We start from the raw sequence: 144,179 nt of genomic DNA, 5'->3' as shown, positions 1-144,179 counted from the left end.
ACACACTCATGAATGATGCATAGAGAAAAAAAGTTTGGGTTATCACCCCAGTGTTGGATCAGAAAGGGACAACTGTTGGGCTGTAAATTAACTCTTGCTGGGTTGTTTCCACCCAAAATGTTGGGTTGTTTTAACCAATCATTGAAAATAACCCAGCGTTTTAATAGTGTAGAAATACAGCGTTTTGTATAAGTGTATATTTAAAATGACCCATTTTATTTTATTTAGCCAAATGAGGCCAATACTCAAATTCGAAAGAGCACTTTAGAAGTCACTACAGGTTCACTTTAACATTCAGAGTGTTTGTATTGGTAAACATTGTTCAATCACTCTTGGTAAATAACGTGGCCGTTATTACAATCATCACTGCTGTCAGTGTCTAGCTGCTCCTGCAAATGATGACAAATAGAGAGCTGGAATTAGAGCGATCTGAGGTCAAGATGAGTTTAAGCACAAGTTCGGCTTTGGAGGAATTCATTTGGACGTACATCGTTTCTCCACTTGGTTGTTTTCTCGGTTCATGTGGATTGAAAGGAGTCTCTTCGTGGGCAGAACATGTGGGCTACTTATTCCCTCCTAATGACTCGAGATTAAAGATGCATTCTCATACTTTCATCTGTGACATATTCTTAAACTTGTGTTTTTCAAGGGAATAGTTTGCCCAAAAAATTTAATTCTGTAAATTACTGTATATACTTTACCCTGTTTATCCACTGGTATGATTTGCTTATCTTCTGTGGAATTCAGGAGGGGAATTTTTGATTTGTGCAGGTTGCTAATGCTTTCATGCTTCATAAAAGGCAAATAAACGGCATAAATGTAATGCAGGCAAGTTTAATGAAGTAATTATTCACCTCTGAGGTATCCCCTTAAATTTAATTTCTGAAAAAAAATAGATTATCACTGAAATAATGCAATTGTTCTTTCCAGTTTCCTTCTCTCAAACTTAAATATATATCTTGCATATACTGTAGATATGGTAGGGTTTAAAAACACACCAGTCATATGGAATGACATTATCATACATTTTATAATGTAAAAAAACTAGTCCTATTTGAATTAAATAAACCATTCTCCTTCCAAATCTTGAAAAAACGTATTCAATATTCTTCTTTCAAATCGTCAAAACAGTTCTTCAAAATTCGTTGTTTCATTTGAAAAAAAAGGATTGTCCGGGTGTTAAAATGTCACATGAAAGTGATTGTAATGGCAGAATGTTCATTTGAGGGTGTTCTTTTAAATTGGTGGTAAATACAAGACAATGGCGCAGCCTGGAGGGAAGTGTTTGGGATTTGATGGTTTATTTATGCTAAGTAGGTAGCTTTTTTCTTTTCCCTTTATTCCCCACCGTACCTTGCTTCAACAATTCCTTTCATTGAGATGTGAGGGGCACATGTGAATTCCCAACGAGGGCGTGTCACTGTGGGCCGGAGGGAGCAGGATGAGGGGGGCATTAATTGCTGAATCAGAACAGGTCCTCTGCCCTGCTGCGCTACTGATAATTGGGAAAGGAAGCTTGCTGACAGCGCGATGCCAAGGTCAGGGAAGAAAAAACTGAGTGAGATAACCGTACGAAGAGAGGATAGAAATACTTTGAGGGAAAGACTTTGAACCTGTGCATGAGAAATAAACCTTTGACCCACACCTCATATTTACACACATGATTGTATTAAAATCAACTTGAAACTTAACGCTTGTGTCTTTTTATTTGTCTAATGCAATATACTTTAGTTAAATGGTTAATTTTTTTTAATAAGGTGACCTTAAAGTGTGTAAATGTAAACAAGTGGTCATTTTTAATTATGTAGTGCCTGTACATGTAACACAAACCGCCTTGTCACTTGTCACCCATTTTACTACCTTGTAGCACCTACTTAGCCTGAGTATAAAATACTTCAAGCAATGACTATCATAGTCAGATTTTCCATTGCTTGCTGAAATGCTATTCGTCCCAGTCATGCATATTATTTGCCTTTCGCTGACTTTCTGTCTGGAAGCACTTTATAAAAGCAATTTTCACCACAGTGGTAACCCTCCATTTGTAAGTCTACCAAACAATCCGCACTCTTTTATTTGCCACTGTGTCATAAAACATATCTGTCAGAAAAGAGGTGTGAATTGAACAGTATTTGAGAGCTGAGTGGTGGCACACTGTTTTTTGTCAGTTTGTTGCGTGTCGTCCTTTGTTTTGCCAAAATAGTTTGCGGATGAACTGTGCTATATTTAAGCCTGAGGGAATGTGAAAAATAAATGTAATTTGGCATTTCTCTGCATGTTTGTTATTGTGTGCCGATGTGTAATCCTGAGAAAAAAGACAATGCCAGGAGGAAAAATAGCATCATTTTTGTATCTATTGCCTTTTCTTATTATCCTTTTGGATATTCTATTTCTGTCTGCTTACAAGGAGAAATTAGCGTATTACTAAGCAGTTTTGAAAATTTTCGCATCCGATATTTCAGCATTCACAAACTACTCTCAGCCCAGGTTAACCGGGAAGCAAGCGAGCATTAGTTTCAACAAAATAGGGACAGATCAAGATGGGTTTCCTAATTCATATAATACCTTTCTTAAATTAAAATGGTTCCTTCTCTGTGTCATTATGTGTTTCTCCATTAAATGCTGCTCAAATAGATTTAAATAAGCTATTGTTCATAAAAGTTCTCCACTGTAACTCCGCCCATCAGAAATAAAAGCATCATCTGTGAAGGTGAGTCATTTCATGGCTCTTTTGCGCCTCCCTTGGTCTGTAGGGGGCTGATGGGATTGAGGCGAGTGTTGAGATCAGACATTACACAGTACCTTTCAACACTAATTGGACCTTACATTTGGTCAAACAGTGACCACAGGCTCCATATTTTGTAGTCTTGTTGACAGTCCTAAACCTCTAGCCTGCAGCTGTTATGAACGATCATTTACAAGACGTATAAAGCTGGCTGCCATCTCATAACCAACACACACATGTCCCCGAAGTCCCAACAGTCCAGCTGGTCCCCAGACTGCCGAGACGTTGCATTGTGGATATATAAAAATGTACTGATCTTGACATGAGGTAGATGTTTATTAGAAATAAGGTTACATTTGCACATTCACTGCCCTTTACTTTAGGATGCACTATGGAATGTGATATTAAAGGGTTTTGTGCATTTGATTTAGAATAGTGTGACTGTTTGTGTCCTTCTAACCAATTCTTTAAACCTCTTTGCAATAGCTATTGTCCAAATAATGTAACGTGTGACAAAAGTTGCTTTTTCATTTAAAGTTTTTATTTTTGTGTCATGCAGTCCCACAGTTCCTTTGCCTTCACTTTTGTTTTAAGATGTCAAATGTTAAATGTCAAGATGCCAGGTGTCTTTTGCTGGAGTTTTCTTTAAATTGGCGCTGCATTTTGCATTCACTATTTTTAGCTGTGGGGCAGCTGAAGTCTTTCCCCTTTATGATGTTTTATTAACAACATTCGGGAGGAGCACTTGCAAATAATTACACAGCTGCCCGTCGTTAGCTATTACATCATCCGTCTTATCAAATCAAGACCAAGCTCTATAAATAGTTGATCGCCTCCTTAAATCTACATTTTTGCAGTATTACAGCATCATCTCAGAGAACGAGTGCTGTGCCAATGATAACTCCCCAGCCGCTCAGGGTTCTTCAGCACTCCCAGCCGCCATCCAAAGCAGCAGCGCCGGCCAAGACGGTGTAACCAAGACTGCGGATACATCATGAGGCCGCGGGCCTTCCCACACTGCTTCTCGCACCCGAGACGACAAGGTAACCAAACATCCTCTCCTCCACCATCCAGGTGTTGTCAGCTTCCTCGGCTCTCCGCCTTGTTCCTGAAATCAAGAAGTGGACCGTCTTAAGCCTAATGCAGGAATCAATGTCCCTACTGAGGGGCCCTGGACACTGAGCTCCACTGTCACAACATCTCTTGAGCAGTCTGCAGATCTCTCACTCAGTTCACCACAGCATGTCCATCAGTTTGACCATCCATTTCAGATCCATGTCCAGACCCGCAGCAGCCAAAATCGGAAAGCTACGTCCCTCGCACAACGAGCACCCGTCCCGCACCACCAGCCAACTTTTTAACACACCATCACCAAAACCAGGGTTGCTTAGGTTTCAATCACAGCCGGTGTAATCTGGCAGTGCTGTCGTTTTATTGAAATTTGTGATTATTGTGGCGGTGCTCATGCCTGCATCATATGCCCTGTACGTATGTCTGCAAATAAAAATGCTAAAAATTACCTATTGACTCCCGTGAATGTTTCTCATCTGTCTTTTGAATTGTCTCAACACCCTGAAACTAACTTTACAGGTTTTTTATAGTCTGGTCTCACACACGGATGAATCTCTGTCTTTAGCTTCCCATCCCAGAACATCATCGGCGCTAATCTCCAGTCTGCCTTCGCTGAACCAGATACTGTCGACCGTCTAATTAAAAACTAAATTGATTCGAATTTCACGATCGGCCCATTTTCACCTTCTGTGTTTTCCGTATCAGTCCGATGGGCATAGCCAACAGAATTTTTTTTCTGGTAAAAAAGCTTAATAATCAACCTTTCATCCCCGCATTACTTCACATTTCCATGCATTAACAGCCTCATTCCGCTCAACAAATTTTCTCTCCATCACCACGACATTGACCAAGCCATAAGCCTGATTAAAGATGCAGGTCGCAGTGCTTGGCTGGCCAAAGTCAATATTACATCTGCTTTTAAAGCAATGCCCATTTACCCAGATTTTCGCCATTTATTCTGCATATGCTGGAACCACAAATTATTTTTCTCCGTCCCCCGGACTTTTGGATGCAAAAGCAGCTCAGAAAAGCTTCGACATGTTCTTGTCTATTCAACAACTACGCAATCCCCCACATTATTCACCTCCTAGATTTTGTTTTTAAAATATCTCCCCAAATCTATTCGAGCCACGCATCTCTTTACGGTCCAAAAGCTTTTCAGCCAGGATCGGGGAAAAAACATGGGACCAAGCAAATCCATCGAATTTCTAGGCGTTAAATTAGATTCACCTAAATTCCAGGCTTCTCTCCCCAAAGAAAAAAATCGACAGGATTATTTTGGTCGCCACCTCCCTCGTAGACAATCCTAACTGCCTTTAAATGGGAGTTGCTGTTCTCGGTCACCTAAATTTTGCCATGCGTATCGTACCGCAAGGCCGCCTTTCATCTCCTACCTTCTCTCTCTCGCGTGCTCTGTCCATGCACTCGCAGATCGGATATCCCTAACCAACTAGTCATGCAACGAGCTGAGTTTGTGGCCCAAGACAAACCATAACATTAGAAATCCTAACTAAGTTCAATTCTACTCTCCTCCGAGGCTACCACTCCATCCACACCCCTCGCACACTCGACGCTATGTTTACATTTGTTTTCGTCGATTTTCTTAGATGTTCGGAACTCACCAAATATCCACTCCACCGTCTCAGATCTCTCGGCGCTGGACCACAAAACAATATCTTACTTCATTAAACAGAGTTAGACAGACCAAACAAAGAGAGGCCATTAATTTTAAAAATTGTATTTACCGTCAGCTCTCCCACCATACCAAACCCTCCTAGCCTTCCTCCATCTCAGAAGCACACAGACCTCACTCCCATCCGACCCACTTTTCGTAGACGAAACCAACTGCCGTATAACATCTTCAGTTATTAGAACATCTTAAATTAGTGTTGCTTCAATCATGCATCCCAGCGGATAACTTTTACAGCCATTCCTTTCCGAGTCGGAGCAGCTACAACAGCAGCCCTAGCAGGACTCTCCCAGCAGAACGACTTAAGTCATACCATAAGCGCTATAGCTTGTTGTTTGGCAATCTGCAGTTTCAATGTACAGTAGCTTCCCCAAGCTGTACCATGGTAAAATGGTCCCTGCACTTGCTGAAGAAAAGGTATCGGCAACACACTTCTGAATTAGTGTCAGTCCAGGAACCCTGTCCCAGGAGACGGCTGAGCCAGAGCCTGTCAGCGTAGCTCTATATGCCCCATAAATCTTTACATAGCATAGCCTTGTGTTCCTCTGCCAAGATGAATTAGGGCTGAAAAACAAGAAGCCATGACATGAAGACAGAGCATCCAGCTGAAGTAGAAGTAAGATGGGTGCTACAAACCTAAAATTGCAGTGGTGTAAAACATTTATGTATGAGTTAAGCATGTACAAAATACATCATCTAATCTGGTGTTTAAGGGTAGTATGAAATATAAAAACATTTGCTTATTTTATTAGTGTTTTAGTTTAACTCAAAACTGACAAGCAATGCATTTTTAAGTATGTCTAAAATAATTTGTTATCATTTAAAAAAAATCCTTTTTTGTTTAAATGTGACCCCAGACCAAAAAACAGTCATACAGTAAGTGTGAGATATTTATATATCATCTGAAAGCTGAATTAATAAGCTTTCCATTGATGTATGGTTTGTTAGGACAATATTTAGTACAAGAGATACAACTGTTTGAAAATCTGGAATCTGAGGGTGCAAACATTTTAATATTGTGAAAATCGCCTTTAAAGTTGTCCATCAGAGGCGCTGTTGCAGGCCAATGCTAAAAAGAAATAGGTTTGGTTTAAAACTCTCTGTTGGCTTATTCTGTGGAGAATAGATGAACCCAAAATCTGAAATTCTAATCTCTACATGGATACCAAACTTGAGCGAATTTGCTGCATCCACTCACAAAAATAAAGTTTTGATATATTTATGGTATAAATTTACAAAAACTCTTCATGGAACATGATCTTTACATAATATCTTTTTGGCATAAATTGCTACTTGCAACTCGTATTTGCCCCTGAGTGCAAGATAAGTCCCTGTTTGGTCCATTTCCCAAAATATTTCTCATTCTTTTTCTCATGAGAAGACGCGTTTTGTCAGCTTAGTTGAAGTTATGAATATTGACTGATAAACAAAATCCTGGTCTATGGAATATGTAGGTTAATAGTATAAATTTAAACAATAATTGATGTGACATTATATCAGCTACAATATGCATTTTACTAACAAAACTACTGTTTCTAAGCCCAGGCGTAAGAGTTTTCAAACAGTATACCAGTCAGACAGTCCAAATCTACAGCCAGCCTATCTTGGCTTTGCAGATATTTCAAAGGTCTTACTTTGATAAATATTTGCTTTCCCCGAAACACTTCATCAATCAGGCCTTAGGCCAAATGTTATCTCACCTCATCGCTATCTACAGACGAACCCGAGTTCCTCACACAGACAGCCTGCGAATGTTCAGACGTTTGGTCTCTCAGGATAGGCCGAAGTGTACTTCCTGTCTAAGATAAGACAGGTGATCGATAACCCTGTCCTACATGAGTGAGAAACAATTCCAAATCAATGCTTGTATTTTGCAATGGTAAAGCTTCAGTAAGTGCCTGGCTTCCCACAGGTATGAAAATGAATCTCCTTAAAGTGATAGTTCATCCAAAAACCAAAATTCTGCCATCATTTATTCAATCTTAGGTCATTTTAAACCTGTTTGACTTTCTTTCTCTGCAGAACAAAAAATAAGATATTTTGAAGAGTGTTGGTTCTGTGTCCATTGGATTTGTGTCCATACAATGGAAGTGAATGGGTGTCGGCGCTGTTTGGTTACTGGCTTTCTTCAAAATATATTTTGTGTTCTGCGTGATGACAAGACGGTGATATGTAAATCACATCATAGAGCAAAGTATGACAGAGTTTTCATTTGTGGGTGAACTTTCACTTTAATATCTCAACTGTTTCTCCTTAACAGCAATGAGATCAGATGGTGAGTTTTACTCAAGTGTCCTGCTTCCTATATTTTCTCATTAGAAACTCCATTAAGCTCAAGTGTCTCCTTGAGAGTTTTAAAAGAGACCTAAACAATGTCTCTAACTGTATTAATACCTCAATGTGAATGTAGTTTTCTGGGGAAATGGAACAAAAATATCCATGACTCATCTTGCTCTCTGGGGCAAATACCACTTGCAAGTAGCAATTCATGGTTCATAGCTGTGACAGAAGCGGAAGCCATTGGAGACTTTGGACAAAAGACTTTGTTTTCTCCGGTGATACAAAAGATAATATGTCAACCCGGGCAAGAGCAACAATGGCAAAAAGTATGTATGGGCCACAGCAGGGTGAACGGAGTACATTCCTGAAAGCTTACAGTCCTGTCAAAACTGCACCTGACTCCCGATGTCCTCAGATACCCTATTTCCATGCAGATAGGTCAGATTCAGTGGCTTTTATGAAATTGGATAAAGCTAATGCATACGTCCTGACCTTGACTTTATTTATTAACGTGATCTGCATGTTCATATCTTCAAGCTTGTGTCCTTGTTTCCTGCCATTTTCCTCAGAAACGTAGGCTAATATACGTCAAACAGAATTACCCAAGTATATGTCTCCCTTTGTGGTTGCCGTTTTTGTACATACCACGCTGGAACAGTTTTAAGCAAAATTGCCTTTTATCTAAAGCCATTATCATTTGTTGCAGGCATAAACAGGAACCAGCCATCTCTGTGATTTACTGTTTGACTAGATGTATTCCCCCCATTCCAATCACAGAGAGTGGAAAATCTTTTATGTCCCTCCACTGCACTCTCCACGTTGTTGTTTTAGCATTGATGCACAATGAGAGACCAGTGGCAGTTTTTCTTTTTGTAGTTTCAACCTTCATTCACCAAAGGACATCTCTATGCAAGAACATAGCATCTGCAGTGTATGTTATAAAGCAATTAAAGTCTTTGATGGTGAATAAAGGCCGTTGAGGTTTTGGGATCTGTGCAATGAATTTGGTTTACTACAACTGTACTCTTCTTTAGTCTATTTTGGAGGGAAAATGGTTGTATATTGGTTGATCTTTTATAGTGCAGGAAATTTGATTGATTTTTTATTTATGTTTAATTTAAGTGTTGCCTTAGTCTTGGACGTTTCTCCTTAAATTGCTTAAAACAAATACAAAGTAGACAGTGGATACACTCTAGAAAAACGATGGCTAATTTCAACCCAGCGATAGGTAAAAATGGACAACAGTTGGGTTATAAATTTTCCTATGCTGGGATCCTTCAAACCAAAATGCTGGGGGGTTTTAACCCATTGTTGGGTCAAATTTAAATTTTCTGAGTTTATTTAACTTAACAGTGGTAACATTTTTGACCCAATTCTGGGCTGAAAATAACGCAACATTTGCAATATTCAGTATGGAGTATGGGGCTGTAAAATTATGTCAACTGATATGGACATGGAGAAATTCAATGAGAAATATTTAAATTAATCCAAAAATATTTAGCAAAATTTTTGCTGAAATGTTTTCTAAACTAATAGAAACAGTGTTTAGTCTTTTATTCGTGAAAAATCTTTGGACGCAGGAGACAATGCAAAAGTTTCCATTTGATCTCCATTTACTCTCATTGATGTCTAGAAGAAAAATATAAGATAGTACTTATATTTACTTTGTATTTTGTGGATGTACTCAGTCATTCACAGAATGAAATATATTGTTGCTGTCCTTCCGAATCCTCAGATGTTCAAATAAGATAAGTACTTTAAAAATTATTAAATATTGTGCTGTCAAATGTCACTTTTTAATACTTTTTATAGGTTAGATAGGTTTTATAGGTTTGCAGAACCCAGAAATAATTGCTAAAAATAATTTATGTTCAAAAATAAAAAGCAGCGATTTAGTTTTTATGTTACATCAAAACAGATGTTCTATGGCATCTTTAAATCCACAGTCATAGTGACGTCAATGAATCAGTTCATAATCTAAACCTGCTATTGTGATTTCTCATTGAGAGAAGTTCAATGTGTAATTAAGACTAGCAGAAAATATAAATAGACAAATAATAAAAGACAAAACATCAGTGTTTTATATTACATTTAGCCGTCAGTTACACTGGAGCTACATTCTATGTTTCGAGCACAACAATGGGGTAACTTATTATTGGCAGTTTACAAAAGGCCAAAACATTGTGTAGCATAATTACCTTAAGAGGTCAAGGGTTTATTAACGTAAAGTCATGGCACTCACCATGTTTCTGTGAAGAGATACACTCAGAAAATTTTGTTACAGTAGCCACAGGTAGGTTAAATAGACCACAACTGAAGGAATATTCATTTGGACAGGTGCACAGCAATATTCTCTGCTGCTGGCTGGATACGGCATTCATCTGCTGAATGTGTTCCCACAAATCAAAGAAAACTATCCAGTAGTAGTTACATTAAACCACCGTACCTCAGCAACCAAAAACAAGAGTGTTGTTCTACGAGATGCGCGGGTGACTGATGGTGTAGAAATGTGGAGGGGTGGGGTCATCCATCCACAAAGAAACAGTGCAGAAGATAAATTTTTCATCTCACCCCACAGGTTCCTATTGATACATGCCATTTAGTTCTCCTTCTGTCTTTTACTCGCACCGTACCACCTTCAGCAAGCAATATATCATTCAGCTGAATTTGTCTTGCCCGGTTTCTCATTTGCGCATAAACAGCTCTGATGCCAACTGCCGTTGAAGGAGACAAACAGGATCCCACACGCTGCTTCAATGCACAGCACATTCGCAATTAGCGGAAAGACAGGAGAGATAATTATGGCGAGTGGCTTGTTTGGAAAAAGCAGAGCGTGCACAACAGCTTTTTTTTCAAAGCCGTGCTGATGCGCGTTGACTGTGCAAACCACGTTGTTGATTCTGCAAAATCATCTGTCTCGAGGTCTGGCAGGAACCAGGACACCACCCACCCATATCCATCATATCCTTTGCCAACCTGGCATCTCCCCACAGTCATCCCTTTTCTAAAGTGCCCCGTCATGTCTTTTTTAAAGGACAACAGAAGCAATAGTTGAATATTGTAGCATAGATCAGAAGCATAGTAGCAAGCTGTCCCTCCAGCAATGCAGGAATGACACGCTGTCAATGTTAGCTAGATGCTTCAGCTATGATTGATCTGGCTCTAATAGAGCTCCCTTAGGTGGCAATACACGTTACTGGCATGGAACGCATTTGACACTTGATTTATTGCTTAATTAACAGAGAAAACATTACAAATTCAGGCAACAACGTTCACAATGATAATCAGGGTCATTTGGTCAGGTTGTGTTTTAAGAAATGTGGATATCAACTAGTGTGTCAGGGTTTGGCCTCATATACTGTACTTTTTATATATTTATATATACAATTTCATATATATAATATATAATATAAAATGTTTTATATATAGCCTATATGTCTATGTACATATAGGCTATATAGCCTCTCTATTGTATATACTGTACTAATATACTGTATATATTGCATACATTTAGAAAAAAAAATAAGGCTATAATAGAATATATTCATACAGTGTATAATATCCTATGTATTGTATATAGCCTTTACATACAATAGAGAGGCACTCTATGTACACTGACATATAGGCTTTGTGCTACTGTATATATATATATATATATATATATATATAGGTCACATCATAGAACACATGGTACGATTATTTGTCATGTGTGCGTGTATGTATGTACCTATGTATATGTCTGTATATTGCCTATATACACACACTCACCTAAATGATTATTAGGAACACCTTGCTAATACTGTGTTTGACCCCCTTTCGCCTTCTGAACTGCCTTAGGATGCACATCCAGGGCACGAAGCTCCCGTTCCACCACATCCCAAAGATGCTCTATTGGGTTGAGATCTGGTGACTGTGGGGGCCATTTTAGTACCTTGAACTCATTGTCATGTTCAAGAAACTATTTGAAATGATTCAAGCTTTGTGACATGGTGCATTATCCTGCTGGATGTAGCCATCAGAGGATGGGTACATGGTGGTCATAAAGAGATGGATATGGTCAGAAACAATGCTCAGGTAGGCTGTGGCATCAAAACAATGACCAATTGGCACTAAGGGGCCTAAAGTGTGCCAAGAAAACATCCCCCACACCATTACACCACCACCAGCAGCCTGCAGAGTGGTAACAAGGCATGATGGATCCATGTTCTCATTCGGTTTATGCCAAATTCTGACTCTACCATCTGAATGTCTCCACAGAAATCGAGACTCAGACGAGGCAACATTTTTTGAGTATTCAACTGTCCAATATTGGTGAGCTCGTGCAAATTGTAGCCTCTTTTTCCTATTTGTAGTGGAGATGAGTGGTACCCGGTGGGGTCTTCTGCTGTTGTAGCCCATCCGCCTCAAGGTTGTGCGTGTTGTGGCTTCACAAATGCTTTTCTGCATACCATACTGCATACTAGCTTAGGAAGATCAATTGTTGGTCACCTGATTACTATGAGACTTTAACTCAGTAGATACACTCCAATAGGATTTCACAAATAGATGGTTGATCACAGATATCCCAAGCTATGAGCAATTTACTGCCCTTACAATAATAAGGATCAGAGAGAAAAGCAAATAAATAAAACTTAACAAACCGTACTTCATGGAAATAGATGTAACAAAACAAAAGAAAAGGTTTAAATAACAAAAACAACAAAGGGCAGCTAGCTCCGCTGCAAGCGGAAGGAGCTTAATAGTCCTTCCACAAGGCAGAGAGGTATGAAGCGGGAAAATATAACGCCCCGATAACAACCAAGCGAGCAGTCCCCTTTGTTTACGGTGATGGTCGCTTATAAACTGGCCGTATAAACTGCAGCACTTTAACCGCAGCGAACAATCACGGCATAGAACGAGAGGGAGAATCCTATAACAAACAAACAGATGTTACCCATTATAATACTATGCCCACTCTTAGTCATAGTTATGTTTAAAACACTTACCATCAGGGTATCAAGCTAGATAGCACACTTAACAGACACGGATTGGTCAGTCATGCCCACCGCGAACACAATGGGATACAGGGAATCACACCTATTTGATACCCGAAAAGCATGTTAAACCCACACAACCATTTTCGCACTAGATCACGAGCTTTTAACCATAAACATACCTGAGAGGTGAACAGTCATCAAAACCCCCAAGCAGTACGCCGGGCAACACGGCACCAAAGCTGCACTGATTAATAAAAACAATTTAAAACTACGCACAACAACAATTCCAAGAATTATCACATTTAAACATAGCACGCTTACCTACAATCAGAGTCAACACTATCAAAACAACGGGAAATCGGACGTGACGCATACCAGGTAACAGCCAATCAGCCTTTAAATGGAAGGTACTACTGGCTGATAGGCTAACCCTGCTGTCAATCACCTAATCCCGTTACACTCGGTTGTAACGAGTGGATATTTCACGAGTGGATTATTATTCGGCCCATTCTCCTCTGACCTCTAGCATCCACAAGGCATTTTCACCCACAGGACTGCCGCATACTAGAGGTTTTTCCCATTTCACACCATTCTTTGTAAACTCTAGAAATGGTTGTGCATGAAAATCCCAGTAATTGAGCAGATTGTGAAATACTCAGACCGGCCCGTCTGGCACCAACAACAACCATGCCATGCCATGCCATGCTTAAATCACCTTTCTTCCCCATTCTGACATTCAGTTTGGAGTTCAGGAGATTGTCTTGACCAGGACCACACTCCTAAATGCATTGAAGCAACTGCCATGTGATTGGTTGATTAGATAATTGCATTAATGAGAAATTGAACAGGTGTTCCTAATAATCATTTAGGTGAGTGTATAAGAAATAGGCCATTACAGGCTATATATAATGTTTGTGTGTTGTGTGATGTAATGCTTAATACCGTACAGTTCTTAAAACGTAAGTATATTGTTTCGGCAAAGACTGTGCATTATTGTCCAAAGGAATGCATGTTTTGTATTTATCTTGAAAACATGTTGTGCGCAGGGCTGCGTTTACCTGCCGAGCAACTGCTATGGAGATGAATGGGAATGCATTAATAAAATGGCAAATGCATGAATAAAATGGGGAGAGGATGAATAACATTCGCTGCAGCAAAAATAAATAGCTGAAGCCACAGACAAAACTATGAACGTGAGCACTAAATATTAGCCATCTACATATACAGACAGAAACCTGTTCAACAGGGCTAGAAATAGAATAATGAACTGTCTTGGGTTTATAAATTACCATGGATATAAGACTCTTTTTAATCTCTACTCTAAATTGCTTGAATCACACTGACTGCCTCTTTATTGTCCATCGGTGGGGAAGCTAGCCAAGGCAGACAACTGAACTGGTATTGAAAGAGTTGGAAACAATCTATAAATTGAAGGCAGCCCTCTAAACGGATTTGCAGCGTATCTAAATACCGCAAGAGTTCCTTTTAAAGCTTTAGCAGCACAATGGGTTTCAAATGTAAACCGTGCTTCAGTGATTTAGGTTTTGTAAGGGGCAGTTCCACACTGCAGCACAATGTTATAAGATCTCTATCAAAATAAAATGTTAAAAAAATTGCTGTATGGTTATCATGAACAAAGGATGAATGATAGAAGGGCTATGGAGTTTCATCAAGGGTGGTTTAAAGGTAAACTGTGTCATTTTTGTACCATTAGTGATATGTAGCCTACAAATGATTATTTTAAATTTATTTCGGCAAACATCCCATCCCGCCACAAACTGATGCCATTGGCCATTAGTTGACACAATATTGAGTATTGCATTGATATTTTAGGGAATTATCCTTCAGAATGCCTACTTATACTATAATGTCCTCTGCACTGTAATCTGGCATAGGGACAACTGTGCATTATGGAGAAAAATATGTCAAATCTATTACATATAGTGCAATCGCTTTGCTTTGGGTTAGTTTCAGAGTGCCGCATTCAGAACGCTCGAGCATTGCTAAATTCTCCTGACGCACACTTCCTCGGGTCTCCGATGTGTTCAACAGTGACCTTGAAAACTCATGGGCTCTCAGTCAGTTATACTCTGCTGCATAGGAGACACCAATCAGAATTCTGAGAGCATTTCTGTGGCATTTCTCTTGCATTTTAGAAAGCCCATGAATAAATGAGCAGAGGCTACACTGAAGTATGCTGAACAATGCAGGGGGACGGTAATATTTTTTAGCATTTTCAGTCTGTGCATGTGGTCGATAACCTTTGGTTAATGTTACATACATTACTTTGTAATCTGTGCTTGTAACATAGCATGTGCACATCTTAATGCATTGTGTTGCTATCAATCAGACTGAATGTGTAAAACTTTGAATGTTTCATTTTTAAACATAGTAAAGCAAAACAGGATATATCAGGATATGCAAATAATGTGTATTTTTAGTGGCATCTAGTGGTGAGGTTGCGAATTGCAACTAGCATCTCACTCCACCCCTCCCATTCAAAGCACAACGGTGGCTGACACAGGCCTAAGATGTCACGTTTTCGCTTCTTTGCCAAAGGAGATAACGTATTTATGAAACACACTCTGAAGAGCAGTTTGTCCGTTTAGGGCTACTGTAGAAACAACATGGTGAATCAGTGGACCAGTATATGTAGATAGCTTATTTTAAGGTAATAAACCCATAAAGCTTCATTATATTAGGTCTTTATACACCTCTGAAGACATATTTATTGATTATTATATTTCGTTTCTGTCAATAGATGCTCAATTCAGGACGTTTTTACTGTATTGGCTGGCCATGAATTTGTCATATTCCCCCCTGAAATACTAAATTTGGGCCTCCTTGTTTACACTATAGTGATAGGGGATAGTATAACAAAGGGTTTTTGTAAATTGTCTAAAAAAGAAATAAAAATAACCATTTTGTCACAACTGATTCAATTATTAGACGAAATGAATGTGTTTTTGATTCATGCAGACGGATCCAAACTCTGTTGTTTTGTGGATGTTATTGAATCACGCGTGACTAACTGTGGTCTCTGTATGAAATGAAGACACACACCACATGTCTGGCGCCGTGCCTTTAGCTGACGGAGAAAACAGACTTGAATCACTGACAGCACACACATCGCTGTTCTATTCAGGTTTTGCCTGGTTTGAAGAATTGCTGGCTGCTGTTGTTAGATACGTTTTGAGTGTCATCGAAATTGCAGGCGTGACGGATTCGTAGATTAAGTTGACATTCAGAATTGAAGACTGTCGATACAAATTCAATACATTTAATCGACAATTCTGTGTGCTGTGTGTTTTAACTCTTATTAGAATATTGTGTTGTTAGCTTGGAAGCATATTAATGTCAAACTCTATTGAAATCAATAGCGAGTCTAGTCTCACTGCTTCGCTTCTCAAGAGGCGTTCTATTTGCTTGCAGCGTGGAGTTGCAATAAGTACAATAAAATTCAACACATTGTTTATTTAATACAATTAATGTACAATAAACTATTATTGATTATACATGAATATTAATATAACATACTAATATAACTAGACCCTACACAACAAACGCCTTGTTCTTAATGTGTTTGTCATGTTTGGTGCATGATTTTATTATAGCACTGGCTGATATAATCTAGAAAAAATACTTGCAATATATATTTTATAAGATTAAGACTTGTTTCCAGAGAATATGTCTAGAATTTTAAAGCGGCGAATTTGGCTATAGGTAGAAAGTAAAACATGATTATTCATTATTATAAAAATTGTTTGTGATTTTGTTGTGTATATTGAGATATTTTTACTGGAAAACAAGACAGAGATATTGACTAAGACAATGATTTTCTGCAGTGTATTAATATAACAACTAGTTGCTAATCAAATAACACATTTATGAGTGCATGAATGATTATCAGTTGTGTATCACAGATTCATCAGGGCCAGTGCCGTAATTGATTGGGTGGCTCGGCGTGACCGGGATCCAAATGCTCTTTGGAGAGAATGTCATTCCGGCCTTTTGATCTGCGCACTTTAAATTCACAGTGCAGTGTCACATAATAGATGATGTGGGAGAGAAATAAATATTTAAAATCCACTGCAGACAGGACTCGAGGGAGTGTGGTGTGGGGGTGTTCCACCACTCAAAGGATATTCGAACAATAGTAGTTGCTCCAAGCCACCCAGCGTTTCCTCACAGCACCCCCACCTCGATGCCATTCTGTTGTCGGTCCGTTTCACCAAGCTCACTTTAGCGTGACTGATAATGAAAATGCAGGTAACGACCCATTTTCAGGGCGGCAAATAACAATGACAGCAGCCACTGAATGTTCAGATCAAATGGCCAGGGGTCCAATTGCTGTGAATGCCAGACCTCGAGCTATTTGTGCCTTTGGGTTCTCCAGAGTGCAGTGACTTAGCAGTAATCGAATCATATGAGGAGAATGCGCTCAGAGAGGCTGTTGCACGGGCAGAAAACAGACAAAAGCCTTGGGTGCCGGAAAGAGAGACTTACAAATGCAATGAAGAGCTGATTTCATTTATGAGTGCTACTGTTCTTGGACCTTTAGAACTGTGAAGCAGTTTGGAAACTGGAAATACCGTCTGCGGATTACAGTTCGCATGAGCAAAGACAAAGGATTTAACCCACATTGCGTTTGCTGCATTGCATTAGTAACAAAATGACAGCATGCATTAATCTAGAACAGTGGTTCTCAAACTGGGGGCCCCAAGATGGATCCAGAGGGGGCCACAGATTTTGTGGCAATGTATGGAATATAGAAGTAAATTTTTAGAAATAAAATTTCTCAGTTTTAGATTATACGTTTTTAATTATGGAACCGCAAACAATGCACTCTACACAAAGGATGAACAACAAACTCTTAAAATGAAAAAGTTTGAGAACCACTGATCAAGATTAATGTTCATTTACAGTATAAAACCATGTTGTCTTTAATTTTCTTGTGATATGGATTAGTATATGTGCAAATTGACATTAAGCAAGATGAAAACATTTTGTAAATACATTGTATTTCATGTTATGTTTGAAGAATGGATTCAATATCTTTGTGACGTATTATCATTTATACACACTGCAGGATCACTCAAATTACAGCCATTCTGTTGTTGATTTAATCCTGTGATTTGGGTTGTTGTCCTGTTGCATGACCCGGCTTCTGTAGAGCTTCTGTTGGCAGACAGATCCTTTATTTTTCTGTCAAATGTCCTGATGAAGTCAGAATTAGTTTTTCTGTCAATGACAGCCAGCTGGCGGCCAAGCATCCCCCAAAAGAGTTCACATACTTTTTCTTGCAACTGTTGAGTACACAAATGAAATATTAAGTTAAAATTGTATTTATTATTTATAAAGTAATTATTGTTTATTAGAAGATTCACCATGCGTCTGGATTACGATCCATCGCGCTCCATCCCAAGCAATTCAAAGGAACAATTCACCCAAAAATGAAAATTCTCACATCATTTCCTCACCCTCCAGTTGTATTTGTCTGATGAACACAGAGAAAGTTATTTGGAAGAATGTGTAACCAAACGATTCTTGGCCACCATTGACTATATTGCTTTATACATTTCTTGGTTCTGTTGAACACAAAATAAGATATTTAGAAAAATATAGGAAAGCAAACAGTTCTGGGGAATTTTGACCACCGTTGTGATTTTTCCAACTACTGTACAGTCAATGGTGGCCAAGATCTGTTTGGTGACAAGCCAAATATCTTTCACCAGAACAAAGACATTTGGAACACTCGAGAGCAAGTAAATTATGTGTAGAACTTTTATTTTTCAGTGAACTGTCCCTTTAAGGTCAGGGCTTTATTATCTAATGGCCAGATAGATGGGTACATTTTTCCACAAAGATCCATCCATATTGATAGAATTTCATATGGATTAACGGGAGTCTGGTGGAGAAAAACAAAACAGATCAAATGCCTCTCTGACCCAAAAGAAAATGGCAGGAGCTCCCGGGGGATGGACGCTTTAGATGTGGTCGCAATGTGTGAAAAGCCTTTTTACCAGCCACTTCGGTCACTTCTCAGTCTTTCCTCTGTATCCTCCACAGGCCTGTCCCACCAACCCGTTGCATCCATTCTCTCAACACCGCTGCAGGATGTAAGGTGTGCTGAAGCTTAATGCTGTAACCTGTGTAAGTTCAACAATGAATAATGTATTGTGTTTTGCTGGATGAGCATTGAAATGCAGAGCGCAAGGAGAAAAGATGAAAGATAAAATACAAAAGATTTTGTCCCATTTTCATGTTTTAAATTAAAGATCACTCCAATTTTGCCTTTAATCTGCATTGCTAGATATATTGTGGCTATTCCAGTCTCAACAGAAATAAACCTCAAGAATGACATGAAGAAAGATGCATTCAAGTTGTAAAATAATTGGACTTATTCCATCATATATTCATTTTTGAACTGATCCTAAAAAATATGTTTACATTCTTTACAATATTCAAGATCTGCAAGCGTTGCATCTTTTTTAGTTATTTGGACCAGTTTTCCCCCTTTTAATGTTCTTGTAAAAAATATATCATTTAGAAGAAGAAGATATTATATATTTGAAGAACATTAGTAACCAAACAACATTGGCTCCCATTGAGGGGACACAAAACCTTTAAGATATTTCTTAAAATATCTTCTTTTTTGTTGATATATACAGTATATACAGGTTTTGAACAACATGAAGGCCAGTAAACACATTTTTTTTATTTTTGGGTGAACTATTCCTTAAATGCATGTGATCCAATAGTTTTCTAAGCTGTAAATTAGAATACTCTCAAACTTGACTGAGCATAAGATCAAGAAGGACTTTGACACAAACCCAAGGGTTACATGACATGTGTCTCAGTACAGAAGACAGTACTCAGTACGCTTGGAAACTTGGTCACCCTGTGACAGAGCAGTCATGAGGTCACCCCGTCAGTCTAAATCAGTGCCACAGGACATTCACAGGCTTTGAAAGACCTGCACAACCGCAACTGTCAAGGGTGTCCAAAAGTGAAAAACATTTCCTATTCAGTTTGTGTCCTTGCAAAACATCCCTGCTACCTGACAGATGTCATGACATAAGTGTCCGATACTGTATATCATACATCTCTCTATGAAATGTAAACAACATAAAGAATCTGACCATGGCTGTTCAGAAGACCTGTCAGTCGTTTTGAGTGGGAATCTGGAGAGAGGAGCTTTTTCATTACAAGTCTGGCAGAACTTGAAGCAACAACTTAAAGGGATTGTTCACCTGAAAATAAAATAATGTTATCACTGTTATTCACCCTTGTGTTGTTGAAATCTTTCATATCGCTATTTCTTCAGCAGGACAGAAAAGAAGATATCTTGAGAAATGTCCCAGTGGTTTTGTGTCAATGGAAGTCAATGGGGGTCAATGTTATTTGGTTACCAACGTTCTTCAAATGATCTTCTTTTGTGTTTGATACAATAAAGAAAGTCATACATACAGTGAGGGAAATAATACTTTGTTTCAAATCATTATTTCAATTTATTTATTGAAATGACACGAGGGTGAGTAAACGATGAAGTAATTTTAATTTGTAGGTGTACTATCCCATTAAATCTCTTGCAACGCTTTTATACAGGTTTGGAATGACATGAGTTAATAAATAATGACTGACGTTTTTGGTAAACAGTTTCTTTACGGATTTATGCAGTATTTGTTGTGGTTAATCCTTAAACTGTTTTTTCAGATCGTAGCCATTAACAACATCCTAAACTGCGTTCTGGATTGCTTCATCTGCAAAGTAATTCCTGACAGTCACAACTGTGCGCGTAGGCACGGTCATGGTGTTGGGGGTTTACAGACGATTCTGAATGAAAAATGAATTTGGTGGCTGTTATCTGGCTGGACAACTGACAGGGGGATATTGCCATGTTAATCTGACAGGGAGAACAGAAAGGACAGCGGCTTGATTGACACTGGAAAGGTGTGTTTACCAACGGCCCCATAGATGAGGGCTTGGCTGGATTCACATGCAGGTCAGGCAGGGTCCCATTTCCATGGCTGTCAGTGCGGACAAGCTTAAACATCAGACTTTTGACACTGCCATTTCCCATCTGTGTCTCATTGACAAGCCCAGTCAGAAAGAAGCCATGGTAGGGGAGTTATTTCCTACGGGAGCCGGGTCAATTTACACGTTGCCCTGCAGTCCTTCGGGTAACCCAAAGAAACATGGGCTACTTTCTCATTATTTCACACTTTGAAATGCCATAGCTTGCTATTGCTGGTCAACATTTTCCACATGTTTACTTTTTCGCTTTTATTTGTCTTTTAGCCTTGACCGAAGACCGATGCGGATCTCAAAACACATCAACAGCTCATTGAGATTCAGTAGAGGGTTCGGGGAATGTGTAAGAAACATCCGGATATAAAACTGCATGTGAGGATCAAGGTCAAGCAATAATTCTTCAAGAGGCGGGGAATTTTTCCTTTAGGAGTTATTTGACTAAGCACAGTTTTCTGATGAAAGACAGTTTTAATGATCTCAGACTCTCTGAGTGTCAAAGCAGTCAGGTGAGTATAACATTAGTAGTTAGTCGACCAGCCCTAAGCACCAATAGAAGTCAGGTCATTAACAAGAAATTGGACAGCAGTGTTTATTGCTCTAAGTTTGAGGATACGGTCTATATCATCAATCGTCTGGGATATCCGCCACTCTTCAGTGTTGCATGTTGGATATACTGTGTATAGTGTGTATTTATACTGTATATATAGAAACTTGCGTCATACAGACAATGATAATGTAATGATGAGAGCAGTCTGGAAAGGGGATCTGATTCCAAAAATTCCCAAAACAGGGAAAAACACAACATGAGGAACAAAGACAGGGGGCACACACAGGCTGGAATTATAACCGATAAAATGCAACAAAGAAAAAATATTTATTTATTTCTCCTATCGTCACATTACGATAGATTTAAAAATGTTAATTTAAATGAACACTCAAATATAGGATGTAGGAAATAGTGAATCGGTGCATGTCATATGCATCAGCATTCTCTTGAATCGTGAAAAGTGATTTTTCATCATTCATGTCATGTCTTCACATCTGAAAAGTTTATCATTGGCAATTTTTCACTAGTTTTCAGTCATTGTTTTTCATATTTTATGAAATGTTAGCGATGACTCATTTTTACCCCTAAAAGCACATTTCATTTAAAATCTGAGCTCTTGTAGCTCTTGGTTTATTACTATGTGCACTCTAACCCATGTTTATGATGACTCATGACTTCCTCACTGATTTTTAAAAATGTATTTAAACGTGCGTGTGTGTGTTTGGAAATGCTGGCAGACAGTTTCCAAATTGATAATATAACTACAGGTGAATATTACATTGTAAAAAGATATATTATAGTAGTGTTTCTACAGTTCTCTGTTATACTGTAGTATGTATTACTGTTTGTTTGTGATGCTTCTGGAGGTTGTAAGTAATTAATATGTCTTCTCTTGTGGCTTTCATAATGTACACTCTCTGAAAAGACGGAGCCAAGCTCTCACTGGTACGGTATACTTTAAATATGAAATATTTAAACAAGAAATACGTATACATTTGGTCCTAATATGTAAATTTGAGATTCTAATATGTACTTTTTAAAATGATAGTTCACCCAAAATAAAAAATTCTGTCGTTATTCACTCTTCAAATCTTGTAATTTCAAACCTCTATGCCTTTCTTTCTTTCTTTCTTTCTTTCTTTCTTTCTTTCGCAGAACACAAAAGAAGATAGAAAAGAAGAATGTTACTGAACAATGGTTGTACCCTTTCACTTCTATTCTACAGAAAAACAAAGCAAGTGAATGGGTATTGCCATTGTTTGGTTACCGACAATAATAAATTAAAAGTAAATAATATATATATATATAATACATTTATGAATTTACTTATTATTATTATTTACTTTTGACAATGCAGGACGTGTTTTTTGGAAAGGGGACGTGTCTAGTGTCCAAATCTGGCAGAATGACTAGCAATGTTTATAGCACCTTCAACTCCCACATTTTCTTTCTATTTAAAAATGTTTGCAGAAATTCACAACGTGCACCCAGAGCCGTTGAGAGAGAGAGTCGAATCAACTGCATTCACTTCAACGGAACAGTTTTTTCACAGCAATGGTGGTTCATGGAGCCTCTCAATAATTCCTAGAAGCTACTAGCAATGCATGGAGATGCTGCAAAACAGAACGATTGAGAAACAGTTTTAACAACATTAGACGTAACTCGTTAAATGAATAAAAGGATTAAAGAAAAAGCTTCCTGATGGCTCCATGAATGTACTGACACTCAAACAGCTCTGCCGCAAACTCACGACAGTCATGTGATCATGGTGGCACCCAATGACATCATTAATGTGAAAAATTTACTTTTAGGTTAAATTTGATCAAATCAAACATTACACACTACACAGCATTACAATATTCCACACAAGGCAACATTACAGTAACCTCTAGTCCCATATGCATTCAACACATCATGCATTAAAAGGTTCTTATATCTTGCCTGAGAATGGCACTATCATCGGCAAGTTCATATTCCTACCCACCTAAAGGTGTAACTAAGGTGATGTAAATTGCTTTAAATACATTTGGCAAAACAATGCTAATCGTTCTACCCTCTAGCTCTGTGGTGTTTATTTGCTGAATCAGAAGGAATACAACACGGATGATGTTTCTAAATTTGCCGTTATGATTCAAAAAGGCTCATGTGTACCTGCACAGCATAATCCCCCATGACAAACTGTTATAATCCACAAACGTGAGAAGTCTCATTCGTATTACGCTGACAGTATCAGAAGCTGTCGTGTCTTGCAAACAGCCGCCTGCAGTTTCCCTCCATGTTCTAGACTGGCAATATAGATTAGAGGATCAAAATGATAGATTCTGAGATAATGCCGTCTGTGTTAGTGGTACTATTTTAATTCAGATCTGCTCCGAGGCATTTACTGGATCGAGACCAACAGGTCAAGTTTGGTTAGCATAGCCCATTGGGCACTACTGGTAGATGTTGTACTGACATGTTTGAGATATTTTTTCTTTCAAGCCTTTCATATTTAAAGTAAGTGTTTTAGAAGTCAGCATAGATTGGATAAAAAGACATGAACATTAAATATGCATAATGAGGTTCTGTTCTTACACATTAAGCTTTTACTAACACATTACCACATTATGCCATTGGGTATGAAAATGCATTTGAAGCATGCAAATCAACCATTATACACTATTTGCATTGCGTTGCTGAATTACTCCTAATTTGACAGAAATGTCATAATATTCTGCAAATTCGCTTACTTATAAAATAGATTAATTTTATATGAATTATATTAATTTGATCACTTTATTATTTAGAACCCAAAATGAGAGGTTGCCATTAACTGTGAGAAACATTGTGTTAATGTGCTCTGACACATTTCCTAGAACAATAACTAATCATTTAATGGCAATAAATGTGAACAGCAATAAAACGTCTCCCGTATTTTAAGTGCTAAAAATACAATAGACACGTACGGCTGCCGCGGACTGTTAATAGAAATCTAATTCACATCCTTGGGATCATTTCTCCAGATGCCCTAAACCTCTCTCACTGGAGGAAAAAAAGCAAACGACTACACTCCAGAGACCACTGCCAATTCTCTGACACTTCAAAGGTTTGCACATGCCTGCAGTTGTGGATCTTCCTAATTCAGCCATTTGTTGGAAGAGCAAATTGCTTTCTTATTTTTCTTAGCCAACATTCTTGTTTAAACTTGGCCCACAAAGATCAAGCTCCAAAAAAAAGAATGCCGTGATAGCTTAAATATGGAAAAATCTTCTTTTGAACGAAGATAAAAGGGTAAACCGTTTGCCAGGGAGCTGCTAACAGTGTTTGACAAATGAGACTTGTTCTCAACCAAAGCCGTATTCCTGACGACAGAGCAAAGTCTAGAAGCATGTGGACCTGCAAAGAGAAAGGGCCATGTCTGATGACAATAAGCAGCGAGAAGAGAAGAGGTGTTAGCCTTTGATCAGCCGCTGTGTTTAACTTCCTTGACCTTCACTGTCTCTTCGCGTCTGAAAAGTTACATTCTGTAGTGTGAAAAAGGACAACGGTAAACTTCTGAGCTCACCGTTGACTGCGACTGTTCCCGAGCATGTGCATCTTTGAAAAGGCCATAATTGTGAAATGCGAACTTTTGCAGAAGTTTAAAAATGTCTTAAAGGTTGAGTGTTGAGTTTTTTGGAGGATCTATTGACAGAAATGCAATATAATATAAATACTATATTAACAGAGGTGCATGAAGACCTTACATAATGCTATGTTTTCAGTACTAAGAATGAGCAATTTTTTTCTACTTACGCCGCGGGTCCCCTTACATGGAATTCGCCATGTCGTTTCTACAGTAGCCCTAAACAGACAAACTGCTCTACAGAGCGTGTTTGGTAAAACGTTATCTTCTTTGGGAAAGAAGCGAAAAGGAGACGACATATTTGTCCTGTGTCAGTCACCGCAGTACTTAGAAAGCAAGGGCTGGAGTGAGCCATTGATTGCAATTCACAATAAAATTTCATACACTGGACCTTTAAATTGGCTCATGAAGAATATCAAGGATAATGCAATATCACCCTAATTCTACCGAAATGATAAGACATTGGGTGTTTTATAGGTCTCGTGTTGCTAACCCTGGAAAGAGCAACTACGCAGCTATAAAATTGTTCAGCTTTGCAAACTAACATTAACAAAACTTTTCTATTCGTGTGTGCTTTGTGACAGTGTACCCATAACACCAGGAGATGCACAGTATGAGACGGTGTTATGACCCTGCGTTCCCTGTTCGGAGGTTCAATGATCTCAAGCTCCGTATGGAAGAGCTGGGAATTCTGATGAGTTCAGAGGGAGCAAACAGCGAATCTGACGTCTTGGAGGGTTTCCCAGCAACTGACTTAACAGTAATCTGGCACTCAACCAGACGTTTGCTGTGAGGAAAATTTTTGGATTTGGAGCCAGAACACATCCAGTGGGATCTTGTTTCAGTCCCCATAAAGCTGTTCATCTTCCATTCTGTTCTAAGCAGGTGCTGTCACAGGTCCATATCATTCGCTTTTCCTGGCCGTTCAAAAGCACTGACATAGCTGAGATGAATTTGGATTTATTTTAATCATTCCTATTTCTTTCATTTCTTATGGATCGAATGCATTTGTTATAGATTTTGGCATATGTACCAACAGTTTCCCTGCTGACGCACTTCATTCTATTCAGTTTTTTTTCTTGTCATTTTTTTTACCTAAAAGCCAAACTGATCATTCAAACAAGCACATCCTTCAAGATTCTCAAGACGTTCACCGTACTCTTTCCCACATGCTTCTAGCTGTTCCACAAGGTCAAAAGGTTCAGGTCGAAGCTTCACAGTGAAGTTGTTTTTCTCAAAGTAAAATGGTTCAGGTCAACCCTATCTGACCAGATATCCACACGTCTTGACTTCTTGACAGAAGCTGCTAACACGTGCCTCTACGTGTGTTTTTTTAAATCGTGATTTAGGGCACCAGGCGTGTGGCTTCTAAAAATATACATCTGGACCAGTGGTTCTCAACTTCAATGTTTTCAGATTTTACATTGAACACAACACAGATCCCAACTGGCATGAAGAATATAACCATGGCACAAATCAAAAACTGAATTATAAGTGTTTATTTTATGTATTAAACATATTATAAATGTGCTATAATGTATTTCTTCTGTTCTTAGCGTTTGACAGTGCTCTGTGCCAGACATCAAGGACAAATGTGGTAGTTAAAATTCTGTAAAATAGTATAATAAAATTTGTCCAGATGTTATCGTCTGTGTATTTTGGTCAGCAGCTACATATTATTAAACCAAAATGCCTTTAAAATACCATTGGTTTTATCAGCTTTGGAAATCAATAGCCATCCTCAATCCGTATCTTTCGTTGTTGAAATTGCAGGCTTTCAGTCAAACCGTTTTTTTCCTGCGGACCAGCGATCCTTTTTGGGTCATTACCCACCTGTTGAAAGGCAATGCAAAACGCAAAGCTCAACGTCGAGTCGAAAAAGCCTTTCCCAAGAGTTCCCCTTTCATCTAATTGCTTCCAGAGCACAACAGATAAGTCACGACAGCAGATATAAACTCTCCGTCCCAATAATAGAGCCATTTGGTGATCGTAGAAAATGGCAAATAAATAGATTAACAATCTAATCCCAGACGCTTTAATAATTACATGAACCCTCATTTATTTGTATATATTATACACAGTTCCAGAATAGACTGCAAGATCTAAGAAAAAATCTGATTACTAATAATGAAAAATGAACAACTGCTATTTGTCACACGGAAATGTTCTGCATTAGAAACAGTATATATTCCCCACTGGGAATTTATGTCCGTGCAAAGAGCATTAGATTTCAGATTAATGAAAATTACACAGCGTGTGCGTGTAATGCGCGGCACCGGGCTTTGTCATTTGCATTGTGTGAAACATATTACTACATTCTGCTTAGCATAATCTCTTCAAAGGCTGACTGGGTGTAAGATCAAATCTCTTTTTGGAGGCAACTTTCTGCCGGTCGGAGCAGAATCTAGCAAGTGCCGACAGCAGGGGAAGTAACTTGAAATGTGATTTTATCAGGAATGCTTTTATATGATTGCTAAGATATGAGGAATAACCCATAGCGCTGTGGTGAGAGAGGCGAAGGTCTTGTCGCACAGAAGATCCTTATGTTTTAGTTTCTCTTATAGAATGGATGGCAACAGAAGGGTTATTAGACAGTTTGGCTGATCATACTGTGGATATTTTGTTAATTGCCATTATAAATCCTATTTAATGTTTTAGCGGCTTCATTACCTTACAGCTCACAATGTCTGCTTTCATAATGAGGTTGTCATTTTCGATGCAAGCGTTGTCAGATTTGCATTGTTTTGGTATTTTGATACGTGACTTGAGTTCTTGAACGCACGATGATGTGTCTTAACTCATAATGACACTTAATTAATCAGGTTCGAATTTAACGTCTGTCATAAAACTTAAGCGTCAGCCCACAAAAATGTACAGTTTTAATGCTGCAATATTCTGTACCTACATGTGCTGTAGGAAACTTATGAACAGATGTGAACATTTTATTGGTTTGTTTTAATACACCGGTCTTTTAAAGGGTTTGAATAAACCAGTGACAATAACTATGACTAGAAGAATCTAGAATGACACCCATTATAAATTCTGTAGCATCATTTTAAAAAATTTCCTTTTTTATAAGCATTCATATAATACTGACTCCAGCAATCACTTTGTCTTGGTCCATTTATGTTTTTATTTTCAATACAATGTAATATTACAATACAGCCACGGGATTTGCAAATGTTAAACAAAAGACACGTCCAGTAAAATTGGATCACAATATGAAGACGTATTTTCAATTACACATCTTTACAGAAAATTATTATGTTCCTTTCCAGCTTGCTTTATCAAAAGCTGTCCTACAGAGCAATTCTGCTGCTTTGAGGACCAAACCCCAGGAGCTGATATTACATGAGTGTTCCATAATCAGACATAATTCTGAGTGAAATGGGATACTGAGATAAAATGTAAGAAAATATTTAATTTGATCTGTTTTATCTTGATCAAGGTTTGGCTGGTTAGCAGTCAGCACCTGCAGGTACAGTAGATTCCACAACTGCAAATACATTGTTCTTCATTAGCTGACTATTGTGTCTGACAACAATTGCATGGTGAGACTTTTTTTTATCTATCGTTTGATTTGTAACTTGAAATAGAAGGTGAAAATCTGAAAACAAGGCCCAACTGCAAAGTTCATATTCACTGTTAAGCAATACAACAGTAATATTTCTACAATAATTTAGGAAAAGTGAAAATAATATGTGATAACCTCGTTTTTATGTGTCATGTCAGTCTTTCACATTGCTGTTGGATGACTTTGTCACTCCTGACGTTTGATTTTGTTGAAATTCAACAGACACTGGATTAGAATGGCCTCAATACATCTAAAAACGTTGATTTGAAATGGTCTCTTAATTTTTTCACGGCTATACATATAGTACATATATAGTAAAATGGGAAATGCTCTTAATAGAGCATTAAGACGTGTGCACGATATCAAGACATTTTTTTAAATTATCCATCTTTACTGAAAATTATAAAAAAAATTAAGCTTGTGTTATAAAAGCTCTCCTGCTGTGTAATTCTGCTTCTTTGAAGACCAAACCCCAGGAGCTGGTAGTGAGTGATCGGTCCGCAGTCATAAATTAATTGTAGCTGAACTCTTACTGCCGCCTGTTCTCATTTTCTGCAGAGAATACATGAAATCTGTGGAAGCTATAGGAATGTGTACACCGCTGTGGTTAAGAACATATGTGCTGGTGTACGGTTAAGCAGCAGGTATTCCCACATGCACGAAGGGAGAAGATTTGCAACAATACACCTTTAAAATATCTAGAGCTGTGGTTAAAACGCCTTTCTGATTCATCATGAATAAAGAGAGAAGCTATATATCCAGTGATATTTAAATATATATAATATATTAAAAATTATATATTTTGTGTAAATCTTAACAGTAGACTGATTAAAATTGCAAACAACTTTTAAATCTGCTCGCAGTCACTTAAGAAAACATGCAAACAAAACAAAGATTGTTCACTTTAATACTGAAATTGATTGAAACTGTTGCAGACTTGGATGTAGCCTGTAGTTTTAAGAATTGAAACCTTCTTCTACATCATGAATCCCATTTCTGCAAATGTAATATTGCTTCGAACAGTGTCCGACTGAACATTCACACCATGAGCCGGGTTAGTTTTTCATTAGCAGAGCCTAAATCCCATGTATTATTAATTCGTCAAAAAAACACTTCAATTGAAAGATGCTCGAGATGTTTCTCTTGTAATAAGATTTATGTAAGATAGCCCTGTTAGCGTCACGAAGAAAACAAGGAGTACATCTCTATTTCAAGCCTAAAAACATCATCCTCAGAATTTTGATGGAAAGTCTAATGCAATATTTCTTGAGTTTTACCTGCATATAATTCATCCTTGAAATCTGTCATATGTGACCGCTCCCGCTTGTAATAGATTTTTTGAATATCAAGCATTCAGTCATTAGCCCCGTGTGTATGACTGCACGGATGTTTGCCCAATTTAAATGAGAGAAGCATTAATTAAAACGGTCTTTGGAGAAACATTTTTTCCTTCTAGTTCTTTTTTGTGTTGATAATTATGTACTGTATGCAGAATTAATGCATTGTTTTTACTGCACGTGCATATACTGTATTTGGTTTGCATGCATTATTATCAGTGATTCAATGCATGCTTCGAATACAGTAAAAAAATTTTTTACTGGCCGGCATGGCCGGCTGGTCAAAAATCAAGTAGCCATAAAATGCTCTGTAGCAATCTACAGTACATGGTCGCTTTAGATCCCGAAGAAAATGACAGGCTGTTTATGAATAACCCATAGCTACCCAAAGTATCCTGACTGTTCTTCATTTGACTTGCTTTTGGTTTAGAAAGCAGCAGGCAGAAGCATTTACGGGGTCAACACAAGACAGATGCTGAGCACTTTGCAGACCTGAATGAGAGAAGGCAGTGGACCATGAGAAGTAAAGGACAAGCCCCCCGAGAAACAGCAGAGTGGGCTTATGAAGGACTGCTTAATGCCTGCAGGTCTCCGTTTAGCACTGAGGATTGCAGGATCATCTTCCAAGCTCTAGTGGAGAAGAATGGAACAAAATGATCTGGGGAGAGAGTTAAGCCACGTTTAGTGTATTCACGTGGAATAAGGTGAGACATTTTGGACTGTAAAAGGCTTCAACGTTGTGGGGGTTTAAGGTTGACAACAATTTTCGAAATAGCATCTGACCTATAAAGACATTTTCAGTTTTGTTGCACTCAAGTGTTGAGTCGATACATTTGAGCATATTATACTGTGTCTTTCAGGGATTCCCTTTGATATTTGTTCTTTTTTGCTATAACTTAATTGCTATAATATAATTGATAATACTCGCAAAAAGCTGAGATTTTATTGTTGTTTTAATGTGCATTACGATAATTTCTGCAGGATTGGAAGAGGTTACGGTTCAGCCATTGGGCCCAGTTGGAAACTGAGATGGACTGAGAACACGTAGGTCCTCTCACCTGTTTTAGCAGTAAACATGGCAGCTGTAATTAGATTGTTTTTCCAACTGTTTCAGAGGTAAACCAGGAGAGAGATGTTAGGTTCATATCATAGAGTGACTGCATGACACAACAGATCTATATATTGCTTTTACTCTACTGCCACAGATCACAGATCTGTTCACATTGTAAAACTAAATACAGTACATCAAAATGAAACTATGGCAACAGACGACAAATAAACAAATGTTTAGAATCAATGAGTAATGCAAACATTGTTTGTCTCTGTCTTGTCTCAAATTCTGGAAGATGGAAATTTTAAGAAGGTACTGTATAATAATAATCTTTAATAAAAGAACATCAATAATTTTGGTTTGGAATAGATAAGCCATGCATAACAATGCCCGAAATGAGCATTAGAAAAGTTTTGCTTAAAACAACTTACATTTACATTATTATTATTTTTATTTATTACACATTGTAACAGACGTCATTGTACTATAGTGAGCAATATTTACTGCAGTAAGTTTACTGCTCATCTTAATAAAGCATGTGGTCATCGCAACATCTCATCATCTCCAGTACAACCATGACTGAGAGAATAAATCTTCATCACAGATTCAGCTCCTTTTTTTTCTTTCCAGATTTTCATTTTGTCCCTTTGTGGAATAAGAATAGACAGGGTGCGCGGCTATATTTCACTCAGTAATCACAAGGCCTTTTTAGGCAGACTGCGTCACCGTATCCACAGTAACCTTGCCTCATCTGATCTGTCTCTGACAGGTTTTAATGAGGTCTTCTGGTCCGCCTCAGCATGCAAAACATCGCTTTGAATGCACTCTGCCGTTTCAGTACGAAAATCACATCTCCGGCTTCAAGCATGACTCTATAAATTACCGTTCTGTATGCTTGCCCCATTACGACTGCGGCGGGCAGGCAGCGTGATAGTACATTATTGGAGAGAAGAGGGATGGACTGACTGTCTGATTGACCCCCTGCAAGTCGGATTCGACAAAGCCAGAAATTGTTTGATTTATTTGTTCCCATTAGACGTTTGAGAATCCAGACTTTATGTCCCAGTGTGAGTTACATTGTGTGTAATGATCTTTTAAACCCAGACCATAAAATCATAAGTACTAAGGAAAATAAGGGCTGGCGCAATCATTTAGTAAGACTGACTTTATTGAGTATGTATGTTTGATCCCAAACTTTTTTTTTTATATGTTATCATGTTTTGATTGTGTTTTATTGAGTAAGCTAGCTGTATTTTTTTAGTTATTATGGCTTAGACAAAAAAACTGCAGTTTGATAAATATAAATTGGAATGAAGAGAAAAACATGATATTTGAAAAAAAAACTTCATTTAGAATCATAACTATTATCTATCACTATAGAATCCATATCACATATTTTTACCATTGTAATTTCAAAGGCTACAGAGTGAAACTGAAAATGATCGTGTAAAACCTAGGAGAACAAAGTTATCTGTTCTTGTGTAAAAAACATAAGAATGCACATTTCCTTTTCAATGCTGGATATAGAAAATTAACATTTATTTGGCTAAAGTGTCTGCCAGATGCATAAATGTAAGATGGCAAACCTAACAGACCATCACCCAAGTTACTCAGCATGAGCATATTAATCGAACACAATATCTGAGCATAGTATTACACCGGAAGGATTACTCTGTAATTAAAACCTTTGGTCACTCGTCATCAAAATCACTTAGTAAAATATTGATGTTAAACAAGCTGGATAATTAAAGTTGAGATGTTGAATTACAAGACCTTTGACACAGGGCCATGGTGTCGTTTAGTAAAGCACCATGTGGTTTCTGTCAGCAAAGTGATGCTTTTTTTAGCTAGGCAATGTGCCGACAGCAGGGGGTCTGTTGTCAAGGGAGGGTCTAGACAGCTTTGTGTGCGTATCCAGCAGGAGAGCTGTAATTGGGCCTGATTATATTGAATGCATTAAACCCATGACGAATGACCTTCAGTGCTGGCTGTGTGAATCTAACTGATTGAGGGCAATCTCTCTCTGACATGCTAACTCACTCACAAAACAGAGACACATACACACAAATGTGGGTTTGGAATGACAAGAGGGTGAGAAAACCAAGACAATATAAAGCAATGGACTTTTTGGGGAACAGCAAAACAATTATATTTCATGAACATGCTTAAAGGTCCAGCGTGTCGTTTTTTTTGGAGGATCTATTGAGAGAAATGCTATGCAATACTGTATATACATAACTATGTCTTCAGAGGTGTATAAAGACCTTACATAATGAAGCGTTGTTTCTATTTCCTTAGAATGAGCTATTTCTATCGACAAAAAACGCAGGATCCCCTTAAATAGAATTCATCATGTCGTTTCTAAACAGACAAACTGCTCTACAGAGCGCTTTTCTTAAATACGTTATCCCTTTGGCAAAGAAGCAAAAATGACATCTTTATCCTTGCCGACGTATTTCTTCGAAAGGGAGTGGAGGGGGAAATGAGCAGTTGGTTGCAATTCGCAACCTCACGGCTAGATGTTGTTAAAATCTCCACATTGCTCCTTTAAAAAGGTGCTATAAGGTAGTGATGCCATAGAACCATTTAGGTTCTTATAAGAAGGACCTTGTAAGATGTTTTATGATCTAAAGACCCCTTTTCTCTAATAATGTTTAATTTTTCCTTTGTTAAAGGTTCTTGGAACCATTCAGTAAAAATTGTTTCTTCTTTGGCATTGTGGAGCATATTTTTTAAGAAAACGAATTTGAAAGTGTGAGGTTTGCTGATTGAAAAGTCATTTAGAAAAGTACCTAAGAGAGATATTTTATGAATTGTATTTGCATTTGTTTGTAAGTGACTAACAATATAACATATTTTGGTGGCATTAATGATGTACAAATTTCTGTTTCATATAATTTTTCTAAATCTAGTTTGTCTTCTGATCTCTACAGTTTTGTGCTTTTAAACAATGCAAACGTAAAAACTAATATAAAGTCAAGTGAATATCGAATGGCATAGCAAATGTTGTATATTTTCTATTAATCTATTAAAGTCTACAGTAAGTTCTCAGCAGAAGGTGAATTTAGAATGAAGCATAAAACTAGTGAATAATGAAATGTGTAATGAATGGCTTTCCTTCATCTCCAGGGACTCACACCTCTGTTACAGAATTGGATTTGCCACGGAAGACAGACAGGGAACTGTGAATTTCAAGAGGTCATATTTTTACTCCACAATGAGGATCATTCTGCTATTCTTCAATTCATTTTCTATTCAAGAGGTGGAGCTACCACCTCACATCAGACATGCGAGACAATAGTCACATCTACTGTAGGCAAGAAAAGACATTGCAGCTATTTTTGTAAGGGCCTTCGGCATGTCTTACTCTGCCGTTTATATTATGAAACTATGAAGTGCCTTAACCAAATATAATGTTGTAAAGTTGTGAGCAGTCTATTAATGGAGCCCTAATGGCTAAACCATTATTACGATGTGGAAGACCTCGCTGTGAAAAGCATTGCCAAGGCAAAAAAGGCTTTAGGAAATATGCTACTCCTCCATTAGCTAATTGAATCTGAATGGTTTCTGTGGATGTTCCCTGATGCTTTCAGCAGCGATTTGATCAGACGCAAATAGGCTCTGTTTAGCGCTCTAAGCACAACAAACAAGACAACGGTCTGAATTCTCCTTTGCCTCAGATATACACATAAAAGTTGAATTTAAAAAACACCTTAATGGATGACATGTTTTAGTGTCTGTAGCACTGTGAATACAGTAATTCTTAAAATTTAGGGTATGAAGCGGAGCTAATGGATCAGCGAACGACAGTAGCAGAGCTAATGGATACCAACTTGCAGTTTGCAATAGCCGTAGTGTCAGATCTGTGCAATGGTAAAGAACCACTAAGAGGCAGGCAAAATGACATTTAATGATTAATGTCCTCCTGTTCCTGTTCATAGTGTGACCTCCCTTAACCCAAAGTAAAATCTGGCATCCCACTGGCCAATTTTCAGTCATATAAGTGTCATTTATAAAGTCGTCCAAGAATTAGAGGGAGTTGATGCACATCTTTCCCAACGGGTGGGCGTAACAACCCCAGCGATTCCACTCCCTGCAGAGTTAATAGCTTTACTGACTCTCCGACAACACACCGCATGTTTGATTACTGGAAGTCAACGAGGTGGACTCTCACAGTTCTGCTCAAATCTGATCCAAACTTTTTCCTCAGCAAAAGTATTGTCGTACACTATAACAAACACATCTGTATATTATTGTGAAACGTGTAACTATCCCTTTTTCTTTGGGTTCTAAACGTAAATGTACAAGCAGTGTGATGCTGAAAGATAATGCGTTCATTGTGAGTGCAGTATGCAGGTCATTAACGTTCTCAGTCTGACAACATTAAAAACGCAACTACAATAATGGAAACAACAAAAATATCTCTGTATAATATCCACAAGAGAAGCAACATAAAGTGGAAAATACAGCAACAACAGCAGCCTCAATAAAAACAAGAAACTGTAAATTAATAAAGGATAAAAGTAATGTGTATAATTTATTCATGTTATGGTGCACAGTACCACAGAAGGTGTTTTACCATTCTGTTGCGGTACTTTTTCATTATTTTTCTATATAAACATGCGCTACACGGACGTGTTTGAAGACCGGTGTCTCGCGCATGAGTGGTGGGTGACGTTGAATGAATAGGCGTGTAACGATTCACTCCAGCTCACGTTGCGATGCGATTCACGATATTGTTCGATTTTTACCAAATGAGTTAAGACAAATTAGAAAACTGCCCTTTTATTATGTCTCAAATGCGGCACATATTGAATTGTCTTGAATAGACTTGAATTGTCACCTGTTGGTTTTCAACCAGCTCACTGTGAATCGTAACATCCCTATGAATGAATTTAAACTTTGTTTCATCTGCCGTTTTATTTTTCGAGCTTGCTCCTGCTTGACTTATCAACTTCCCCACATGTTGTTATGGAAACGGCAGGTCTTGCAACTCGCTTGTCATTGGTAAGCTGTGAAAAAGGCAATTGACGTGGGCCATATTGTCAGAAAACTTGAACTTTTTTCAACTTCAAAAGACGCTCTGAGCGGCAGAAAAGCTGCAGAGCACTTAAAAAAGTGGTTTACGCCATAGGAATGTAACGTAAAACAGATGCTAGCAGTCGAATTTGAACATAGCCTTACTTAGCGCTGTGTTTTTAACATGCAAATATGCGTTCTGTGTTCACGGCCCCTTGCTTTCATTAAATCTATATATTATCAATTTATCATAGAAATTGCATGGTTTTATTTCACAGAAGACATGCTCTAGGTGAATTGCATTTCTAGTCTGCATGAATGTACTCTTTAATAAACTATGAGCCTGTTTAGTGTTTACACTGCCTGCATAATAGTGAAACCTGGTTCCTTTTTTAACCATTGAAGCTTGGAAGAACCTCACACTCCAGTTGTATTAAAATCATGCGATGTCACAGCGACTCCTACCAGACTGCTAAAAATAAGTTCACACGCTTGTGTTATGATTTCCGTGATGAGAGTTATGACCCGGATTTGACCCTGTCTGTGAACCCTTCACGACACAGGAGGGACTGCGGCCAATTAAGTTGGGATCGTTTACAGAGGATGACACCCTCCGAACAGGAAACTGAGAAAACATGCCGCAATTACCAGGCAGTGATGACATCACTCACAGTCAGACACTGTTGATTCTTAAATGATGTGACGGATGCCCTTAGTGGCCCAGCGCGTTTGTTTCAGCATCTGTGACCAAAGCACAAGTGTGTGATGGAAGAGGCATACGCTTCGAGCCCGGAAAAGCCTTCAATGGCATGCCATAGAACACAAACTGCACATTTCACGTTTAGATTTGAAGTATTTCCCTTTATTTATCAGCATGTCAGTGTATCCAACTTTCTATAGAGAGGTTTAAAAGAGGAAGACAGAGTGAAGGTTAAGCAAAAGACACTCCAGACTCTATCTCCCTCTGAGCTATGCTTATTCGATTAGAGTCACACTGGGAAGAAGACTCTAAGAGGTAGTTTCTCATGTTTAGCTTTGCCCACACAAACCCATCTGAAACAGGTCTAATGTATCTTCAGGGGCAGATGACCTACAGCTGAAATTTCAGTGCATGTGTCCTGGCCTTTAGATACCTTTATATTGATTTTCACAGCTATGTGAACAGCATGTGCCTTAAGATGGGTTGCCATCAGTGATTTGGAAGATTTTTTAAGGAATCTCATTCAGCAGTGAACCCTACAGAAACCGAAGACCCTGTTCTGATCGACAAATCCTTCATGCTTCATGTGCGTTTCAAGATGTTACATAATGCAAATGTACTGTTTCGTCAATTACTATGGTTATGTCAATAGCTAATTCTCCTATGTTATTGTTTGTTTGGTTTGGATCCATTTTTATGAGCCATGGAAATTAAATTGAATGTTCCATTCATGAAGAAAATCAGGTGAGGGAACAGACTCGGGAGACCGCATTTGTAGTGCCTAGAAAATACATACTGTAAATTATATGTACGTATTGGAAGACAACTGCTACGCATTTTAAAGTTAAAACTTTTAGAAAAAAATACTCTTTTACCATGTGAACAACAACACCGCAGCATTAATTGCTTCGACCTGACCATTAATGAAATGAGAGAGTGTGACCAGTATTAAAAGTCCAAACTAAATTGGAGAGCTTGTATTATGCAGATCTGCATTCAAAATCCATTTGGATAATTTCTACTCAAGTTGTAATTCGGATCTAAAATTAATAATGCATGGCCACACTCACCTCGCTGTCAAATACAGTAATGCAGTGGCCTCTATAGGTTGTCTTCTGCAACGCAATTTTTCATATTTCTGTAATTTCGGTTTGCAATTAAACAGCAAACGCAATGCAATCTATACACATTGGTTTCTGTTTGACTACTTTTTTATTATTTAGATATATTCTGGGGACAGTAGGTAGAGTACGTTTTCCTGTGATTCTCAGACACTGTCCTGTTGCACGTGTCATCAGTCATGCTTAGATAAGCGAAGAGAATGCGAGGTGCCAATGGTGCTGAATCAAGCGCTGTCCATGGTGCTGAATAAAGCGCTGTCCGCGGTGCTGAACTTATTGAGTCGACCTATTGAAGATGAAACGCTCCTCTGTTCCCATTCCTTTCCGCACTCAACTTCGTAGTGCAGTCTCTCACGATGCGTTTCTGTCTGCTCTGACGGTGCGCGGAGTGTGTGAGGAGCGAGCATCTCCAATGTAGATAAACTTACTTTCGTACTGGGAGACGTTTTGACATCGAATCTGTTTTTGCGTATTACTTGAAGGATTTTTTCGTATTTTTTCAGCGGAGGTGCTGAAGACCAAATGGCGTTACTGTTCCACCTGCAGTATTTGGGAGTTGATTTAAATGCCGTGGACGACTAGATGATCAGACGACCCAAGAGGGAAGTACATTTTTACAGCAGTTTTGGATCTTTTTTCCTTCGTTGTCCATACAACGCTGTGAGGGGTCACGTAATGATCGGGGAAGGATAATTACATTTCTGGATATGTCATCTGTAAAGTCGAAGGCAAAATAGCGGGGCAGAGGCTTGGTCGTCTTTCATTTGTAAATATTAACGCCAAGACGTATACGGATTATCGGTTCTGTTGGAGTACGCGCACTTTTGCACCAACACTTTAAATGGAATGCCTTTTTATTCCTATGTAACGTCACGAATCTGTACTTGTCTCGTTTGATAGCGATTAAAATAAAGTGAGACCAGACATTTCAACGAGGTAAGTCTAATCCAGCCTCTATTAATGAAGCATTCCTTTTTGTTGCCATACTTCAATGCAATACGAATCTTAATATCTTAGTCGTAGAGATAATGATAGCATATCCATAAAATACCTTGATCTTGGATTCAAAGTAAGCAGATTTTGCAAAGATGCATTTAACATGCTAAAGGCAGTCAGTTTATTACAAATACATTGTCAATGGTATCGTAAAAATAAACTCTTCCTTACTAGTGCTCTATTCTGGCAGCTCTAATGCTTTTCTTAGCCCGTGGTCTCACGCCGTTCTTTGCCAGTGTGACGTTTTATGGTTAATTTCTCTTGCTTTCACGAGTGAGAGGGCATTTGGACCAAAGCCCATTACGCACTCGTTAATGAAACAGAAACCGTGTCGTTTCTTCGGGGCTCTTTAAGAAGATGAATTTCAGAGCGTAGAAATGTACGGACATGGTCATTGCACGCCTATCTGCAGTGCTTCGGGCAATGGTAAGGAGCTGGGGAGCTAGCTACCTGTTGTCTCCAAATTCCGCACAGACGTCTTGGAGACTTTGACATTCATATGCAAGCTAACTTTGTCGAGCAAATCTGAAATGTTTCTGTTCCCGAACATACCCGTTTCTTGTAATGCTTTAAAGTAGTGTCTTGACATCATGATCCAGCATTACGCATAAGGCAATGTGGAAAACACAGCTACTGTCTGTGGGAAAACTCTTCATCGATAGCTGTGGTTAACTTTACAAGTGATTGGCACCTGTAGTTACTGACTTATCAAGTATACATAGTCTGGCATTGTTCTGACAATAGATGAAATGTGTTTTTGGTAACACTTTACCGTGTCCAGGTAAAACATTTTACACACAATAGCAGTTTATACATAAGTATAATTCCACCCTTGCTACGCCCCACTACAGTCTATACTGGATCGTGACCATTCTTGCAAAAAAAATGAAATAAAATGTATGCACAATTACGGGTTGTTAACGTTTATTTCCTTTCAGTGTCATATTTGCAGCATGGAAACTGACCACTTAAGGGACCTGAGACACTCTCCTTGAATGCGTCGAGACTGCCGCGGCGAAGGATGGGCCCTTTTCTACCGGCGATGTGCGTCGTGCTGCTCGCCCTAAACGTCGCCGTCTCGCCGGCCTCTGTCGGCCCCGAGGACTATACCGCCGAGGACGAGGTCGAGAGAACTGCCAACAATGACATCATTTTCGATGATTATCGAGGGAAGGGTTGCGTGGACGACAGTGGCTTCGTGTACAAGCTTGGGGAACGCTTTTTCCCTGGCCACTCGAACTGCCCGTGCGTCTGCACGGAGGACGGACCCGTTTGTGACCAACCCGAGTGCCCTAAAATACACCCGAAGTGCACCAAGGTGGAACACAACGGCTGTTGCCCCGAATGCAAAGAGGTCAAAAACTTCTGTGAATATAGAGGGAAAACGTATAAAATCTTGGAGGAATTCAAGGTAGGATCACGCTGCCTATCAGTTACCAGAAATGTGACGTTACAAAGCAGATAAAGCAGAGAACTTTTATCTCTATTCAACCCCAGTTGATGTTTCAGCATGTATGGTTGAGCAGCATAGATAGTAACAGTATTTTCATTATTTTTGTACGTGGATACACTCTAAAAAGTAAAGATTTCTACAGTAAAAGGTTCATTATGGTTCCATAATATTTCCGGTGGTTCTTTCACTCCATACTGACTAACCTTCCAGTCCTGAAACCTGTTTGTGTATGTGTGTTTACAAGTGTTGGTGTGGGTGGATCTGAGCATGAGTGGAATATTGGATGTTGTGGGATTACTTAAAGTTGTATTCTTTTTTACTCTCAGATGCTTATCTTGATAAACTCAATCCATCACTATCAACTGTAATTTGATTAGAGCTGTGCCACAGAAACAATCCACTTGACAAAGCAATCCATTTAAAACTAGTGTGCATCAGTGTGCATTTTCTCTCGACTTTAGATTTAAGTTATTTATATTGATCAGAGAAAGAGAGCAAACCAATCAATCATGCAAACAAAGCAATGGACCATTTTTTAAAGACCCATCAGCCTTGGAAATGAGTATTGTTTTGCATGAAGTCATACCTGGCCAACTAGAGATTCATTCAGACAAAAATTACTATAGGGCAGGTATTTGGTTAAATCAGGACTAAACTTAGTTCAATTTGGACATTTAATAGTTGTTTCACCAACTGAAAGACAATGAGTGTACATTTCCTAATATTTCCAGTTCTTTCACAGCACGTCATCACAGCAACACTCCACCGACTTGTTGTGAATGATGATATCACAACAAATGCAGTCATGAAGTCTCAGGGTTGTCTGTTTTGTTTTCACACATTTGAGGTTAAAGGGATAGTTTCAAAAATGAAAATTCTGTCATCATTTACTCACCCACAGATCGTCCCAAACCTGTATACATTTCTTTGTTCTGCTAAACACGAAGGAATATATTTGGAAGAATGTCAGTAACCAATCAGATCTCATCCCCCGTTTACTGCCATAATAGGGAAAATTAATACTATGGGAGTCTGTTTGGTTACTGACATTCTTCTAAGTATCTTCATTTCTTTGTGTTCATCAGAACAAAGAAATGTATGCAGGTTTGGAACAATCTGAGGGTGAGTTAATGATGACAGAATTGTCATCTTTGGGTGAACTGTCCCTTAAGAGCGATCTGTTTCAGCCACTGCAAATTGTAATTTAGGTTCTAGATATCAACAAAGGGCAAAGCAATAAATCATCACACACAAATATAGTGTTTGGACTCGACCGCACCGGAACAGCCTTTAGATTGTTTCCAGCTCTTGTTGCATTTATGGATTTCATCTCTCTTGGCAACATTGCAGCGATTAATCTGAACTCGGAACAAAATCTGTACCATTCAGCATTTTTTTATTCATTCAATCGACTTCATTGTCACAATTAGTAAAATATGGATATTCATGAGTAAAGTTTGATTTCATGGCACTTAGCAAAAATACAATTTCAAGGATAAATTGTGCAAAAAACTAAAGACCGTTTTTGGCAATAAAACTATAATATTTGCCTTTCATTTTTACTTTGATGTTTTGAAACTTTATTCACAAATTTCGATTGCCTCTATCTTAAATCTACTTCAACTCATTCTCAAGAATAAGACATCAGAAATTCGTCTCATGCTCAGGCCTTGTCTTATGCAACCTTTCTCCTGACATTAAATTGTATATTAAGGTTTATTATCTCAGACTATATTACCACTAGATAAAAGTTTAAACTATGTTTAATATGAAGATTACAGTTGGGAAGAAAGACTCTCTCACTAAGTCTCACACTGAGTGATGAATTTCACGTCTGGCAACATCTTGTGCTGTATGTTATCACTTCTGTCATATTAACATGGGGCAGGCCAAACAAAATCAGCATTTTAGTGTCAACCTAAATCCTGTTTCAATAATGAACCAGAGAAAAGCATTTAGAAAATAGTTCTTTAAAACTCCATGGATGTATTAACAATATGTAGCATGAATAGGTAAAGACTCACAAACCTTAGGCACTATCAAGTACTGAGGCTTTCAGATCTTCATAACTAGTATTAGGGAAAGACTCCAAAGCTCAATAATTGCATGTTAAATTAAAGTCTCTGGGATAAAATTTTATCCATTTTTGTCAGTCAGCAGCAGATTAGTGTAGCATTTTGATGCAAACGCAATTCAGCAGCACACATTTATCCACATAAGCCTATTTAAAAAAAGATCAAATCCATCAATAAATCATCTCATCTGCATGTTCTCTCAGACATTAAGTGGTGTCCCTGCCGGAGTCGAACATCTTTTACTTCAAGCTTTTCATTGCCTTTTTTAAGCTTTAGATTAGTCCTGTCAAAAAACCTCAGAGCCGAAAACTCAAAAACAAAGTAAAGCAATAGAGGAATTTCATTTTTGAATTTGTGAAGAGGCATCATCGCTCACCAGATCTCTTTGAATTAGAAAGCAAACATTGAGGTCCAGCTGTGAAGCGTAATCAAAGGGCATCACGCCTCTTGATAGCTGATCCAATTAAGAGAAGCCGACAGGGTAACCTTTGGTGTGGGCCAGATTGGCATTTCCGGAGCTGTTCTTGTAGAAGGGTGCATTTACTTGGCTCGGTGGGAGTGGGAGTAGTCCCGCAGAGATAAGAATCTTACAGGCGCCCGATAGAGGCTGCGGAATTGGCCGGAGCAATCAGTCGGGCAGAGCTTTTTATTGTCGCTAATCACTGTGGATGACAGCTGAGCGACGGATTCATGAATTGAAGTGTAACATCAAAGCGATGCACATCGACACTCATGTAACCCAGCCTGACGTGAGCAGTTTTGAAGTTTCCTCGTCCGAGTGTAGATGAAAGGAGTAAGACAGACACAACAGAATTAACCAGAATTGATCTCTTCTAAAGCATGGGTATAGCTTATCCAGTGTTGTTTTTACAGTGTGCCAATGAGGATCAAAAAGAGCATGATCACACAATCCTGTCAATCAAAACCCTTAGAGATCAATGTATAGCAGCCAATTCTGTGACTGCTTTGTTCATGATGTACCTCTTTTAACCCTTTCTCTCCATGGTGGGACGGAGAATGTTGGACTGGGATGCCAAAACACTTGACACTCTTCTGCACGTCTCCTATAAATCATATAAATAAGAAGTCGTGAAATATAAGAATTACATTGGTTTCAAAACAACACTTTGTGTATGAATGTCTTTGCATAACTAATTTGTTTGGATGACATCTTTAAAGTAAATTCTACCTGTGTGAACGCTATTCTGATGTCCACTCAAATATACCTTTCTCTTACAATTACTCGCAATAAAGGCTCAGAAATCTTTTGAGAAAGGGTCTAAGCATTTGGGGGCAGATGCCCCATTGGCTGATTTCATTTTTAGTACGTTGCATTTCATACTGTACATTTTCAGTGTCATTTTAACCGTCCAGATTGCCTAATGGTACATAAAAACTGAATATACAGGCAGTGAGAACTATTTTGTTATTTTTCTAAGTGGTAAAATAGAGATGACAGGTAAAAGGGACAGTTCACCCAAAAATGAAAACACTGTCTTCTTTTACTCCCCCTCGAGTTTTTTTGTTCTGATGAACACAGAGAAAGATATTTTGAAGAATGCTTGCCACCATTGACTAGCATAATAGGAAAAATTGATTTATACATTACTTCTGTTAAACAAAAAAGAAGAAATTTTGAAGAATGTAGTTAACCATTGACTACTTGACTATCATTGTAATTTTTCCTAATATGGTAGTCAATGATGGCCACGAACTGTTTGGATACAAGCATTCTTCCAAATATCTATCTCTGTGTTTATCAAAACAAAGAAATGTACACATATTTGAAACAACTCGAGGGTGAGTAAATGTTGACAGAATTGTTATTTTTGGGTTAACTGTCCCTTTAAGGGGGAGGGTAGTGGGATACGGGCTCTGGGTGGGTAGTGGTTCCTTTTCTGCTGTTTTGTTACATTACCCAAAGGCACTGCAACTTACCCTCAGTAGGTGTTTCACCTACAGGGTTCCCCAGCAGCCGTGGAAGGGAGCCACTTCACCGCCGTGCCCCCAGCCACTGCTCATCTGCAAGCAAGTGTCCGGAACGATAGGGTGAGTTCAGATCCCAGGCAGAAAGTTTAGGGCCGGGATGTGAGCTCTGAACGATCCCGTCTGTGTGCCTGGGATCACCAGGGATGGGAATATCTGTGGGAGATGGTGAGAAAATGAAGATATGACAACAAATTACATTTGGGAAAGTCAAATATTTTTTCCAAACCTGACTTTTCTTGTGGAACACAAAGATTATGTTAAAAAAGATGTGACCACATTTGTCTCTAGTCCCCATCCACTTTCATTGTATGAGGAAAAAAAGTAGCTTGGTCATTCAGGTAAATTCTACCTGAATGACCAACGAGAGATAGAGAGTTTGGAAATCATAAAAATTTTGGGTGAACTGTCTCTTTAAGAGATTATTTATAGTCAACATAAAGAAATTATACTGTATATATATCCTTTTACACATCTTTATAACTGGGCATACATGTGGATGTTACTTGCTGAATCCTCTGCTATTCCTAAAAAAGTTTTTCCAGATAATACCCTCAATTTCTCAAGGTTTTGAATTGTCTTGTCATGAGTATCGCTCAACGTTTCGACAAACGAACGGTGCGTTGTTATTGTTCAGCGTCTCAGAACAGACAGCGGTGCATTTTTCAGGCTGAATATTCAACTACGTCAATTTAAATTCCATCAGCACATGGCAGAGACTATCATTGCCTGCACCTTTTTATAAACCGATACGTAGGGTAATCTGTTTAGCACTTAGAAATGACTGAACAATAAATTCTACCTCTTTTGCCATCTTTCTTATACAAAAATAAGTTGCCCTCTCACCTGCATATGCTACATTATGCAGTAATTAGTGACTGAACACTCAAACATAGACACCTGTGAGGGGACCGGACCGGGCTATAAAAAGCACCTGAAATAAATTGCTTAAATTGATTTTTCAGTGCCTGAGGAGAAGCATACTTTTAATTTAATTTGCTTATTACAAACTAACAAGTAGGCCAGACGAAACTATAACAATGAACTGTTTTCCCGCAAATTTAATCCAAATTTAAATTGATGGTCACTTTCTTGATTTTCCCACAATCCCCTCTGCTTCGTATTCTCCATTCCTGGTGTTGTGTTAATGTAGTGACACAAGTATGCAACCCTTGCAACCCACCGTAATCTAACATTTTGTGAATGCATTTCGCATGAGCCTCATACCTGAAACTACATTACCCAGAATGCCGAACTGATGGCTCACTGCTTATCCACCAGTGCCTTTAGAGCATGCCCTCACAATTCTCTGGTCATTCGAAGTTGCACTAACAATATCAAAGGTGCTGAAGCTCACTGATGAGTGTGTTAGATGCCTTAAAGGAATAGTTCACCCAAATATTAAAACTCTGTCATTATTTATTCTCCCTAATGTCATTGCAAACCCCTGTGGTGTTATTTTCCCCCCGAAACACAGAAAGGGAATTTTTGACGATTTTGAATCTTCAAACGGCTCTTATCCATTAAAAGTTCATGGCATTCACAGATGTCCGGCCAAAAAACAATATGAAGGAACCATCAAAATTGTTCATATGAATTGTGCTGTATTCCAAGTCTTCTGAAACCATATCATAGCTTTAATATCGGGATTTATTCTATGTAAGGTTTAATTTTATAAATGCGATTTTAAAGTGAAGATACTCTATATTTCTTCAAACGCCAAAAATCTGTTTTTAACAAATGACAAAGCATGCCTTTTCTATATACATATAGACATTAATACACTGTCATGAAAATTAAAATAATTAAAATATTTTATTGTAGAGTAATATATTTTATTGCAGCTTATTGCATACATATGGAGTACACAGTGGTAAATGCATTTATGTATTTAATGGTGGCCTTGAACTTTGTTTCTGAAGTGAAGAAGCCCCAGACATTTTATTGTTGTTTTATAATAACATGCATTGAACCTAAGTATATCATCTCAGGATGAGTAAAACCTTCACCTCAATCCTGGAGTAGATGCACAAAAAATCTTTCCAGCTGTACACAATATGGACAATAAGATACAATTTCAGTATTACAGTGTAAAGTGTGACACCAAATCTTATAATAATTCGTTACTCAAGTTTCCTTTTCAAAGCAAAGGGTTGAAGATCAGAGCCCATTCCCAAGCAAGAATGTTATCTCAGCATTCTTCTTCAAACAGACACTCGATCAGCCTAATCTTGATCATTGTATCCTCTTTCGCCCTACAATGTGTCTGGCAAAATTACAGATGATTTAAATGGTCAAGTTCACAAGCTGTGTTCCCACTAGACAGGATGCTGTTATCGCCAGAGAACAGAGGATTATTAGTGTTCCTGCCCCATACACAATTTGTAGAACCTAAAGGGCATGACCACAGTAAGGACAGGGGGCCTAACCTCCGACTCTCCCGAGACATTTATGTCTGACCCATGCTGGCACACACAGTAATCAATGTCACCTCATTGAATAATTGAAATGAATGAATAGAACAAGTTGGATCAGCGAGTGGTTTTCAAGGAAGTGTTTCACACCGTTTCAGCATTCAGACTGACAGCGAGGAGAGTTCTCGCACGCTGAACTCAGCAGAATAAAATACAACGTAAAACTGTTTATCAATTCAGTTTTCGATACAGGCTTTTATGAAGCAAAATACGATAATGGAGTGAACTACTCACCCATTTTGCTAAATGTCTGCTGTACATAAAAATGACAGTCGCACAAACACAGCTCAGCAAATCTGACTGAATCCAGATGGTTTTCTTGTTGATGTGATATCAAAATTGATTCTGTTTTGTTCTTGTAGTCTTATTGTGTAAATCATTCCTGATCAAACATAAAAATAAAAGTATTGTTATTTGATAACTGTATTTCAGCTCCCCCAATCCAAACACTAGATTATGTCCACTTTTCTTCAATAATAAAATCAAATCCTGAAGGCATTTATTCTCATTATAATGTTTCACTCAAAAATATGTCAGTTTATAAAGGTAAAATGTGTTTCCAGCAGCATTTTTTGTTGACTTTAAGCAGTTTACGTTTGGGGGTTTAGGTTTAGTTGAAATTATAGACAATGATCAAGTTTTGAATAGTTTTACCTCACGCCAGATCATTTATCTTAAAGATGTATGGAAGTACTATACCTAGCATGTAAATAATTTTTGTACAAAACCACTATGATGTTACAGAGTCCAAATGTTGTTTTGCTTACGCACTGCAGATGCATTCGTGAGGTCTTTTAAATATTCCACAAATGAGTTCTAAGTTTAGCTGGCACATACCCACGAAGGGAAGATGAATCAGCGGTTTTAATGCAAATGTGAGGAAAACACAATGTAAATGTCTAATGGTGATTTTACATTTGTAGATTATAGAAAAATGTTTTGAATGCTGTTTAAAGCAAAAGTATACAAACTCTTAACCAATTCAATAACTAAACTGATTTATAAATCCTATGTTGAAATGTATATGCTTTTTGCTAGTATCCAGTTCCTTAAGTTGCATAAGTTTTAATAAACTTAACACTGAAGGAAGACAATTGCTGAAATGAGGACCCAATTCCCTTATATGTGTATTAAAAAATACTACAAAACTAAAAATGCTACAGTGAAAGTTCAAACAAATATGTAAATTGAAAAAAAGATAACCTGAGTTTGGATGTCCATGTGAGCATGCGGCCGGTTCAATTATCAGGAAGAGAGAGCTACTTTAAACCAGCCAGACGCTTCCTTGAAAAGGTCGTCTCTCAAAACTCTCTGTGTGAAGAAAAAACAGACCTGTGAGAGAGACTGCGGAGAGGCCATCGATCACTTTGACGGATCTACAGAGTTGAGTCGTTGAAAATGAAGCAAAGCTGCACTAGTCAACCTTATCAGACCTCCCAACCACACTGGCCTTTCAGACCCATTACTAACAAAAACAAAGATTCCGAGTTTGCCAAAAATACAGTTTAATGCTGACTAAGTTTATTCTTGATGCTCACAATGTCCTTTGACCAATGTGAACAAGGCACTGTTTATGATTTAAACTGAATATTTCATCTCGACCTTTGGTGTGTACAGATGAAGTACTGTATTTTATAACAGATATGCAATGTGGGACTAACTTCACCGAAGTATTTCCTCAATGGGACACTCTCAAGTGTTGTTTTTCACCGGTTGGATGCTTTCCAGTTTAATTATTTATGTTTCATCATTATCATTATTTAAGTGTTAAGTCATACATTGCCCATTAACCTTCATGTTAAAGGAATACTTCACCCAAAAATTCTGTCATCATTTACTCACCTAGATTGTTCCAAGCCTGTATACATTTCTTTGTTTTGCTGAACACAATGGAAGACATTTGGAAGAATGTCAGATCTCACCCACCATTTACTGCCATAGTAGGGAAAATAGATATAAATCTTTCAGATATCTTCCTGTGTGGAGCGGAAAAAATACATGGTATTGGAACAAGTAATGATGACAGAATTAAAATTTTTGGGTGAAGAATTACTTTAATTACAGCTAACAATGTTAACTTGAAACTTTCCAAGTAAAAAGTCAGATGGGGCTCGATTTCGGAGGTACACTCTTAAAAATAAAGGGGCTTCATAAAGAACCTTTAAAATCCTTCTTCAGCTCATCAAAAGGTAAGAAAGAGATGGTTCTTTCTTTGAGGAACCACAAATGGCTATTCTACGGCATCGCTGTAAAGAACCTTTTAAGCACCTTTATTTTTAAGAGTGTATGGGGTTAAAAAAAGATTCAGGACATCAGGTAAAAGGAAATTTGCTACAGTACAGGCTTTTACATTTTGACAAAGATTATAGGATACAAACAGTGGTGTAGTCTAGTTTTTTTGTAGTGAGTATACTCTGATCGATTCCCATCTATCAACTTCTATGAATTCCCATCTGCATGTATTGTGTTTTGGGAAGGGTTCTAGTACAGCAAATCATATTGAATAAATAGTTAAAATCAAACTCTGAGTTTTCACACACTGGGTCACATTAACGAGTGCAAGTTGCGCCTTTTATTGACATTGTTAATTATTATAGTTAACTATCAATGACCATTCGTGCAGTTTTATCAAGCACCCTTATTGGTTGCTGGCAGTGTCTCCAGCCTGGCCAGGATTTCTCATTTTACATTGATGCATTTGGCAGAAGCTTTTATCCAAAGCGACTTAGATTGCAGTTTACTATACATTTGTTTTTAAGTATGTGTTATCCCCTGGGATCGAACCCATGACTTTGGCGTTGCTAGCATCATGCTCTAACCACTGAGCTACATTTTATACATTGTAGTATAAGTAATCTCTCTAAAACTGAAGTTTGTGAAGTTGGCTTTTAGATACAATTGAATATGCCAACAATCCCCTTACAGTTATGTTAATGATAACAAATATGCTAATTTTATAAAGAATACACAGTAGTTTTAATAGTGGGGGTGAGTTTTCAACAGAAAGTATAATGTTAATACACCTGTGAACACCTGTGTTGGGTGTAAGTACTGTTATGTAATTACAGTTACTTTAACTTTAATAAATATAATGAATAATAAAGGTAAACCTAGGAAAAGGACGTAATACTGTTGCTAGTGGGTTTCCAAAATGACTAGAATAACTGATCCTACTCAACCCGCTCCAAGCAGGCCTCGAGCCAGCGTCGGTCCGGTATGGAAGATGCTCTAATGAGGAGGCTAAGTGTCTGTTATTAGAGCACATCTTGAAGTCAGGGAGTCAGGTTTACTTTCACAGCGCTCTCTAACTGGCCTCCTTTACACTAGCATTTTCACTGTCAATAATTTTGTTTTTGGAAACGATTTTATACGATTAAAGTTGACAAATGCTGCATCGAAAAACATGGCCAAAATTAAAACGAAAATGTTCCTTTATGCAACTCAGGGATAAATTACAGATACCCACAAACGCACTCACTCACAACTCTTTCAATCGGATGACGCCTCCCTCATTAGGTGAAATGAGTCCATCTTTTATACCACGGACAATAAAGAACCTTGTAAACTTTATAGACAGAACTCAGAAGAGTATTTAACTGCTCATTAATCATTCAGAGCTTCACATTTTATTTTATTATTATTATGACAAAATTCCAGAGGTCCGTACCTCGGTGACCTCATATGCGTATCATGTAGACTACACCACTGGATACAAAAGAAGAGTTCCTTTACAAAAACAGATAACTTTTCCAAAACAGGTTTTTTATTGTTATCTTGTTGTTTTTTTATTATTGTTAGTAAGCTGTATTTCTTTACTTATAATTACTTAATCAAAACAACCCAAATGCAGTTTGATTGATATTAATTGGAACGCAATTGGAGTTATCTGTTTTTGCAAAGTAACTCTTCAAATATAAAAAATAAAAGAAAATATTTGAAACATGAAGGTTGATAAAGGACGTAGGATAAGACTAGAAAATTGCACTAGAGAAGTACGTAGTGTAAATGTTGATTTCAAAACCATAATGTGATTTTGCCAGACCTTTAAAAGTTGTTCTGTGTCTCTCCAGCCCTCGCCCTGTGAATGGTGTCGCTGCGAGCCAAATAACGAAGTACACTGTGTGGTTGCTGACTGTGCAGTACCAGAATGTGTCAACCCAGTGTACGAGCCAGAGCAATGCTGCCCCGTCTGTAAAAACGGTAAGATCGACCTGTTTCCTGTAATAGGTTTATAGACTAGACAAAAGTAGCTGCAGGTGTATTTTAAAAGACTTGATCGTATTCCCCGAGGAAAGTTAGTTGTTCTGCTGACTGGCACACATCAGTGGACCATGAAAAACAGGGAGATGGGTGAGATAGTTGTGGCTTACAATTAAAAAAGTTGATGGTCAGTAACCATAAGATAAAGAGTTGTAATATACTTTCCATGCACCCAGAAATGCATGCAAGTGCGCAAATTCTTATTTAAGCTCGTGAACGCTCATGAATATCACGTCTCTTAGGTTGTTCTGTAAGAAAAATGTATTTTAAGAAAAATATTTGATTCAAATACTATTATTGTTATAGCTTCGTTGGTTAAGTAAGAGATTATGCCAAAAGTCCCATGCAAACCTTTCATCATGTTAAAAGACTTGACGCTCTAGACAGGTACAGTCAGACAGGCAATTGTACTTTGAACAACACAAAAAAATATGTTAAAATCATTTGTAATGCTGAAATGCTGAAAATTTCCCACAAATTGCATTACAATAGACCACTTTGCAAGATGTAAACACTGGTCCAAAAGCACTTCCGGTTTCAGTTTTTATTATTAGTATTTTTTTTCTTACATAATTCAATCTTAAATCGGCTATGAATATTCTGTTGGTTGTATTTTGTTTAAACGTTTGTGTAACTGAAACAGTTCTTCGGGACCATTGAACCAGCGTTGTTTATACCATCCGAAGAGGTCTATAGGATACATGGTAAATGGGCTCAAACTTAAATAATTTTGTACTTTACACGTAAACACAGAACTCCACAAACAAGTCGTTTTAAATCCAATGATACTTTCTATTGCATCGGAGAATCTCCAGCTCTGATAACTAATTCTCCGCTCAATTACAAGGGAAATTTGGTTCAGATAAACAGTGTCCCATTGATTAAGACCATGCAAAGACGGATTAATTGGCCAGTGGGGACACCTCTATCTCTGGTGTGTTCGTGCACTAGTCAGCAAGGACTGGTCCCAAAATTACATTTATTGGATTCCAATGGCTCACTGGATGGCCAAGGGCAGAAGATATCCCTGAGTCAGCCTGACACAGAGGGCATGTTTCCCTCTCACAAACACAAGCTCGGTGAACCAGTGGAATTAAAAGAATGCTGATCGGCATTATGTTTATTGGCAGAGAAACCTGGCCATGGACTGTACTTCTTATATTTTTATGAGGTCTTTTAATGAGATATGTCATGTCTGATTCATTGCATTTCAATAAAATGAGAGCCCTAATTTTTAAGGTAATCTTGGACCTGGCCAGTACCATAGTACTGAAAATGTCTCAACTTTTAATAACAATTTATCTGCACCCATACTGTATATTATTAGTCTTTAATATGAGATCTGACTGGAATCTATTTTCATGCAAGAAAACCAAAAATACATGACCCTGTCAGACGAACAGTCTTTTGGTTGACATGATGGGTTTGATCAAAACGAAACTACACAAGGTTTGTAGATTGCGGCAAAGTTTCAGTGCACTTCAAAAAATGAGCCAGTCTTTAGACAGCCTCAAGAGATGTGTTTAAAAGTATATAGAAATCACATCTTATCTTAACTGCAACTTTAAAATCTATGAAATTTCCCCACCTTGTTCCCTTCTGGCACACATTGACCTACATTCTCCAGGATCCACGTTACAATCAGAAGTGTGGTGTAAGGTATAGATGCTAAGCAGAGACTCGCTATGGCTTTAGCCTTTCATACACGCGGATACACAAACCTACCCTGCGGGCTGGAGGAGAACTAATCCAGACAGACAGGGCGCCTTGACGGGCTCATGGTGGTGGCATTTTAGGGAGGATGTGGTAGAGTCCATCCCCTGGAGGACGCAGTCGAGTCTGCTCCAAAGATCTCTAAGCGGGTCATATCCTGAGGAATCCCATTTTCCTTGATCTTTTTATATTAAAGAGTGCAATGTACTTTGAAAACATACTGTAACTTTCAGAACTCAAAACATCATAGCCAAAAGAGACTTATTTATTGTAATGCGATCATGAAATGTCTGACATCAAACAGCTAAATGCAGTTAAACCTCTGCACAAATTTAACAATTCAGTCATGTTGGCCTGTTTACTATATGTTGTCAAATGAGGATAAGTAATCAATTTCATTTGTTAAACGATAGATATTATGATTAAACACCAGAAAAGTAATGGGATGAGAGTGAATTAAAAATGAATTCATGTAGCCATTTTGTAAATAAAATGTATAATTTAATGTAAAATAGAACTACAAAATCTTAAATATGCAGGTTTATTCCCTGAAATACTAGCTTTCATAGTTTATTCACTTCTTATAACTTTAGTCAAAAACATCGTCTGTCATGTAATCTCTCTCTGGTTGTTTTATATGAACATAAACAGTAAATGTCAAGAGACCTTATCCCAGTCTTGAAGGATTTGGGAAGAAGATCAGCAATGATACTCGATTCAAAGTCTCAGTCAAAATTCAGATATGGCTCCATTGTTTATTGAATAACTCTTCCAACCCATTGTAACGTTTGTTTATGTTGTTTTGATGAAACCGTCTATAATCCACTTGTACTTATGTACTTAAACAGTACATCTTAAGATAACCTTATACAGATAAGCAACTGTGCTATTTTAAATGTTGTATTTTTAATATAGTAAGTACAAAATTACTGTGTGACAAAAGCACTTCAAATACTGTACATTTTGGAAGTGTCCTTAAATTAAAGTGTACTTTGTGCACTAGGAAACATAGGAAATGTCACAATTACCTAAATCTCTCTGAAATGTTTCTTTTATTTTGTGAAATGACTCACCCTCATGTTGCTCCAAACCTGTATGGCTTTGTTCTGTGAAACACAAAGTACAGAATGGTAAAGATTAAAATCCACAGTCACTATCCACTTTCATTTAATCTTTCATTATACATTATTAATGAATAGAGTCTCGGGCTATCAGTCCCTATAACATTAACATTCTGGAACATCTCCTTTTGCGTTTCAGCAAAGAAATCTAAAGGGGTTCAAACCTAAGCAAAATAAAGTATACCGGTAGGTAAATGAACACTGAATTTTTATTTATGGGGACATTTTTCTTAGATAAACATTGTGGAATCCAAGCCTTTTGTGCCCCAAAAGCCTATAAAAATTGGTTTGATTTAGCTAAATGAAAACGTGATGTGCATGCTTGTAAGCTAATAACCACCGAGTGTTAATTGTTGAATTATGCTTCTAAACCGCATCACTTGAGGCCGCCTTTTAAAACTGTGTTAATGTGGACTAATGCAGCAATACCAATCTCACTTTATGCATCGTTGGAAAGACAATTGGCCATGTTTCTATGTGGGTGAGCCAATCGTGGGCAACCATTTCTCACTGGCATTAGTGGTTACCATAGTTATTGGTTGCAGGCTACTATGAGGGCAATGATGTGGGTCTCCAATGCAACACATTTGTTTAGCTGGCGCCTGCATGTAACTTGCAACCCTTGAGAAGTGAATGGTTGACTTTAGGACTGCACGGTTCATTATTTGCGATATGGCCTAATGTGATAATTAAACCGCAATTGTGATTTATAAATTTAAATACAGTAGATATATAGGTTGTATTCACTGCATACATCATAAGTCAGGAGTCACAATTGAATGTAGTCTCCGTTCACAAGGATCAATATAATAATATTAACACCAAATATGTCCATTATTTGTTTGGTACCAGAGATGGACGAGTCTTGGATTTATACTAGTAAGGGAAGAACGTGACGGGTTTACTAAAATTAACAATCATTGAGTTAACACATTGTAGATAAAACATGTCTGGTACACCTGTCCATGGTGTCCTTGAGCTAGTGATTAAGTAGGATACATTGGACGATGAATTACAGCTTTTGGCTAGTAGTCACACATCTAGACTATTCCCCCTCCTCTTCCTCGCTAACTGGTTGGTTTTGCACTTTTGCCAGCTGTTCATAATTTTTACTGATGGAAATCAAATATTCCAGAGCATGTAACTCCTTGAGGTCTCTTGAGAGCAAAATATTCTTGCCGGTAAAGCAATTTGTGCACAGCTAACCCTGCAACCCCATTGTGAGTCTATTAGCATGTCCGTGATGTGTTTAAATGGCAATCCAGTTGTTTTCCCATGTAAGGTCATGCTGCTTGAACTCGCTCTCCATGCCTAGCCTCCCTGACTTTCACTGACATCGAGAAACCTTTATTGTCACGCAAAATCAGCAGTCCTTCTCAAGGACCCGTTTGTGTTTTAGGGCTGAACGAATAAAATACAGTTTTTCATAACTCCCAAATGACTAGACTTGTCTTTTGATATTTGGATCGGTGCAAATAATTTAACTTGAAAAATAAACCACATTACCATTAACAAGAGCTCCAGACACCTACTTCATCTATCATTTCCTAATGGCACAATGCTACAGTATGTTTTATACAGTAATGTTTTTAAAAAACAAACATTTTTGCTAAACGTATGACTGGGATTTACAACTGGATAGATGCCAAGTATCTTTTGTTGCACACACTATTAGCTTGGGTTGCTCCAAGCAGTAGATCTGAGCCCACCCACAAGAAGGATGCCAATAGAATGTCTCCAAAACACTGCTGTGATCATCATACCATACAATCTACATTGCAGATATTCTGTTAAAAAGCTATTTTTAATAAAACCAAACCTTAATAATTCATTATTTACAACACAACCGTAGTAATCTCTTTAGGTGCCCAGATAATTCTACATTAAAGTACAACGCACTTTGACTTGATGTTGTTCTAATACTTAAGACATGTGTCTATAAAAACCGTATCTCTTACATAAGATCAATAAGTATAAAATGCAAATGCCAGCCAATATATAAGGATTAATATTTAATGGGATTTTGACTGGACGGTTTTAGTCTAACTTGATTGGATGAGCAGAATTGTCTAACACAAGCACCAATACTCCCTAAGGGTCTTGGGGAGGTAAGTGCCTTACCATACACGAGGAGATAGACCACGCATAGAAAAAAGAAAAGAATACATCACAACGCTCAGTAAAGTGGCTAAAGAAAGTCTGTTTCTCCAACCTGGGTTTATCCTGTATGTCATTTTTTTAACTAAATGTACGAATGAACTTAAGAAACAAGATTCATTACATTGCCTTGTCTTAAATTTACTGCCGTGTTGAAATAATGTGGACAAACAGACGATTTTGTTCTTTCCTTCTTGGTGCATGGGTTTGATGCCAAAATGGCAAATTAGTGGACATTCTTCCTTCAAAATCAACATGAAATGCTATTTACAACCCATGTTGCTTTTATAATTTTGTGCCTTACTAAAGTGTTTATTCAGCTAGAACACAAAGAAGGTGTTTATCCCTGGGGAACTGATTAAAATGTAAAAAGTAGGCATTACCTTTCAGAATAGAGGCAGGTGTTTGGATGAGATGGATGTTAAAGGGATTCATAATGTCAACTGAAAAATACATTCAAGAGTTGTTACAATTCGATTATCAAGGAAAAAATGAAGTGCACCGATGACTCATTCACAATAAGAGCAGATACATGCATTCAAGAAGTAAATAAGTTACTTTACGTTTCATGATGACTTTAAAGAGACTTTAGCTTTACTGGACAGCACAAAAGAGATATGCGTTTAACCCAAAAACCTCAACACAAACTGCTAGACAACCATCAGCATAATAGTGATCATTTTACCCACTTTTAATAAGATGTAGTTTTGGAAGACATTAAAAAACACTTCCTGCACTTATTAATACAAACATGTTTAAAAAGCTAATGGCCATCGGCAAAAATCCCATGGCAATGTCTTTATGTCAATTGTTTGCAAGGCACAGCAGAATCTTTTGGATAAATGTGGTCACCCTCAGCCAGTAAAAAAGACATTACACTCCCATAAAACCATCTCAGAGAAATTATTGTAAAAATATACAGTGTATACACGGTATAATTTCACTTTTGATTTGATTCTGATAAGTTAGTAAAATATTACTGCTATTGTACATGGGTAAATATGGATATAGTTGCCATGCAATAACGCCTGGTGATTTATCCACCTCAAGACACTAATGTGTGCTTATTGGGGATGATAAAAAAAGAAAGGAAGAAATAAAGCATAAATAAAGCTGTTCTCAAGAATGGGACCTTGAAAAAAGTGTTACAAATGCAAATTAATACTGTTTAGTCACACCGTAATAGAAGATATTAGATATGAAAACACTTTACGTTACTTGAAATTGTTATTGAAAATCTCACATCATTTAAAATAATTTAAGCGCCAGTGGTGTCGCCCAAATAAAACTGCAGAAAATATTATGTTTTCAAGCAATAAGACAAAAAGTTATACAAAAAGATATAATCAAAATCACAATATTTATTGCCGCAAGCTAATATTGCTGTCAGCGTCAAGGTTCTTTTTAAACTGTTGCGGGTAGAAGGATTATGTTATAATAAGTAATAATTTGGTTATTTATAAAAACAGAATGTATTTATGATTTCTGCTACTGTAGTAAATTTAAGAGGAATATCAAGAAGGTTCCGTGAAATGCATAACAGGGCCTGTAAAATAAATTTAGGTGTGTGAGTGGCATATTTTCAGTGTTGATATTTGGGCTGTTGCTGTTGGCTAGTTTTTATTAGTCATTGGGCTGGTTTCGTTAAGCAAATCTGGCGACCACGGTCAGATGGTCAGGATGTGTTAAAATGCATCATGCACCCTAGTAATACAATGATTTCATAGAGAGCTACAGACTTAGAAAATCCTAAAAACGCTTTCCAAAAAAGGACAGTTTACCCAATAAAATCATGTACACGTAGGTGACAGACTGTTACATTTTGGGTAAACTGTCCTTTAGGATGGGACATTTCTTTAAATATGAAAATATTTTTTGGAAGCAAATACCAGCATCTGACAAGTGGAACTGTGTGTACTGTTTGTCAGAGAGGTTTTCTACAAGTCTCGGGGTCCAGGCTACATAGCTACAATAAAACACAGGGTACAGAGCGTGCTCAGATCACGCAGAGTGCCAGCAAGCCTGCATGGCAGCCCTGCAGCCTGTAGCGCATTAGAATGCAAAACAACCCTCTGAGAGGATGGGTATGCGAGAGAGAGAGAGAGAGTGAGAGAGAGAGAGAGGGAATTAGAGAAACGAAAAGGAGAGGCAGAATGAGGAGCAAAAGAGCTTTAGTGTTACAAAAACAAGCCCGTCGGTGCATGGCCGTGAAAAACATCCACGTGTCTGTTCCGCTCTCAAAACTCCCTTGAGCCTCGAGTCACTCCAGCATCTCCAAAAGAGGCTCCCGAGAGCGCTCTCATTTCTCCTTTCCGTAAAATCTCCTAATTTTTTTCCCCCATATGACAGGTCCAAATTGCTTCGCTGGAACGACGATCATCCCAGCTGGCATTGAAGTGAAGGTGGACGACTGCACCATCTGTCGATGCCATAGCGGAGACTGGTGGAAACCTGCGCAGTGCTTGCGGCGGGAATGCCTCAACGGTCAGACATCGTAGGAACCCCTCCAGAGCCGTGAAGGGGGGCGGGGATTAGAGGTGCGGCATGGCTGTCGGCACAGGGACGGCCCCATCTTATGACAGCACTGGACTGACTGCACAATCGCTTTAGAAAACCATGACCACAGGACAACCTGAGACACACGGGAGCATAGACTCAAATACATACACACACAAAGACGCAAAGATCTTGGCAGAAAGTGAAATTCAGAGGACACGTTTGTTTCAACTGTGATGAGTTCATACTAGGATGAAGTTCACGAAATAGTTTGGGTCACGCTTCACTCCAAAAGCAAAAGTAGAAGTTTTCAAGGCCATTCAGATGTTTTGCAACTGTAGATTTCAAGATCATCCCAAATACTCATGTAGTACTTTTTTTTTATCATCTCCATTATTCTTAATGGTGATTTTCATTACTGCACCTATTTAGTTTGCATTACAGAAGAGACAATTAGAGGAGTAAAATGTACTTCACTGTCATGAAAGAAATACCCCAATGTTCCACAATATAAGTTTACCATACATTACTGTAAACCACTCCTCCGTTGCCCTTTGGATCCCTCTTCTGTCAAATAGAGTAGTGGTCGTTCTACATTGAAATGAATGACAAGATTGATTATAATTGTTCAATTAATGAAACAGAAGGGAATAGGGTAGACCTACACCACATAACTGAAAAACAGGAATTCAGTCAAGATGATGCATACGGGGGCGTGGTTTAATGTAGCGGCCCTGGTTACCTCATCGGTTCTAAAATACATTTGTGATACTAATATCTTTCAGAAAAACAAAGAAAGCCTACACCTTTTTGTTTGCCAATACATGCACGAACACCTAAGGTTGCCCACCCCTGATCTATTTAGCTAAGAGGCTTCAAAGAACCTTGACAATGATGAAGCTGCAAAAAATATAATATTTATACAACTATACATCTCTGCAGTAATGCAGAGTTTTGGCATCTGTACGGATTCAGAATACCCATGTTTTTCTCTTCCAATCCCAAACAAACAAGCTTTTCTAGAGGCTAAGAGCTTGAACTTGTTATCTAAGCAATTAACCGACCCAAAGCAGCTTACTTTAATTTTCCTTAATCGGGCAATGTGCTGTGATAAATTACCCGCCTTTGCCCTCTGTACCCCAGGCACACAGCCCGGCATACGAAGGGCTAAAACAAAGGAACAAATCTACATACGGTCTGGCCCTTCAAAGCAACATTGAAAAACACTTCTTTTGATCTTCGGTGCATGCACGCCACACGGCAATTCCGCTTTCAGCAAAGCGAGAGATGTTGATCAAGGCACTTTGAGAAGCACTTAAACCAATAAGAACCTCTAAACACATTCAGAGCCACTTTCGGCCGACGTTCGACGATGGTTGTGTAGTAACACGTATATGTAAAGCACTGCGGGTTAGCGACGTCCAATATTCAAATTTATTTAAAGCAACGCCTATAGATCTGCTCAAGGAGACTCTTACATAAACACGATCTACTTCCCTGATTTTTATTTCATTTTTTTAAATGATAAATACAGTCATTAATTCAATAGGAGCTTCACCAAGCACTTGCGATTCATCACAGGTGTTTTTTTCCTAGAGAAAATGCATTCCCTTTAACCTTTTAGACTCTTGTTTCTAAGCATTGATGGATGAGCTGCTTACTAACGGATCTGTGGATTCGATAATGAGAGGAAAATGAATGCAATAGCCTGACCTCCCCCCATAAGGTGCGACATCTATACTTTATAGATGCATCCACCTCCTTTTACCATATCTGAGCTTTCAGTTTTGCAAGATCTGTTGTAAAGATGGATGCCAAGGCTCATCCTGTAAGTCAACAAACCATTAAGTCGCCATTGAAATAATGAACTGAAAAAGTCCATAAATCGCATATATAGTAAATGATAAAAGAACAGAATTAAATAGTCTCTGCAGTATTATAGCTCTGAATATGAGCTGTCGATTAATCTTATGTAGTCTTGTGTATAGACTTTTTCAGTTTTTTTCTTAGAGCCATTCCGATGATCACAGAGCTCTTTCTAAAATCACAATGCAAAGGGAGATTTCTGGGCTCTGCTTTAGTTCTTGACAGACGCTACTAGCACCAACTTCATTGTAACATCAAAATGAGCTCCGAAGGGACCTGTTGAATCCAGAATTTAATCACCATGGATTTTTTCCTACCATGAACTTATTTTATACAACTGTAAAGAAGTTTCAGAAAGTTCATAAAAGAAAATTATGAAAGAAAATGAATTTGGACCATTACAATTTTTTAGTTTGTGACGTTTACTTTTGAGGTCCCCGCAAATTCCTATTATTCTCTAATACAATAGTATATATTACTATATTTTAGTAAACGCTATTACAGTACAACACTTGTTGTCGACCATATGGGTAGTTAACAAATATACTGTAAATGTGTTCTATTGTGTGACAGCAAAAGTTTTGAAAATAACAATAACATTGAAGATAAATCTCTCTAATGCCAATTTATATTATAAATATTAACAATTTAAAATATTATATTGTTTAAGGTTCGTTTGCTAACACAGGACACATGTATATTTGTTAACTAACCAAACTTGACAGATTAAGACATATTTTGTCATTTAGATTTTTTGCCATTATTCATCCCTTTATGTTTGTCACTGGGTTTTCCAAGTATCTGAACAATTAAAGGAACTAAAAGGTGCTTGTCACGACACGGTATTCAATCCTTTAAAAAGTACAGTGTTTTTTCCATTTTCCGAAAACCAGCTAAATTAGACTTTAGAAGGACTGTGACGATATATTGTTTTTTACATTACAATTATGACGTCTGGCAGGAAAATGTGCTTAATTTTCATAAAAATACGCCAAATAGTTAATTTTCCATTTTGGGATCAAATATGACCCAACTTGTTCTTGAAACGTATCACGATATCCACCCTAATTCACATATTCTGGCACTATTGAAACAAATTGTGTCCTTGAATTATTTTATGTGATTAAAATGTAGTTTTGAAATCTTTTTATAATAACCTCAAACGTTCTTTAACAGCTGTTTATTGTTTTGGCACATCGTTCCACACGGGACGTCCTGAGTCATTACTATAACTGTCTCTTATTGCATATTTATTGACAAAAAATCTGCCGAAACACGTAAAATGGCCATCTGGCTTTGTTGATAAATTTCGCCTCCATTCACTTTTGACAATCACAAGGAACTCACAGTGGCTTGGCCTGATGACGTGGAAGACATCTTATTTATACCTTCATGCAGTTTTGTTCCTGATTCATAAGGAAGTACCGGCTCCTTCTATTGACGACCTAAAGACGTTCTGCATCTTGCTTCTGACATCAGACTTTGTGCACATGGCCTTCAAAACCTGTCAATGTCTCAGCCCTTCACTGTCGATTTTGTAAAGGTGAAACATCTCTTTTTTGAGACACTGACTAACTGTAGCTGGAAGCTGTGAAAGATTGTTCTTTTTTCTAAACAAAACTGTTATATGAATTTGTGCCTGAAAACACACAAACTACACCTGTAATGGAGGAAAACATACTGTTAAAACAATCAGCTTTTATTACTTGGCACTGAGGGACATTAAAAGATATGTAACATTCTTAGTGCTTTTGTTTAAAGGAACAGTACACCTAAAAATGACAATTCTATCATTTACTCACCCTCGTGTTATTCCATTGGGCCACTTAAGAGATGCTGGGCTGGTCTTGTTTCTAGAAAATGATAGGGTGAATGGTTAGTAATGTCTGTTGTGTTACACATACTAAAGGAAATCAGGTTCGAAATGATGGCAACAGAATTTCATTTCTGAGTGCACTATTCCTTTAAGAGAATATTATTATTATTAAAATATGTGCGTTCCATTTTTACATGGGACAACGCCCAGGTGCCCTTTCTAATGTATAAACATGTAAATATCTACAAACATTTAATGTGTATTCTGACTTCAGAGATAGAAAGAGCATTACAAAGGTGTATTATTTATGAAGACAACTATTTTGTTAAATAGACCGAAAAAAGTGTTATTCAGTAAAAAAAGAAAGATGGTGTGTGTGGGTTGATTTTTTTTCTTCGTTCTAATGTTAGCAGACCTCCTCCAGACAGTCGCACAGGGTGCGATCTCTGATACTGCAGACATGAGCAGTTCCTCTCTGCTGACGGCAGGATTTTACACCCATCTATTCATTTACCGCGTGGAAACATCACATTCGCTCTATCAAAGGCAAAGCTGAACACATGCTCACTTTATTCTGCGCCCGCTATGAAAACAGGTGCTGCTCTGAGGTCAGAGAGCGCAAAAGAAAGAGAGCAACTCTGTTCCTGTAACTCCACCGCTGCTTTCCTCATCCGTCATTGTCTAGAAGAGTATTAAAGTGCTGATACAGCAGCAGAAAGTGGCACAAGGAAATCCTAGAGCACTGAGAGCTATTGAAGAAGTGCACCTTTCATTACAAATACCAGAAACAAAGCCAGAACCGGAATGTTTCCCTGGTGCACCGACAGATCGGTTATAGTTTGGCACCAGTGGCCGTTACAATTTCACATCCGTTTCTAATAAAGTGCTATTCAGATGGGATTAGTTTTCTAAATGTGCTTGAGCTAGTTTCAGGGATTAAAATAAATCTATTTAATCCATTTTTTCTGCAAATGCATTAACTTTTTCGAAAGCATACCTGGTTATTTTGATGGCCAGTGTAATTTTTCAAAAACCCAGCGACTGCCGATGACCAATAAACACATAAAAAGTGGATCCAACTAACTTAAGTTCACTTGAGGCAAAATGTATTTAAGCAGAGGGCGTGACGTTAAATGAAGCGGCAAATGGACGTCGGAACTGATCTCTCTGCCACGAGTTCAAAGGTTGGATATCCTACTTCGAATGTTGTTCCAGATGTACATTTTTGTAATGAAAGTGGGAAATATGTGAAACAAGGAGATGTCTGGAAAGCAGCATAACAACTATAACCACCATGTTATTTTGACCGGTGACGTCACATAGACCTTCATAATAAAGGTGCACCAGTTTGATTCTTTTGGCATGCATAGTGTTTCCCTTTAATATACATATAGGATAAAATGATGACCATGGATGTCTAGTTTTTGGAATGCCAGAGTCTGCATTCACTGGGTTTTATAAATATTTAACCAATAAAAAGAATTTAAAAGTGCTTGTCCACATTGACAACACAGTTACCATTTGAAAAGTACAGTGTTGTTCCATTTCCTGAAAAACAGCGAATTTGGGCATTCAAGGTTTCAGAAGGAGTCCTCTGTGGAACACAAAATATATTTTGAGAAATGTCTCAGTGGTTTTGTCTACATACAATGGAAGACAATGTTGTTTGTTAGCAAACCTTTTTCTTCAAAATATCTTATTTTGTGTTCTGAGAAAGAAATCGAATAATTCAGGTTTGGAAAGACATGGAGGCATGTAAACTATGAAAGATTTTTCATATTGGAGTAAATGATCCCTTTAAGAGTATCTACGTATCATTCTGTACCCATGTTTGAAAGCTAACTCTTAGTAACGGTGATAAAGTTTGTAAAGTCAGCTGTTAAGAGTTGGGTGCGTTGCTGCTTCCCTCTACCCACAGGACCCTCGCTACCCTCCAATTAATCACCCCATGAAACCCTGTCCACACCACTAATTGCCTCCTGCTACGTCCCTGCAGGTCTAAGGCGAAGCAATTTAATGCAGCTCACAGCAATCAATAGCAATTAGGAGCATCCCTGACTAATCCCATTGAAAGCTGCATCTTGGGAGATGGCCAGAGAGCTCCAGAAAGCTTTCTTTTTTTAACCTTAGCAGAAACAAAAGGGGAAACAAAAAGATTTTTATGAAAGAATCAACTTTGTAGCTGAAGAATTAATTGCTTTTTCTCTTTGCCCAGGTTGTTTTTCTGATCTCAGTGCCACTTTTGCTTTGGTGAAGTCAACGCAAGCCGGTGTCAATTTATTATCCTCTCCTAGACTATATGAATAACATTTGCTTTTTTAAACAAATGTGATCTGAAGCATTAGCATTTCGTTTAAATTCCTGATGAAGATTTTGTGAAAAATAATAAACCCCAAGAGATCTCTGAATAGTTGAGGACGAGTTGCGATTGTGCTCAAAATAGGTCATGGATCCTAACAAAGGCAACTTATTCATAACTTTCTTGCTTTCACATGGCATAATTTGCCCCAGAAAAAACGAGCAAGCACAATAGATTTTGAAAGGCGTGCAAATACTCAATTTAAACACGTGACTTCCATCTTGAGGGGATAGGGAGCTCTTTATTTTTTCCACACACATACAAAAGCTTGCTGGAGACAGTGTAATTACGATCTGTTCTTAGGATTTCTGTCTTCTGATAATAAAAAAAAACGTTGTCTCCAACAGATAACAAGTTATTTTAATGGCATAAAACTGAAATGCAAAGTACAGGGGATGTGCTCTAGAGCTCTGGCACAGGCAGGAGCTGAAAGACAGCTATACAGTCCACAAGCCAAGTTGACGGAGCCGACCAGACCTTTCCAACCCGGACCTTTGAGGGTTTGTAGGCGCTCCGAGGATCATATAAGATATACTGGGTGCAGAGAGCTTGGTCTGAACCAGGCTGAGCGTGATAGGCCGCTGCACACAGGGTTTGTGTGACATCACTGTCGGGTTTAGGCTGGCGGTTCAGAAGCTGACCTCCTCCATCTTTGATCAACGGAAGCAGGTCATTTTTAGGCGGTTTGTGGAAAGAACCCATCATGTAGAAGAAACAGCCATCAAAGAGTCGAGGCATCTGGAGACAAAAAAAGATGAGAGCAATGAACACTGCAAGTACTTTTAGTAAATACAGTTAATATTGGATTTTTGTCAATGTATTGGGACACAATGCATGTCATATTTAAACCCAAATCTCCGTCATGAGCACCACAGCTCATGTGTCTAGGGCATTTTTCAACTTTATGCCATGGTGTGTAAATATCAAAGTTTTTTTTTATTCAGTTCAAAAAATATTTGTGTGTAGGTTTTTAATCAAACCATTATATTCATTTACATTTACATTTAGTCATTTAGCAGACGCTTTAATCCAAAGCGATTTACAGATGAGGAAACATTGGAAGCAATTATAACAACATAGGCAACAAAATAGTGCATCAAACTAGTCCATTAAAGCCTAGCACAGTATACAAAGCTAAGAATAGTGAGGTTAGTAAGTGTTTTTTTTTATTATTATTATTTTTTAAAGAAAGAAAGGGAAGAGAATTAGGAAAAATCCATCAGCGCCGTGTTGACGGAAGAGATGCATTTTTATGCGTTTTTTTAAAGATGGCAACCGAGTCTGCTGATCTTGTAGCAGCTGGTAGATCATTCCACCAATGTGGAACAGATCCAGAGAAGGTACGGGAGAGTGACTTATTTCCTTTTTGGGATGGAACCACTAGTCGTTGTTCCTTTGCAGACCGCAGTGATCTGGCAGGAACATAGATCTGCATTAGCGAGTGGAGATACGATGGTGCAGACCCGGTGTTGGTATTGTAGGCCAGGAGCATAGCTTTTAACTTTATGCGGGCGGCAACAGGGAGCCAGTGTAACCTGATGAAGAGTGGAGTTACATGCGCTCTCTTCGGTTCATTGAAGACCACTCTTGCCGCCGCATTCTGGATCATCTGGAGAGGTTTGATTGTGCAAGCAGGAAGTCCAGCCAGAAGCACATTGCAATAATCCAGTTTGGACAGGACAAGAGCCTGGACTAGGATTTGCGTAGAGTGCTCCGATAGGAAAGGTCAAATTTTCCTAATGTTGTAGAGGATGAATCTACAGGACCGGGTGGTGCTGGCAACATGACTTGTGAGGTTAAGCCGATCATCGATTACCACTCCCAGGTTTCTGGCTGTGCTGGACGGTGTAATCGTTGATGAGCCTAGTTGAATGGCAAGGTTGTGGTGAATCTTTGGGTTGGCTGGGATCACAAGCATATCCGTTTTTGCAAGGTTTAGCTGCAGGTGATGATCCTTCATCCAAAGCGAGATGTCACTCAGGCATGCCGCGATACGAGCAGCGACCGTCGGATCGTCCGGTTGAAATGACAAGTAGAGTTGTGTGTCGTCGGCATAGCAGTGAAAGGAGAAGCCATGCTTCTGAATGACCGAGCCGAGGGATGTCATGTAAATGGAGAAGAGTAGCGGTCCAAGCACTGAGCCCTGTGGCACCCCCGTGTTGAGCTGTTGGGACGCTGAGACCTCATCTCTCCAGGATACTCTGAATGACCTACCCGAGAGGTAGGACTCAAACCATTGCAACGCCATTCCAGAGACACTGAGAGAAGCCAGGAGGATGTGATGATTGACAGTGTCAAAGGCAGCAGACAGATCCAGTAGGATGAGCACAGATGACATGGATGATGCTTTTGCCAGTCTCAGGGTTTCGATGACTGAGAGCAGTGCAGTCTTTGTGGAATGACCGGTCTTGAACCCAGACTGATTGCTGTCCAGGAGGTTGTTTTGCATGAGAAAGGAGGAGAGCTGGTTGAACACAACTCGCTCCAGGGCTTTGGCGATGAAGCGAAAAAGGGAGACAGGCCTGAAGTTTTCTAGCAGTGTAGGGTCCAGGGTGGGTTTCTTTAGAAGCGGTGTGATGCGGGCCTTTTTGAACGCTGTGGGAAATGTCCCAGTGGTGAGGGAAGAGTTGATGATGTGGGTCAGAGCAGGCACAACCGTTGGAGAGATGGCCTGGAGGAGATGGGTGGGGATGGGGTCCAGTGGGCAGGTGGTAGGGTGGTTGGAACCAATGACCTTGGAGACATCAGCTTCAGACAGATGAGAAAAGGCGGGGAGCACACACGTGTCAGGGATGTGGGCGGGTTCGACAGGTGGTTGCGTAGAGAACTGGCTGGTGATGGCAGTAGTTTTCTTTACGAAGAACGATGCAAAATCAGCAGCTGTTAACTCCGATGAAGGTGCGGGAGCAGGCGGACAGAGGAGAGCAGAGAAGGTTTTGAATAGCGTTCGAGGGTCCGGAGAGTTGCTGATCCTCGAGTGGTAGTAGTCTGTTTTTGCAGAGGTGACATCTACAGAGAAAGAAGAGAGAAGAGACTGGTAAAGAGAGAGGTCTGCAGGGTCTTTTGACTTGCGCCATTTTCTTTCAGCTGACCGGAGGTTGGCGCGATGCTCACGCAGTACATCCGATAACCAGCGAGCCGACGGGGATGCACGGGCTGGTCCAGATGCAATTGGGCATAGGTTGTCCAAGCAGGATGAAAGCGTGGAACACAGAGTGTCTGTGGCATTGTCTGTATTCAAAAGAGAGAGCTCATCAGAGGGGGGGGAATGCAGAGAAGACAGCAGAGGAAAAACAGGAGGGAGGGAGAGACCGCAGGTTGCGCCGGAAGGTGACCATCGGTAAGACATCTGCGATATCCGGAGCAGTGAGGTCGAGGGTGACGAAGAAGTGATCAGACGTGTGCAGCGGGGTGACCTGAGAGTGATGAGTGGAGCAGTACCTTGTGAAGATCAGATCTAGATGGTTTCCAGACTTGTGGGTTGCTGATGTGGAAACCTGCTCGAGGAGAAATGATGCGGTCAGGTTGACGAAGTCAGCAGCCTGTGGTTTTCCAATGTGGATGTTGAAGTCACCTAGTACCACCAGGGGAGTACCATCCTCAGGGAAGGATGAAAGAAGCACATCCAGCTCCTCCAAGAAATGTCCAAGCTGACCTGGGGGACGATATATAACTACAAAATGACTTTTAACAGGGTGGGTGATGGTAACAGCATGAAACTCGAAGGAGCTGTTGTCACACATGGGTGTTAGCTGATTGAATTTCCAGTCTTTGGGGATGAGTAAAACGGTGCCTCCACCCCTTCCTGTCATGCGAGGGCTATGGGAGAAAGTGTGATTATGGGAGAGGGCAGCGGGAGTGGCAGAGTCCTCTGGTTTGATCCATGTTTCTGTAAGTGCTACGATGGAAAGACCAGAATGTTTAACAAAAGCTGTAATGAAATCAGCTTTGTTCACAGCAGATTGGCAGTTCCACAATCCTATTGGGAAAGTAGAAGGGGCAGTTGCTAGCAGTGATGCATTGTGAAGATTATTAGCATTGCGTCGCCTTCGGCATGTGGCAGATGTTTACCTGTTGTGATAACAGAAAGGATTTTAAAACACATATTTAAGAGAAGCAGAAAGAAAATAGGGAGAAACATTAAAGATTACAATAAAGGATTAAGTGTTAGTGAAAACAAGTAAGACAAAAAGTGCAAGTGTTAACACAAAACAAAATAGGTACAAAAAGAAGTGCAATACTCAAGTGCCCTGTCGGTGTCCCGGGCTCGGTGGAGTTGCGCGCAGGTAGAGTCGATGTCTTTACTCTCTTCGGGTCTTCACGCAATGAGGGCTGCACGCGACCGCTGCCGCGGTGGGTAGACGCTTTTTAAATACCTGTCTCATTACTTTAATTCAACAGGCCCCGCCCTCAGATGACACGCGCACACAAAGCAAACCAATTAAACTAGCCCGAGAACGAACGAAGGAACGATACTACACGCGGTTTCACCACGTGACAGAGCGGAAGTAAATACAAAGCGATTTCTCAGTTTAACACAGTACTAAAACTCAACAAGACACAATTTAAATACACTTACACAATTCTGTACGCTTCTGCTGCTAAATTGCTTCTCCATATTCATAGTGCTGTTAAGCAAATGTGTGCAAATTCTAATACAATGAATATTAGTTATTCCATTCCAGCCTCCAATTTGACCAAAAGGAGGAAGTGATACAAAACGGGACAACATTTTAATATAGTACATAAGCATTTGTATTAATACCATAAAATGTAGATAAAATCTAGATTTGCATTACTTATTAGAAATAAAAATGTAAGAATATTTTTAAATAAAAAAATATGAGGGTTTCTAACTTTTGTGACCTAAAGAATCCTTTTTTAAACCATAAAACTCTTTCTGGTTGATGAATATTTCATAGCTGACCAAAACCAAATTCACTGCGCAACTCAAGGGCTCTTACAGAACACCATGACTATCAGGGACATGACTAAACTATATCTTATTACTTTACATCAGCCTCATTTTATGTCTTTGTGACATAAAATGAGGCTAATGAAAAGTAATAAGATACAGTTTAGATTAAGTATAAACTAAATTCTAAATACCATCAATGAATACAGAAGATCAAAATCTAGATTTGGGGTTAAACATCACAGCCCTTTTTTACTTTCCACTTTCTTTTCAACCGTTGCATTAAAACAAGGATTACAACAGTTTGTTATATGGCCTTAAAGGGACAGTTCTCCCAAAGACATAAAGTCTGTCACCATTTACTCTCCCTCAAGTTGTTCCCAAATCTGTATAAATGTATTTGTTTTGATGAACACAGAGAAATATATTTGGAAGAATGCTTGGAAACAAACAGTTCTTGGCCTCTATTGACCACCATAGTAGAAAAATACTACAATGGTAGTCAAAGATGCACCAAAACATTTTGGTAGTCAATGGTGGCCAAGAAATGTTTGGTTACAAGCTTTCTTCCAAATATCTTTCTGTGTGGTCATCAGAACAAAGGCATTTATACAGATTTGGACCAACTCGAGGGTGAATAAATTATAAATAAATGTACTTTTGGGTGAACTGTTCCTTTATCATAACGGCAATACTCTCAAATGAGTACCTCACCTCCATTACCCTACAGTCCGTGTGTGATGTTACATTAGCTTATACAGTGAGCCATAATAGTAATCAGAGCAGAACTTGACCGTGCTGTACATCGTGGCCTGAGGAGATAGCAACTGTCCTATATTGTCTTACAACACACAAAGTCCTTTCTGAAAGCGACAAGTATGTTGCCTCCCTTCTGAATTCCCTCCAAGAACCTTTGCGCCCCTCTGAACGAGCCACAATCCATAGCGCAGTCAAGTAATAAAAGGCAAACCAGCCTGAGGAGAGCATATCAACACGGCAGACTGACAATTAAAGACCATTAAAGGACAGAACCAGGAGTGGGTTTCATTCAGCTATTATTCTTCCTCTCTGGAGAGGAAAATGCGTCGATAGCTGTTAGACCCTCCGCATGTCGGCCTGTCACTCACCAGGCTGTCTCTGTTTGCACGGGCACGTGGGGGGCCTTCACCTGTCTCGTACACGCTCTCTTCAGCCCAGATGCCTGCCTGAAGGCTACAACACACCCCTGGAAGAGAGAGAGAGAGAGAGAGAGAGAGAGAGAGAGAGAGAGAGATGAACAGATGAAAGAAACAGTGTTTTAAAGAAACAGTTCATACAAAAAAATTGATTTTACACAGCCTCATTTAATGTTAAGTATGCAAAATAAAAAAAATGCTATTAAAGGGATAGTTCACCCAAAAATGAAAATGCTGTCATGAATTACTCACCCTTTAGTTGTTCCAAACCTGTATAAATTTATTGTTCGGTTGAACACAGAGCAAGATATTTGGACTACTATTGACTAACATAGAAGGAAACAAATGGTAGCCAAAGCTGCCCCAGAACTGTTTGCTTTCTTCAATTCCTCAAAATATCATCATTTGTGTTCAACAGAACATAATTATGACACTATTTTTCCTACTATGGTAGTCAGTGGTGCCTCAGAATTGTCGCTGTTGTTAACATTCTTCCAAATATCTTGCTTTGTGTGTACAACCGAACAAACACATTTATACAGAATTGGAGTTATTCATGACAGAATTTTGGGGTGAAATCTCTTATTTGCCTTTGTGATGGTGTCACACCGTGTCATTTCAGTTCGATTTTTCTTTGTGTTTTGTAACTTTAAGAGATTGACAGCCATGGTCACTATGAACTGTTTATAAGTATCAAGACAAAATTTGGCATTCCATTTAAAAAAAAGACGAGGCTGCATGCAGATTTAGAACAGCGTAGGAAAGTAAATTAAGACTGGATGTTCATTTTGGGATTAATTACTCCTTCAGTTTCGCATAATCTTTATTTACATTAGTTTCAAGGCAAACATGCACAACAACCCTGATGCAATGCGCACTTAAATTCTGCAAGTCGTCTTCTGCATTTCAGTAAGGTAAGTCATAGAGCAAGATGAGATTTTCATGGCACAGAGCTGGGAACATCAAGCATCTTTTTCAACTGTGAGGCTGAAAACAATCTTGTTCATTTCTGTCAGGTAAGACGTTTCACGAAATGTCTTCAACGGCATCTGATCTCCATGCCTCTCACGGCTGTCCAACATGACGGCTGCTCCTTCGAATAAAAAACGAAACCTCCATCACGATCCGTCTTCGCCCGCCGAACTTGTTTACAACTATTTGATGCCGTTCTGCTCCGTTTGCCCTAGTTGTGCGTGTCTGAAATGGCCTTTTTTTACTTAAGGGGCTTTCTGCGGGAGCAGACAGCTATTGTTGTTTTATCGAGAATGTTGACAGAAAAAGGACAAGGGGAATAAATGGGCACCTTGTAAAGTGTTTCTAAAAATACACATAAAGCAGGTTTAAGAGCAGCCTCTCCACTTAATCTTCACGTGGTTTCATCACATTTTTGTTTCATTTCCAACAATTTGAGATTCACCTTTTACTTTCAAATCCAGTTCGTCTTACGTTTTAGGTATACAATAATGATCCCAGTGTTGTGGAAATCAAATCGGGGACCAACCCGTTTTTGCCCACGTCCTTCCAAAGTCTCTTCTCCGAATACAAAAACCAATTTAAAATGAAAAATCCTGTGGTTTCGAGACGCAGAATCATTAGCAGGTTTACAATCCCTGCTTCCCGAGCGTCATTCAGGACACAGTCTACACCTATAAGAGAGCGCACACGCAGAATCCTCTGTAGTAAACACAATCTGTAATTGTGCTTCCTCTGCCTCTTTAATTACAGCTTTCATTACCCAAGGTCCCGCGAGGGGGACGGCTATGACAGTGTTACGTTCGGGGTTAATCTGCCTCCTCCTTTGGACGACAGGGCCAGCTTGTTAGCCGAGCAGCAAAGAGCCATTAGCATATTAGCTAATTAGATTCACAATGATGGGAGAAGACATTGAAGCTCAGCGACTGAGTGTGTGTGTAGTGGGTGGATGTGGATTGGCAGAGCTGGCAGCTCACGCACTCATGGGCACTGAACCGTGATCCGGTGAGCCATGGAGACCCATAAAAAAGAGAGGAAAAATGATGGTATCAGAGCTCATACTGTACGGCGTGAAAGACAGGGAGACTGAACTTAATGATAAGTGCTTCAAACTCACTATAATTCTTCCGTTTGAGAAATACGATTCATTTTACATTGATCAAGAGATGCTGTGAATTTAAATCGCAGATTAAGTAGATAACATTCAGCCAGGGCTGTGCAAAACTACTTGTTTTTAAAATCGACTAGTAAGTGCGAGCATGAATGACTAGTTAACTCGGCCGTTTCAAGGATGCACTTACAAGAAGCAAGTCACAACAAAATGGCCAGAGACGTCCATGTAAATTAGTTTTGAAGTGGATGAATTAAAGAAAGAATGAATTAGAAAACTTCTCAGAGAGCTTTTTAACATGCACACGGCCGCAGCTTAGACTGTCAGCAATGCATGCAAATTGAAGCACCGCTGCTAAAAAAGTACAAAGCGTTCGCAATCCATCTCTACTTTCAGGTAATTTTTTAAAGGCACAACCTTAAGAACAAAAGTTTATGTATCTTAAAGAAATGTTCGATGACACAGATGATGATTGAAAAATCTAAAGGATGGGTTCGAGAGAGCAGGGCCAAGCAGTTCTCCCATAAATGCTGCTGTCTGCCAAAGGCTGGATATCAAAACAATAAAAAAGCAGCTGCTTGGAGAACAAACACCTCACCGGTGATGTTCGCCTGAAGTGCATGACCACACACTGTGTAAATGGCAGACTCAATGATGTATGAAACAAAAGGGACAGGTTTTGAATCTGAACCAAATGAATAGACGGTATTTCAACTGTAACCATTTACATATAAATTTTTTATATAACAAAACATTTATGGATAAAAATAATGTTTTGAGAAAACTTCTCTGCGATGCCAATTATTTTGCAATACTTTTTGAAAGATGTTATGAAAACGGTTTTGTGAAATTACTGTTTCCAAATATCGCTGCTGTCCTTCTGAAACATCGTATTTCCATATTTAGTAATTTGTTTATCATTATAATTGGTCACCCTTTATGTTTTTCACTGGGTTTTGCAAATATCCAACCAAAAAAAGCATTAAAAAGTGCTTGTCAAGTTTGACAACACAGTACGTCATCATTTAAAAAGTGTTTTTCCATTTCCTGAAATACAGCAAATTTAGACACGGTTTCAGAAGGACAGTGAAGATTTACAGAATTCAACAGTGGTCGTTTTCTCGAGATTTCTTTCTTTTTATGGCACATAACTGCATTTGCTGTGGACTTACAGCTGAAACTAAGGATCCAGCAGCCATTGAGGATGCCCCGGAGCGTGGTTAGGATGGCCAACGGGCTGGAAGCATCTGGAACAACCACATGGGTGACTGAAAAGACATTTAACCCAAGACAGAAACATTTAAACAAAATCACATCTCATGAACACGATTTGCGTAATAATGTTATATTATGTTAGCAAACTAAGGTACTGTGTTCACTTTGTAACCAAAGATGCCTCTGAGACTTCCAAATGTAGTCGCAATAACTACATTTGTTAAAATTGAAATGCAATAAAAAAATGTAGACATGCAGTTATTTGCTTTTCCAAGATGAGTTCTTTAGCAACAGATCTGGGGCCTGATGTAGGAAGTTGAGCTGTGTCATTAAACCATTAGATAACATGTAAATTAAGCCACAACTTTAAATTTGTTTTTTTCAGCTGTATGACTAACATACGAGTTCAGCTTTTACCCAGAAACTTCATAAATGTACTGTATCTGTATTATCGTTGTCCACATTTTGGTGACAAAAAAATGGTACACAGGTGTATCAGGACAATTAATCAGATACAATACAGTTTCGGTGTTTAAAGTTCAAATATCCATGACATCTTAAATGCTCATTTGTACTGGTCAAGAGGAAGACAGCAACAATCCACAATACGCCTGAAAGGTGATAAAATATTTTGTGATTCAAAAAAGTAAAAATCAACAGCAAATTTAAAAAGCATATATTGAAAACAATACATGTAAACAGATGTACATGTATGTAGAAATAAATAAGAATCTGGGAAATGCCAGGGAAGTAATTCACATTCACGATGTGAACTAATGCAGCTTCAACAACAACTACTGCACAAAACATATTTAATAGATATTTAGTGAAAAGCATCTGACTTTAAAATAAATGTACACTTTACATATATAAAAGGGATTCATTTAAACCCAGTGTAGGATCAGAAAATAAGACAGGAGTTTAAAATGCAGGTGCTGACAGAAAAAATTAACCATGCAAAAGGATATTGTCACCCTTTAAAGCAGCAGTTTTCTTAAAGACAAATCTTGTGGACAATGAGAGTGAAGTGAAATTGAACACCCGAACAATTTTGTGTTTGGTAGAGATGGCTCCTGTGGAGCCGGCCTGCTTGAGACCAGAGGGCAAAACATGTTCAGAAACCGCCAGACATGAGTGAAATATAGACTTCTAAGCTGTCACAACAGGGTTTCACGTGCAAACCGGCGGCACCCTAATTAAAATACTTCTGCTACAAATATCAGAACAAAAAGTCTACTTCTGAAAATGTTTAAAAGTGTACGGTCGATATTCTTTTTTTTCCACATTTTAGAAATAACACCAATGTGTCTTAGACAATAAGGTTCTGACTGAAAAAATCTGGAATAAATCAAAACTTTGTAATATTTAAGCATGCTAGTAGTGTTGCAACTAGCCAATCAGAAACAAGTATGCCAAAGCATCATGTGATAAGGACCCTTTATTGGCTTCTTTTTCTTTATGAGTAAATCATAAATTAAATGTATATGTCGGCACAATTATATTTAAGTTTCAAATGATTTTAAACATTTAATTGCATGCCTTCACATTTAATGATTCTGTCAAACACTTTAGTGACCCTAAACATTGAATGTAGTGTGTTCTTAGTCCATTGTGATGCTTTGCAGATAGACTCCAAATCAATAAAAGAACTGCATCTTACCAAGCCCATGAGATAACTTCAATTCAAGAAAACCGTAGACAAAAAACAAGCAACAAACTCAAGTCTTTGTCGTGTGACAAAGCACAACGCTTATTCCTAAAGAAAACTACATTTCGCCTCAGCTATATGTTCTTATGAGAAACTACTTCAATTACTCGAATTCTGCTCTGCTCCAACTTCTATTGCCCAGTCACTGAGAGACACTGTTTGTCTGTCGGTGTGATTTCGGATTCTAAAGGCTCCTGAGAGATTCATTTGTCACTGAAAGTGCTGGTTTCATAATGTATGATTTCATAATCTTCTTATGCTCGGGCTGGATGGCTGCTAATGCTCTCCACAAAACCAGTGACGGGACAAAAGGCACAGAAAGAAGCGGCTCTGTATTTTACTGCGCTGAAAAGGTTTCGTTGTGTTATTTTAATATCAGGTGCCAAGCTGTTTTGGCAGTCCATGTGGTATTGGAGTAATCCTATTCTTATCAGACAAAAACAAAAGTGAATTGATTTACATTTAACATTTGTATATATAAGCAATAAGTTAATTGTTATAAGAATACAAATTAGGTGTCAATTTTGTTTAGGGCAGTGCAATAAAAAGCATCTGGGCATTATGATAATACTCACACAGGATTTAACAACATTGAATGGTAGATAGTCAAAATAAATGTAATATAATTTAGATAATGGCATGGATAAATAACCACCTGGCTATCAGTGGGCATAATCTCTTCATTTACACATGAAAGCGAAGAAACATGCAGCAATCGTAACCATGAAATAGAATTACCATCTAACTCACTCCTGTGTACAGTTCCTCAAAAAAAGCATACCTGCATTAGAAAAAGACTCTACTGGTTTCCCTCCAAGCAGATGAGCCGCTTTAGCAAGCTGCTTCCTTTGAGCTGGCGTCAGCTGACTGCCAATCAGCACCATCGGAGCGGTCTCCCGCATACAGCCTGACGCCTGCAGGAATACAAATAAACAGTAAGGCACTCCGTTGACATTCATGTTTCCATTGCTTTGGTGTGATTGCTTTTGTCAGATTGTAAGTTGTGTCTGGGTCATGTACCTTACTGAGGCTGGCTGGTGGGCCCAGGGGGGCTGTCATAGGATGGGGTGCCTCGGGGGCTGTTTGTAGGACATCCTGCATTTCTGGAGTCAGTGCATAATCCACAGGCCGCAGGCCAAACATGTTCCTGAGCAAATAAAGATGTAGTGTTTATGCAAACTACATTTAATTGGAAATGAATTTAAAGACATGGGTTTAAAAATGCAACTACTTTCTATGGTTATATTTGTTAACATTAGTAAATCCATTAACTAACAATAAGAAACAAAGAATAATAAGGTTTTTCAGCATTTTTGAAAATGTGTGATGTAAAAATGTATCAGAAAATGTTTAAATAAACATGAACAATAATCAATACATTTTGTCAAAGTATTAGTGTTCATTATTACTTAATGTTAGCTAATGAATCAGCTCATTTTAGGAAATGAAAAAACCAAACTCAAATAATATCTATTAATATTAATATATTTAAATAATAAAGGTTTTGACAAGGTTTGCGCAGTATAAATCACTCAGCAAGCAGATCTAACAGGTTGCGACCCAAAGTAGGCCTAATATCTATTTGTTCAACCCAAAAATGATTTGTCCCCTTTGGGAGGCGGAGGAACAGACGTGGAAATTAAAGGAGTGAGAAGTTAGAGAAGGATGTATGTTGAGATTAAGCTTCAGCACTGCGATAACACCTTGGGGACAATTAAGAGGTCCAATGGTCTGTAAAATTTCATTTGGATTCATGAGCCCCCCTCCAAACAAGCCCACAGCCTCTTCACACCACCATAGGAAGTAAATGATTTTGTTTTGAAGCCTAGCACAGCATCTAATCTCCAGGAGTGACAATCCAATAATGCCAAATCTATCTCCAAACATGGCCGCCACATATGCGTGTGCTGTCCATACTGATAAGATAGAGGTGTGTATTTATCACCTACAGACACTCAATGCAGCTAAAGACAGATATTAGTAAGCTAAACCCCCAGGTAACTGCATCCATCTCGCCGTTGACAAATCAGACACAGACGCCGGCGGTAACGAGGACCAATGAATCACAGATCGATGGAGATGTGAAAATGAGTCCTCCGAGGTCCTCCAGCTGTTTCTTTTCACACAGGCGAAGCAATCAGGTGCGTCTGTGCTAAGCACTGGAGCTAACAGTGTCTCATCGATTGAGAGCCGGCGAGCACCATCCTTTGCTCGGATCAAACAAACAAACCAATCGTGCTTCTACGAGTCAAATCCGAGAGTTATGCAGATTTCAGTTGATTGGTTCCTAAACCTAGTTGACTATGACAGCATTTTGGGACAGCCTTTGTATGAGGAGAAAATGCTGCCTTCAATGGAATAATGCTGCCTTCTTAGATTTAGCCCCATTTTAGGGAGTATCGCATGTATTTTTCATACCAGATTTTTTCTTTCGGCTTGGTGCTTGAAAAAAGCACAAAAGAAGAAAATGTAGCCAGACCATTTAAGTTTAAGATCAAGTTTAAGACCATTTAGATCTCCCCGGTTCAACCAAACATAATAATGTCGTCATCATTTATTCACGCTAATGTCATTCCAAACTTGTATAACTTTAAATCTTCTGTGGAACACAAAAAGAAGATATTTTGAGAAATGTGTCAGGGGTTTTGTGTCCGTTGATAGTAAATGGAGGCCAGTTTGGTTTCCAACATTTCTCAAAATATCTTCTTTTGTATTCTGCAAAAGAAAGAAAGTCATACAGGTTTGGAATGACATGAAGATATGTAAATGACGATATCATTTGCTTTTTGGGGTAAACTCTCCTTTTAAAGGCGCAGTTTTTGATTTACAGCGGCCACTAGCATTGTATTATAGATTTGCAACGAATATCTCTGTCCAAACACAAGAGGTCTTCACCGGTCCATAAATGTGGACCCGAACCCGAAGAGACCCGTGATTGTGCTACACAGACCCGACCCGGACTCGTCCAATATTTTGAAAGTTGGACCCGAACCTGTTAAGACCTAAGAAATGGCATAAATGTACGACCCGACGAGGACCCGACTATTATTCGAAAGTTAGACCAGAGCCCGGCCGGAAAGCCAGTCCCTGATCAGCACAAATTCCACAGTTTACAAGTCAGTAAACTAGTTGCAAAAAAAAAGATTTTTGTCTTGCCTACAAACGTTAATAACATTATTAAAAATATTAAATAGACCAGGCACCCGAAGTAATAGGATTTGTACCCGACCCGGACCGGTCTATCTAGTTAAAATATAGAGCCGAACCTATATGGGTCCCGGGTCGGGTCTTGGGTCCTCGGGTCCTCCGTGAAGACCTCTACACCACAGTACAAAAATATATCGTCGGCTGCGACAACGTGTCTTCTAATGTTGACACAGGAAAGAGATCATGTGGGCATTATAGAAAGACTATAGAAAGAGCTATGTCTTATATATTACATAAAATAAAAGGTCTGTGGATTTTGGTCAGGTTGAGCTAGGACCTGCGTTAAAATTTTAAAGACTTTCCAGCAGAGACGAGTTAGGACCCACAGTACTGAGTCTTTTAGGTGAGATACTCATAGATATATATGGAAATACTTTCGAGCACAGAGACGTTGGAAAGAAAGATCGTCTAAAAATCACCCTGAGGAGGTTGCTTTGATTCAGATCAGTATTTGAGTAATATTGGTTTTCTGTTTGTTAGAACCAAGATATGATGTGTGACAGAGCAGTTTTAAGTTTATCTGGAACCGCTTTAATATTGTACACATCTAGATACTGGAGAGAGCGAGAGAGGGAGTGAGCGAGAGCGTGTTGGCACTAAAACTGGAGAGAGAGAGAGAGAGAGTTTTAAAGGGGAGAGGACGAGGAAACGCACGCTGTAGAGTTGTTTGTCCGTTTAGGGCTGCTGTACAAAACATGGCGGCGAATACTGTAGGCCTGCTCTGTATGTACATATAAATAGCTTATTCTAAGATATTACAAAAATAACAGTTCATTACGTAAGGTCTTTATACATCTCTGAAGAAGTAGTTTTGTATGTTATATTGCATATCTGTCAATAGATCCTGTTAAAACCCTGTATTGTTCCTTTAAATGCATCTCATAGTACATTTTATAGTCACACTGATGATGTTTCTACAAAAGGTTTTCATCTGTATTTTCAAATAAGTTGATTTGCAAAATGGTTCGATGTATTGCCCTTAAGATCACAGCTATCGATATCTGCCCCATCCACTTTTACAACATCGATGGACATGCCCGTCTATAAGGTTTCAAAACACCCATGTAAACAGTAAGTCTTTAGAACTTGCGCCATCTCAGTCCGGCACATTCAAGGTCTCCCAAGAAATGGCTCTTCAGATCTAAAAAGCATTAAAGTTCACCGCTGGTACAACAAAGATGTACCAGTCAATTCATACAAGGCGTTACAGCTCAGACTGTCGCGCGAGCTCTCACCATAGCCCCTCTGCTCCCACTCCAGACCACGAGGAGCGAGAGTGATTGATTATGTCTGACAGGAGTGGATTGCTTCTGTGCGGTGCTTCTATGACAGAGCTGATGCTCCGCTTCACCATTGACTAACGAAGCATAAATCTGCTGATGCTTCGCTCTCTCCCGACGTACAGCACGGCACAGCGCCAGTCAATCAATGTACAAAGGGCAGACAGACAAAAAGATACAGAGCGCAGAGCATCGCGCATGCAAAGAGCTCCTGGGGATGTGAGCCATAGAGCCCCGCGGAGCATCCGTGTATCGGAGTTCACCAACAATCTTGGTGGAAATAGGAGTTCATTAAGATAAAGGGCATGTGCGGGGAGGTAGGCTTCTATTTTTAGAGCTGAAGATCTCTACATGAGCTATACAAAAAGAAACAGTCACGTTACAAGATGAATGGATTGCGGAGAGTAAAACACAGGATCTTGTGATGTCACGTATAGTGTGCTTGTATTTACATTATTTACAAGCAAGAAGGCCAAAAATATGTGAGAAATGGAAAAATAGAGGAATTTGTCCGATCAGAATTAATGTGTTGAGTTTTGTTTTAAGTAATGTGTTGCATGATCTGAAGCTGTTAAACTGATGCCAGACTTGTGAGTACTCTTATCTTTGGGTCCACCGATTGACATCTCTAAGCAAACTTCAGGTTAGCGGTACAAGCGTTTGATTGGGTTAGTCATAGGGTGTGATGTCAAGAACTCACAGAACAGTTTGAGACGCTCCGTGTTTAACCAAGAGTTTGACCACCGCCACATGTCCACTCCTAACAGCGTCATGTAGTGGAGAGTCATTCTGATAGCCTGGAGTGTTCAACAGCGCCCCCTGCTGTAGCAGTTCCTCCACCACTCCCAGGTGACCAAGATTACAAGCCTCGTGCTGCAACATGAAATACATATTCTTGCCAAAATTCAAATTTTAAGAATAAGCATCTTTTAATTTCATGTCCTTAAAGGATCTGTAAATGTGTGTGACTGACATTCTTGTGCAAATATTTTGAAGAATGTTGAAAACCAAACAATATATATATACACCCTATCGACTTCCAATGTATGGACACAAAACCACGGAGACATTTCTCAAAATATCTTCATTTGTGTTCCACAGAAGAAAGAAACATTCAGGTTTTGTTTATCTGGTTTTGTTTACACATACATGTGAGAGTTTTACCTTAATGCCAAGATCAATTAAATTTAAGTTTTTCATAGTTATTAATAGAATGGACAATACCTAAACATACATTTCCATAGCAAGCCTTTATTGATATCACATCATGTTTCTGTTTAAAAAGTAAAAAATAAAAAATAATCATGTCACAAAAGAAAGGCACTCCTTAATACTTCATTGCCTTTTGTTCACAATTCTGCATGCAATATTTAAATCTCTATCTTGCTCTATATTTTCCATTAAATTAAATGCTACGCAAATACATTTGCCCAACAAGGAAAAGCTTTCCAACCATTTTCAGCTCAGACAAACCCAAACGCAACAAGACTGTCCTGAGTAAAACATTTATGTTGGATTGTGTGCATTTGTATGTGCTTTCTCATCGCTCACCAACGGCGTCCAGCCTGCATTGTCCTTCAGGTTGGGGTCGACTACCAGAGCAAGGAGCTTCCGTACCTCCTCCACATCACCCTGAAAAAATGACCAGGGTGAAAACGTCGGGGCAGTATTGACGAGACTTACACAGTCATCTATCATTGAACGGCCAAAGTTACTCACTGCTGGAATACAAACTAAGAACTACTGTCATTTAAGCAATATAGTTTCAAGCAGTCGTACTCCACTGGTGTTAAAGTAAAACAATATTTTTAATAAATGTTTAATAAAATGTGACCGTATGACCATGTCAATGTGACGCGTGGTTGACTTGAACGTATTGATGTCAGAAGTCGGATATTTTACGACATAATATATGAAATACGAGTCTGGAACGCAGCATAAGAGTATGTGGTCAGATTTGTTGCATATTACCAAACAAATAAACTATGATTCACAAATAAATGTAGAATTTGCAAAAGCACAGAAAGCAATCCACAAACATAGTAGAGGTTGCAAAAATTTTTTTTAATTAATAGAAATGTACAGCTATGTTTGTGGAGCCAAAATGATAAATATTGTTTTCCAAAGTTTCATTTTAATCACTTGCAAATTTCATTTTTTTTATGAAACTGCTAAAATAAATTTGTGTACCCAACTATTTGTGAATTCATATTTTTTTAACAACTCATGTGTACAGTGTGTGTGGGCCGTAATCTACTTTCACAAAATGAAAAATCTGCCTTCATTCCTAAAATTTAGGCATTTAAAAATGAATTAAATTCAACATAATAAACATAACAAATAAATGTATATGAAAATACACTACTAGTCAGAAAAGCTTACAAATGCATGTCAACTGGTAGAAACTAGACAAACACTAAAAACAGGCAGACTTCTTTATAAAATTGTCACGTTTTCTATTCAGCCAATGTCAGGATAATAATTTGCATACTTTGTTGCCAATGCAGTTCGGGGAAAGCGAAAGTTAAAAATCACAGACCTTTATCGCAGCCATGTGCAGAGGTGTCTCTCCCATGTGGTTCCTCTTCATGTACGGAAGACTCCTTCGATTACTTCGCACACCTTGACATCTCCCAGAGACTGGTGTAACTGGTGGCCTCCTTCTCCCTGAAAGTGAGATGACTGGCTTCACATACTGGTCCTCTTTTGACTGTCTGGAAGTTCTCAAGCAATAATAGGGGTCTTCAGCCGGAGGGGGAGATGTGGATTGTGATGGTCTTCTAGATAATATCTTCCTGCCTCCTGGACTTGATCTGGGTCTTTTTTGTGTCATCTGCGGATCATCACCGTCCTGGTTCTCTCTCTCAAGTGTTCCGGAAGGAGAAGGTTGAGGAGGAATCTGGGCGTTTTCCTTAAAAAGCTCATTATCTAAGTTTTGAGTTTCACCCACTTCTAGATTGTCAAGGATGCTTTCATCCAAACCGAAAATTTGAGTCTCATCTTGGGACACCAAATTCTGAGGGTCCTCAGGCTGATTGCCCATGCATCGGAAAGACACCCTCTTACCAACCCTCCTGTTGCCATCTCCAGAGCTCACCTTCTCTTCATCCTTGCGTTCTATAGCAGCATCTTTACCATAACCCCACTTAATGTTGACTGCCTCTAGTTTCTGCCTCTTGTATTCCCGCTTCACCCGAGTCTGTGGTTTGGGGCTTTTAGCACCGCGTGCTTGTTTGTAGGCTGGGCGGACCCTCTTCGACTTTGTTTTCTTATTCACTCTCTCTCTCAGAGGGCTGGAAGAGTCAGAGTCCTGGGAGGAAGAGGTGAAGTTAAAGACCGACAGGTCTTTAGGTTTGGATGATGGGGACTTGGTGGGTTTTTCCCGATCTGCATTTGGTAAGTTTATGGCAACAGGCTTCTCGACACAACACCGTACTTTACGACTTTTAGGGCTGAACCAGATCTTGAAGTTCTTCTTATTCTTCGAGTCAGAGATGTTTGGTTGTCGCTTATCGGTGGGCATGGCTAAATAGAAGAATTGCATCGCAGCCTTCAAAATTGCAACACTCATATCACATGTAAAGAAAGGCATATATTAATACATTACTACAACAGAACTTACATTTTTAGGTGAATTATTCCTTTTCAATCAACCTATAATGTTTTTTCATGCTGTAAAAATGACACCATTTATTATTTTAAGCAGTGGTTAAATGATTCCTCCTGACATTAACTTGGCACAGCTTAGCACACGTCGTGTTAATGTGTAAAAAATGTATTCAGTAGCTTTTCGCATCCCCTGCCTATCCATTGTCTCCGATGCCACAGCAGCACCGGCAACAGTGACCCTGCATGAACTCTGCACCATCTCAATCTCCTCTGCAGCGTTAAACGGCCTGACCCGTGGGGCTCAGACCTGTCTGTGAGACAGCACACCTCTCCACCGCCGGCAATATCATCCAGTATTAACTGAACCCTGAGCCACCAGCAAAAAACCACTATGGATAATTACATTGCATAATTACAGTCATTACAGGCTGAAAGTTCAGTCAGGGATTTAAGCATGGTGAAAAAAGAAACATCATTTTAAAAAAGTCCATTGCACTCAGGGATGAAATAATATACGTGTGTTCAGGTTATAATTGGCTGCTTCGTGTCATGTTGTGAATGCCTTTTCCTACCCGGGACGTCTGATGGGTTCAGTAGGGAATCCAGTGTGCAGTCTTCACAATGTCTTTCAACTAAGGACCGTGACAAACACGGTAGCTTTCTCAAGCATGAGGACCAGCACAACACCTACAGTATATGACACACATACGTTAAATGTAATATGCATTGACTATTTTATCATTTAATAGAAAAAGCACAATCCACATCTTGATCTTAATGATGGATGCCCCACCGAGATTTGCATTGCAAACAGAGTTTATATACTATGTTCATTTATAGATAGATATTCATGATGTGCCCAAGGAGAACACTATTTATAATGTTCTGGTGTTATGCTACGGGGAGATATTCATGTTATAACTTGACTTACTTTAAACCGTAATTACCTTCTAAAAGCTGCATGTTATGAAATTTATATTCAAGGCCAAAATGTAGTTTATAGCCCACAAGGCCAGTATTAGTATGATTAAATGTTAAAATATAATACAAAACACATTCGTGATGTGGGCCTGGTCAAAAGCTTCATTGATCGTATGATTACAGATTATAATATAATCAGAATAGGAATGTTCATTTTATTGCTCATCCATGCAAGACCAAATACTGTACTATACGTTAGCATTACAACAGTAATCTAGTCCACAGTACAATTACTACACAGTAGTGTTTTTAAACGTTATGATTGTAAATATTAAAGAATATGACTATTTATTACTTTTCTAACAGTTAGAAATTTTAATATAGTAAAAACTAAAACAGTATTTATGCTGTATGGGCCTGTTCAAGATCATAATATTAATACATACTATTATAATTATCGTGTTTTCTATGCGGTTCTGTATTTATATATTATTATTGTTGTTGTTGTTGTTGTTTCAGATGTTTGACGCAGACCCGTATCATGCTGCCATAAATGCTGTTTTTATACTTTATCTTTGATCTCAAAATTACTTTACCTGCAAAACATATATGTTCACAAAGTCCAAGTCACACCGGTTCTCTCATGACATTCGAGCTGCAAAATAATATAAAGAACGTCTCAAACTGGACACGGATGGTTTTCGGCGTCATAACACAACCAGGAAGTTGAAGTGTTTTCGCACAACTGAACATACCCGTTTTACACACAAGTGATCGGAAGTGTGCCAAAGCCTCTCTCGTCCTGATCCATATAATTGGTTCTAATTAGGTGACATGATCTCCATCCATGAATTAGAAATACGACGCTTCTCCTTTAATGATTTAGCCGCGTACGGTTGTTTTGTAGGTGGCGCCAAAAGATCATAGGTCTCGTGAGCAAACAAAGTCATACCACTAGCGGTTATATTTAAAACGCTTCCGGGCAGCTCTTTCTAACTTGGAAGACCAAGTCCCATCTACTTGTATGGAGGGTAACTGGCATATTTAAAATCCATTGCTACGTTAACAAAATAAAACAACATGTTTTAGACCAACTTTAACACCTGACATCGACTATATTATATCGTATGCTCAAATTGCGCTAAAAATAAAACGTTTTATGGTTGCTGGCAGAGGCAAGTTCTTTCACACGATAGTCTGTGGCCAAGTTTCCTTCAAAATGCGCAAATTTAAATTACAGCCAATGGAAACACGTCAATTTCGCAAAAACTCACATATATCGCAACAAAGTTATCACGCTCGCAAAGGCGTTTACGGAATATTTCTCAAAACTGCAATAGAAACACTGTTTGTCGATTTTTAAAGTCACGTGGCCATTCGCGGTACGTTTTGTCAGAACATTTGGAAAGATAAGATGTATAATTCACATTAAGTAATATCTTATATGAAGGCGCAAATGCAGGAAACCAGTCCAGTATGGAGATTTATTAGGAACAGTGAGGTAATATCGAAATATATAAGGAAATATAGACATTTCTATTTACTCTTTCATCACAGTTGGTGGCAATATGCACTAAAGTTTGTTTGCAACCTGCCATAAAACGAAGTAGGCTACGGCCAAAATGCCTTATCGCGAGAAGAATCCGAATACAATTTAATCGCGTAAGAACATTTAATGCAAACGCAGTCATTCCGCGATACTGTTTTAATCGACATTTAGAAAACATCGCTTAAATTTTGCGCAAATTCTGTAATGGAAATTTGCCGCAAGCAGAGCGCTGTGAATTAACGATTGATGATTGGTTCTCTTTATTAAAAGGCGGGACTACGGGACTACGTTGCACTTTTTCGGGTTCATGGGAATAAAGTTAAATGGGGTCTGAATTTTGTGTTTTTTTTCTACGACAAGAACCACAATATTGATGTAATTATAATTATTATGTATAAAAAAGTATTTGAATACTTCGAGGTAAAGGTGTTTGTAATGATTTGTTTTGGTTCATGTTTACTCATTATAATGAACCAAATTAAGGCTCAGTTTCACATACAAGGTTTAAGGCAAATCCCAGATTAAAATAAATATTTGACCTTGAAAATAGCTTGATACAATTTAAAATATATCAGTGCCATTGTTTTCTTTCAAGATGCACAGCAGTAATGTTTTACATAAATAGTTATGTAAGCAAATTAAATATCTTAATTTAACTAAGGGATAGTCCCGGGTTTAGCTAAACCTTGTCTGTGAAATCGGGCCTTTGATTGACAAAATTACAAAGAAACTGAATAAACAATAAAAGCCACCACAGAAATTCGAACGTGATGGCTTTTAGAGGTGGGATATTATGACATAAAACATAAAGACCCATTTGCACCAAATTGAAGAAAACATGTGCTCAACTGCATTTGAAAAATAGATTTAATGTAGAAATACGCTCGGTACATTTTCAAAAGAGGAACCGTGCCTTGAAGGAAACAGAAGAGTCAATGAAATATTCAGTACATTCTTGCATTCTGAAGATGTACCTTCAGAGAAAATATTAATGGGAGTGAAGATGTGCATATATTGAATAATCATTTATATCTTGAAGCAAAAAAGGTCACAGTGATTTATATGAACCCCAAAGAAGTTCAGCATTAATGTAGCCAGTAGTCACTAGAATCAAATCATCACCCTGCACACGTTTTCTGCCGAAAGTAACATATTTTGGAGGTTCATTTAAATCATTCTGGTTAAAAATAGGTATAAAATAGTTAGAGGTAGTTTAAGAGATTTACTTTTATATTCAGCACTAGACATGACATAAGGTGAACAAAAAACGGAATATGCATCTTTGCAAACTAATGTCTTGCATATAGTTTGGCATATGTTGTGAAACAAAAACAGATATTCATAAGACATTTGAGGACTTCATTATTCAGTACAAAATTAAATGAGCAGATTTTATTTTGTCCTTCATAAAAATCATCAAAAACAAAATGTTATAATTGATAAAAGTTCCTATATATATTAATTTATTTGTAAAGGTTAATTTAATGCTATTGTGTGCAAATCAAGTAGTTCATGTGTTCAGAGTATTGTAGGAGTCTAGACTGTCAACATCTGAGCCTCCGGTCACTTCTTGCGCATCTGCGTCCATCTTCCCTTCAGCAAAGTTAATGAACACCTGAGGAAGCAAAGCAAGATGATTACTGTCCACTCTCCACATCATCACTTCTCTCTTTATTCCCTCCCTTCCTTCTAACATCAAAATTCTGTCATAATTTAATTAACCTCATGTTGTTCTAAACCAGAGGTGCCCAAAGTTGGCCCGCTGCGACCTTTATTTTGGCCCGCGATGCCATTTATGGTAAGAGAGGTAAAAAAACGGCAATCATGCAGATTTTATTTTCTGATTTGACATAATATTTTAACATTTTACATGAAATGTTTTTGAGTGACAGTGATGTACAATGATGTCAAATTAAAGGATTCATTATTTATGATTAAGCGAATTTGACTCTTATTTGCGCAGGCCTACTGTGACTCGCAGAAACGGCGCGAATTGCAACAAGGAACGTTAACATTAATAATGGAGAGAGGGCGGCAGTGGCACACAGACAAGAGACATTTTTAAAAAAATTGGCAAAACTATTTTCTTTTTACTGAGGTTAATTCAAAGGCAGTGTGTCTAGTTTGCAAACAGTCAGTCGCTGTGTTGAAACAGTACAATATTCGTCGTCATTATGAAACAAAACATTCTTCGGCTTTCTCAAAGTACAGTGGAGAGGCACGAAAGCAAGAGGCTAACAAGCTGCTTGCTAAACTTCGATCGGAGCAGAGTACACTGCTACGTCCTCCGTCGGCTCAAGAAAATGCCACACGGGCCAGCTATCAAATTTCTGCATTAATTGCTAAAGGTGGAAGGGCCTTCGCAACTGGAGAGTTTGTCAAAGAATGCCTTGCAGTAGCTGCAGAAGCAGTATGCCCCTCTCAAATAAGAACATTTTCGCAAATCAGCTTGTCAAGGAATACCGTTACCCGACGCATAGTGGACATGGCAGAGGACATTGGTGAGCAAATCAAGGCAAAGGCAGCAGCCTTTTCTGCCTTTTCGATAGCTTGCGACGAGAGCACAGATATATCCGATTACGCACAGCTGTTGGTATTTTTACGTGGAGTAAATGTATGTTTGAAGTGACACAAGAGCTTGCTGGCACCGAGACTCTTTCCGGGACTACTAAAGGTGAGGACCTTTTCTTTGCGGTTGAGCGCGTGTTAAGAAAGAACGAATTAAAATGGAAGAATATGGCCGGAATTACAACTGACGGAGCCCCAGCAATGGTAGGGAAGAAATGTGGCCTTGCTACGTTGGTGTCTCAGAAAGTCCATGAGTGTGGGGGGAAAATCGTGAAGTACCACTGTATTGTACATCAAGAACAGCTATGTGCCAAATCCATTGGGCTTGTTGATGTGATGCGTGAAGTCGTCAAAATTGTGAATAACATACGCTCCAAGGTGCTGACTCACAGGCAGTTCAAGGTACTGTTGGACGAGATGGATGCGCAATATGGTGATGTGCTGTACCACCAGGAGGTTAGATGGCTACGCCGAGGAAAAGTTCTCAAGAGGTTTTTTGAGTTGCGTGATGAAATCAGAGCTTTTCAGGAAAGCAAGAACAGTGACTTTCAAGTGCCAATGGACCAGAAATGGCTTTCTGACCTTGCTTTCCTTGTGGACATCACAGAGATGCTTAATGTTTTGAATGTTCAGCTCCAGGGAAAAGACCAGATTATTACCCAGCTTTTCGATCATGTCAAAGCCTTCAAACAAAAACTACTGCTGCTCAAAAGACATCTCTCAGCAGGTAACATTCATAGTTAAAATATTAACCATTTTATATGCAGTTATCAGCTGTATTATTTTATATATTTGTTAATAAAGCTAATAATGTTTTTTATAAAGTTCTTTTAACTTGTGTATTGTCTTTTAGCTTTTTGTCACTGTTTGACATACCTGCTGCATATCGTTCAAATCACTACTACACGTCTCTCACTGTTTCCTCTCTCTCTCTCTCTCTCTCTCTCTCTCTCTCTCTCTCTCTCTCTCTCTCTCTTCTATCCTTAAATTCAGGTATATTGGCTCATTTTCCCTGTCTTAGAGAGGCAGGAATGATGAAAGATAAGGTACCCGAGTACGATGCTGTTCTCAGCAACCTTATCCAGGAGTTTGACCGTCGCTTTGAGGACTTCAGAAACAGTGCCGCTGATTTTGAATTGTTTTCTCAACCCTTCACCATCAGTGTGGACACAGTCAGTGATGATCTTCAGATGGAACTAATTGACCTTCAGTGTGATTCAGAACTCAAACACAAGTTCAGGTCCCAACCGTTGATAGACTTCTACAAATGTGTCCCAGCAAACAGGCTCCCAAAGATGTGCAAACAGGCACAAGTGATGCTGTCTCTATTTGGCAGCACCTACCTCTGTGAACAGACTTTTAGTCTGATGAATTTGAACAAGTGTAAACTGAGAAGCTCACTAACTGACTCTCACCTACATAATGTACTGACTTTGTCAGTAAGTCAGCTGCAGCCCAATATAGAAAAACTTGTGAAAAATAAGGACCAGCTTCATGTATCTCATTAGAGGAGACTGGCTACACTGCTATTATAGCTTGATTAGCTGTATTAGGAATTGATTTCATGTGCACTCAATTGCACCGTTTCTCAATTTGAATTGTTATTTGTATATGTGACTGTTTCTGTGTTTTAATTGTACACAACTTTGTACATGGCACTGTTTCTATGTTCTGAATGTACTTTATATAGTGTACAATGTAAGTTATTGAATATTGAATTGTAATTTCATTGAATTGTAAATTTCTAGTTTCATTGAACTATAAACCTTGGAATATAAACTGCATTCATTATACAAATCACAGAGTAATGTATTTACTATATCAAATGCTAAATAAGTCCTAAATAAATGGGATAAAACTTTAATTTAAATATTATACAGTTTGGTATAATTTCAAAGATATTTCGGCCCACGGCCCTCAGTCAAATATTTTTTTTTGCCCTTCATAGGAAAAAGTTTGGGCACGTCTGTTCTAAACCATGCTGTTTTTGCGTGCAACACATTCTGAACACCTGGACAGAATTGACAGAACATTTTGTTTCTCAGTCAATCGTGCAGCTGTAATGATATGTCTCACCTCATCCAACGTGGTCTGGCTGACCGAAAAGTGTTGGATTTGCAGAACAGCCTTGTTGGACTCCAGCTGGTTAAAGATGGACGCCACACCACCAGGAGCAACAGGCACGTGATACTCCACCATGTTGGAATGATGGTCCTTAATGGACGAAAATAGTATAGTCTCAAGCAAAGATAATCAATCTTTCCAAATGCATAAGGCATTCCTAAAAACCCCATGCATATTTTCCTTTAAAACAGAAGTTACAGAATGTAATATTAAATCCTGCTTTATTGAGCTCTATATTGCTTTCTCACCTTTAGGTACACGCTGGGGAAGTTTTGCTGCATGAAGTTACTGATCATATCTACATCACAGGAGGCGCCGGCTAAGTACATTTTAACAGTGAATCCTTTGCCAAACCTGTCAGATAAATACAGATTATTGCTTCGCCAGCGACAAAATTATGAAATGTCTGCAGGAGATATCAGGGTCTAGAGCATCAATAAGTGTGAAAAACGTGAGATAAAGTTTTGCCAGAAGAAAAGCGATGACTTGGGCGTCAGAAGCTGAACCACTGACCTGTTCTTGATGTGCTGCAGGGATCCAAGACATCTGAACTGTCCTTTTACCATTATAGCCAGACGGGTGCACAGGGCTTCACACTCCTCCATACTACAAGACACAAAACAACTGGGTGAAACTCTCCTAAGACTCGTCTTATTTGTCAAAAAACAATATTGGCGGAAATACAATTCTGAAAAAAAACGCCATAACAAATGCACAATATCTGCTTATAAACCTGGTCCTGGGTGCTGATACCAGGATAGACGTTTTGGAAGTTCATTTAGTGTCATTTTAAGATTTAAATCAAATAAAAATGCAAATGCTAATGTAGAAAAAACACAAACAGTCCTACCTGTGTGATGTCAGCACCACGGCACATTTGCCCATCACCTGCTCCTGGATGATTCTCCAAAGGTGGCGTTTGGAGCGTGGGTCCATTCCAGAGCTGGGTTCATCCTAAGAGGTTAAAGAAAGTACAACATAAGTGGAATATTTCTTCCAGCTTACAGAAGCAGATGCAAACCCACATACTCTCCAGGTGAATTCGATGCTGAATAACTGATGTGCTGTGAGAGTTTGGCTGAACACAGCACACCTACACATTTCAGAGGCGTTTAACATTTTCCTTACTCAAAGCCCTGCGAGTAAACGCTCGACACAGCATATGCCAAGCGGTTATTGGCAACTGCAACTTGCTAGCATCAGCTGGCAGGAGGATGTGCGTTGTTTTGCTTACCAGTAGAAGGATCTGAGGACTTCCGATGAGGGCAAGAGCTGTGGATAGTTTCCGGCGTGTTCCGCAACTGTAGCTTTCGCTCGTGTTGTGTCTGTGGTAATTTAGCTCCATCGTGTGCAATAGATAGTTCACGACCTGAAGATGAAAACAGTAAAAATATAGAAAATGTATCATGTGGTGAAGTATATAATGCTTCAGGGTTGCCAGATCCACATGACAAAATCAGTCCAGATGTGGTTAGAAACCAGATGTGGTTTCTAAGCCTGTGTGTCCACCGAAGCATTTTTAAGTGGCTGAAAAAGCCAAGCACTCTTCTGAAAAGCAGTACCGTGCCTTAGCAAGCAACTCTTCTACTTCAAAAACGTCTAAATCTTCACACATTTACCGCAGCATATTCCGCATCTACGGATCTGTCAGAATTGCCATGTCTTTTTGATATTACCGAAGCAGTAATTGGCCCAAAAGGGCTTAACAAGTTGTTCTAACACATTAACTGTGCAGTCATGACAACGTAATGAGTCACTTCGAATAATGTTTTGATTAAATGCCTGTTGACATTTGACCCCAAACACAAACTGTGTCATGCCTTCTGCATTCATTTCACTAACTAGATTCATACATCAAAGATTCCAAGAACACGTTCTCTGCATTTAAATAGCTTCACATAAACCTGCAAGAAAGCGTAAATGGTCAGGGTGCACATACAGATCATCCTTCTGGGCCGGCATCGTACGCTTCTCTCAAGACATCAGAATTTACCAACCGTTTCCTCTCAATCCTCTGCTAATCCAAGTTAATGGGCCAACCCACAGAAGCAATTTTAAAGTCTCTGCAGCTCTTACACAAAGACATTTGCTAGCCGAAAGATGACTGATAGCGTTCATAGACTCTTGAGTCGATTCCTTTGATGACCTTTTTATTGCAGGGTAACGTCATCATTAAATGGCAGAAGTTTTACTTTATTTTACTTTAACGGGTTGCACTTTATATTGCCCTAAATCAAATGTAGGAACAGTTTACCCAACGTTATGACCAATATGTAACCTAACAAAGAAATTCACACGGCTTTCGAACAACTTGTTTTCTGTCACTTCATGAATTATTATATGAGTTATCTGTGCAGACTAACCAACGCCCAAAGCATCGGCGGAGACAGCCCACAGGCACAATAGAGGAGGGTACGACTGTGACAGTGAGGAATGTGTGTGTTCGAGCATGTGCTCATAATGTCATAAATGCGTGTCACAGCCCGTGATCCTAATTGAGGTGATATTTTTGGCTCAAACTTAATCTTTCTAGATCAAAATATTGCAGGATGTAATAAAGAGTAAACGGAGATAAGCCGGTGAGATTTATCTCCCAAATACTTCTTCTGTCCTGTTTATTTTTAGCAATTTAGCTGGTGAGAACAGCATGGCCAATTGTGTTGTACGAAACAGGCGGTTCAGACTTAAATCAGATTTCAATGAACTGCAATCCAAGCCACCGGAAAAATCTGTGTAATGTAGTGTAATCTGTTTTCTACACAAAATCATCACACGTGATATAAAGAACATTCTGTAAAGGATAATCTTAATATCCTCAATAATTTAAATAGTCAAATTAATGGTTGAAATTTAACTTTGATGCTCATTATCACAGAGTTTTGAGACTAGCCTTGTTTTCAAAAACTGGGTCACAGTTGAATTTCTTAATAATAATACAAATAATAATAGGAATTCTGACAAATGAATTATAAGTGATGTGTCAAGTTGCAGCAGTAACATATAATATGTGGTCACAGGTGTGCATTTATCAAAATCCGATACCCCAACCAGATCTGAGTCTGAACCATCTGTTTAAGGGCTTAACAATTTATCGCAAATATGCAAGGATTGCAATAACTGAAAGATGATCATTTTTGTACTGTCAGTGAAGTTTTAGGTCGATGCACAAAGCAGACTGGAACGCAAATGGTGTGTGCATCCTCATGCTTTGATGTGAAACATTAATAGTTTTATTTTAATATAGTTTAAATTATTTGTACAACCTTGAGGCATTATTGTATATAGAATTATTTAGCAAGCTATCCCCGTTTTTTCAATATTGTGCAGCCCAAATTTGTTTAATAGACGTTTCATCGGATGCACACGCCTGGCCCGAAGTTAACTTCTGGTCTGTGTTTGGTTGTAATAAAACAACTTATTTTATATTGAATTTATATAAATATTAATTTATATATTACTGGTTTTAAATTAAATTAAAACTCTTATTGATTCTTTGCAGAGGTCTACCATAAGTAAAGTTTGGGCCACATAACGTTTATGTGGTTAAAATGTCTTTATAACACAATCGATATTGCTGCTCTTAACAACTGATAAAAATCCATTCAAGACTATTGTTAAGTATGCACATTATTACCGCTTGCTTAGATGACACATTTCCATAGACCTTTTTACAGTCTTTAGTAAAACTGATAAAGATTTCATATCTGCAGCCAAAGGCAAGTTTTCCTGCTGCTTCCTAATAGTCCTGAGAGAATGCAAGATTAATTAGCTTCCTCATGAATCAATGTGGAGCAGAGCCAATCGCTTCCTGTCAAATGCAATACTCTGACTATACCAAACTATCTCTTCCCTGCGATCTTTTAAGCTAAGACCAGCATGAATTACTTGATAGATGTTGGTTTGGTGCTGGTCAAGTTGGTAGATCACTGCTCTGTGCTATTCACAATCGGATCAGTTCGCCCAAACATCTTGCTGGTTAAGCTACTGCTGATAATTTCCTTATAAGGGACAATAAACCTGTTGTTCATGAGCGTGGAAAGATGATGCCGGGCTAGGTGAACAGATGCAAAATGTCTTGATGTTTGAAAAATGTAAAAAATTAGTTCTGTCGTGATGTAACAAACAGCTGGTGTGTTTCACAACTCATCTCTTGTCCTTCATCACCTACACGTGCTCAGTTGCACAACACACAAACTTGCACTTTTTGTAAGTCACTTTGACCAGAAAGTGGCCTTTGTCTGGACAAACAAGGACTTTAATACAGATGCAACCTTACCCGGTCAATTTCTCTCTTGGAAATGCCCCTGATGCGAGCGTAAAAATAGAGATGTTCCTCGCCGGTCAGAAGGTCATCTAGAGCGTCCACCTGGGGGCAGTAACCGATGTTTATGCCCTCTTTCCTGCAGTCTATGATGTCGACCATTCTCCTACGGACACAGGTCATTGAGATTTATGAGCACGCTGTGACAACCCAACACAAACGTCTTGCAAAAGGGTTTTAGTGTTTCAAACATGGTGAAGTACAGAAAAAGCATTACCCGTCAACGTCACAGATCTTAGCCGTGCCTTCGGTGGGGCTAATGTCTCCTGTCAGCATCTTGAAGGTGGTGGTCTTTCCTGCACCATTGACTCCCAGCAATCCAAAACACTGAGGAAGACAATGATCATTCATTCGAATGCTTTGCTCTCATCAATTATTCCTAACAGCTAAATCATAAAACATCTATGAAAACCCTTTCAGAGGGGAATAATAATGCATATTATATTTCAAGCGTCTTGAATGTGTGTGAATGTCTAAATGCATTTATCCTCGGCACATGTTTAAGACACATATTCTTCTAACAAAAACATGTTCATCACACTTTTCACAATGCAATCCCTAAAAAATTTTTCTTATCAGTTCATCTTCACTTAGAAATATGTTGCATTACAGAAAAATGGTGGCGAAGGCAGTTTCATGTCGACTTGTTAAAACTTCTGTTTTTGTGTAAATAATGTCAGTAATAAATGTTGATACACAGACCTCCCCAGCTGGGATGCCCACGGACAGGCCCTTGACAGCGTGAACCCTCCTCTTCAGTTGCTTGTAGATCTTACTCAGCTGGTTAACCTGAAGAATATCTGCACTCGCAGCACCACTGTCCACTCGCAGGCGTTCAGCTAGCACATCTTCATCATCATTGGGACTATAGATCTGAGCAACGATCTTCTCACGACAGATTAGCCGGCTGTGAAGGACATTTTCAAACTATTTTCAAACAATTTCTCCAGTAATGGTTGTTGTTCAAGCACAATGACTTTAAAGGTGGGAACACCACTGGCATCACCAAAACCACAATATAGGGCTGAAGAGTATTTCATGATACCAATTTCACTATAGCAACTGAAAATAAATCATTTTCTTATTGAAAAAACAACCTCACAGCTGTCTCAGCAAGTAATGTGACATATAAGAAAGTAGATTACACAAATTTACACCGTATTGACTTCCATAGTAGGAAAAAGCCTGTCTGGATAAAATCATTACTCCAAATATCTTTCTCTGTGTTAATCAGAACAAATACATTTATACAGATTTGGAACAACTCGAAGGTGTGTTAATGATGACAGAATCTTCATTTTTGGTATCCCTTTAAGCAATTACAATTTTCACACTTTCATACCCCAAACAAAGTATGTAATACTTAAAGGTCCAATGTGGACCTATTGACAGAAATGCTATATAATGAACATAACTACGTATGTCTTCAGAGGTGTATAAAGAACTTACATAATGAAGCGTAATGTTTTTATTTTCTTAGAATGAGCGATTTCTAACTATATACACCACAGGTCCTCTTGCATAGAATTCCACATGTTGTTTCTACAGTAGCCCTAAACGGAAAAACTGCTCTACAGAGCACGTTTCCTAAATACGTGATCTTCTTCAACAAAAAGCAAAAACGTGACGACATCTCAGTTCTGTGTTAGCCAGTGCTCTGTGCTAACACAGTGCTTCTAAAGCTAGGGGTGGAGTGAGCCATTGGTTGCAGTTCTCAAACTCACAGCTAGATGCCAATAAATTTCATACATTTGACCTTAAAACTTTAACATGCCGAAGCCTCAGGGGCGTACCTGACTTTGCGTATGAGTGACCTGTTAATTAAGAGGCGGAGCGTGAAGCAGATGAAACCCTGCAGGAACAAGGAGACGTACATCCAGCCAAGCACATCCATGCTGAAAGGGTTTTTGTAGGCGTCCACCCCATAAGCATTCAAGATCTGAACCTGCATGTCAATCCGTGCCAGCTCCATCAGCCCGTTTCCAAAGCTGAATTGAGGGAAGACTAGAAACACGTTGCTCATGGTTCGGTACACATCCTGAACATTCTGTAATGTAAAAAAAAACAAAAGTAAAAAAAATACGTTACTCAGATCCTCTATCTAATACACGTAGCTGTACATTTGAATAGCTTTATAAATATGAATAATCTCTAGACATTGGTATATTACAAACCTGTTAACAACATGGCCGAATCATATTTACAGACAATTACATTAAGATGCAACGTAAACACTTTTAGGCACTAACAGAGTTTAGTTTAATATTACAGTGATATAAAAAAGTGAAATCATTTTCCTGATATCTTCTGATTTTCCTTTATCATTAAATACTTTTATTTAGGGAGAACAGAGAAAAAAAGTGTCTTTGACCTGTTCGTTGGGGTTAAGCTGACCGAGGAAGTAGAGAATGGACGTGGAGATGATGGTGTTGACGCTGATGAACAGATTGATGCACACATAGCCGATGAAGGCCATCTCTGTATCCTTGAATACAGCAGACAGAAGGTACATCCAAGGGAATGTAGCAAAGCTGAAACAAAATAGATGTGGTAAGCTCCAAGCATCAAAAGCGAGTCTAAAAAGACCACGAAACAACACCACCACCACTTCCTCTTTGACTACAACACACAGAGGGAGTTTAAGGAGACAAAAAAATATATTCCAAAGTTCAGCTAAGAGCCTGGAAGATAAATGAGTTCATCTATTTTCTCTTTGTGAAGCTTTGTCTCTATACTCCAGCCCTGCAGAATGATCTGCTTCTTTATTCATTACTCTTGGTGATTGGGGTGAACGGGTCAAGGAATAGGATGTGTTAAATCCGAGGGGTAGTTTGCGTTTGCATGTCTGCGATAGTGTGTGTGTTTGTCGGACGGTCTGCGTCTATTGTTAGCGATGGAAAGTCTGTGGCGCTAAACAAAAGCAATTAAGCAAAGGGTGAGGAGAAAGCGAGCTGATCGCTGTGATGTGTGGTTATTTATGGGCCGAGAGCCGGCGAGCTCGCAGGCAGATGAACCCCGGGCGGAACCGCACTGCTGACTTCACACTAAGAAGAAGGGCCTCCCAAGAAGCCCCGGAGCTCTGAAGCTTCAAGTTTGACTGCGACTGCGCTCCCTGCTCTCCACAATGCAATTAACTGGGTGTCAGAGCGTGTGAAATCATTTCTTCAGAGCCCAGGCCTTGCAGGAAAGCTCAGAGCTGCTCTCCCTCTGTGGCGAAGAGGTTTTCGTTTACCTGAAAAGCTGCATATTAACAGTAGCATCCTCTATAATGGGACCGACGTCGCCATGTGTGCTGTTTGCTGAATAATGCATTCATAAAACCCTAGTGCCTTGAGGACTTGTCACTATTGAGAGGTCCTAATGAGACGTCTGTCTAAGGACAGGAAAACCTCTGGTGTAAAAGGAACTGTAATGTATGCTGACCCGAATAGCACCAGCAGAAGAGTGACTGCGGCAAGGTTCTGCCTGTCTGTGAAGGCCGAGAGTTGAAACACCGCTACCATAATCACAGAGAGGACCACAGGAACCATGTAAAGAGCCTGGAATAGAACAGAAAAGCCTTGTGAATATAAAAACATATGTAATTGATATAAATAATAATGTATAGTTATAATAATATGTAAAGCTCCAGAAAAGAATTAAGAGAACATTGCAAATTTTCATTTAATAAGCATTTCTATTGTATCGAAATTTGATAGAAATACATATTGTGAGTAGTTCACAGACTGATACAAAAATAATAATTTTCCCTAAACAGAATTTAAAATTATTTTACCACAGTTGTATAATAAACATACAAGATACCTTGTTTTCTAATCTCTAAAACTTGAAGTGTAATATAAAGTTTACTTGGTATACTATATACACCTCACGATTCTACACAAAATATTGCTTTCACCAGTACAATAGTATCACAACTGAGAGGTTAAAAAAAATCAGAAATTCAAATTACAGAATTATTAAAAAAATTCACAATTTCACAATTTTTTGTTGTACTGTACTTGATTAAGAATTGACACTATCTAAAGTTTACTCAGATCTCAACATGTAAATTAATCAAAATTTAACTTGAATAATGAATTACCATATCATAGAAGAAGTTGATGATCCAGTAAAAATGCTCGCTGATGCCAGAGATCTGCTGAAGTTTCATAGAACCGGTGTGATGTTCCTGAACCTCATAGATGACAAAGCTGGCGGTCATGATGGAGTAGCCCGTGAGGACACAGAGTGCGACCAGAATGCTGACCAGACCTCCCACCCTGCACAAAAAAACTCATCAGGATTCAACTTTAACAAGCCTTAAGATGACTTAAAACTTGTATCATCCCTACTGCATACTGTCCAATGAAGATATACGTACTATATACTACTAGAAAATAGTGAGTATAGTGCTAGTATCCTATTCTGACTCCCCCCGCAAGACTCAGTAGGAAGAGAAAGATGAAAGTCAAGAGAATTTAGATCTCTCTATCTTTAAGAATTGTATGAGGCAGAGTCAAAGATCGTCTCAGCAGGGCACATCAGCTTCTTGTGGTCACCCGCTGAGCTTCAGCTTTAAACATTGCCTCTCCTCCAATCATTCAAGATGTGAACCGCGCCGCTAATAAAACTGTAAAAATGAAGGACAAAAAGAACACTGATCTTGAGGAAAGACCCACACTAGAGACGCTTCACCCTAAGTGTGGAATCGAGAATTGCTCGCGTTTTGAAGAAGAGCCTGGGCAAAGAGGATTGATTCTACCTGAATAAATATAAATAAAATCAAGACATAACAAAGTAAGTTTAGCAAACTCTTTATAAAAAGATCAGACAAAAGGCTCCTCACAGTGACCCATATAAAGAAACATTTACTACCATAGTAGGAAAATCTGCTTTATACATTTATTTGTACTGTTGAACACAAAAGAAGATCTTTCGAGGGATGTAGGAAAGCAAACAGTTCTGGGGCGCTTTCGACTAACATTGTAATTTTTCCAACTATGGTAGTCAATGGTGGCCAAGAACTGTTTGGTTTCAAGCATTCTTCCAAATATCTTTCCCTGTGTTTATCAGAACATGTTCAGATTTGGAACAACCCGAGATCTTCAGGAGGTAATCACCATGTCCCAACAACGTCCAATGTTACGTCGTCACGTCGAATATGGAAATCACAAAGTTACGTCACTGGAACGCTATTATGGTACTTAGTGGAAACAAATATGGTCCAGGTACGTCGTCACAACCAAACTGTGTTGGCTGGGAAGTGGATTCAAAATAGAAATTCTCTATATTTTAACTGGAACTCCACCTCCCTTAGATTTACTTCTTGGACTCATTTCCATCCCTAAACAGACATTTCCAATATGGCTGCTGAGTACCCATACTATTCGCATAATCTTTATGGATTTGCAACCCATTTTCTATCCATTCTCATCTTGTCACCCCCTCTTTCCTTACATCCCTGTCTAAATCCAAACCATCGAGCCATAAACAACACGCTTTTCACGTTGAATCAATTAACCTCTGAACCACCTTGAGAGTAAACAAACATTATATTGGGTTAGTCATCAATAAACCGAGGTGGGGGGAAAAAATCAAACAGGAGTAAATACAACAGTCAAATTACATTAGTTCAAGTGCTCCAATGGAATGAAAATGTCAGAGCGGTGTTTGCATATCTTATCTAAAGCTCATCATTTGGCTGATTGCTTTCTTTTCTCCACCAGTGGGCCTGTGATTTGGTACAGGCCCAACTAATATGCTCGGTCTGTATCTGGTCCCACAGAGTACTTCATCAGCTCTGACTGGCAGACACAAGGGCGTGTGTGAGCTTGTGTACTTACATGATATCTTCACCTTGAACCTGGCCAGGATAAGGATGGCTGGATACCGAGATAGCTGTATAGGAAAGACAGAAAAGGATTTGAGCACATTTGGACGTATTCGCATGACCAATCAATCATTTTATTATGAAACGTGCATCACTTCCCATAAAGCTCTACTGAATTTATGTTCTGTTTTTCCAGGATTGAGCTACATGTGAATGACTGCGCACTCCCTTTCCGTTATTGACTGCTGGGACTGTTAATCTAGCTTGGAGGCAGACAGTGAATCTGGGGAACTGGACTAGCCTGGCAGTGTTGAAATAAGACCGGGGACTCGGTCCAGATCCATTGCCTCATTTCAGTTCTCAGAACCTCTAATTAGCATTCGGACCTCTGTGGTGAACAATGGAATAGAAACACTGCCCCCTATCTAAGTGTAGTGGTATTGCCCACAGACTGCCTGATGCATATCGCGCACAGAATTGGAAACCACTCGTGCAGATCTAACAGTTTACAGGAGGTCAGGTGCACTGTTTATTTGTATTACTTAAATATAACTTATATAAATATAACAAAACAGATATGTAGGCCTATTGATTTTTAAAGAATTCTTCACTTTGAAACACGTTTCCAAAAAAGCAGTTATTCTGTAAATGAAAAACCGTAAAGCAAAAAAATCTTTTTCCGTTTTAGTTGACTGTTATGTATACGCCACCTAACTGCAATATTTGCAATTATTAGATCTATGCAATTTCACAGACTGAGAGGAAGCTCTTCCACAGGCCAGAGAGTCAGAGAGCTACAGGCGGTAAAAGATAGCGATTTTACTGACCGTATTTTTGTCGTTTCTCAGGTGGCAGACTGGATCTGAGCAGATGGTTATTGAGGCTGTTGAGGTAAGCTGGCATGCTGTGGTGGCCTTCTGGATTATACCAAACCTGTATTAACACAAACATCGATAAAACTCCCTGCAAACCCCTTTCATTTCCATGTTGTCATTATGTCTGTATGTGTTTGCATAAACTGTGACGCTGGGATAATGAGGCACCTTGTCACAGGGGAAAATATAAAATGCAAAAACAAACTCACCTTGGAAAGAGTTCTGTTCTCTGGTACGTCTAACATGTCCATCTTGAGATCAATAGGGAGGGGCTTTCCAAATTCCCAGCCTCCATATCTGAAACAAAACAATACGTCTTGTGTTAGTGAGATCCAAAAATATAAGACCATAGTGAAAAATATGGAGATGTTTTTTATTTACAAAATTATATTCAATAATGATTTGGTCCCACTTTATATTAAGTGGCCCTAATACCTGTGAACTTCCATGGTAACTAGATGTGTACTTAGTACGTAACCACAGTGTAAGTACATAGTATCTACAGCGTTACAATTTGTGAAACTACACACACGTAACAATCCACTTTATAGCTTGGCCAAGTTAAAATGTGTGAAAGGAGATTGGTAACAACACTTCAATAAGTGCACATCTGTAACAGGAATTATGTTACTACATTTTGTAACAACAATATATTCACATAAGTTTGTCCACTTCCTTAGTCTTCAATGTTGTCGTTACCAGTTTGGAATACAACAATACCTCATGGAAATCATGAAGATTCCTACGTGCATGCCATGTATTTAACACATGACGAAAGGCATGACTAATCTTGAATCAATACTAAGGTTTCACCGTGTTATACCAGTGTAATGACATGTTGACTGTTTTACACTTTATATTGAGTGGACAGTTCCTGAGGAGTTACCATGTAAGTACACTGGTATAACAAGGTGAAACCTTAGTATTGACCAATTATTTGAATTGCAAATGTATCTACTATTTGTAATTTTATATTTTAAATGCATAAAATATGTATCTCAAATTGGAAAAAAATATACTGTTAATTAAAGCTTTTTTTACTAATGACTGATATGTTTGAAGGCAGCTGTCTGCTGGTTCACCTGTAGCACAAGTTGGGTAGATCTTGTTCTCATTAGCACTTAAAAGTCCCCATTACCTTGATGTTCTATACCACATCCTTAAATTCACATTACAGCTCAATTTATGTAACAATAAACGTATAAGTGCTCTGGGACACTAAAGCATATTCTTCATGATATGCTTTTAATTACCAGTTTTATGTCTTTGATGAATTCTCACCCAATTTCTTGCCTGAGCTGTGATGTCTTTTTCATATTTTGCCAACGGCCCGAAGCAGGGCTGTGTATTTCATTACATTTTTTCAGAAGACCAATGTATGAATAATAAATGCTGGCCTTACTATTTTAGGCGTAATCAAGTATTTCCACGCCACTGGCACACCCTGCGTGCTATTTGACTAGCATGGAAAATGTCAGTTGGTCGAAAATGCCACAGTAAAGACGGGATAAACTGAACTTCCTCTTTATTTATTAACCAGCCAACCAGTGCTTCATAAATTCCTTATTATTCCACCTGGCCAAGACTTGAACTCGTGACACATAAGAATTACCTTTTGAAATTCGATTAATGCTGAGATATCGTGTGCAATGCAATTCACCTGTTTCTAATGAAGTCATTTGCAGTGGACACCAGATAGTTCTCTATGTTGATGCCCGTCAGGTTGTACACAATCTGGGAAGATGGATTTCTTATGTGCGGTGGATCATAACCTGAGGCAGGACATGACTGCAATGGAAAGAAAAGTGAGTGATGTAATGAACAGAAACTCTGCTACAACGATGAGAACAATACTAAATTTAACCATCGCTGCCTTTTGATTTAATTTCCAGAACATTTTTATTGCCTGGTCAAACGATGTCTTAAATTCATTGGCTGAATAAATGTTGCTATCACAGGCAAGTCTAAATAATATGTCTTTGCTTTGCATTATTAAGCAGTGACAGAGTTACCTATAACTCTTCTTTCTTTCATTTCAATCTAAATTACAATTCCTGTTTACTACCTGAATTAAAATTCTGTTCAAATTCAGGAATCCTCTATTCTGAATGGTGTTTAACCCAACAGGGTCTGCCTCATACGTCTAAATTTTAATATTCACAACTAGGAAAAAACCCAACACATGTAATATCTTAGTGTGCTTTTTGTTATGATGCTTATGCTTGACCAACCTCCATTTGCTTGCTACACTTGCAGGTGGAAAACGTAGCCGAGATGTTGCCTCTGGAGACCCAAGTCTCTGCTCCTTTGTTATACCTCTCGAAGCAAACCCTGCGGAAAAATAAATCTTCTTTGACAAGAAGAATACAATATTCTGCCTTGCTAACGTGTGCCTGCAGAGATACAGAGAGGCACTTTAGACAGGCGCAGTGATAATTGTGAAGTTATCAGTGAGAAGCTCTTGAGATGTGAGATGTACTGGGAAGGGGGTGGAGGATGCGTGCCAACCATTGTTCCCTCTGTTACCAAGCATAACTTATTTTTAATGGGGCAGAACCCTCTGTGACAAAAGTAGAAACACCTAGTGTACCAGACTCATGAAATGCTGACTCGCTGTGCTAACATTCCTAAAGAATTAATTTCTTTAGCAGGCTATTCACTGAATTTTGGTAATCCAGATTCTACAAAAACGTAAAAGCAAACTGCCAAAGTTATTTTATAGGAATGAAAAATCATTAAAATGAGAAAAAAAGTGAGATATTTATGTAAGATGTTCTCAATTGCAAGTATTAAAGCATTATAAAGTATAAAACCTTGAACCACCCCATTTCAATGGATTGTTTATAAATAATTACTGTAGCTTCATAAAGTTTAAATAAATATTTTCCAGTTTATGTTAACCTAAGGAAAACTACAATTCTGGTAACATTTTACAATAAAGTTCTATTTGTAAACATTTTTCAATGCAATAGCTAACATGCACTAACAATGAACCATACTTCTAAAGTATTTTTTTGGTTCGCACATCCCTTTGGTTCGCACATCCCTGGTGGTTCGTGGGGGAATTGCAGGGGGGCTGTGACATGGTACTTGTTTACGTTTACCAGTACCAGTGTGTATACAACTTGTTTGCATTATTTTGGAGAACAATAAATTGCAAAGAAATTTGACAGGAATAATAATATCAATAGTTATGTAAATTACAACTTATAGAAACTGTAAAACAAATATGTTTTACATTTACATGTGCTATTCAATTATTGAAATATTAACTTAAAAATCTCAGGGGGTACTTGATGACAAAAAATGGGTTCAGACGACAAAAAAGTAAAGAATGTTTTCTCATCTGAACCCATTTGACCTAAAGTTTGAAAACCCCTGTCTTAGTTCATGTTTATGTTAACTTCATCATGTTAACACACAACATTCTGCTATGTCAAGCTCATGAGAAAACAAGTTTATTAGTGAGTTAAAGAGAAAAAAGATGAACAAAGATGATATAGAACAGTGATAGCTAACCGAAATGGCGTGTTAGTGTAAAAAAAACCCTAGAAGGCAATAAGAGCCAGAGATACAATAAGAGAGAATATCGCTGTGCCTGGGCTCCGCTACTGTAGAGAGATGGTGACCATAAGCTTAGAAACAGACCTGAGAAGATCAGAGAGGCTGAAATCATAGCCGGCAAAAAATAAAAGCCATTTGCAGTGGCCAGGTGAGCTGATGCTGTGATGTGTGATCACTTGTGGCTTACAGCAGCCCGTGGTCTGATTACGGGTCTCACATAGCCCGACTCGACCGAGACACATAAATGATTACTTACGGGTTACTGGGGTCTTTCATGCAGAAGTGGTCAATGCCTGGATAGGACATCATGGTATCTACAAGTCTGCTGCTGCTGGAATTCTGATTGCTGTGGAGAGAATGTACAATATTAACGTTAAGGGCTAGATTGAATATTTAAAATATATCTGATATTTCTTTTGTTGGTGATTATATACAATAGCTCCAGTTCTCAAATTTGATTGGTCAAATTGTGTTTCAGGAGTGCGGATATTTAATGATAAATGTATGTTTTTTTATACCTGTGGAAAAACAACAAAAGTGTTTGTCGAATTATAGAAACATTTTTTAAAGTTTAAAATTATATATCAATGGTGCGGCCTCAAAAAGTACATTAAACATGTATTCATGTTTTTCTGTCATCCAGCAAAACAGTAAAACATCAAACCAAGTGGCAATAATTTGTCGAGAAAGCACAAATAAATGTTGTTATTTAATTTAATTGTTATTTAATTACTTCATATATTTTAAGTGTGACTTAAGCATTTAAAGGGTCCAGATACTGTTTGGGGCCACAGTATATTTTCTTCTTCAACCTAAAGGCTGAACATTTTATTTCTAGGCAATTCTTTTTTGACTGCATCACCTAGCCTTACCAAAACAACCATCTTCTTAAAAACTGTTTATTAAAAAAAACAGTTCAACCAAAATTAAAAATGTTGCACTAGTTCGCTCACCCCAGTTCCAATCTGTATTTGTTCTGTTGAACACAAAATAATTATTTGAAGAATGTAGAAAAGCAAACAGTTCTACTATTGTAATTGTTTCTACTATGGTAGTCAATGGCGGCCAAGAACTGTATGGTTACAAGGATTCTTACAAATATCTCTCTCTTTGTTCATCAGAACAAATAATTTTTTAAAGAATTGGAACAACTTGAGTGTCAGAAAATGATGACAGGATTTCTATTCTTGGGTGAACTGTGTCTTTAAGCTTGGGACTTTCCAAAACAAGTCAATTGCATTTAGTTTAGCAATAGCAAAATTTCATGAATTCAAACCTGAAGAAAGCATATTGTTCATCGACATGGTAGAGAGCAGGGGTCAGCTCCATTTTCGGAAAGTGCTGGAGATCACTCTTGATAGATCCTAGACCCATGGCGGCGATGACAAAGAGGACAGGCAGCACCACCTGTGAGATCAGACCCTTCCAATCCCTCTTGGAGTGATGCACACGTTTCAGCAACATGGCCATCACACGTTGTGCGGTCAGGGCCAACCCACCCGTGCTCGAACTGCCGGTGAGGCCTATTAGAGGAGACGAGAAAGCGTGCTATGTGAGATTCAGGCAATCACAGAAATTGTGAAAATGAGCCTTTAAAGTTCAAAGCTTTGAGAGGGGTAATTGGGAAATTACAGTTCGTGAAACTAATATTCTGCAGAAAGAAAGGAATCATTTTAAAAGGCACTTACTGGCTTTCTCTCCGAGATACATGCTATCGAGGTCGTCCGGAATACTGTCTCTCGAAGAAAATAAGTCATTCGCCAGCACAGACTCTGACACAGAGTGGAGGCTGTTTACTTCGGGCTCCATGTCGTCTCGAGTCAACTGCAGGAACACCTGTGAAAAAGAAAAGGTCAATGGAATGTGCAGGGTATAAACTACATTAAGTTAGTGTTTTCTATAAACGATATGATCTTTAACGATAACAAACCACTAGAAGACAATAGATTAAAACGTGTTAATCAGCAGAACTGGTTTGCGGGGCATGAGGACAAAAAGCATAACCTGTATGACTTTCTTCTTACCGCAAAACACAAAATTTAATATTTTGAAAGTTTTGTCAACTGGACCCCATTCACTAGCGTTGGTTTTGTGTCCATACAGTATAAGTGAATGGGTTCCAGTGCTGTTCGGTTACCAACTTTCTTTACAATATCTCTTTTTGTGTTCTGCAGAAGAAGTCAAAGAGGTTTCAAATGACAAGAATTTTCATTTTTGGGTGAACTATCGCTTTATATCAAATTGCTTTAAATTGCAATTCATCTTGAAGTGGACGGTCGATGTTGTGGCCAGTTGTTGATTTCTTCATCTGATGATTACCTCTTCGAGGGTGGTGTCTGAAATGCCATAGCAGCCGAGCTGAAGTCTGTCCAGGTTCTGATCCAGACTGGTGAGTAATGATTGGTACGCGACTGTGTTCTGGGGGCTGTATGGCGGGAGAGAGTACACCACGTCACCGACGTCTACCTCTTTCGGCTGAGCATCAGGCAGGTGGGACTGAATGAATCTTTTTAGTTCCTCGCTGTTAAACTTTTCCTTTGAATCAGGACACTGAACCTACAGTAAACCAAAAGCACAACTATAATTGTTTACATTTATTCATTTGGTAGACACGGTTATGCAAAGCGATTAACAAGAAATGGCTTTCTACTGCACACTTGCCTGTTCCACCTAACAAATATGAGTTATAAAAATAATTTAATTACCAGGTTAAAACAGAGAACATGGGTCTACCTTTTTCGTAAGGATGAGGTTGTAACCTTTAGCCAGCTTGTTTTTCAGGTAAAATGGAGAACCGCAGCATTTCAAGCCTCCGCGCTCCAGGAAAGCGATGCGATCGCTGAGAACCTCGGCCTCATCCAGGTGATGGGTGGAAAGAATGATGGTGCGTTCTGGGCAGTAAAACAAAAGGAGAACACAGGCACGTCAAATCAAAGATCTACTGATAAAGACAGACCCTGAACAAAGAGGCTATGTTCAAAGATAACACCAGAGACACGACCCGCTCTTGCGGTTTTAAATCCTCACTTGAGATTAATTTGCTAACTGTCTCACAGGAAGATAATTAAACATCAGAGGCAAGCACACAGAGAACATGATGGATAACAATCAGTCGGTACTACATCTGCAGCAGGATTTTTCCCCGTCTGGATTTGACGGCGCGCACCTTGAGAAAATCCATTCAAGTCTAATTATATTCTAAACCAAGTGTCAGATACCCGATAAGAACAAAGAAAGTCCTTTGGGTATGTTTAGGGGGTTACAGGTACGAGCGGGGAAGTTATATTCTCAAAGAAAAGGAGGGCAGTTTCACCTTGCTTGTGCTGAAGGACAATGTCCCAGATGCTGCGTCGAGAGCAAGGGTCCACCCCGGTGGTCGGTTCATCCAGCACCACCAGCCGAGAGCCTCCTATGAAGGCAATGGAGATGGATAGCTTCCTCTTCATACCACCTGAGAGGGTGCCGACACGTTTATGGCGGTGCTCATACATGTCTGTTTCCTTAAGAATCCTTCCATAGAAAAAACAGACCTTATTACTCATATGACATTTAGCTGATGCTTTATCTCTAGTGATGTGAAGTTAAATACCCATACATGCCCGAGAGCACAAAAGTGATTGTCCGTTGTGGGAGTGGTTACCTGCGCACTTGGTCGTTCACTTCCTGCATGTTCCATTGGGGGGCTTTGATCTGAGCGTATAACAGTAGGTGTTCCTTGGTGGTGAGGTGATCGAAAAGGACGTCATACTGCATACACACCCCCATCTCCTTCCGCACATCATCTATATTAGTCTCCATGTCCATTCCATTGACCTCAATAGTGCCAGAGGTGGGTGCAAACAAGCCGGTCAAAAGTGACCTGAAATATAGTATTGTAAATAGTACATTATGGCACGGGGCTGTTGAATGCTTCAATCTGATTGGTTGACAAACAGTCTCTCTCTCACTCACACACACACCCACAACGTGGCTCAAGCTTCTCAGTTTGTTCGCTCTAACGCTTGAAATGAGTTGCACAAGAAGGTAGTCCTACCACCAACAGCATTTTAAAGACGCCAACATGACAAACGTTAAAATTAAGCATTTGAACAATGTCTTGTGGGGTGGTAACCGTGGTATAAACAGAATAATTGACTCCGGTCCGTTCAATTATTCCAAAGTTAATGCACACCCTGAGGTGGTAATGCGGAAACGACTCGAAGCGGAGTCAATTATCACGAACTGTCGTTAATTATTCCTTACGTATTGCCTTTTACGATATAGTATAGTGTAATATTATGTAGTGCAGTAAAGTAGCATAGTATAATACTGTACTGTATAGCATAGCATGACATTTCAAAGCATATTGTAGTGTAGTGTAGACCTATAAAGACCTATATTCTCTTACATAGTAGTGGTTTTCCCAGCACCATTGTGACCCAGCAGAGAGGTGACATGTCCCTCGTAGAAAGAAAGGTTCAGGTTGTCTACCGCATGCCGGTGGTCATAGGTCTTTGTCAGGCTGTGGAGCGAGACTCCCACAGGCAACTGCGAGAAGTCTTCTTCCCCATTTGCCAAGAAAGTATTTTTACCTAATAAGAAAGAAAATGAGAACATGTTCAAATATGGTAACACATGGACTGATAAAGTGTAAAATGTGACAAAATGGCTACAATTTACACTACGTTACTGAGGTTATATGAGCAGTACATGCAGGGCCAAATCAGTCCAGATTTATGTCACACTTACCTTTGCTTTTATCACCGTTGTTGTGTTCCTGCATCATGTTGGTGAAGAGAAGCCCTCTGCCAATCTTCTTTGGTGATCTGTCACAGCAGCTGAACATATCCGCCCAGAAGGACCATGTAAAAGGAAAGTACCAGGGTACTCTGATACCATACTTGCCTAAATGAGAGAATGGGATTGAAATATTCTTCAGTGTCCTCAAAATAAAAAACAACCCAATTATGTTTAGTACTGTTATAACCCAGAGGGTAACAACTTGTGCTGTACTCTATACATAGAATGTGATGGATCTCATTTAGTCTTTTATCTTCTTTTATCTTTTGTACTCTGCACTAGTGCTTTTGTCCCACGGAATCATTAAAATACAGAACGCTGCATTAAAATGGTAATATCTGCAACTCCTTTTGTAATTATCTTTTTATATTAACCGTAAAAGTCAACTAGGGAAGTGAGCGGTTCACACATACCTGGGAAGACCATGCGGATGTAAATACCAATGATGAAATACAACCCTGAATCGACGAGGAGCAGCCAGCAGAGCCAACCAAAGGATGACGAGTCACCGGACAGAGGAGAAACATAAATGTTGTTCCACTGGATGCCTGATGTGCAGGACAAAATACATTCAGTTGATGTATTTTCCCAAACAAACTAAAGGCAGTTTATATTCTGAAGTTAACCCACCTTCTTCCTGTTTCTCATAGCGTGTGATATACTGACTGGCGTAGCTGAAGCATGTCGGAGAAAAGAGACCCTGTGGACCAAAACCTCAGTCAGATGGATTCATATTAGGACACTCAAAGCTGGGATATCAAAGCTAAACCCTTTGAGCTAATACTGTTAATACTCTTCTTGGATAATATAGTAAACATTAAAGCTAGCAAAATAACACACACCTGGACAAATAAGTTAACTAATAACCAGCCAGGGTGTAATTCTTGTATCTAACCCTCTTTCAAGCTTTTATTTTTCATTATCTTCTAATGTTACTGAGCAATTATGTTCAATAGCACACTGAGTGAATACAATACAGACCAGCGCGCTCTTTACAGACAACGAGAGGTTGTCCTCCATGTGAATCAGCACGATGAAGGGGAAAAAGCAGATGACATAGATGAGGCTGCCGCTCAGCCCGGCGATGTTAGTCTTGTCGAAGAAGGAGCTGACCAGGAAGCTGATGGCGAGGATGCTGAGGCCGTAGTCACACAGGTAGAGGAAGATCACGAAGGCGTCGCTGTGAGGTAGGATGCCACCCACTTTCAAAATGATGGTGAGGATGATGACGGTGACCACAACGAACCCAGCACTTTCAATGAACCAGGCAAAAAAGTGGCTGATGGGATTGACGCCCATCATTTTCATGTACTGTGAGATAAAAACAGTTGCTTGAAACACAATTAACCTACTGCTGGATTTGTATTAGTGCTCTTACTGGGGGTTAGTGGTTCAGTTAGTTCAAATGCAAGCGTGAACCGTTCAAAACACACTAGCGATGCGCTAGCTATCAAACCCTGCAAACCAAATAAAATAGGTCTGGTTTCGTACCTCATGGAGTCGCAGCTCCCTCTCATGGACGAGTTTCTTCACAAAGTTGGCAATAAACAGAACCCAAGAAATCATGAGTGCCATTGGGAAGGCAAAAGCAATGCTGTTGAGATACCTGGAAGGTGAAAAGGTTCGAAGTTAACAGAATAACATTTTTAAGTCAAGAAGTTAAAAGGTTTTCAGGAAAGGGTATTAAATAGAAAGCACCCTAAATTATATGAAAGTTATTTTTTATTAATCTTAAAGGGACAGTTCAAAATTCTGTCATCACATACTCAACCCTAGAAATGTACCAAATGACTTTGTTTCGTTGAACGTGGAGAAAGATATGTGGAAGAATGTTTGTAACCAAATAGTTTTTGGCCACAAGTAGGAAGAATAACAATGGTAGTCGAAAGTGCCCTAGAACTGTTTGCTTTCCTACATTCTTCAAGATATCTTCTTTTGTGTTCAACAGAACAGAGAAATGTACAAAGCAATTTTTATTTCCGGTGGCTCAGTGGTAAGAGCATGGCGCTAGCAAAGCCATGGTCATGGGTTTGATCCCAGGGGATTGCACATAGTCAGAAACAGATGTAGAATGCAATGTAAGTCGCTTTGGATAAAAGCGTCAGCCAAATGCATACATGTAAATGTAATGTGTTCATCAGAATAAAGAAACAACTTGAAAATGACAAATAACAGATGTTTAATTTTTGGGTGAACTGTTGCTTTATTAATAATATGTTACTTTTTACTCAATATCGCCATCTCCACTTGAGACATAAAATGGCAGATTACTTTACATACTTATTGTTAAGTGTTCAGAAAAACAACTGACAGAAAATGTAAATTATAAATCATTATTATAAGCTTACCGTTGAAAATCAGTGTATGGTGAGTTTAAACACTTATTTTTATGTACTTTAATTTATTTTAAGCAAGAAAAGTTTAAAGCTTTAAGTAATTTAAAATTAAATAAAAGTTAAATAAATTTGAACAGAACATTCTATATGAAATGACTTTTTCTTCTGAACACAATCAATATTTTGAAGAATGCTGGAAAACAAACAACCCTTCATGACTTCCATTGTGTGGGCACAAAACCACTGAGGCATTTCTCAACATATCTTATTTTAAGTTCCACAGCAGAAATATAAAGTCATATAAAGTCATATAAAGTTTTAGAACTTCGTGGGGGTATAAATGTTGACAGAATTTGTATTTTTGAGTGAACCGACCCTTTTATTAGACTTTTGTTCTGTCTATGTGAAGTTTAAGAGAGGTATTGCTTGCAAGACACTTACTCATCCTTGTAGTAACAGGGATACGGGAAGGCTTGGATCTGGACAGCGGGCCCATCCATCGCTTTACCCGTCTGCATTTCAATGATGGCTCTCTCAATGCTTTCCTGCAAATACACAAAGCCTCGACTGTAACGCTGAGTGTTAATGTTCGACATGTAGGCATCCTTGACCCAGAAGGGATTCCTGGCACGGTCCGTCCGCATGGAGTTCTCGATGTTCATGCGGATGGTGTAGTCGATTTCAGCTGGCAGGCTGGAGTTTGACTTCACCTCGGGAAGTTTAAAGATGACACCTGTGAAGATGCAGAACTTGTGTTTTTAAAAGAAACTTCTGCTTGCCTCCGGTCTGGAAGCTGCCACTCTGTTGTCATGGTAACCCTTGAGACATGATACACTTCGATAAAAGCGCTAATCTATATCTCGTGGGGATTGAATCGAATGTATTGAATTACAGGCTTTGCAGCCCGATGGCTCTTCAGTGTGTGTGGTGTCTTCAGCTGAGACTATCACCAAACCCATGAGATGAGTAGTGAGGAGAAGAGGGATCTTGTGTGTGTGTGTGTGTGTGTGTGTGTGTGTGTGTGTGTGTGTGTGTGTGTACTCACTGGCGTAGAGCTCTCGGTTCTGAGCCAGCTTCTCAGCATGGGTCTCAAGATCATCAGAAGAATTGAAGCCTCTGTATCGGTCGAAGTTTACACAGGAGGAGAGGTTCATCATCAGGTTGGAGAGGGTGGTGATCTGATCCATGATGAACTTGTTATTGTCTAACAGAGCTGTCATGTTAGCTGTAAAATAAGAGAAAGAGAAAATGTATTGGACCACTACAAATTGTGTTTTGCATCAATGCTTCTCTGGGTGTTCCTATGAGAGTCTGCAGTTCTTTTAGGTTTTTATCACTTGTAAGTTTTCAAAATCTAAAGCCCTGTTTAGTTGGGACTACTTTTTTTGAGCAAGTAGAGCACATTTTTTTGTTTCGCTGACTGCTGCACTTTCAATATGAACATTTTTATGCCAACTTTCTGGGTGTAATAACAGCTGGTGGTTCAAGTATTGCCAACATTAAGAAAATTTAAAGAATATTTCACCCCAAACTGAAATTATTTCATTCCTCATGCCATCTCAGCTGTATATGACTTAACTTTCCTCGTTTAAATGTTTATGAAATTTAGTATATGAAATTTTGCGGCATCTAGCGGTGAGGTCGCAAATTGCAACCAACGGCTAACTCCACACCTCCCGGGATCTAGTATGAACTTTTTCATAATCGGATCCCTGCTCTTAATTGTAAATGAAAACCTCTTAGTTTTTACAGTATAAGATTTGAGCACTCAGATATTCTGTAAAAATACTCAAACTTACAGAATTGGCTGAGCGTTGCACTCATCTGTGTGACATCAATTCCAGTCTGAGTCTGAATGAAGTTTTGGACGAAGGGATTGCGCAGAGAGTTCTGTGAAGAGCAGTTTGATGAAGACAGCAGTTAGACTTTCCTTTATCGAACAAGTTTAATTGATTTTCTCTTAAATGTCCAAGTATACCTGAAGAATCGGCAATGTTTTAGCCAGAATATTAGCAGACTGCATGACATAAGACGATGATTTTAACCACTCTGCAGAATACAGCTTCAGATCACCAAACTGTGACAGTGTGGAATTTGACTACAAGATAACAAGAAAGAACATTGATTCATCATATTCACCTTTTTGACCCATTAGGTTGGGTATATATATACGGTTTTATAAAATGTATTTATTCCGTTTATTATTTAGATCTCAAACACATCCTGGGAAAACTGATGTATGAAACCCAAACTTCAACCTCTAAATAGGATGTACAATGAAACTGATAAAAACTGTTGATGAATAAAATTGTAATACAAAGAGTATGTAAAACCAGCACCTTCTTGATGATTTCTCTGGTAAGAGCCGTGTCTGGCCAGTACAAGACCTGTCCCAACAGCATGGGTTTGAGGAAGGCCCAGGCCACAGCGCCCCCTGTTGTATTCACCATATCCAAGTAGAGGTTCATACAGAAGGGACCTGAAGATCAGAACATAAGCAGTATATTAATTAAGCCTGACCACGGCAATTCTTCAATATGAACCCCCAGTAAGCAGATTCCTGACAGTTCATTATCATATCGCAATAATGCACATTCAGCTATGCTTTGAGTAAACGCTCTCATACTGGCATCGCGTGGGATTTTGAACTTCTCGATGAGCTGCTCCCTCCTGTGGACCTCCTGGACGGAGGGATCCGTGTCAGCTGCGATGGGAAGTTTACTGATCGCGAAAAGAGTCAGGATTCCGTTTTTGCACAAGGCGCGAGAGATGGTGCTCAAGGTGGCTTTGCTCGATATGGTTGAGCGCTTTCCTCTTACCAGCTGGAGAAGAGAGAATCCAAAAGACATTTACAAACCGAACAAAGTAATAATGTTAACGTTTTTTATTTTTATAAACTTTTTTAGCAGAACTCACACTGTGAAACTCCTGGTTTGACACCAGGTTTAGATCTTCTATTGTTGTCAGGTACTCCTGAAGTTTCTTAAGGGCGGGGGCCAGCTTGCTAATCATTTCCGTCAGGAAATTGACCATCTCAAGCATGACTCCTACCAAATCCTGAATTTCGTTGGATACTAAAAGCTGCAAGACAACAGCACAAGAGCAGACAATACTATAATTTGAAAGTAAATGAGAAGAATCTATACTAACCGTGTGTGCGATATTATCTTAAAGACAATTCATATTGAAAATGGTTAAAAAGGACATAGCATTTTAAGTTTTGTCTATGTAATGTTCTGCATTTAGTTTGCAACGCTAATTCAAACTCCAGCTGTTTACCCTGAATATAGTAGACTTCATGTCCACGTGCCGAACCAGCAGAAGTGTCATGCTGTACCAATCTTTGACTGGCAGATCACAGAAAGCATTAAAGACAGCCAGTCCATCGGGGCTCAGACCCAGAGATGAGGGGTTGGAACAATGGTTCAGGTCTGCCAAAAATTTTAAGATCTGTAACAAGAAGAGAGAAAAAAATGAAACTGGTGCAATCAGTTTTAGCTAAAAATGTCTTCCCACAAGCGCTAGATCGTTGCGTTAAACCGGCTAATATTTAGATTCAAGATCACAGCACCGGCCAATAACCTATGTGGTCAAATTTACCGCACCGGCCCTGTAAATGGATACACTTTATTGTTTTTATATTAGTTATTTATATTATCAGTATTCCTTTGATAATTCTGTCAAATATTATAGTAAATATGATTTAATACATATGTACATCTCATTTATCAGTAAGCTGGATTTTATATATATCAGTGATTTGTAATATAATGTACATGTGCTCTAGTTCCAGTTTACTTTCAGATAACTGATGTACGTGACATTAGAGAATCAAAACAAAAACACTGTTTACAAAAGAAAAGATATTACACAACTCACTTGTGTTGTAACATGAATTTAAAACATTATTTCTTTGTGAGATGGGAATAGCGAAAACGTGACGACATCTTAGTCCCATGTCAGCCACCATTGTGCTTTGAAATTGACTTTGGAGTGGGTCGTTGGTTGCCATTCGCAACATCTTTAACTAACATGATGGGTAATTTAGGTTTTTTGGCATTATTAATCTTTGAGTCAATGTCAATCTGACCTCTGCATGTTAGTTCACTGTGCATTAACAAATGTGTAATTATAAACTAATAGTTTATTAACTAATAAACTAATAAGCTTTACACATCTTTATGGCCATTGCTGAGTTGCTGCAACTTCTGTTTAACTTCTGACAAATCTGTTTAAACTTATTTTGATGAGTTGAAGTAATTTTATATTTATTTATATTTAAAATGTGGCAAGAGTAAATTTTGGACCCCACTTGGGGGAAACTGAAACCCCCCTGCTTATTGTACTTCCGTTTTCCCTGTTTCTGCATCGCACTGTGTGAAATAATTTCATGAGCACATCTGAGCTGCTTTTGATGTGTTCATTGGCAACGAGTTGTGGTGTACCTGCAGATTACTGCTGGGTAGAGGGAACTCTAGAAGTGCCTTAAGATATTCAGGTGGAAAGCTTGTATACCGCATGACATCCTCAACAAACAAGGTCGTGTTTTCCAGCAGCTCTGATACTTTCACTTCAGCTGTCAAATAAAGAAAAAGACTCTGTGAGGCAGAAGGCATGCCTAAATAAAGTAAAGAGGGATCGTACCACCCTCTTATAATATCCATTCCATTGCTGAAAAGCGACAGTGGTACAAACCTGGAGCTGGCATATTGATACTCAGACTTTTCAGCATAGAGATGTTAAAACCAACAATCTGAGAGAGTGTAGACGTCCTGCAGATTGTAATACAAATTAGAAAAACAATAAGAAATCCTGAACATAAAAAATTTAACGGTAAATACGCATAAGAAAAGGAACTTTATTTATAAGGAAATTATTCAATTTGCAATTTTGCTTGTGCAGCGTCACAACCGACAGAGCGGACGCGCTTCCATAAATATTTCAGAAGGTAATGTTGAAGGTCATTTGGGAAAGACGTACCAGTCCACTGCATGGTTGAAAGTGCTGAGGTCTCCCACAAAAGTCTGGAAAAGCAGATCGTAGATACTAATGCTGTCACTCACTGCGCCGAGCGTGAGCACACGGATAGCCTGAATGGTGGGAATTGCCAAGGTACACAGTGGTTTGTGGTCCTGCGACAACCACTTGCTGATAAGCTTCACAGAAGACATGTCTTCCAGAGCACACACCTGTAATATCACAAAAAGAAGAAAAAATAACGAATAAACTGTAGCGCCATCTTTCATGAATTACAAAAGACATTTGACTACATACAGTAGCTTTTATCAACCTTTTGACATCCTTATAAACAGAGTTTAGGTTTTGGTGTTAGAAACAAAGGCGTATCAATTTGCATGTAACACTCAATAATCTCACCTGAGCCAACAGGCGATCAAGTATCAACCCCGAACTCTCATTCATCCAATTGGCTGAGCCGACTTCCGAGACAGTGTTGAGCACTTCCACCAGAAGGTGGAGATTATCTATAGTGGTAAGAAAAATGGGATAGGGAAAACAAAGATAAAGCTTTCGCAGAGCTAAAGCAACTTCAATTCCCCACAGGCATCATTACTTGCACCTAACTCCACTTTTCAGGCCGAACTCACAGTGCAGCAAGCAGCAAATGATCTAGCAACGAATCCCCCCCTTAAAAAGAGACATTGAAACGCTTTATGAAGCCGTGTGCTGATTTAGATCTGACAGCTTGGGCATGTGCAACACCTCAAGCAATAATAACCATCAGACACTTATGGGGAAATTAAATGCACAAACAAAGACCTCAGCGCTATTAAAGCACGGCAGCAAATAAAAAACAAAACCGTGGACTATGACGTGTGACTTATCAGCGGAGCGATATAAATTAAAGCAAAGTCAGCTAATAACTTGACAGTAGTGCAAGTAAGGAAAACCTTTGAAAACGTTTTGACAAACACAACTGTTAAATTAAAAGGGATAGTTCACACCAAAATGAAATGAAAATTCTGTCATCATTTTCTCATTTCAAACCTGTATGACTTTCTATCTTCTGCATAACACAAAAGATACTTTGAAGAATTTAGGAAAGCAAACCATGCTGGGGCACTTTCGACTACCATTGTAATTTTTCCCACTTTGGTAGTCAATGGTGGCCACGAACTGTTTGGTTACAAGCATTCTTACAAATATATTTCTCTGTGTTTATTGGAACAAAGTAATTTATACAGATTTTGAACTTGAGTGTGAATAAAAGATTTTTGGATGAACTGTTCCTTTAAGCTTAAGATATACAGTATGGGATTCACAGAGACTATACAGGTAAGGGCATCTAAAATATTTACAGCGCACAGTACATGCGTCTTTATATAGACAAATTTAATTATGCATCCAACTAATAACGTATTTACAAACAGAAGGAAAATTACGTTTTCACAAACAGAAGGAAAATGAGAAAACTCTGTGGGTATTACCCTACAAAACAGGATTTTTTTCCATAGTGGCAAGGATGAGTAAATCTTGTCACATGACTTATACCTTGAGATTCGTTGGCCAAACTCCTCATGACGGTCTTAATAAAACTAGCATACTGCAGGTCATCTGGAAGAGCGTCGGCTAAATCTGCCATCATCAAAGGAACCCTAAGCAAACACAAATAAAGTGAAATCATGAACTTAATCACACTGTTGTAAAGTGAAATAAGGTCATTTATTTTCATGACCTCCAAGTACGCTTCATTGAGAGCCTTGAAGCATATTTCTTTGAAGTAGTAAGCAATTTCGCAGAGTAAATGTCAAGCTGGCGGAAAATATGAGAGCCAAGAAATAGGTTTGCAATGGAAATGGGAAATGGTACCCAGCTATGAGCTCATAACCAGAAACCAGCCAAAGAAGCAGTAAACTTACTTGTTTGTCCAGTTGGTCTCATTCATCATCTGCAGATGGTCAATACTTATGTTGGCAGCCCCCAGCACTAATTCGGCCAGATCAAATTCCATACTGCCGTTGCCCTGCGGAAGGAGGTTTTGGATGGTGTGCATCAGCTGCTGGGTAATGTCAGCCGCTTGGGCGAGAGGGTTTTGGTCCATTTGGAGGATCATTAGACTGGCCTTCAGGGTCTGTTCCAGGTTACCCATAATGTTGTCCGTGGAGTTCGCACTGATGTGCGGCACCATAGCAAGCAGACTGTTGATAGTATTGAGTATGAGAGATACCGCCCCGTCTACATCCTCAACATCCTCGTTGACAACAGAGGTCATCGTGTCCATGAGGTGGATTGTCATATTGAGGTACGGTTGTCCGTCAACAGGCATAATGTGGTACAAAGCCATTAAAGCCTCACTTGAAGAATTCCCCACTTGAGAAATTTGGATAGGATAGTCGGTTGCCGTGAGGCCTTGGAAAAGAGTCACAGACACTTGATTAGACACTGTCATCAAGATGTAAGCGAGGTCAACTGGAGACAATTCCTCGGACATTGGATCATATGTTATGTTTAGGGAGGAAAGGAGAGTGTCCGTAACCTCCTGGGAGATTTGTGGAAAGTTAGGAATGATTTCTGAAGCATTGGATACTATTGAACGTGGACCGAAGAGAGCCGATTTCACAGCATGAAGGTATACATGGCTTTCCATGGGGAGGTCGGTAGTCATCTGATCGAAAAATTGGGTCAGCTGCCAATCCATCTCTTCACTTTTGCTCAGACTGTAGTTAGACTTGGAGAGGTTAAACATGATTTGGGTGGCCAGCGCGCTGCTGAGGATTAGGGGGTGGGTAATCTCTTTGACTGACTGTCCGTTTGGAATCGTTGTGAAATTCGAAAGGTTAAGGAGATGGTTCAGAGAGTCCGAAATCAGGCTGGTGGCATGTAGTACTTCATTCTCATCTTTAGGATACGCCTCAAGCAATGCAAATGCTTTGAGCATTTGTTTAGATATGTTAAAATACATTGCTTCATCTCCAAAGAGTAGAGAGGAGAAGGCTTCTGCAGTTTGGTCCACGGCCATCAAATAGGATGCCACACTCATCTGTGACCCAGGACTTGAAAAAGGACCAAGTATGTTTTGTAGACTACCATCGACTTGAGGGCTGACATCATTAACTTCCCTAAAGTTCTCAGAAAGGATGGTGTTGAGGGCACTGAAGAACTGGACGGCACTGGTGACATTTCCTTCATTTAAGACCATGTTGGCCGCCGTGGCTTGAAGTTGTTCAACCACATGTTCAATTCTTTGCGTGATATTCAGAGAAGGCTTGTCTGATAGCCCCACAGCCACATCAACCGTTTGTCCCAAGCTCTGTGCTAGCTTCTCTATTTTATTTAGGTTTTCCAGATTCCATCCTTCATTGTTAATGTCCATGAACATTTCCAGTAGTCTTTCTCCATTATTGGGGAGTGTCATGTAGGACAGCACATTCAGACTTGTATCAATGGTTTCATCATGACCTACTCCGGAAAGCCCCTTCAGTATGACAGCCAGGTCTGGATTGGCAAAGAACACATGCATGGTCTCCAGAATCTCAGTTGTTGTAAGTGGAACGGATAGGATCTGAAGCAAGGCTAGGTAGTCGATTTCAAGAAGGTCGAAGAAGTCGTCCACTGGTTCCCTAGTTCCTGTGTGTCTACTGGTGTTTCTAGTATGGGACAAAAGTTCATGTAGGTTTTGTCCTTGAGACAGCTGCATTTGGAGTGGGTTCAGATAGTGTTCCACCATTTCAAAAAGCCCACTGGTTTGTTTGATTTGTCTCAACAAGTACAAAACATTCCCTGCAATGTCAATGAAAGTATCAGCAAAGCAATGCAGTGGAGATGTCACTCTGGTTACAGCCAGCAGAATTTGCCTCACAATCTCGTACAGCTTGGGCAGGCCCTCTATGACAAGGTTGATTCCAGTTTCTTCAGTAAAGCTCATCCAGTTGACAACCTCAATCATTTTCCACAGGATGCCACTTGTGTTGTCCAAATACACAAACTGTTGCATTATTCCATAGAGCATTGGCGAATCTCCCAGCAATTCCATACTAATGACTTGTTGGATCACATCATTTATAATGTTGTCAATTGTGCTTCCATTTGGGTTCATAAACATGTCGCCACTTAGGAAATAATTGATGGATTCCTCTGTAAAGTTCATTCCAGTTAGGGCGATCGCTAAAGCCTGCATGACAATCTCTGGGTCTGAAGTTGAGTTTTGCCGAAAACCATTTTGTAAGGTGTAATGTATGGTTTCTTGAATTGCACTGATGTATGGCATCATCCCGGGATCCTCTGCGCTGATTTGGTCCAGAGCCATTTGTATTGCGGACATGCTGAAAAACATACAACAAACTGAGTAAACATTGTTGAATATAGGTATATTGGATTTCCGACAAGCAGATGAATAATAATATATTTTTCAGTTGTTCAAATGTCTTTTTCATCAATGAATTGGCCATAGCCTTAAAATATGTCATGTGGCTTTCAGCGACAAAAAAAATTATATATTTTATTTATAGTTTAATAAAAATATTGTTATCATTTGTCGCACCACATTTAACGTCATTGACCCGTATACTGTACATAAAAGTTGAAAAAAAACTGCTGGGTTATTTTCAACCCAGTGTTGGGTCAAGGGACAAACCCAATTATTGGGTTAAATTAACCGAGAAAATTGATGGGTTGAAAGTTAAAACAATCCAAACAACCGGCTGGACTTGTCCCGTTTTTTATTTCAGTGAGCGCTCACGTTATAATAATAGAAGTGTACAATTATAAAACACACTGAGAATTTCCATCACGGTCAATGATCTACAGCAGACGCACAAATGTTCTGTAGAGATTGATTTGCCCAGATACTGTATGTGCATACGCATAATTTGATTCCTATCAGTAGTCAGTTCATTACAAGGATGAGCACATAAAGCAGAATCAATTTAAGAGTGGGCAGACAGAGATAACAGAATAAAAGAAACTATCAAACCTGTTTGGAAGCAAAGAAGTCAAAGTGAATAAATCAACCTTAATGCAAATGTAATTACTCTTACTCATTTAGTTTGCACTGGTTGCGTGAATCCAAACCCTTACCCTTATGGACAATAAGCGCAAATCTCTAAGCAAATTTGAGAATGTGTATTTCGGTAAAGTAATCTGGTGCATGATAATGTCTAAAGTATAATGGGCCGTCTAAATGGCTTCGTGCTTTTGTAGTTGGCAATTCATTCGGGCAAACTCACTCAGTTAAGAAACAAATACCAGTGAAAAGCTCAATATGCATTCAAGAAGGCACAGAGTTTGTATCTTTATAAAAGATCTTTGTCAGTTATGATACGGCTATTTGTTTGAGGATATTTAATACGACCCGGGTCATGTATCACTGTGAGAATATCTGACTTCCTGTACATGAGTAGGCAATTTTGTATCACCTTTGAAGCAGTTGTGTCTGGTGAAGCAGGGTGTTCCAGTTAGCCAGGTTTGTTAATTCTGGCACAGAGAGGTTGGATAATGTTGACGTGTAATACAACAGGTCTTCCATTAGTTGTTCACCAGCAAAGGTGTAGTTTGAAGCCACTCCGTATAACGTCTCCATCAACTTGACCATCATGTCTGCAGTCTCATTTGCCCACAGAGGGTCCATTTCCTATAAAACAGGATTTATAGCAATTATAATAGAAATACAGGATGATGAGTACATATGATCAGTCTTTAGTACACACTGCCATCTAGTGGTGACAAATGAATTTCAGTCGTATGGAAAAAAAGGAAAATCGATAACATTTATGTAACTTATTGTCTCACCGTTGTATTGTAGGCTGTTGTTGCAAGTTCTGGTGTACTGAAAGCAACCGTGACAGGCTGTAGGTGGACGTTACACCACAAGACAACATCATCTTCACTGATGCCAGCAACATTTCCAACATCTTTCCATATTTCCAGCATGTAGCTGCAGTTTAGGCTATTACCCTCCAAACCAGCCTGATGGACGAAGCAGAAATAAAATAATTAGAGTTTTGGTTTTTGCAAAATGTGATTCATTTACATGAGATTCGTTTAGCAACATACCAATGATTCCACTTTGAAATTAAATAAAAAGTGTCTGTCACAAATGCTTTATGTTGTAAATGCAAGTGATGTTCTAACACAAAGGTACTATTGCGTTTCACCTTTATATCATATCAAAATCATGATATTAAAAGGCCAATTGTTTAAGATTAAACTTCACATAGGAAAAATGTATGTATATCTTTAAAATAATAAGTTTGTTACTCCTGTATCCCAACTAGCTAAGCCAACACTGAACTCAGCACAGGTTATGTTTGCCCAGTATCAAACATACAAACTTTTGTTTTTCGGGCTGTGATTTGTTGCCAAAAAAAGTATACCAAACAAGATAAAGGAATTGCTGAGCTATTGCTTTTGCTACTAGTTCAGATATAAGATTCTTTATCATTTGTTAATGGAAACCAGATTCCCCCTAGAGCTAAAAGTGAGCACCTAATACATGTCACAAAGACTGTGAAAACAAAAATAAGTGGGTCATTCATATTATGTGAACATGTACTTTTTGGCACACCAAAGGGTCAGGTGTGTGAAAAGGAATCACCAAAAACACATTCACTTAATGGTTTACAATAAAAAATAGAATACAGACCTACGGTTGTTCTCATTTGAAAGAGAATAAACAGATTATGGCTGAAAAAGTTATTTTGTTATTGTAATAAAAAAACTCTCAAAGTTTTATGTTTTTGTTTTATAAAGAAAATACATAAAACAATTTAGGATCAGCACCAAAATGTAATAGGTCAAAGTACCAAGGGTATTGTAGTGTCACCAAATTTGTACATGTCTGAGTTTTTTAGCTGATCTACAACCAGAATCCACTGGGCGGCCCACAGGCTTCCATTGGTTTTAACACAAAATCTGAAATTTGATCACAGGTGCTTTTTTTAACTTTTCCAATTTACAGACATAATGAAAAAGTACAAAAGCACAGGAACATGTAAACTAAACAAGAGATATATATGAAACTTTATTTTAATGCACACTTTATAAATTCATTTATGAATCAATTACTCATTCCACACAAATGATTCTATAAAACACTGATCAAATGTGTTTTCTAGAGTTTTACACCTTTCCAACGATATAATGTTTGTCATGATAAGATAAGAATTCACATGCAAAGTATTGAGGTAAATGTAAGCGTTCCGTAGGCAGTACTTATTTTTCATATATGCTCTTGTCATTTATGAATCAATAACTACTTTATTTGATAAAACAAAGATGAAATATGTATTCTAGAGTCTTAGACCATTCCAATGATATATAGTTTGTCATTATAAGATCAGAATTGCCACAAAAATATGGAAGCAAATGTGGGTGTCCCATATACAGGACTGAAAAGTGACCGGACTTTAAAACAATTAAAACAATTCAGCAACAATTACTCTTCCTACATACATTATTCTATAAAACTGTGATGAAATATGTTTCTGGAGACTACTACGTTCCCAACGATATAATGTTTGACATAATAAGATAAGCCAAGGACGGCACAAGGTAAGAGGGGAAGTATGGCAAGGCAAAAATAAACGTACTCATTCTTTTACAAACACAAAATCTGAAGCGATTCTCTGACTGTTCATCCAGCTTCATAACTTTCTGGAACACTGATAGGGAGTGTAAAAATATGCTTTTATACTCCTGTACCTTTATCTCTATACTTTGAGGGCTTAGCTGTTAAAAAACAAGCAGAGCTACTCATGAAACATTTAAATGAAGACTTCTATTTGATAATACATGTCTTTTATAGCTTATTTTTGGGTCGTTCTCACTGCTGTAAATCAGCCCTTTTTATATAGTGAATAAGTAACACAGAGCACAATATCTTAAAAATAAAGCGGTTGTTATCTCAAACCCATGCCTATCAGCTGCAGAGTTTCTCAACCTTTGGTTTTTGACCTTATAATGAAAGTTAAGGTGAGGACAAAATACACTTGCCAGGCTGTCTTAAAAAAATTTAAGACTTTTTATGTGATTCGTCTGTCTGGTTTAACAAAGGTGCAATAACCCGATCATATGATGATAACACAGACCACATTCTTTTTTGGTTTCACACTGTCATGCTTATATAACTTCTGTTACTGGATTAAGCACTTTTACCAAGGACCAGAAACTCATTGTAGGCATCTGATGACACAGTATATCTACGTATAAATCATCATTCATGACGTTTTCTTACTCATGTCTTCATCGTAATTGTATGCCTTTATGAAAAAACAGACCAACCCTATTATGTACTATAGAACCAACATGCTTTACATTCTCCTGAACTGCCTTGCAGTATGTTCACAGTCACAACAGAAAAAAAGGAATCTTGCTCTAACCTGTACAGCAGCTTCTGTGGTCAACAGAAAGGCCTGTGGCAATCCACCAATCATATTCGAAGCGTTGAAACTGCTTGCGTTCATGCCATTGAAGATGTCTGACAAAAGGCTGTACAATGGCGCCTGAAGTGTGTAGAAGATCGCTGCAGAGAGGAAGAAAATAAATAAATACTTAAAATGTGGTCTTTCCAAAAGCATGTGGTTATTTCATTTGTGGAAAGTGATTATTTTGAAGAACAACTTGTTGATCTTTTCCATTTTATGAAAGTGAAGTGAAGTGACTCAATATTTGTGCTCTGCGTTTAACTCATCCAAGTGCATGCACACACAGCAGTAGGTAACACACACACACCCAAGACAGTGCTGCGGCGCATGGGGAGCAGTTGGGGGATCGGTGCCTTGCTCAAGGGACTCACCACTGCCCAGGAGCTTTTCCGGTGGGCCGCGAGGTGTGTGGGCCGATGACCTGCGTTGTTTTTTTAAGCATAGCCTAACTATATGCGTAAGTATGTTCTATCAGTCCAATTCCAGGCTTCTGTTTGACTGCCGATGAAGCTCATGTGACCGATAGCTGTCTGCGAGACTGACACACGTAAACAACATTGGTCAATCAGAATTAACAGACCTGCCGGCTACAGAGCGGCGGCTACGTAACTGCAGCGTTTACTTTTATGACGACCTGCAATAACATGTTAAAGCTTGCGTACGTCTTTTTTCTTTACCGATCACTTGTCAAATTTAGAGAAACAACATAATTCTTCAATTCTTTTCCATTATAAATATGAATTTAAGCATTTTATTTGCACCCTGGATCACCTGTTTTCTTTATGGTGCAGTATTTATAATATTTTGTGTTTATTTTTGTGCATTTCTGACATCTTCGATGTTGATTCTCAGGCTAGACCTAGTGGGTCCACAGCAGATGAGACAGGGCTTGTTGAGGCAGAAGGGGAACGTGAAGAAGAAAGAGGAGAAGAAAGAGGAAATGATGAGAGTAGACAGGAGCAAGAAGAAAAGGAAGAAAGAGGAGAAGATAAAAAACAGAATAGAGGAAAAATAGGCTACAAGGAAGAATAAGAGAGAGTGAAGAAGTAAGAACATACACAGTGGATGAATGTAAAGAAACTAAATTGATTCATTAAAACCAGACTCAGAAACAAGCTCTCACAGGAGCATTTGGAAGCTTTTATGTTGATGGCAACAGAGAGGGACATCCCCTTCTCTCTTGATTCTGATGTGATAATTGACAAAGTTGCAGAGACAAGTAAATTGTTTTCTAATCTTCTTCTGTAGGTAGTAATGTAATGCACCTCTTGAAGAAACATTGAAAACTGTATATAGCTACAGCAAAATTGTTTAACCATAAGCATTTATTTTTCATATCAGAATAATAAACAGCACATAAATGAATAATATATATAATAATAATATTATGTTTTGTAAATATTTTATGTGTTTTATATATATTTATAATTGTATAAATATTGTTTAAATATATAATTTATATAACTTTAAAGCTTAACAGCGTTGGTGCTTATTCCCTATTATATGAAAAAACATAAAAATTAAATAAAGTAAATTATAATATATATATTTTTTTCTTGCACCATGACATTAAAACATTATAAAAAAAATTAGTAGTAGTAATTTCATCTCTTACTAAAATTATGTTATTTTGCAGTTTACTTTTAAATCTGTCTGATGTGTACATCCACTCCCCAATTCTTTTGAGGTGTTAGTAGCAGTGTATGCATCCCTCACCTGTTTGCGCCTGCATGTTTTGAGTACTGTTCACAATGATAGTTTGCATTGTGGACACAACCGAGGGCAATGACTCCCACACAGCAGTTTCACTGAAAGTTGACAAGAAAGCAGCCAGCATTTCCTCCAACCTGTAGATCAACAAACATTGTCACCTTCACATTCATTACACGCCCTCCATTAATATGCTAAACTGCTTGGGGTGGGGGTCATAGAGACCCAAGTATTAAAACATGTTTAAGAGATTAAAAACATGACAGATAACATCCTCAGGAACTCCATCCTAAACAATATGTTTTTGTTGACAGTAAGCAATACATAGGCTTTCTCACTTGTCAAAGGTAAATTCGTCAGCAATCCCAGAGATGATCTGGACCAGCGTGGCTGCAGCTTGCGTGACCGTGTGAGAGGATTCGTTCAAGGATGGGGACACAGAGCTCATGAATTCTGTCAGCTATGATATCAAAACCGGTTAATGCTTGATAAGAGCATACAGTTACATACTAGACAGAATCGTTTTATTTTTTAAATGTAATACAAAATTGTACTAGCAAATTTAACTGTATTTGATTATATAATATACTGTATGTGGGCGACCGTGTAAAATAATTACTTATGTATATATAAATACACACTTTTTTAAGAAAAAGAATAATTTATATATTAAATATTCATATGATATAAATTATATGTTATCTAATCTATTTTCAAACAGAGGAAACTTGACCTTTTGAATGATTCATTTGACCTTATAATTATAATTAATAAACTGTATGGCGCATATACACAAACATCTAGTCAAATGGTGTTTCCTGTAAATGAGCTGTCAGTATGAGCTGTCATTCCCAGACCTTTGAGAAAAAGCAGTTTCACTCCACTGACCTGTGCTGTTAATTCACTGAAGTTGTCTAGACTGAAGTTTCCAATGTATTCCCAAGGATTTACATGACCTGTGAATCAAACACAAACTTGATCAGGTTTACCAAAAACAGAGATAGAGGTCGACAATTAGTTAACCGAGAGGTTTTTAGCATATTTGTGTTTCAAAATGAAACCAGACACTTGCCTTGTTGTGGGCTCAAAATGTTCTCTGTGACTTTAAGAACCGCAGATATGATAAACTGAGCTGTGCTGTTTGATGTTAGAGAATTTTGAAGCGTTCTCATCACATTTACAATGCTGAAAAGGAGAAATGAACATAACTATCATGAGCTCAACAAAAATGGGGTGTTTTTTAAAAATAAAAATGTCTACACTCACACTTCATTCCATTTGTCAGGTCCACCAGGTTGAGAAATGGTCTTCAAATAGGAGAATATACCAGTTGTGATGGGAGCCAACACTTCCGTCACTTCTGCTGGGAACAGGACATGAATCACTTCATCCACCCTCTGGACAATATCCTGTGTGATGTTTCCAGCGTGAGCGTTGCTCATATTTGGATCCAGGATCAGCTTGAGCGAACCATGAAAAGCAGCAAGAATGTTGTGAATCCCATCCTCGGGTAGAGGTCCGGTCTCCTTCGACAAACCCTCCAGAACCACACTCATAGCACTGACGATGGATTCTGTAAAGTTTTCACTTTGAAGACCACCATCGGTGCCGGCCACCTCTAGAGCATGTTTTAGATGCTGAACCACCTGCTCAGAACTCGTAAAGAAGGCCATCTCTTCAGGGGAGAGCAGGGATCGGATTTGTTGGTCAAGATCTATCATGGACGTTACGTTATCTGCAAAGTTACTTATGTCCTGGTAGTCAACCCAGTCGCTTGTGAAATTTCCTTCACTGGAGTTTAGAATAAACTCTGTGACCTTTAGAAACCTGGAAATGATGGACTGGGCCGTGTTGTTTGACGGCAAGGAATTCTTGAGTTCTTCCATTACATTAAGAATGCTGAAAAAAGACATGTGTCATAAATCTTCGTTGACATGCTGAATTTATGGGCAAATTAGAAAAATTTGAAAACTCCCTATACTTACACTTCATTCCAGTTAGTGTAAGGTCCGACAGGTTTGGAGATGCTGTTCAAAAATGTTATTATGCTGTTTGCAATTGGAACCAGCACCTCAGCAGTCTCCAGAGGCCAAAGAGTTTGAATGACGTCATCCACCATCTGTATAGTCTTTATTGTGAGGTTGTTAGCTTCAGTGTAACTCATATTGGGCTTTGTGATCAACTGAAGCAAACCATAATAGCCAACAAGAATGTTGTCAACCACATCCTGAGGTAAAGGGACTGTTCCATTTAACAAACTAGTCAGTTGTTGGGTATCAATCCAGTCCTCTGTCATGTTGACTTTGTCTGAGCTCAGAATGGATTCGGTGATGTTGAGCAACATGGAAATGATGGGCTGAGCTGTACTGTTTGATGACACTGAATTCTGAAGATCTGTCATCACATTGACAATGCTGAAAAAAATTTAAGAAAATCATAAAGTAGCCAGAAAACGCATGCTTTTCTTCAAAATGAAAAATGTGGAACCTTACACACAATCTACAATATAATACAAAAGCCAAAAAAACGGTTGTAAACTGATCATCTCTCATTTAGATTTATTATATGTTTTCAAGACTTACATGTCGTTCCATTTGTCAGGTCCACCAGGTTGGGAGATGGTCTGCCAATAGGCCAAAATGCTGTTTGTGATGGGACCCAACACCTCAGTTGCCTCCGCTGGCAAAAGAGCATGAATGACCTCATTCACCTCATTAATAATCTCCTGCGTGATGTTTCCAGCTTGAGCATTGCTCATATTGGGGTTCAGGATCAGCTGGAGCGAACCATGAAAAGCACCAAGAATGTCGTGAATCCCATCCTGAGGTAGACGTCCAGTTATATTTGACAAACCATCCAGAACCACTCTCATGATGGCTTCAGTGAAGTCTTCGCTTTGTAAATCACCATCAGACCTGGCCACTTGTAGAGCATACTTTAGATGTTGAAGCACCTGCTCTGAAACTTTGATGGAGGCCCTCTCTTCAGGCGAGAGTAGGGACTGGATTAGTTGGTCCATCATGGATGTTATATTTTCTGCAAAGTTAATGATATCCAGGTTGCCAGTAAAGTTTCTTTCACTGGAGCTTATAATGGATTCTGTGACCTTTAGAAACATCGACATTATGGACTGGGCTGGATTGTTTGATGGCAGGGAGTTCTGGAGTTCTTTCATCAGGTTAAGAATGCTGAAAAAAGAAAATACTTAATTTTTCATGTGCCATAAATCTATACATATGTCCCCATTAGTGTTGCATGGTCAATACCATTACTGACAGGCTGCTGTTACTATCACTACTTAACTGTACTATTTATCATTTAATAAGTAAGGATATCTAAAGTGTTTTTATTAAAGACGCACTTCCTGACTTCTGTTTCAAGTGCACTTTGCAGTCAAACTGCGTGCGTCAAACAATCTGCTTGTCAACAATGCAGATCTGCATTTTTCTTTGCTATAACTGCCATTTAGAGAAAGCACACAGAGAATGTCCATCATTAAAATGTTTTTAAACCTACAGTACGCAGACAAAAGAGAGAAAACACGACCAGCTTAGCAATTATCTCAAAGAAAGACTTTCCAAACTGTGTGAAGAATTTGAAAGATTAATAGATGGTAATAAAATGGTAATAATAACATTTAAAGATTAGTTAAACAAGTGTGATTTATTTTGTGACAGGCAAACATTTAGTTTACCGGTCGTAAAAAAAAGTAGATTTCAAAACACTAGAGTTGATTTATTGATAAAAAAACTACTGTAAACATTACAGTTAAACCAATGTAAACACTAGTAAACATTAGTTACAACATTAGGTAGCAAGAACTTGTGGGCAATACTGTCCTTCTATGGCATTTGTTCATTTCTTAGCTTGTGCATCAAGTAATGCTACTGAATTTAACCTGAATTAAGCTGTTCCTTAATATTTTATTTGACTATTTTTGTAAAACAACTTCCATTTTCACCTTATGTGATTTTTTTTTTAAAGGACATGCTCAAAAAGCAGGGCAGGAATAAGATAGTCAATTATGGGTTTTTGAGGTTGATTCATTCTTGAATTTTCCTTGTATGCCATCGTCTATTTTTTAACAGTTTTTTCTGTTGTTTTAGTTTTTGCAATGTTATTGATTGGTATCAAATATTGGTAAAGTACTGGCATCGAGATATTTTATTCAGGTCGGAAAGTCAAAATGTGAGTACTGTGACGACCCTATTCCCCTTGGAGTTAATGTCCTTTATGTACTATCTATGTGTATCAGCGTAAGTGTGAGAAAAAATATTCAGAGGAAACGCAATTTTGGAAAAAAATATTTTTTTACTTACATTTCATTCCAGTTATCGGGTTCACCAGGTTTTGAGATGCTGCTCCAAAGGGTGATAATGCTGTTTGTTACGGAAACCAGCACTTCAGCGGTCTCACCAGACCAAAGAGTTTGAATAACGTCATCTACAATCTGGATAGTCTCTACTGTGAGGTTGTTAGCTTCAGTGTAATTCATATTGGGGTTTGTGATCAGCTGAAGCAAACCATAATAACCAACAACAATGTTGTCAACCACATCCAGGGGTAAAGAAATATTTTTATTAAACAATCCAGTCAGTTGTTGGGTATCAATCCGGTTCCTTGTCAGGTTGACTTTGTCTGAGCTCAGAATGGATTCGGTGATGTTGAGCAACATGGAAATGATGGGCTTAGCATTACTGTTTGACGAAACTGAATTCTGAAGATTTGTCATTACATTGAGAATGCTGAAAAAATAAGAGTTTTATCAAGTCAGACATATTCATTCAGTAAACATGATTTTCTCCAAAATTTAAAAGTGAAACATAACACACAATTTACAATAAAATACATGTAAGAGACGAAAATATCTATATTGTTGAATGTACAGTAAGTTTTAAGAGTAAGCTGATCATCTCTCATTTAGAGTTTTAATATGTTTTCTAGACTTACACTTCATTCCATTTGTCAGGTCCACCAGGTTGGGAGATGGTCTGCCAATAGGTCAAAATGCTGTTTGTGATGGGACCCAACACCTCAGTTGCCTCTGCTGGCAAAAGAGCATGAATGACCTCATCCACCTGCTTAATAATCTCCTGCGTGATGTTTCCAGCTTGTGAATTGCTCATATTGGGGTTCAGGATCAACTCAAGCGAACCATGAACAGCACCAAGAATACCATGAATCACATCCTGAGGAAGACCTCTAGTCTCATTAGACATACTCTCCAGAACCACACTCATAGCACTAATGATGGAATTTGTGAAGTTTTCACTTTGGAGACCACCATCACTGTTAGCTGAGTATATAGCATAGTTTACCGATTGAGAGACCTGTTCAACAACAGAGAGTAAGGCTTGACCATCGAGGGGGAGTAGCGAAGTAATGGCTTGAATGAGATGCTCCAGATCTATCCCAGGTGTTGCGATGTCTAGAGAGCTAATGTCCCACTGGAAGATTCTGCCAAGTGCTGCTGTCAGTTGTGGGTTAGTGATCCAATCCGATATCAAGTTGAGGTAGTTCATGATTTGAGCCTCAATTTCATCTGAGATATTGACTTTTATTGGCAAGTCAACAAAATCATAGAGCGCCTGTTGGATTTCAAGGTTCGTTTTGATCAGTCCCAGCTCACCATTCAATATGGTCATGAGCGCATTGGCAACTTGCGTAAGATCTTCACCCTCCGGAGGAAGCTTCACGTGAGCGGTCAAGTTTTGGATCTGATTCATTACCAGTGTGTTCAACTTTGTCTCTGAATTGATGAGTTCCACCTGCTTCTTGGCCATGTAAATCAACGGTTGAAGAATATCTGCAAACATGCTGCTGCTAGTAGTGTTCCCAAGCTTGCTTAGGTACCACATTGTGATTTCTCCATACACCTTCTGTGCATACTCTTCATGAGCCATCAGTGTTGAGTTTATGGTGTGATATGGAAACCTTTCTTTAAAAGAGATTCTCAAAAGGTCTTCCAGAATGTCAAGCTCACCTTTAATCACACTCACATTTTCCACATGAAGACTTTCAAGGTTTTGTCTGATGGTTGACAGTGTTGTTGTAAGTACCTCTTCTGTCACCCCAAATGCGTTGGTTTTGGGACTGGAAAAGTTATTTAATTCAGCAGCAGTGATGTTGAGCCAGTGTCCAAGAGTTGTTTGAACGTCCTCTGCCACAGGTAGTAAACCAACCGCACTCTGAATGAACTGAAGTACACAATCAGCTTCTCCATAGAGGGGTCTTTGAGAAGACTGAGCGGTTTGACTGATCAGGCATTGTGGGGTTTGAACGATCATATTGTCAACAAACAGATGCAGTATATTGTTGAACACTGACCCGTTGTATCTATTAATAGCATTTAGGACTTGTTCTAATTCTGAAAGAGTGAGATTAGAGGCTTGCAGCACAGCATTGATACTTGTAAAATTTGCATTAGAAGATGCATAGATCTGGTGAAGAAAATGTTGGACCTTTTTGACGATCTCTGTGGTGGATTCTGCTGGCACTGACATGCTCCATGGCAGGACCAGAGATAGCACGTCGCCAACAACAGAAAGAGTCATGTTACCATTGAGGGCTAGGTCATTCAAAGGTTTATCGGGAAGGAGAGAAATGGTGAGGTTAAGAAGATCGAAAACTTCTTGGGCATCCCCTACACAGTCCTGACCAATAGCTGAGCAGATCTTCAGATCTCCAATCAGGGCATGAGTGTAATTGAGCACTGCTTCTACCTGATTCTGTTGCTGTGGTGGTAAAATGGTTCCAAGCTGGCGTAAAATTCCACTCAGCACAGCAAACCCCCCCTCATTGCGTAGCATAAGTACGGAATCGTTTCGCAGAAATTGAAGGATATTCTGAACAACTGGGTGAAGACTGGAGATGGGCAAACTGTCAGACAAGATGGACTCAAGCTGTTCTAATCCAAGAGAGGCCATGATATCATTTAACTGCGAGTGTGAGAGCTGAGTGTTAAACTGCTCAGTGGACTCAATATTGGAGAGAAGCTGAATTTCTTTATCAACTGTATTGATGAGGTTTCGCAACAGGCCTTTTGCAGACATTGCTAAAGTATCATTGCTGAACAGTGGACTGGAGTGGCTTGAAAGAACCTGTTGCAAAAGTGCCATGTATCTGTCGTTGTAGAGGCTTTGTAGAAAAGCCAGTGTTCCCTGGATAGGTCTTAAAAAAGAAATGAATGCATGATGATTGAATAAAGACATTCTTGACACATTTTATTTATAGTATATATTATTTAGGTATTTTACTACTTGTTCAACTGAATCCTTGTTAAACTGAATACATTTGAATTATAAAACGTGTACACATCTATTACAGACATAAACAAAGAAACTGTTTTTTTGCCTTTCCAGTTTTGACAGGACAGTCTAGACAGAAAGTAAGTGATGGGGAGGAGAGAGGGGCAGCAAGATCAGAAAAGGACCATGAGCTGGAACTCAAACTCATGTCGTCCACACGGCCACAGGCTCCAACATATACAAAGATTTCTTTAGTATAAATATGCTCCAAAGTAGACCATTACCTAAGCAGGCTGGCAGGATTGCTTGACATTTCATCGATCAGAGTTTGAATCAATGGAACAAATGTTTCCCATGTAAAGTTGGTCTGGCATGTAAAGGGATATGACTGAAGAGTGCCTGCAAAAATGTTTTTTACATATAAGTAATTTCATCTTATTGATAAAGTCTAAAAACTAAAAATGAAGTCTAAAAAAAATACAAAAGGTTTAATGATTCCTCTACTGTGCTAAACAGTGGGACATTACAGATATGTTTCATTTCTTATGTTGCAGCATATTAGAAGTTATTAGAAAACATAATTTATTTTTATTACCATTTAAAAACAGCAAACACATACATTATTACATAAATAAAAAATAATGGTAACAATTATGAATAAATTCTGCAACATAATCACATTTTAAAAATAAATTGAAATGAAGTGATTTATCATTGATTTGTTCAAAATATCTGTAATATAAACCATATTCTTTTCTTGTATACATATGTAATTGTGTTTCTTGCAATAAAACTTGCAGTTTGGTGATGTGGTGACATTGGGTTGGTAGGTCAAAATCCAATAAGCCATATGTAAGTACGGTTCCATTGAGGGCTCCAGCTGAGGACCAATGGTTTTCAACATCTCCAAACCCCTGTTTCGTGAGAAGACACACAAATAAACATGTAAGCTAGTCATGAAAATTGTTAGGCTAAGCTGGTTTTCATATCAACTTGGTTGTTCCATGTTTATAGTCATTTTCAACAAGAAACATTCTAGCCAATAGCAATGGTTTCTGACCTGGTCATAAGAATCTGGGACAAATGAACTGGAATGTGCTCTGACATCCACGCTGTGAAGTTTGTCTGACCAAGCTTAGTTGCCAAGTTTTGGAGGGTAGTACCATAATCCATGGATGTTGCTGATAATGTGTGCCACTCTGACATGATCACAGAGGGTGTGACAGTATACGTCACACTTCCATTAACAATACCAGCCAACAATTGGACCTGTAATGACATATTTTATTTGAGTTATAGTCATAACAGATATCATGTAAAGAGCATCACTTCTAAAAACAGTATGGGACCATCCATACCTTTTCAGTTACGGGGTTAAGTGATTTCATCAACATTTGTTCGAGCCACGTATCATTTTCAGAGCAAACTAGTGTCTTCCACAGATCGGGGTTCACAGAGGTGTATGCGGACATCCATGCCCAGGGAGCATACAGATCGCTGCAGCTATTGTTGCCTTTAAAAACCTGTTTAAAATGTTGGGGCAACGTTAATACGTTAACTGCAATAAGCGTTTACATAATTAGGCTTCCTACTCACTTTGATCAGAGTTTGCTCAATGGAATCAATGACATGGTCAGCCCAGGCATTAGCAAAGGTCTCATTCTGAGCTAGGGAAAGGAGGACTTCCTGCAGAGTCTTGGTGTCTTTCAGGAGAGTGTTCAGAAATGCTGCGAGATAGATAAACGAACACACATTTTACGTTTATTATTGTATTTATCTATTGAAGTTGAATCTTGTCACCCTAATTATTAATATATTTATTTGAATCAAAAACATTTCAAGTAGCTTCCACAACATTACTTTTTTTTGTTACAAAAAAATTATAATTTTCTGGTACTTACGCATCTGCACTTCCATTGCAACTCTGGCCATCTGCATGGACGAATGGCCGGCCATCAGGAAAGTCTGAATGTATTCCCAGCCAGGCAGTCCACGCAATAGATCCAATGCTGCATTGCCGATTCCAAGGAATCTGTAGGAAAAATCAGTGATGAGATAAAGCAGATATAATATTTACTTAAAAACAGTATGAATATATTGGGTTGACGTACATTTGTTCCCCTAAACTCTGTGGTTGAGCGTCACTGGTGCTGCGCGAGGACCTGATGTGATTGAAAAGAGCTTGAGAGCTTGCTGGAGAGATGAGGCCCAAGATGTTGCTCACCATCTCTTTAGCAAAGGCAATGTCTGCTGAAGAAGAGCTCTGACTCCAGGCCACCAGCACCTGTTGTTAAGGAGAATAAGACATTTATTTTTGGCTTTTTGTTTCGTCTATAATATATTTAAATACATTCAAAAAGAAAAGATGATGACAGAATATAAAATAAAGTCACTTTTATTTAAATAGTATTTCATACAATACAGATTGCTAAAACGGACAGTTCTCCCAAAAATGTTAATGCTGTCATCATATAATAACCCAATTTTATGTTCCAAATTTCTATAAATATCTTAGTTCTGATGGACACAGAGAAAGATATTTGGAAGAATGCTTGTAACCAAACAGTTCTTTGCCACCATTGTCTACCATAACAGGAAATATTACAATGGTAGTCAAAAGTGCCCAAGAACTATTTGCTTTCCAACATTCTTCAAAAAATCTTCTTTCTTCCTACTATGGTAGTCAATGGTGGCCAAGAACTGTTTGGTTACAAGAATTATTTCAAATACATTTCTCTGTGTTCATCAGAACAAATACATTTTTACAATTTGAGGGTAGATAAATGGATTTTCATCCATTTTTGAGGGACCAAAAATACAATTTTTGGCTGAACTGTTTCTTTAACAGCAGTTATAAACAGAATCAGCAACAAGAACTTGAAGCATGTGAAGTCACTCTACCAAGTTAAACACCACCTGAACACGCCAAAACACGCTCCCTTGAGTGGCAAACCACTCAAAAAAATGGCTGCTTACAATATCATATATACAAAACATAATTCCGTGCAACTTATCAGTGTCCAAGGACACCTGGTTCCTTTGTAAGTCATAAAGATCCCTGTAGAGTCCAGCTGCTTTTTATTTCAGCAAATAATTGCATGTTATATTCCTGGTTTCTTCAGTTCTGGTGACTTTTCATTTGAAAAAACTTTTTTTTGTTTCCGTACCATATTTGTTACCAACATGTGTGATACATTATCGCATTTCAAACATGCTTGATACATATCGGTTAAGGATCTGTATTCACAATTCAGAATTCTGTGCACTTCTGGGTTCAAGTATGAAGAAGTGTGCATCACAAGACTGAAGATTTCAAGATTTCTATAATGCTGGTGTTCTGGAAACCTGCGCATTGATGTGGCGCAAAAGAAGCCTTTATGTGGCGCAAAACAAGACAAAAGCGTCCCAGTGATGTTATGATAAAGAACAGCACTTTAGAAATGCTGCTTGGCCAGTCATGCCTCAGCACTGGAAGCATTACATAATACATATACTACATAGTGTGAAGTGTTTTTAATGTCATATTTGATGAACAGCTATCCTTTAATGATCACATTGCAAAAGACAACGTGATCCTGCCGTTATGCCTTATTCAACATTAGAAAGGTTATACCCTATCTCACTTGTCCAGGCCCTGTTAATCTCAAGATTGGACAACTGCAAGGCTCTTCTTGCTGATCTTCCTGCAAAGGCTATCAAACCACTCATGCAGCAGGACGCCTTTCAACATCCCAAAACGGCTCATGTGACACCCCTTTTCATCTCTCTCCACTGTCTACCGGTTGAAGACCGTATCAGATTCAAGTCACTGATGCTTGCCTAGGTAGTGGTCTAGCTTTTGTTCTAACTAGTAACTTTGTATTAGCACCTATCGTACTATTGCTCTTCAGGGCGCAATATCGCTTATTGCTGTCTGTATTCTTTGTAAGTCGCTTTGGATAAAAGCGTCTGCTAAATGACTAAATGTAATGTACCTGCTGGGCAACCTTTCCCTTATGTATCGCTTGAAATATCAGTCCCACTTCCCAACTCCGGCAAAAGGAGGCAGTGATGTTATTGTCGCACAAAAATGTACTGAAGTCATCTTCGATGAGCAGCACTTGAATCTAAAAACATCAAAATTAAATTTAGAGCAAAAACAGTATGGCTCTGTTTCAAAACACAGTAAACTGCCTAAATACCACAGGATTATGTTTACAGTTTGGATTATGTTATACATGAAGCAGAGAAAAATGCAAAAAATGTAAAGAGCATGTACTGTATGAAACAATCAGGGAAAAGTACCTTTTCCAGAGGAATCTGGATTTGGCTGATTAGGTCCTTTATCTCTGAGGGGATGGGATCCATGCTGTGTTGTGTCAAGACATCACTTAATTTGATATACGTATCTATGTTGAAACAGAGTGAAACTTGAGATTGCAAATAATTTCAGGCACGTAACATTCTTAAATGACTGAGGCGTGATAGCTGGATCAGTCAAAACACTTAATACATTGGTGTAAACCAGTGTTACCTGTATTTCTTAAGTACTAGAATAATGAAACTCATATCTAACTTTGTGTTAAGAAGTATGTGTGTTACAATATACCGATTCTGATAATAATTGTATTATTAACAACTGTGATCATCGTATTAACGCTACACATATGACAAAGGTGTTTTTAAAAAGTGTATTTAAGAGCAACAATGGTTTCAAACTCTTTCTTTCCCTGCCTCACTACAGTCATATACAGTCATTAAAAGTTGTACACTATGTGGTGTTAAAATGCTTTACAATTAAATGTGATTGATTGATAGAAACACTGGTTTCCATATTTCCTAACAGATGATTTCGACTAAGATTATAATCTGTCTGGGGTTATGTGCCTTACTCAGTGGCCGAATGATAGAAAACATTGCAAGGTTCCTTTTACTAGCCTTACTAGTTAAGTATCATGCAAATATATGCACCAATAACACCCAGAGCAATAGATTGTCACATCAATCAGCTTCCGTCTGTTTCTTGCATAAAATTACATCTATGGCTTGAGAAAACCTGCCAATCAAGTGTGGATGAGAATTTGCCTTTGGCTAAATCGGTATCAAATGGACACATTTAGGTTCAAATATTTTTTTTAAGTCACTAGAACAAGATAGCACATACATTTTAGCTTTCTGTTGAATTTGTGTAAACAAGTCCCCCTTGTGTGCCAAAGGTTGAGAAGGTCAGTTGATAATAAAATTAATTACTGTATACGTTAATATATTGACAGATTGTTCCATCACGTGCAGCAAACTGTCTGAGCCTATGAAGTATGGCTGGTGCCACCTCATGCTACCTGGCTGATCAGTACAAAACAAGTCTTACCAGTGAGTGGTAATTAAAGAGAGAAACGGTTGAACCGATTAAAGCTGATTAGATTAACGCTAGTACTACCAAGGAAATAATTTGGACAGTTTTCAAAATTTGCAATGTAACCAATTTGTTTGTTTTATTAAAATTGCAAAACACAAAAGAGTTTGGAGTATTTCTACCTCGAACTGCCATGGCGGTTACATTGAGGGTATCCATGGTCTTCAACTTACCTCTCCCTTGCCAAGAGCTGGTGTAGTTGAAAAAGCCAATGGCTTTATCGATGATTGGGTTCACGGCGGATGCCGAAACATTGGCTTCAGGGAAAATCATCTGGATGAAGCTCAAGACACTGTATGCAATAAGCAAGTTTGAGATCAACAACAGTTGACAAATCAAAGCGAAGGTCACAAAACATACGTATTTGAGAAACATGCGATAAAACCGGGCAGAGCACTTACATACTTATTTAATTACAACCCACACATGTTCAAAATGAAAAAAACAGACACACGATACCCCCCAAAAAATTCTAATTCGTGTGAACAAAGCCTTTAAGGTCCTACACTGGATGCCTGAATACAAACCTTTTTAGATTTTCTAATTCCACCGCTCCGGTTTTTAGCTTCTTTTGATCTGTGGGCTTTAGTAAGAGATCAGGGAGGCCCAGCAAGAAGTCCCACACTGACGTTTCTTCTTGAAGCCTATCTACAACCACCACGCTCTCCCCAACTGTATACAACACTTCTTCTGGGTTCTTCAGCAACATCTGCCATCCCACACAGAAAAATACACCAAGATAAATGCCATGATGTGTAATGATTTCTGTATAGAATTGTAAAGAATAATGTCATTCAGTGGCATGGAACAAGTTTTGTGAGTTGACTGAACACACCTGGTTTAGGGTAAGTAAGGACGCATCCAGAACAGTGTTGTTGGACCTGCAGAAGTTTATTAGGCCGTATGTGAATGGATCCAGCTGGGAACTGTTTGATATGTTCATGGCAGTCATGGAGAAGTTGCAGATTGATTTTTTCAAGATGCTAACGGAGTCCCAAGTAGCTTTCATTGAATCCTATTAAACAACAAAAAGAAGTGAGCCATATTGTTGTCCAATTTAATGATATACAGAAATAATAAATAACTGTATAAATAATATAAAAAGAGTATCACATCAAAAGTTAAAATAAAAAGTTATTTAAAAATAAACATGACAACATGTATTTAAAGTATGCATTATAAAGTGGGCTAACCTGATCATCCAGTACGGTGTTGTTTAAAGCCTCCATGACTGAGGTTACATTCGGATGTGAATTAAGGTTGGAATCTACACATAAACAACATTAACACAAACTATAAACAAAACACTTGCACTGCATAATGCACGTATATCAAGGCTTACATTAACATTTCCGTTTTAGTCGATTTTAAATACTCTAATAAATAATGGGTGATATTTTATAGGATTTATAGGATATGCACATACTGAGTATTCGGTCCCATAAGTCTAGGAGTTCTGGTTGATTTGCTGTATCTCTTTTAAGGATGGAATGAAGGCCTCCCATCTGGGGATGAGCCAGGGGAGGTAAGTCATGAAGCAGTGATGGAAGACTAAAAATAAAGCAAAGCATGAATCAACACAACTAATGGAAAAATAGCTCAACAAAAAAATCTGTCACCACACCCTCGTGTATTACAAAACCTGTATGCAGGCAACATAAGACTTTGAACACTAAAGAATGTTAAGTGCATTCATGTGGGTGAGAATGATCATGACTGTCAAGCTACAAAAAGGAAACCCATCTTGTGTGAGAAACAGGCAATGTACAGATTTAATTGTTCCTTAAGGAGACAAGATATGTCATCATTTACTCACCCTCGAGTTGAAAAGTTTGCTTTCCTACATTCTTCCAAAACTCTTCTTTTGTGTTCAACAAAAATAAATGTCTAAAGAAAATCTTCCTACTATGGTATGGTACTATGGTAGTTAATAGTAGCCAGGATCTGTTTGGTTACAAGCATTCTTCTAAATATCTTCCTCTGTGTTCATCAGAACAAAGCAATTTATACAGATTTGGAACATCTTGAGGGTAAGTAAATGGTGACAGAATTATCATTTTTGGGTGAACTGTTCCTTTATGAGATATATATATATTAATATATAATATAATAATGTACAGTTTTAACATACAGTAAAACAAAACGCTTGCATTGTTAAGTTATGTGGATAGCTCAACTCATATTTTAGAGGAATCCATAGATTTTTTTAGAAAAGTATTGCTATCTTGACATAAGATCTCACAGTAGAGGTCTCCTCAGGAGACATACAAGATTTCCCGGGTTCTTTTCTCAGGATAAAGAGAAGCAGGAGATTACCTCTTTTGTTCTCTGTTCAATCTGATAAAACTACAGAAAGTGCACATCACATTTTCTTTTTTTGATCTGCTACTCACACAAAGACAGTTGTGGTTTTAGGAAACCTGTAAATGTCGTATGAACGGATTTTATTGTGTTCAGTGACAGTATTAAAAGCATTGCTAAACCATAAGGTGTTTTATAAACTGCCAAAAGTGCATTCTTTTTGTGAACAGTGACTAAGCAAAAAATATAACAATGTCGTAGGAGGTATTTTGTCTCAATAGGGAAGCATTAAACTAACAGGTGTGGCTTTTGGCGACACAAAGCGAGTTTCCATAGATTTTTTAGCAGTTTGGTCAAAAGATTTACCGTTAATGTGCATCTAACTCAAGCTCTTTAAAAGCATCTCACACTGACATCTTAGAATTGACATTTCTTAGAATAGTTGTGGTGCTATACTGCAACAGCTTTCAGGGAAAACAGGACAGCGAGCAAGAGGTCATGTGTTACCTGTGAGATTGAACATCCCTTCTGCGTCGATGACTCGTGTGCCAAACGGTTTTAGACTGTTCTTGTGTTAGGTAGGATTTGTTGGTGCAGTGACTGTCTGTGTTACACATGAGCGTCTGCAGGAATGGGAAGAACCCGGTGCTCGGAAGGTTGCGTGGCGCCACATAGCCTAAAAGAATCATAAAAGCATCGATTATTTTTTTATTTCAGACATGTTTATATTCCACGGATGGAATAATCTTTTTCACTCTGTATAATATTGTTTCACTTGGGTATATCAATATTATAAGTAATAATCCATGTTTGATTTTGTGAGCTCCTAAAAGGCTATAAGATATACCGAAGGGTTCACTGTACATCCAAATGCACCTAAAAGGTTTCATTCTATTATTTAAGATAGTTATGCAATGTTTATCCGGCAAATAGTGTTGAAAGAATAAAAACCATAAACGCATGACCTACTTGGGGTGTGACATGTGTACAATTGATTTGATGGCTAATGCTTATTGTAGTATACAGAGCAAACAAGATTCACATGACATGAGGAATAATTCATTGAGCTGCTTCTTTGTTTAATTTTGATTTCATTGCTAAATATTTCTACTTTGAGCAAAAACAGATAACAAAGATTCCTAATTCAGACATTTTACAATACAAAAACAGATAAAAACCGAGAGCACACTTTACAGAATATTATGAAACCTTATCCAACGTAACTATTCAAAAGAGCCTACTGTTGACAATTGATTTGGTACATTAACAACGTGACTTTAAGCCTGTCAGCCTGGTCTTTATACAAAGCATCCGAGTGACTTAAAAACATGTGCAGGTGTTTTCAAGTTATCAGTGCTGTATCAGGTGTAGGCCTATCAGTTACTTTGTATGTGTCTATAGTCTTTTTATCAGAAAACACGTGCACAGACTGCCCACAAACTATCGAAAGTACAGTTTTTAGGAGTTAAGGCACACACAGTTTTATATCAACCCTCCTCGAATCTGTGTTTCCAAGGTTAACAACGAGATACACAATGAGAGCTTTTAAGAAAAAACACATACACATGTTCATACACGCTTTGTACTATTTAGCAGTTGTTTTCTGTAAAC

At 38.6% G+C, this 144,179-nt stretch overlaps 3 protein-coding genes across 11 annotated transcripts; 1 reads left to right on the top strand and 2 right to left on the bottom strand.

Moving 5' to 3' along the window:
- Positions 1-39,710: 39,710 nt before the first annotated feature.
- Positions 39,711-59,242, top strand: vwc2l (von Willebrand factor C domain containing 2 like). The gene is made up of 3 exons (XM_079464643.1): positions 39,711-40,133; positions 50,781-50,910; positions 58,311-59,242. Exons 1-3 carry the CDS (start codon positions 39,744-39,746, stop codon positions 58,457-58,459), a joined length of 669 nt encoding a protein of 222 aa, XP_079320769.1. The 5' UTR covers positions 39,711-39,743; the 3' UTR covers positions 58,460-59,242.
- A 5,472-nt stretch (positions 59,243-64,714) lies between these two features.
- bard1 (BRCA1 associated RING domain 1) lies at positions 64,715-85,549 on the bottom strand. Of its 9 annotated transcripts, none has more exons than XM_079464096.1 (12): positions 85,367-85,549; positions 85,208-85,266; positions 84,263-84,377; positions 83,704-84,079; positions 82,621-83,606; positions 81,633-81,713; positions 80,782-80,954; positions 76,615-76,741; positions 76,376-76,508; positions 73,844-73,939; positions 70,541-70,638; positions 64,715-65,236 (listed from the first exon to the last, which is right to left on the bottom strand). In XM_079464096.1, the coding sequence occupies exons 5-12, from the start codon at positions 83,602-83,604 to the stop codon at positions 64,901-64,903; spliced, it is 2,028 nt and encodes a 675-aa protein (XP_079320222.1). In that variant the 5' UTR covers positions 83,605-83,606; positions 83,704-84,079; positions 84,263-84,377; positions 85,208-85,266; positions 85,367-85,549; the 3' UTR covers positions 64,715-64,900. The 9 variants fall into 9 exon arrangements, with proteins under 9 accessions (XP_079320222.1, XP_079320221.1, XP_079320223.1 ...); XM_079464095.1 differs by having other exon boundaries at positions 83,704-83,753; positions 85,367-85,545; XM_079464097.1 differs by lacking the exon at positions 85,367-85,549 and having other exon boundaries at positions 83,704-83,753; positions 85,208-85,354.
- A 1,459-nt stretch (positions 85,550-87,008) lies between these two features.
- On the bottom strand, positions 87,009-121,325 carry abca12 (ATP-binding cassette, sub-family A (ABC1), member 12). The gene is made up of 45 exons (XM_079463836.1): positions 119,418-121,325; positions 119,050-119,153; positions 117,916-118,022; positions 117,520-117,728; positions 117,235-117,311; positions 116,985-117,115; positions 115,819-115,989; positions 115,456-115,620; positions 115,166-115,361; positions 114,879-115,018; positions 114,518-114,637; positions 114,339-114,429; positions 113,585-113,764; positions 112,981-113,272; positions 111,695-111,809; positions 111,185-111,514; positions 110,834-110,903; positions 110,617-110,751; positions 110,153-110,308; positions 109,812-109,995; positions 109,065-109,283; positions 108,738-108,934; positions 108,158-108,315; positions 107,744-107,980; positions 107,113-107,260; positions 106,701-106,947; positions 105,681-105,770; positions 104,092-104,191; positions 103,521-103,648; positions 102,070-102,157; positions 101,813-101,918; positions 100,999-101,053; positions 99,258-99,435; positions 98,597-98,712; positions 97,545-97,704; positions 96,967-97,220; positions 95,876-96,080; positions 95,391-95,500; positions 95,129-95,279; positions 92,087-92,221; positions 91,703-91,806; positions 91,366-91,458; positions 91,101-91,206; positions 90,805-90,942; positions 87,009-87,775 (listed from the first exon to the last, which is right to left on the bottom strand). The coding sequence occupies exons 1-45, from the start codon at positions 121,223-121,225 to the stop codon at positions 87,671-87,673; spliced, it is 8,409 nt and encodes a 2,802-aa protein (XP_079319962.1). The 5' UTR covers positions 121,226-121,325; the 3' UTR covers positions 87,009-87,670.
- Between the last annotated feature and the right edge of the window lie 22,854 nt (positions 121,326-144,179).

This window comes from Barbatula barbatula (genome assembly GCF_947034865.1).
Source record: "Barbatula barbatula genome assembly, chromosome: 9".
Taxonomy (NCBI): Eukaryota; Metazoa; Chordata; class Actinopteri; order Cypriniformes; family Nemacheilidae; genus Barbatula; species Barbatula barbatula.
The sequence above is the reverse complement of the archived record's forward strand: the minus strand, read 5'-3'. Positions and strand labels throughout refer to the sequence as shown.

What these genes read in the sequence shown, in the direction of transcription:
- vwc2l (XM_079464643.1), top strand. Translation starts at nt 39,744, where the DNA reads ATGGGCCCTTTTCTACCGGCGATGTGCGTCGTGCTGCTCGCCCTAAAC. An exon ending in AAATCTTGGAGGAATTCAAG is followed by an intron (nt 40,134 to 50,780) that starts GTAGGATCACGC and finishes GTGTCTCTCCAG; the next exon opens with CCCTCGCCCTGTGAATGGTG. An exon ending in CTGCCCCGTCTGTAAAAACG is followed by an intron (nt 50,911 to 58,310) that starts GTAAGATCGACC and finishes CCCATATGACAG; the next exon opens with GTCCAAATTGCTTCGCTGGA.
- bard1 (XM_079464092.1), bottom strand. Translation starts at nt 83,673, where the DNA reads ATGCCTTTCTTTACATGTGATATGAGTGTTGCAATTTTGAAGGCTGCG. An exon ending in ATGCAGGCTGGACGCCGTTG is followed by an intron (nt 80,955 to 81,632) that starts GTGAGCGATGAG and finishes TTCATGTTGCAG; the next exon opens with CACGAGGCTTGTAATCTTGG. An exon ending in GTGCAAACAGAGACAGCCTG is followed by an intron (nt 65,237 to 70,540) that starts GTGAGTGACAGG and finishes TTTTGTCTCCAG; the next exon opens with ATGCCTCGACTCTTTGATGG.
- abca12 (XM_079463836.1), bottom strand. Translation starts at nt 121,225, where the DNA reads ATGGTGGAACACTATCTGAACCCACTCCAAATGCAGCTGTCTCAAGGA. An exon ending in GAGACCAACTGGACAAACAA is followed by an intron (nt 119,154 to 119,417) that starts GTAAGTTTACTG and finishes GTGTTTGCTTAG; the next exon opens with GGTTCCTTTGATGATGGCAG. An exon ending in CAACGGTGATAAAAGCAAAG is followed by an intron (nt 109,996 to 110,152) that starts GTAAGTGTGACA and finishes CTTTCTTATTAG; the next exon opens with GTAAAAATACTTTCTTGGCA.